We start from the raw sequence: 144179 nt of genomic DNA on the forward strand, positions 1-144179 counted from the left end.
GGCTCTAAGTAAAATGCAGTGTTAGGCAGAAATTGTACAAAAGGCGCCATTTTTTGAGCAACACATACCATTGCCTTTCTAAAGCATGATCAGGACTGGGGTTTCATTGTGCAATTATTTGGCGCAAAAATCTGTAAAAAGGTGCAATGTGATGACAAATAGGGTGCAACAACACACAATGGTTACACAGCGAATTAAAGCGTAACATTCCAAAAAAAACCTCAAAATAGATGCAAAACAACCATTACACAGCAAAAAGGTGCAAAAACACCAACAGAGAAAAAAAAAAAAAAGATAAATGACCCCCATAGAACTGTTGTAAGGAGCCGGTCTAATGATAAATTGCCCCCAGTAACATTACCATGAAAACCAGTTTACACAATGGGTAATGATTTACACCCTTACAATCCCCTGATTACCTTGACCCAATGAAATTATACAACTCTAGCTACACTGTGCCACCACTAGAGGGAGATGGCTGCATAAATACATGAGTTTGGGAGGTATAACAGAAATGCAGTGACCCCCCCCTAGTTGTAGGTGAAGGTATAACAAGAGAAGCAGTTCAGAAAGGACCACATAGTAGGTGCATGCTGTGCCTCTATGGTAGTACCGTATACCACTGCTACATTTCCAGCTCATAGTAGGGATTGCAAACAGTGCCTATACCAATTATTTGGTCCACTTTATAATTAACAATAATTTTGTGAAGCAGAGTTTATACTGGGAATCTCCTGATCTATTTTTGGTTCTTCTGATAATGGTCACATAACCCCCCCCCCCCCCTTCCTCTCATGCTCAGGTAAATTGGAGATAAATATTCTATTCTTCTGGGACTTGTTGAATTGAAGCTTTAAATATTCTAGTACAGTCGGAGGAGGAACTTTCCTGAGCGCAATCACCTGGCAAGCCATGACTTATAATTATACAATCCCCATAGACCTCACTAATAGCTTGTTTTTCTCTGTCTCCGCAGAATGGACAGAGCCAGCAGAACATTACGTAGCAGCGCCGGGCCCTCGGAGGATTGCTGGGGAAGAGAAGCTGTGCAGCAGCAGTTATATAACACCCAGCGTCTGTGTCTTTCATGAAAAACACAGTGACAACCTAATTTGTCCTCCAATCTTGTAATATGGAGTGACGTATGTGGAATATGGAAGCAAGAACACAAGACCATAGATCATTACAACATGGGCTAACATAGGATTATGATTCATTTAATATGACTGTCTATAATGTCCAGATCTGGTCTCTAGGAACCTATATAGTAAATTATATACCAGATCATGTATTTTTTTCCTCTTTTGTTTTTTGCTTTGCTGTATAGGCTAGGACAGAACAAACAGAGTCATGATCATTAAAGGTTAGAAGCTCTGTTCACCGCTGCATTAAAAGCAAATAGTTCTGTCAAAATATCTCATAAGAGGCCCCATTCAGGGGCAGATAAGACTGCCATGTGCCCTGGGCTGTATGAGTATTATAGCCCCTACAAGTCTGGAATCACTTCCTACATCTGGTACTAGAATCAGCTTCTTGGGGAATGGAGGTTGTGTCCCTTCTGCTGCTTTCAATCTGTGGTTTCACAACTTATGGAGGACCTTAAAAGGTCCTGAAATGGCTCTTGTGTACATGTGTATTGAGAGCAGGAACAGATATACGAGGATTTCATGGGTGAAGGTCCTTCTCCATATGAAATTTGGTAGGTGGTTTGTGTGGCCATTCACCCCCTAGAAGGCTTGGACCCCGGGCTACCGCCCAAACCGCCTGTATTATAATCCACTACTGGATCATAAATAACTGGTGTCAGTCTGGTGCCATTGACCTCCAATGAGTTGGAATCCAGACAGGACTAACAGGGCTATTAGCGGTTCTGCAAGAAGTAATACTATACTTATATATACCAATCTCATTTTGATTTAGTTAGAATTTAAGAGACCCCCGTGGGTCTCAAGGTCCACATGATCCTTTCTTTCCCAGGGAGTTTTGTCAATGAAGATGGACTGTGAATTCTAATTTGCACTCCAATAAAAATAACCCTCTTTACTTCCCTTGTTAGTCTTCTTGTTAATTTTTGATTTGTATACTTCCCTCTTGACCTGGTATATTTTTGGACTGCTTTGTTCCATGTAATTATGCACAGTCAAACAATGAATTTTCAGGGGTTCACAAAATTATGATATTTGATTGGTAGAGGTCCAACAACTGACACCCACACAGTTTGGGCCACACATAATACAGAGCTGGAGGTGGATAGCTTTGTGCCCCATAAATGTAGGTGCCGCTCCAATTTATTTCAAGTCACCAGGATGAAGGATTGTAAACCAAGCACACTTACATACTGGTGTGTGCCCCCCTCTCGCAAGATCTGCTGTCTTTAAGCTTCTTATGCCCTTAAGGCTTTAAAAATTATGCAAATGAGCCTGAGGGACTCTTGGCTCCATTAACATCTATGGAGCCCTCAGCCCCTCAGGCTTATTTGCATAATTTTAAAAGCATTTTTTTTTAAACCAGGGCATAAGGAGCTTCAAGAAGGGTGGATCCTGCCAGAGGGGGCACACATCAGTATCTAAGCTTGGTTTACAATACTTGATCCTAGTGGTAGATGTCTTCTGGGTTTTAAGGTCCCAAACCTTTCTTCCGGTCAGCTGCTTTTCCCCTTGGAATCTTGGGAATGCGAAAATTGACACAGGTAGGGTAGAAAGGATTGAGAACCTAAATCCCATGTGCATGAAGACATGCTGACAGGTTCCCTTTAATGCACCTTAGCTAATCTGTGGTATCAGCCATTAAAGCAAATCTACCATTTGATTTCATGCATTATGAACCAAACATACCTTGAGAATGCTGTAGCTACACTGATGCAGAAACATACCTTGTTTAATCCCTGAGCTGAGTGGTTTTGTTGAAAAGCATTCAGGACCTTGGGAAAGCTAGATTGCTTCAGCCTGCCATTGATAAACACATTACATGGAGTTTTCTGAACTGTCCAGACAGGACTAATCAACCTGAGCTGGATCACTGACAGATTTGGGGAATCCTCTATGGAAGCGATCCCATCTCTTCCTCTTCCTGGTTGGTGTGGATCAAACTCTACTGGCTTTGATTATTGCATGGTCTGGTTGCTAAAAGAGATGGTGCCAGAAGATCGTGCCTCAAGACATTAGGATTTCTATAAAATTTCTCATGTTCCATGTCTTTGTTTGCTCTTTGGATCCTATGCCTGGTATAGGTGATACTACTTGTTCCTGATTTCCTGACTGACCCTGACTATGCTCCTGTCCTATCCACCGGATACAATGACTGATATTTGTGATACTACTGCTGGTGCTGGATTCCTGACTGTTCCTGACCATGCTCCTGCCCTATTCTCATGATACAATGACTGGTATTTGTGATACTCCTCTTGGTCTGACTTCCTGATAGTTCCTCGCTACGCTCCTGCCTTGTGCTCCACATACAATGCTTGTTATTTTTGAAACTACTCTTGGTCCTGACTCCAGGCTCTTCCTGACTACTCTCCTTCCTTATCCATCAGATACATTCCCTGTTATTTGCAATACTACTCGTGTCCTGACTCTAGGTAATTCCAGACTACTCTTCAGCACTATCCTCCACATACCATGCCTGGTATTTGTGATACTACTCTTGGCCTAACTCCATGCTCTTCTTGACTATGCTCCTGCTTTGTCTTCCAGATACTATGGGGCACGCGATCCCCGCTGTACGTTGTCCAACCATCATGGACTCCAGCACGATTCACTTAGATTGTGCGCCCGATTTCCTGCTTGTGTTGCTTCCCTGCTCAGGTAAGTCGGAGTTCACCATCTTCTTCCCGGTGCATGTAAGTGCATGGCTTGCGACACAAATTCAAATGTTAAATCCCGCGCTCAGTCCGAATCCGTCAGATCGTCCTATGGCCTGCCCCCCGATTTGTGTCGCATGTAAGCCGGCACGTTTGCACCAAAATCGTGTGCGCCACACTCTCCATTTAAATGCGCCGCAAAACGGTAATCGTCGGAATATCCGACGTTTGTGGGGTCCACGGACCCTTAGTAAATGAGCCCCTATGTGTCAGGATTCGGGGGGAATGGATCCCCTGGACCACTGTGGGAGATGGTACTAGCCGACACCTGGGACCAGAATCAAAGTGGCACCTGGTCTTCACCAGTGCCCACCGCAAAGCGGATGGTCTTGCTGCGGCGGGGTGCCACCAGGTTGGTCCACACGTGCGACTAGCCCGTGGTGGCAGCCAAGGTAGCGGTACAGAATCACAGTCCAGGTTCGAGGACAGGCACAGGGACGTAGTCAGGGAAGGCATCAGAGAAGCAGAGGTCAGGTCCGGAGTCACAACAGGAGATCTGCAGAAACAGGAACGGGGAAGGAAACGGGAATGGTACTCTATGACTTACGTTTAAAGATCCGGCGGGAAGTGATGGGAGCCGCTGTATTAAATAGGAAACCTGGAAGGGGCCAGCGCCAATCAGCGGTGCGCTGGCCCTTTAAATCTCTGAGTGTTGGCGCACGGCCTAGCCAGGATGGGAGCAGGAGTGTGGAGAGGTGCGGGCCGGCGGACAGGGCAGCACCACCATGGAGAGGGGCATGGGTGTGCCTGCGATCCGAGGCATGGATCGCAGGGACACCCATGAGACTGTGATATATACTTTTGGCCTTGGGTTGCTGATGATTATTTGGAAAACTTCTCTTGGTACTAAATCCGGGAATGCTTCTACTTTATCCCAAAGATACAAGGTCCACTATTTGTAATACAACTCCTAGTCCTGACTATGTTTTTGTCTTATCCTCTAGATACCTAACAGACTTCTTAACTTAAGAAGGTGCAGTGGGTACAGTCAAACACTGGCCCAGGAGCTATAGGGGGCATTAAAGGACATCTATGACCAGAATACAGGTGGTAGAGTGTCCTAATTAGGCTGCTCGTTCCATCTAGGGGACTGTTTTATACACGTTTTCTGGCATCTTTAATAATGAAATATTAACTTTGTAAAACAGCTGGAGAAGCTTAGGCAGACAGCACCCGAGCTCCTCCGGCTGTTTGACAAAATTAATATTTCGTTATTAAAGATGCCAGAAAACGTGTAAAAAACAGTCCCATAGACGGAACGAGCAGCCTAATTAGGACACTCTACCACCTGTAATCTGGTCAAAGATGTCCTTTAAAGGTGCATTATAGGTGTGAAGATGCATAGTTTGAGGGTCTGTTACAAATTTTACATTTATTCCCAGAAATTTTAAGCTACACATCAGCTACCAGGCACATAAAGTATTAGTCCGCTTTACGACTCTGAGCTATTCTTATGTTACTGCTTTGTCCTCCAGCCTCCACATCTCGTAGCTGTGGTTATACTCTTGTTATTTTATAGTTACCATGACCTTCCACTAGCGAATTCCATACCTGGTTTAGAGAGCCCACATCCCGCAACATGTTTATAACAAACCCCTGCAGGGATTTCATAATTTCGCCATAAAGTGGTCTGACCAGAACTGTAGTATTGAGCCGGAGGGGAGGGAGGAGGTCCGGCCGTATCCCTTTAATCAGTGTTTTCAAGCGCTCGAGTGATTGTACTCCTGTAACTGCAAAACAGTGATTTAAAGTAAAATTGACAGCGCTCATAAATCCACTTAGTGTCAGGGACAGGGGAGCGTGTCATTGTGCTAGACATCTATGCGGCATATGTGACCAGGCTATTCCTGGATCTCACAGCGCTGGCTGCAGAAGACTCTGAATATCAAGTACCTGTATGAAAAGTATTCAGGTTTAACCTCTTACACGGTGTAAAGGTGGGTTATTCTGCTGCTGTACATTTTGTGCCCCCCCCCCTCATCCTCATAGACTGTAAGCTCTTGTGTCACCCCCTCATCCTCATAGACTGTAAGCTCTTGTGTCCCCCCTCATCCTCATAGACTGTAAGCTCTTGTGTCACCCCCTCATCCTCATAGACTGTAAGCTCTTGTGTCCCCCCTCATCCTCATAGACTGTAACATCTTGTGTCACCCCCTCATCCTCATAGACTGTAAGCTCTTGTGTCACCCCCTCATCCTCATAGACTGTAAGCTCTTGTGTCACCACCTCATCCTCATAGACTGTAAGCTCTTGTGTCACCCCCCTCATCCTCATAGACTGTAAGCTCTTGTGTCACCCTCTCATCCTCATAAACTGTAAGCTCTTGTGTCACTCCATCATCCTCATAGACTGTATGCTCTTGTGTCCCCCCCTCATCCTCATAGACTGTAAGCTCTTGCGAGCAGGGCCCTCACTCCTATTGTTCCATATGACTGTCTGTACTCTGCTGCGGAATATGATGTCGCTATATAAATAAAGATTATTATTACAATATAATATCAGCAGAGGGTATAAGCACAGTATAATATAGCGCACTGTCTATATCTATCATCTTCATATCATAAAACTCTTCTGTGATAATCCCAGATTTCAGTGATTATCCGAATGACGAGAGCAGTTTTACCAATAATCTATGTGTTGATCCAGATTATCAGGTAGATTATTGGTATAACAACAAACACAGTGATTCATGTATTTTCAGCTGCTCCCAGACTATAAATCACATATCACCAGATCAGATACTAGAACATTATATAGCACACAGAGGAGTAACCTGAAAATTCTGGACCTATTAGGATGCTGACAGCCATAATTCACTACAATACATCAAACACATCAGTACTGCAGTACTGTGTCTTTATCTTGGGTCCGTGGTCTGTATGCATATTTATACTAATTTTCCCTGTTTAACCTGTATAATGCTGACCGATCTTGGTCTTATTTATTAAGCATTTTAGTTGTTTACAGGAGTGTTTCTGCATGTTTCTACTATGGTTACACCCGGTCCCCTTGAATTATTCTCTTGTCTGTTTGTTACCTCACTTGCTTGTCTATTTTTTATGATTGTTATTATAACTTGTATTTAATAAAGTTTCTACCATTTTATACTCCATTGTATATTACTCTCATTTTTTTCTTATGGGTTTTTCTATTCTGATTTAAGGGGGTGGTGTATGGTTCCAATTCCCACCCCTTTTTCTTCCTTTTTGGTGTGTAGGGTATTATTTGTGTAATAGGAAGATTGCAGGTCTAGTCCCATAAAGGAAAGAATCTTTTTGGAGGTAACAAGGCAGTGGCAAAACTAGGAACTATGGGGCAGAATAGCTAAACTTTTTTAGCAGCATGTTATAAAGCGACAGTACAGGGATACTACACACAGTGATGTCACAGTACAGGGATAATACACACAGTGATGTCACAGTACAGGGATACTACACACAGTGATGTCACAGTACAGGGATAATACACACAGTGATGTCACAGTACAGGAATAATACACACAGCGATGTCACAGTACAGGGATAATACACACAGTGATGTCACAGTACAGGGATAATACACACAGTGATGTCACAGTACAGGGATAATACACACAGTGATGTCACAGTACAGATATAATACACACAGTGATGTCACAGTACAGGGATAATACACACAGTGATGTCACAGTACAGGCATAATACACACAGTGATGTCACAGTGCAGGGATAATACACACAGTGATGTCACAGTACAGGGATAATACACACAGTGATGTCACAGTACAGGGATAATACCCACAGTGATGCCACAGTACAGGGATAATACACACAGTGATGTCACAGTACAGGGGTAATACACACAGTGATGTCACAGTACAGGGATAATACACACAGTGATGTCACAGTACAGGGATAATACACACAGAGATGTCACAGCACAGGGATAATACACACAGTGATGTCACAGTACAGGGGTAATACACACAGTGATGTCACAGTACAGGGATAATACACACAGTGATGCCACAGTACAGGGATAATACACACAGTTATGTCACAGTACAGGGGTAATACACACAGTGATGTCACAGTACAGGGATAATACACACAGTGATGTCACAGTACAGGGATAATACACACAGTGATGTCACAGTACAGGGATAATACACACAGTGATGTCACAGTACATGCATAATACACACAGTGATGTCACAGTACGGGGAAAATACACACAGTGATGTCACAGTACAGGGATAATACACACAGTGATGTCACACTACAGGGATAATACACACAGTGATGTCACAGTACAGGGATAATACACACAGAGATGTCACAGCACAGGGATAATACACACAGTGATGTCACAGTACAGGGGTAATACACACAGTGATGTCACAGTACAGGGATAATACCCACAGTGATGCCACAGTACAGGGATAATACACACAGTTATGTCACAGTACAGGGGTAATACACACAGTGATGTCACAGTACAGGGATAATACACACAGTGATGTCACAGTACAGGGATAATACACACAGTGATGTCACAGTACAGGGATGATACACACAGTGATGTCACAGTACAGGGATAATACACACAGTGATGTCACAGTACAGGGATAATACACACAGTGATGTCACAGTACATGCATAATACACACAGTGATGTCACAGTACGGGGAAAATACACACAGTGATGTCACAGTATAGTTGAAATAGGCCTCTATGGTTGATATTTGCCATAGTCTCTGCTATGGCTGGTACCTTGGTAGATGTGCCCATGTCACCAGGGTCTTTTATCTAGAGGTTGATGGAGGATGTTTTCAAGAACAATAAATGGACTGCTGGTCATGCATGCACATTAGTACATATATATATCTGTTCTGACTGTAGCTCTGACTCTTCTCTGGATTAGTATGTGAATGATGCATCATGGGGAACCATATGATAATAGCAGCCGTGGCACCCAGGATAACTGCTCCTGGACTTTGAGCATCAGTCTCAATTTAATATTTTCCAGAACCTGTACAACCCCTTTTTCACAGCTCATCTGCATCTTCTTCCAGCATCTTTAAATCACGTGAATCCTATTCCACTCTGTTGACTTGGTCCCTTCTGTCCCTAGACATTACCCACTGACATATGTAAGACATCAGCTACAGGTCACAATCCCTTCCAGCCCTTGAACATGTAAGAATTCCAGTGTTGTACCAGGACAAACCACATGCGACAACCGGTTGCTATAACAGGTGCGGCTATTGAAGACTGCGGTGTAATTCTGCATTGTCTGCCAAGTCATGCGAGAATCTTAACTCCCTCCTTCTGGAAGATCCCGGCTGTAAATCACTGCAGTGTTTCATGTTATCCTGTGATTGTGATGCAATGTCCATCCTTGTTACAATGACTTTGCAGCGACATTCCACTATAATTTTGCTACAAGATTCGATATATGTTAAAAGTGTCACGGTAGTGAACCAGTTAATATCTAGAGGAGAAAAAAAATGTATGAAACGGTCAGTAACAATAAGATGCAGAATTTCTTTTTGCTCCTTCCAGGGTAGAAGCAGCTGCTGTACATAAAATGACTGTGTATGGTAAAAATAGCCAAAACTCATCATCTGAAGATTATTGTGAACACACAGAACAACATAAGGGAGGACTGGATATATTTAGTTTTAATAACTACTTTCCCAGTTCTGGAACGTTGTTTCTTAGATCTCAAAGTTTCTGCCGTTCCTCTCTTATTCTTCCTGGGAATAAACTGACAACTGGGCGTTACCCTGTGATAAGTACCGTAGCATCCATTTCCAATTTTGGATAAGTGAGATAAGTTGGAAGTAGTGATGAGCAGACCCTATAGAATTGGGGTTCAGCCGAACCAGAATAAAAAAACTCTTATTCAGATCCAGTTTGAGTAGCAAACCCGAACCCCAATAAGTGACACCCATGATCAGTGCTGGCACCGATAGCGTGTGTTAACTGTTTAAATGTTGTTGGCAAAGTCGCCAGTGGCATTTAAATGGCTGTGACCACGTTAGGGCGGCACGGTGGCTGAGTGAGTAGCGCTTATGCCTTGCAGCGCTTGGGGTCCTGGGTTTGATTCCCACCCAGGTCAACATCTGCAAAGAGTTTGTATGTTCTCTCCGGGTTTGCATGGGTTTTCTGCGGGAAATCTGGTTTCCTCCCACACTCCAAAACATACTGGTTGGTAGATTGTGAGCCCCATGGGGACAGGGACCAATTTGACATGGTTTGTGCAGCGCTGCATAATCTGTGTGCGCTATATAAATAACGAATTATTATTATTATTATTCACCGGCAATTTGTGGAGGATAGGCAAATTCGTGCAGCCACCGTAAAGAACAGCGAGTGCAGTAAAATGCGCATGCGCGAGAAGTTCCAAGAGCCAGGTGACGTCATTGGCTCTCGGGGACAGGGGAAGGAGGCCAGCAAAAGAGGAGGCATGCATAATTATAACCCGGCGTAGTGCCAAATATGAGCTATGACATAGCAGGAGCGCCTGAGCTTCATTTGAATATCTTCTAAACTGGATTTTTTGCCAAAAGTAAAGGTTTTTGTGCCAAACCAAGATATGTTTCGGAATCAGGAGGACAGTGCCTTTAGCTAAAAAACATCATAGACTGGTGGTAGATTTCCTTTAAGATACTGTATGGGACTGCGCTGTGCAACTTACCTGCTCCCCATTTTTGGACATAACCAATGCTCTGCAGAGTATCAGCCTGGACACAGCAATTGATAAGAAATGATATTTACTGCTGCAGAAATATGAATCAATATTCTTATTGACCTGTATGTACACAGAGATGTTATATGAAGATGAAGGTACGTTCTGCCTGATGGCATGTCAAGAGTTGATGGTTGTAAATACGGCAATGGATGACGTATATAAGACTAAATAGGGCTAATGACTGACAAGAGAATATTAAATAGATATACAAGGGCACATTTACTAAGAACAGTGCAGTGTGTAATATGTGCAGTGTCCTGTGTAGTGTGCAGGGGGCGCCAGATTTAGGATTTCTAGCGCAAGTTCTTCATGAATCTAACGCCCCCTGCACTTTTTTTGGGTGCACACCTTTAACATGTGGTGCAAACTCTTCTTAAATACCTGTGCAAGCAGTTTGCGCTAGAAAGAACACACAAAGTCCTTAGTTAATGTGCCCCACAGTAAGTACTACATTAATGGCTGTAGCACAACTTATACTTGGAAACAACCGGTAATATTATTGATATCATTGCAGATGAAGGACAGACTCAACCACATTTATTAAAGGGTTTGCTGCACATGGTGGGGGCTTTCCAGTAATCGATTAAAGGGTTTTTCTAGGTATTTATAAAACTCTTAGGGGTCAAGTATGGGAAAAATGAAAGAATACTTACCCTGCTACAGCTCCCAGTTTTCAACTCTTCTAGGCCAGTAGTTCTGGAGGGGGGATCACAGAACCTGCATTGGGCAATGACCTCGTTGGCCTCAACAAAACACCTCCCATCTTCAACGTAACTGACATCCTGTGGTAGGAGGAGGCCACTCATTTTAAGCACTATCCGACCTTACAGCCAAGCACAGTAGCAAACATCCTAAGTACTACAAGTAATACGTAATACAGAAACCAGGAGTCGGAGAAGGATAAGTATGCTGGGTTTTTTCCCCAACCCCCTATGGGCTTTACTCTTAATCAGAGCAAGACAGGTTCTCCCCAAGCTTCATTGAGTGAAGGCTACAGTGCCATTACCCTTGTGGGACCTTTAGACTTGGTGGATCAGGGAGGTGCTCCATCCTCTTTTTAAGATGGACTGTGGTACACATTTCCTTGTACACTAAATATTTTCATGGAATTGGGTGAAAAAGTTTTTCTCCAAACAAGAGGAATTTTTCTTTGTTGGTTAACTGAGATGGTTAATATGTAGGCACCAGGGCCGAGATGACATGTAGGCCAGGTTAGGCACAACCAGGGTGAGAAAGCCATGAGTATATTGAGCTACCCGAATTGGGAGGCACCATCCCGGATTGCAACTCTACAGAGCAATCAATGTATGTGCATCTTTAAGACGCATACACTCATGCCATCATGTCAATATGGACCAAAATCTCTGAGGAATGCTTCCAGCACCTTGTTGAATCTATGCCACGAAGAATTGAGGCAGTTCTGAAGGCAAAAGGGGGTCCAACCCGTTACTAGCATGGTGTACCTAATAAAGTGGCCGGTGAGTGTATACCACTGATTATGGGATTATGGATTATGGCTCCTGCTAGGCACATATTTAAAAGGGTATTCCCATCTTTCACAGCATATCCACAAGTCGTACATTGTAGACATTCCACTTTTCTGATGACCCAAAACCTCAATGAACACCACATCCTTTTACATGTCCTTAAAATCAACCAAAAAGAGTGGAAAAAAATAAGAGGCTGTTGGCAGCAATAACTCTATAACATTCCTCTAACATTGTGCTTAATTTCAGAATTTCTAACAAGATCATTATCGAAGATTTTGGACTTCAACCAGAACATCCTTTCCCAGGAGAACGGAAGAATAACAGTAAAACCAAAGTTATGCTTGAGGGGGAAAAAAAATGAGAATCTCTCGCAGTCACAGTAAATATTAAACACCAGCACAAATTGCTTCTTTTATATTCAAATTCTGCTGGGTTCATCTCATCAAAGTTGTGATTTGGGACGGCACAAGAGAACATTTGCAAGTTAATTCATATCCCAGTTATGAAAAATATTCTGCTGTTATCATTCACCGAGTCGGGAATTGAATGATTTGTGTACATAATAGTGAACCGGATACAGGATCCAGCGCAGTCACGTAAGAGACCGCCAAATAAGAGGAACATTTCAGGTGTGCTTATACAAAATATATACAAGACCTCCAAACCCCCCCCACCTCAGATTAATTATCTTCCACATTACAGTCTATGGACGTTTTGTCTATCCATTACAAACAAAGTCTACTTTTGTGGGAACCCATTTGGAAAAGCCAATCATTGGATCACGAGAACCTTGGACTGCACCACATAAACGGATTGGAAAAGACACAGCACAGGAGGTTAGCGCTCAAAACAGGGGCATAACCAGAAATTATTGGGTTCATACAACTGTACATTGTGTTGTGCAAATGTACTGGTACCGAACGTACCCATGACTTATATTAGTGCCCTAACCCCAGTGCCTAGTGTGTCCACAAACTTTAATACCCCTTTAGTGACTCCTATTTATTACAATCCTCCCTTTCCTTTAGCCCCCACTTATAATACCCCTTTTCTGCATCTTTTTCCTCTTAAATTGCGCCCTCCCTGTTTACCCGCACTGAAAATGCTCCACTTTCCGTAGCCCCCCCCCCCATGTCCGCCTTTCTGTAGCTCCTAATGTATTTACCGTATATACTCGAGTATAAGCCGACCCGAGTATAAGCCGAGGCTCCAAATTTTAGCACAAAAACCTGGCAAAACCTATATTTGTTTTACTCGAGTATAAGCTAAGTTTGGGGTTTCAGCACATTTTTTGTGCTGAAAAACTAGGCTTATACTCGAGTATATATACTTCAGTGCAGCCAATAGGACTGTTGTAGAAGTTCTCCAACTCTTCTAAAAAGTTGTGCCACATTTTCATTGGACATAGGAAATTTCTGTACAAGTATTTTTCAGACATTATTTTCTTGATAGACCTTCCTGAGCGCATCTGGTCTGCAGATGGATTTGCAGACACCTGTAGGCTGCTTCGCCTCTACATGCACCCAATGCCCTTAGCCCGGTCGGTAATCACGTCTCATGTTTCCCTATGAAAGACACACAAGGGTGTGCAAATAGTCTCACAAGCAGCAGCTGTTGAAAAGGAAAGCAGCATTTGGCTGTAACCTGACAGCGCGACGAATGGCAGCTGTCTTGTCTCCTGCGGCTAAGACTCCTGGTGACAATCTGGAGGGACCCTTATTAGAGGGGGGGAAAATCCTGTACAAATCCATAGGATCCATACAGAACCACTTAGAACTATGCTCCATGCCATGAAGCTGCTATAAGCCATGTCATCAATAATGGAGAAAGGTCAAGTCTTTACCTGATGAAAAAAGATTGCACCTACATACTAGGGCACATTTACTAAGGGTCCGCCGGACGCATTTCCGTCAGTTTTCCCGAATTTTTTCGTTTTGCCCTGAATTGCCCCAGGTTTTTGTTGCACGCGGTCGGATTGTGGTGCATCGGCGCCGGCTTGCATGTGACACAAATCGGGGGGGCGTGACCGTCGGACAATCCAACTGATTCGGACAAACCGCAGAATTTAAAAATGAAATTGTTTCGCAAGATCAGCACTCACATGCACCGGGAAGAAGAAGGTGAACTCCGGCGGACCTCAGCGGGGAAGCGACACATGCAGGAAATTGGACGCACGATCTTAGTGAATCGCGGCAGCTCCGAATCCTCGTTGGACATTCCGGATCGGCGGCGTCAATGGGACGGGTAAGTAAATGTGCCCCACTATGCGTCAAAGACTAGATCCTCAGAGGATCGCAAGCTTTTGTTCTCCCTTGAAGCACCAGCTTTCTATCATGTGAAACCCCTATGTTTGACCCTATGGCTGGTCATAAACTGAGTTCTATGAGGAGCTGCGCGCTGAAGATGTCTTGGTAGGAGGATCGAAAGAGGCTACTGGGACATGGACAGTGGCGTAACTACCGCCGTAGCAGCCGTAGCAGCTGCTACGGGGCCCATGAGGTTCAGGGGCCCGGGGATGCACGGACCCTGTGGTCAGTGCTTTGCCAAGTGGTCCGGCAGTGCACTGCCAGGTGCCTGGCACATCGTGTCCCCGGGCCCCTCCCTCTGTGTTCCGGCTACCGCCCACCTCTCTCCTGGCCCACCCTCCACTCCTGGATCGCCCAGTCCCTTCCCCGTCCGCCGGCACAGGTAACCGCGGCCCGCCTACCCCCTGCATAGCGAGGCACAGTTGATGACCACGCCCCCCGCCCCAGCGAACGCACCCCCCTCTCCCTCCCGCTCCAGCCAACGCATCGCCCTCTCCCTCCCGCTCCAGCCAACGCATCGCCCTCTCCCTCCCGCCCCAGCGAACGCATCGCCCTCTCCCTCCCACCCCAGCGAACGCATCGCCCTCTCCCTCCCGCCCCAGCGAACGCATCGCCCTCTCCCTCCCGCCCTAGCGAACGCATCCCCCTCTCCTTCCCGCCCGGCGAACGCACCCCCTCCCCCGCCCGAGCGCACAACCATAACCCCCCCCTCTCCTGCCCGAACACCCGCCGGAACAACCGCCTGACGCCACGGCCGGGTGGTCACCTACACATCCTAAAAGGTAAGTAAATACATATGTATTTATCGGTCTGTATATGTATATTGTATAAATATATATGTATATACTGTGTATATTGTATATATATATGTATATACTGTGTATATTGTATATATATATGTATATACTGTGTATATTGTATATATATATGTATATACTGTGTATATTGTATATATATATATGTATATACTGTGTATATTGTATATATATATATGTATATACTGTGTATATTGTATATATATATACTGTGTATATTGTATATATATATGTATATACTGTGTATATTGTATATATATATGTATATATTGTGTATATTGTATATATATATGTATATACTGTGTATATTGTATATATATATATATATGTATATACTGTGTATATTGTGTATATATATATGTATATACTGTGTATATTGTGTATATATATATATGTATATACTGTGTATATTGTGTATATAGATATGTATATACTGTGTATATTGTGTATATATATATATATGTATATACTGTGTATATTGTGTATATATATGTATATACTGTGTATATTGTATATATATATGTATATACTGTGTATATTGTATATATATATGTATATACTGTGTATATTGTATATATATATATGTATATACTGTGTATATTGTATATATATATATGTATATACTGTGTATATTGTGTATATATATATATGTATATACTGTGTATATTGTGTATATATATATGTATATACTGTGTATATTGTGTGTATATATATATGTATATACTGTGTATATTGTGTATATATATATACTGTGTATATTGTATATATGTATATACTGTGTATATTGTATATATGTATATACTGTGTATATTGTGTGTGTGTGTGTGTATATATATATATATGTATATACTGTGTATATTGTATATATTGTATATATGTATATACTGTGTATATTGTGTGTGTGTGTAATATATATATATATATATATATATATATATATATATACTGTGTATATTGTGTATATTGTATATTTGCGTATATTGTATATTTGCGTATACTGTGTATATTGTATATATGTATATACTGTGTATATTGTGTATATACTGTGTATATTGTGTGTGTGTGTGTGTATATATATATATATATATATATATATATATATATATGTATATACTGTGTATATTGTATATATGTATATATTGTGTATATACTGTGTATATTGTGTGTGTATATATATGTATATACTGTGTATATTGTGTATACTGTGTATATTGTATATATGTGTATACTGTGTATATTGTATATATGTACATACTGTGTATATTGTATATATGTATATACTGTGTATATTGTATATATGTATATACTGTGTATATTGTGTATATTAATATAGCGTGTATATATGCATAGATGCAAATGCTGTATTTATTGTGTGTATATATATAAATATATGTATATGTATGTGTGTTTTTGTATATGCTGTTCATATAGTATGTATGTACATGCTGTATGTACTGAATGTGTGTGTATTTGTTGTATGTGTGTATATTCTGTATGAATATGCAGTATGTGTGTATTTGGTCTTTTTATACTGCATGTATGTGTATATATGGTCAGTGTATACACTCTGTATTAGTGCACAAATGTGTGTGTATACTTGTATGTATATGGGTGCAACTATACACGTGTAGAACTTTATATGTGTGTATATAAGTATATAAAGGTGTGTATAAATTTGTGTAATTGTAGAAATATGTCTGTGTAGGGGCAATTCACAAGAACGTATGGGGGACGTATATCTGGCTGCAATTTGCTGACGGATATACATCCCTCATAGGCGACTATAGTGCCTCGGCTCGGTACGGTGAGCACAACGAGTACTCACTGTTTCGAGCCGTGGCCGCAACAGAGATCTGTGGCCATAAGAATGACCATGCGGCTCTATACTCTATGGAGAGGGGAGGGGTGAGCCGCGATCACCTCCCCAGCGCGTCTGATGTGTGCCTGCCAGGCTTTAGCCTGGCGTGTACACGTTTATGTGAATGCAGCCTACATATGTCTATTTTTTTTGGGGGGAAGGGGGGGCCCCATGCAGAAATCTGCTATGGGGCCCAGCCTCTCCTAGTTACGCCACTGGACATGGAGTAGCTGCGCCGTGTAGCTTCAGCTCCGGCTACTCCACGCCCCAGTAGCCTCTTTCATAAATTTGCATATTAGGGTAATGAAAGATTATAAAAGTTACGGGGGTCTTAAGGATTAGCCATAAAAAGGGCGATCCTACTATACATTAGATGAAACTGCCACTGGATCTAGCTTAATAGGTAGATCCGTGATGGTAGATTTAATTTAAGGTGGAAGTGTTTTACATGTCTGGCAGCAAGTGTCATAAATCTCAGTGCACAGAGTAAGTGGAAAGGATTTATAATACATAAATTTGAAGGCATCAAATTAGATTAATGTATTGTAAAGTAACTTATAGGCATGATCACAGCTGGACCACTGCAGGGTGTTAGAGGGGAACTACAAGATGCTAAAATAAGAAAAAAAAAAATAGAAAAAGTATCAGTTATCCATTTCCTCTGTGGTATAAACACCTTGGGATACAAAAGACTGGTTGTCCACAGCGGAAGGAGGGTTTGAAAAAGTGACCCTGAATACCATAGTGGAGTAGCAGAATTCCCTCATACACAATGAACTTGGTAGAAGATGTGTGGAGAAAGCCGTGATCAGTCGTGATCATCTCTTAAAGGGAACCTACCACCACAAATCTACCTATAAAGGTAGATTGGGTGGTAGGTGGATCAATGGGACGTGAGGATAGCCCTTTTAAGGGCTAATCCTCACGTCCCTGCACTTTTTTGATAACTTTAATTTGATATTTATTCAAATTTACTTATGCGGCTACCGGGGCGTGGAGTAGCCGCATATGAGATTACACGAGGCGGCTACTCCACGCCCCGGTAGCCACTTTACCCCTCCTACTCACCCATCTTCGGCGCGCAGCTACGCGGAGCTGCGCGCCGAAGATGGGTGAGTAGGAGGGGTAAAGTGGCTACCGGGACGTGGAGTAGCCGCCTCGTGTAATCTCATATGCGGCTACTCCACACCCCGGTAGCCGCATAAGTAAATTTGAATAAATATCAAATTAAAGTTATCAAAAAAGTGCAGGGACGTGAGGATTAGCCCTTAAAAGGGCTATCCTCACGTCCCATTGATCCACCTACCACCCAATCTACCTTTATAGGTAGATTTGTGGTGGTAGGTGCCCTTTAAGTACAAATGATTGGGCTGTTCAATTCCAACATGCCTAATCATTACATTTCCTCATAGCTAATGTGTACAGGGGTGTTAGGTTCATGTTACATGGCTGAAGGATAAGACTTTACAGGCTACTTTTTCCTGATCTTATGAACTCAATGAGATTTCTGTGAGCACACTACATAATACATGAATAATACACCTGGCCCCATAAAATTTGTTAACAAAAATTGTAAAGTAATAAAGAAAATTACAATGACTTCATCCCATATGATATACAATAGGAAAGAAAAAAACATGAATTATTTATGCTAAACTCATTACCACTTATGTCTCCTGAACGCCGGCACAGATCCCTTTCCTGTCATCTGAGGACATCCCCTCATCCTCTCCGCCACTTGTTTTAACAAGTTGACATTTAACCTGAACTGGAGTCATTAGTAGTGTTATACGAGAGTATATGAGACACCGATATAGAGGAAGTTATAAAACATTTGAATTTTTTTTGGTATATATATAGAGGGAGAGAGAGAGAGTGAAATATATACCGTATTTTTCGGAGTATAAGGCGCACAAAAAATCCTTTGATTTTCTCAGAAATCAAAGGTGCGCTTTATAGTCCAGTGCGCCTTATATATTAACCGTACTTACAGACAACAGCTGCCTTGAACTGTGCACAGGTCTGCCACCTGCTGGTCATTCATCCTTATAATCAGGTGCGCCTTATAATCCGGTGTGCCTTATATATGAACCTAGACTTTTATATTACATATTATTAAAAAAAAGTGTATAAATAATTTCATAATAAAAATATATTATATATATATATATATATATATATATATATATATACACACACACACACACACACACACACACACACTGCATATACTCGAGTATAAGCCGACCCAAGTATAAGCCGAGGCCCCTAATTTTACCACAAAAACCTGGGAAAACCTATTGACTCGAGTATAATCCAAGGGTGGGAAATGCATTGGTCATAGCCTCTCCAGTATATAGCCTGACAGACCCTGCCCCATAGTATATAGCCAGCACCTGCCCCCCAGTATATAGCCTGCCGGCCCATATCCCCCAGTATATAGCCAGCCCCCTGCCCCAGTATATAGCTAGCCCCCTGCCCCAGTATATAGCCAGCAGCGGGGGAAGCCGGAAAGGTGAGTTTTGATATAAAGCCGAGTTTGGTTTTTCAGCTGAAAAACTAGGCTTATACTTGAATATATATATATATATATTCATATAAATATTTTATTATAAAGATATTCTAAAAATGTGAACTGTATACAGTCATTGTAAAGTACAACCACATCACAAAAACCACACCCGCTCATGATCAATTGAGTAACAAGGGCCCAGCAGTTAAACCCCCTGAGGATATGCTGTGAATACGTGGACTGGCTAGACAGAAGTGAGGTCATACATGTCCCCCAGACACTGTGGTATGTATTCTTACATGTCAAACAAACAGCTGAAATCTCTGATGTGTCAGGAAGTTCCTCAGCCCTAATAGGACATTTGGTCAACGGTTGCCCTTTTAATACGGAAATCGTTTTTAATGAGTACTGTATACAAGAACAAGCCTCAAATATGTATAGGGTCCTCCCAGTTTAGCTTGGGCTTAGCATACAAAATAATCCAGGGACACTTACTCATAGATCCAGGTACTGTGACTTTGGGAATCTTCTTATATTTGATATCCATGGGCTCCTTCCTTCTAAAATCAACTTATAATTATTCTAGTGTCTGAGAGGCGCTGGTGAGTGTTTCCAAAGTCTCTCATCGCTGCAGCTTCACAGGCTGTTACAATGAGCAGAGCAGGTCTCCCTTCTTTCTGCACTTCCTGCTTCTTTTAGATTACACCAGCAGAGGGAGGAGGGTGAGAGCAGGGGGAGACATGTTATTCTACAGCACAGATGGGCATAGAGAGTTCTAGGGCCATTACCAGAGACCCTCAGAACCAGTTCTCACACAACTCCCTTCTCTCTCCCTCTTCTCCCTGTCTGTCTACTCTAGCAGTAGCAGGAATTGCGGGGGGAGGGGAGACCTGCTCTGTACAGTGTAACAGCCTGTGAAGCTACAGCAGTGAGATTCTCTGGAAACAACGCCAAGTCTTCAGGCTCATTTGAGAATTATGAAAGGTGATTTTAGAAGGAAGGAGGCCTTAACAAATATAAGAAGATGTATGGATCTATGAGTAAGTGTCCCTGGTTTATGATGATGAATGATTTTATTTAAGGGGGTGTTAAGAAAAAAAAAGATGGGGCGTGTAGAGTTTTAGTGCTGGATCTTTTATTCTTCTCAAGGGACATAGAATTCCTTCCACAGGTGTCTTGTCTTGTTCACCTGTCAGTATTGAGAACACATGCACACTCAGCCTGACCGAGGAGGCGTGTGTAAGAGGAATAGGAATGAATAGCTGTATAATCAGCTTAAAGGTTTTTTTCCACTATTAACAATAATCCTCTATCCATAAGGAATAGTGTCTGATCCAGGAGGTCCCACCACTGCCCCCCTCTAGTGATCTGGTGAAGGGCTATGTGCTTATATTAGGAAATATGGGGTGACTCCATCTACTGTTATGAGATTTCACACACAGTTTATCTCCTGCAGCCCCAGAGAAGTGAATAGATCGGACGTGAGCAGCAGCATCGAGTTCATATAGAGCACTGCAGAGCAGTAAAGGTGTCATTAGCCGCAAAAACCCGAGGCGTATATTTATCATAAATTTCTGAGGTACAACTTTAGTTGCCCATGGAAACCAATCAGAGCTCAGCTTTCATTTTATAAACAGCTGTGGGAAATTGAAAGCTGAGCTCTGATTGGTTGCCATTGACAACTTGAACAGTTCTAAGAGACTTCTTATTAATCTTCCCCATAACTTTATTCAAGACCTAAAAACTAATCCTTGACACCAAATATTCCCCAATCTTCCCCTCCTCCTAATCTGATATCACATAATTGCGGAAATCTGAGATGTGAAGCGTTATATGATGGGATTTTTTCACATCATATCGACATTTTATTAAAACTCTACTAGCAGCCTTATTACCACTTCTGTAATAAACTGAGGGGTTACTGTCACATAGATCAAAGTGATCCTAGAGAGAGCGAATCCTATAACCGTACATTTATAGGAACTCACAGACTGTAATATAGATTTTTCCATATAATCCAGCTGTAATCACTTCCCGGTGATTGTGATTGTTCTGCTTTTTCTCTGTATTGTGTCTGCACACATTTTGGCTTTTGTCCTTATGGCAATGTAACCTATGACACATCAGCCACATTAGAGACGTCACAAATCTGTCACCGCATGAATGATAACAGGGGAGCCGCCATATACGTGCGGCCAGCTGCTACATGTATACAAGTATTATGATTTCTGTCTTATTCTTTTAGGAATTATTGCATTTTTCTTTTTATATTTGCCAAATTTTATTTCGGATTTCTACCTGTAGCCAGGCTGCCCAAGAAATTCCTATATTGTCCATATTGCAGTGGTACGTTCCTGGGTAGATGTGCGCTATATAGGAGATCGGATTGTAGAAAAAATTATTTGGTCTTATATACTGCGGACATGTATACTGTGGACATGTACTCCGGATATGTTATTAATATCAGACTGGAGGAGGTCGCCTCAGTGCTACCAGAACTTCAAAGTGTAGAGGACAGGGCCACTAGTGCCACACACCGTGTAGTGGCTGCACTGTGCTATTGCCGCTCATCTAGCCGCATTCACATCTATATCCATTATATCTCCAATCCTGCTGGATCAGACCAATACATTTCCTCACACATCTTATATGAAAATCCTGAGAATATTATTGGGGCACATAAACTTAACCGGTCCTGTCGCGATCCCCAATTCACTAAGATTGTGCGCCCGATATCCTGCATGTGTCGTTTCCCCGCTCAGGTCCGCCGGGGTTCACCTTCTTCTTCCCGGTGCATGTAAGTGCTGGGGCTTGCAACACAATTTTGAATGTTAAATCCCGCGCTCAGTCCGAATCAGTCGGGTTGTCCGACGACCACGGCCCCCCTGGTTTGTGTCGCACGAACGCCCGGACAGCATGGTGGTATTGTATTCAGGGGGGCACTATGGTGGCATTATATTCTTGGGGGGCATTATGCCGGCATTATATTCAATGTGGCACTAAGGTGACATTATATTTAGGAGGCGTTATGGTGGAATTTTATTCAGATCGCACTATGGTGGAATTATATTCAGTGGGGCATTACGGTGGCATTATATTAAAGAGGGGCACTGTGTTGACATTATATTCAGGGGGAACTAAGGTGGCATTAAAATAAGGGGGGACACAATGGTGGCAATATATTTAAGGGCATTACAGTGACATTATATTAAGGGGGGGGCACTATGGTGGAATTATATTCTTGGGGGATAATATGGTGGCATCATATTCAGTGGGGCAATAAAAGAGAATGATTTTGTGTAGGGGATATTATTATGTGATTCCCACCATATTGTGTAAGGGAAGATTATTCTTTGCATTAGAGATGGGCACTAGTCCTATGTAGAAGTGAGGCTTCATTTACACTGGACCCATCTATATAGTGGCATATAGTAAAGTGGCATATAGGTGGATGCCCCCAGTGCCAGTCTCCCAGTACTTGATACATCCCAATCGCCAGTCAGTATCTGACAACTTCCATATGATTGTATTTTTTCACGCCCTCCCGCACGTATTCCGCCTGGGGCAGAGGCTGATGAAACCAGGAATCCCCGCGCTGCTGCTGCAGCCTCTCTGGTGCTCGGGCCCGGCCGCGCCTCCTTCCTGCTCTCCTCCGCCTCCCTCCGCTGCTGTCAGTCGGTGGCGCTGCTGCTGCGGCCGGAAGCGCCGGTGAAGATGCAGCCCCGGGCAGGAGGAGGATAGACGGGGCAGAGCTGTGGTGAGCCCGGCTGGCAGGGAGGAGGGGGTGGCATGCATGTTGGGCTATGCCTGTGCTCTGCAGGGAGGGCTCAGGCTGCGGTAGGAGGGCTGCGGATCCGTCACAGTGTGTGAGGATGTGGGTGGACGAGGCAGCAGCAGCAACCTATATGTGTCTGTCTTTTGCAGAAGGAGCAGCTGGTGCAGCATCATTGCAGAGAGGAGATGGCTGGCAGGAGGGCACTGCAGTGACCAGAGCCTGGCATGAGCGACAGGGGGCTACCACCTCTATACAGGATAGAGGGCACAGCACCCAGCACTGAGAGCCCTGCACCCAGCACTGAGAGCCCTGCACCCAGCACTGAGAGCCCTGCACCCAGCACTGAGAGCCCAGCACTGAGACCTCTGCACCCCTGGAGCTACAAGCCCCCTGCCAGGCGCCTGAGGTTGGCACCATATTCCGGTGATTCTTTTTCCATGAACTTTGCAGATTCTGCCTGGATGCAGTTGTGGTGGGCACTGCAGAGATCCCTCTAGGTCGCCTTCCCTTCAGAGGAACTTACCTGGAGAAGAACCATGGCCGCAGCGAGCGCCGTAGCCGCAACGTTGGCCAGTAAGACCAAGACTAAGAAAAAACACTTTGTGGCACAAAAAGTCAAACTGTTCCGGGCCAGCGACCCGCTGCTCAGCGTCCTGATGTGGGGAGTCAATCACTCGGTAAGACACAATGCCCTATAGATGGGCGCTGAGGATGGTGCCAGGCAGTGCTAGGACATCCTAGTACAAAGCAGATGACAATGCGCTGATGTATTGTACAATGGGGGGCATGGTCCAGGTGGGGGGTGACTACACAACACTCTCACACTGGTGCCATGTCGATGCCCGGATGCTCTGGCGAGGTTGATTGGCATGCGATTCTTGGAAGTTTGAGATCATTTATGTTCTAGATGTAAAGTTATTGCATCTTTGTTAGTACAGAGGGGAATTAAACCCCCATACGGAAGTCACTGCAGGACCTGGTGACCACCTTAGTGTGAGGAACATCAGGACCTGGTGACCACCTTATTGTGAGGAACATCAGGACCTGGTGACCACCTTAGTGCGAGGAACATCAGGACCTGGTGACCACCTTAGTGCGAGGAACATCAGGACCTGGTGACCACCTTATTGTGAGGAACATCAGGACCTGGTGACCACCTTAGTGCGAGGAACATCAGAACCTGGTGACCACCTTAGTGCGAGGAACATCAGGACCTGGTGGCCACCTTAGTGCGAGGAACATCAGGACCTGGTGGGTTGTAGTCTTGGCCATACGACTACTCTACATTCTCCTCCGATGATCTTTCGCTTTGTGAATATATGGGATTAGTAGTGGATGTATCTGTAGACATGACATCTTAGACAAAGTGGACCTTTCATTTTTGAGTAGAGGTCCTGCACGTCTGGTTTATACAAAGTTTTTTTTAATTGTGTTTCTCCAGTAGAGATGCAAATTGTCTGACAACTTAACCCAGGGATGGACCAGTCCTGAGTAGTCTCTAACTGGTGTGTCAAAAATCGTAGTTTCCAAGTGGTGGTTCTGACTTTCACATTACTAAAAGGTCATGGACTGGTCTAACCTAAAGATGCAGATCAGTGATTATCTATGACAGATCTCAGGTGCCAGGAAGCCAATATGTGCCTAGAAGTTCTATTGGTGACTGTGAGGCTTCTAATTGATGGGCTACTCAGAATGTTATATTGGCTCATAATCGGCTGTGACTAGCTCATGTTTTGTAGGTTTCTGGATTCATTATGACAGTGAGGATTTATTGCTTGTCCAATAAGTTCCATAGGGAATTGTCCCTCGTCACCTCCCGTTATATAACTTAAATATTATAGGAGCATGGTGAACCTTTGAAGGATTTGTAGGATGTGTAATAATAGATGATTGATTCCCAATTCTATGACCCTAAAATTAAAATAGAATTCCAGGTGTATCACTGTGCCAATGCCCACAAATTGGGGGGACGCAAGCCGTGTAGAAGGACGACAGGGAGCTATGGAAACATATTGCTGTGTATTGTTGGAATACCCCTTTACTAATGACTGAGAACACATTTGATATATATCTATCTTTCTCTCTGTCTTCTATCTTTCCATGTATCTTATATCCTTCTATCTATCTTTTACTTTCTATCTTCTATATATCATACAACCTTCTATGCCTATATTTTCATATCTTTCTATCCATCTAATCTCATATTTATCTAGCAACATTATATCTATTTACATTTATCTCTATGTACTTATAATATTTATCTCTCTCTATCTTGTTTGTATCCAGTTTATATATCTATTTCATGTATCTATTTCTGATTTCATCTATCCATCTTCTCTATCTAGTACACATATATCACATCTATGTACTTCATTCTATCTCTATTTCTCAAATCTGTCCATCTAATCTCATATGTTTCTATCTATCTATCTCATATCTATCTATTATCTATCTATCTATCTATCTATCTATCTATCTATCTATCTATCTCATAATATCTATCTAATGTATTTATCTATCTATCATCTATCTAATCTTTACCTGTCTCATATCTGTCTATCTATCTATCTATCTATCTAATCTCCATCTGTCTATCTTTACATATTTCTCACATATATGTATATGGCTAATTATCTTATTTTATCCTATCAACCAATCACACATACATGATATATCTGTCTACATCAATCTGTATTCCTCATATCTATGTAAGCTCATCTATAACCTATCTATCTAATCTTCTATCTGCCTCACATCTGTCTATTTCTAATATCTATGTATCTATATGTCTCTGTATATGTTAGATGTATGTGTGTGTGTCTGCATGCGCTTTTTTCCGCCAGCTCCAAAACCACTGCAATTCCTGGAGTGTCACCCGTGTAATTTTAATCTGATTAGTGGATAGAAAGAAATATGATCGCTACTTGCTGATGGCTGAAGCCATGAAACTTTAAATATCTCTGCGGGTTCTTCTCTGCCCGTGCTGTGACTTATTAAGAATCGTAATCTTATTGGAAAACTCAACTACAAAGTGTTCTGACTGATCATTAAATGAAGCAGATGCTGTTCAGCTTCTAGCCAACATAATTATTGCATTCGCTCCATGATATTATCTTAAATTAAGACTCGAAGAGAAAGCAGAAGAAGGCAGGGGGCTTCACTTGGACGACAAGTACCAGAGCGACTCCAGGGCCTGGCCAGATAACCATCAGATATGATATTTATCTCTATGCATTGTGGCTTATACTATAGTCTGATATAAGTTTGTTTTAATTGGGTTGAAAATGTTGTCTTGGTCTACAATAGTCTTCTCTTCTTATAGGGGTGGTCTTATAATTGCCTTTAATTGCCAGATCCCCAGACTTTTGAAACTCTATTATTGTTTGGGTAAGCTTTAGCTTCTTAGAGGGAACATGAAGTATCACATTAGTCCATTGAGAAGGATAGAAATCGCTGCTTGTCATTGGTTCCTGACACTGACCCATATAGGAGTCCCACTCCCATATAGGTTTCCCACTATGGCGTCCATTTGCCCAGAGCATATAGAACATCCATCTATCTATCTATCGATCTATCTATCTACTAAATTCATCATCTCATGATCCAGACAATCTGTTGCCAAAGTAAAATACAATTCATAGAACCAATAATGAAAAGCATCCAGATAAATAAGCTAGGCGATGATGACTAGGTTTTATGTTAGCATTTATTTTGTGATGTCTTCCCAAGGGATCTTTACTCTTGAGGAACTTTGTACTCTGAAAGTATTTTTAAAGGGAGCTTGACAGATTACCTCATACACTACAATTTACAGGCAGCAAATTCTAAAGCAGTAGGAGCTGAGTAGGTTGTACATAGTGTCCTATCTGCAGGCAGCATGTTATAGAGCAGGAGGAGCTGAGCAGATTGTACAGTGTCCTATCTGCAGGTAGCATGTTATAGAGCAGGAGGAGCTGAGCAGATTGTACATAGTGTCCTATCTGCAAGCAGCATGTTATAGAGCAGGAGGAGCTGAGGAGATTGTACATAGTGTCCTATCTGCAGGCAGCATGTTATAGAGCAGGAGGAGCTGAGCAGATTGTACATAGTGTCCTATCTGCAGGCAGCATGTTATAGAGCAGGAGGAGCTGAGCAGATTGTACATAGTGTCCTATCTGCAGGCAGCATGTTATAGAGCAGGAGGAGCTGAGCAGATTGTAAATAGTATTATATCTGCAGGCAGCATGTTATAGAGCAGGAGGAGCTGAGCAGATTGTACATAGTGTCCTATCTGCAGACAGCATGTTATAGAGCAGGAGGAGCTGAGCAGATTGTAAATAGTATTATATCTGCAGGCAGCATGTTATAGAGCAGGAGGAGCTGAGCAGATTGTACATAGTGTCCTATCTGCAGGCAGCATGTTATAGAGCAGGAGGAGCTGAGCAGATTGTACATAGTGTCCTATCTGCAGGCAGCATGTTATAGAGCAGGAGGAGCTGAGCAGATTGTACATAGTGTCCTATCTGCAGGCAGCATGTTATAGAGCAGGAGGAGATGAGCAGATTGTACATAGTGTCCTATCTGCAGACAGAATGTTATAGAGCAGGAGGAGCTGAGCAGATTGTAAATAGTGTCCTATCTGCAGGCAGCATGTTATAGAGCAGGAGGAGCTGAGCAGATTGTAAATAGTATTATATCTGCAGGCAGCATGTTATAGAGCAGGAGGAGCTGAGCAGATTGTACATAGTGTCCTATCTGCAGGCAGCATGTTATAGAGCAGGAGGAGCTGAGCAGATTGTAAATAGTATTATATCTGCAGGCAGCATGTTATAGAGCAGGAGGAGCTGAGCAGATTGTAAATAGTATTATATCTGCAGGCAGCATGTTATAGAGCAGGAGGAGCTGAGCAGATTGTACATAGTGTCCTATCTGCAGGCAGAATGTTATAGAGCAGGAGGAGCTGAGCAGATTGTACATAGTGTCCTATCTGCAGGCAGCATGTTATAGAGCAGGAGGAGCTGAGCAGATTGTAAATAGTATTATATCTGCAGGCAGCATGTTATAGAGCAGGAGGAGCTGAACAGATTGTACATAGTGTCCTATCTGCAGGCAGTATGTTATGGAGAAGGGGGGACAGGGGGAGCTTAAAGGATTGAAAGGATGTGAAATGCAATCTACTTTGCTTAGATGTTGTATGTGTATTGCCTGTTTATATCTGCTGATGATTCTAGTTAATAGGGGACATATTAAATGTCTTCCATCTTCCAGATATAATATGGTGCGGGGCTTTGACTGATCTTGGGGTTACATAAATGAATGGATTGAGGCCATCTGGAATGAGGACTGTGTGTATTTGTAGCACCACTGACCTGGTAATGGAGCAGGGCCACATTCTCATTTCTGACATGCCTGAGGATTTGCCATTTTTTAGCAGCTGCCCCTTCCTGTCTGTCACCCTATACATCCCATTGACTTTAAAATTTTGTTGCAGCCACCAAAACTTTAAACTGTGATTGTCAAGGAAATCTACTTTATGGAATCCACTTTTTTTGAGTAGTTTTCTGTGGCTCATTCCAGAATTTTTTTATAATTTATTTGAACGCTGCCTACAGATTTCTAAACTTTACAGTATAATGTTCATATACAAATTACTCACAGTGGCTACTCGGGGAGTGGAGTAGCCTCCGTAAGCTCTCACGGCTTAGGCTATTCCATGCCCCACGTAGCCTATGCAGAGTCGCCCCCTGCTCGTCCATAGCGCCTATGAACGTGGTGGCACGTCCCGCGCAAGCACAATGACTCCAGTGCCTTGCCGGCCAGAGGGGAACTCTGTGCATGCGCAAAAGCTCCTGATCCTCTGCCGGCTTCACTGACCCGCATCGTGCCAGGGTCCACTATGCTTGTGCAGGCTGTGCCACTTTGTTTACAAGCGGCATGGATGCGCAAGGGGGCAGCTCTGCAGTGGCTACTCGGGGCGTGGAGTAGTTTCTGGGAGCTCTGGAGCTAAGGCTTCTCCACGCCCTGAGTAGCCCTGTAGAGCCCACCCCTCCCTGCACGTCCATAGCGCCTGTGACTGTGTCGGCACCTCCTGCACAGGAACAGTGGCTCCCTGTGAATACCCAGACAGAGGGAAACTCTGCGCATGCGCAGAAGTTCCTTGTCCACTGCCGTCTTACCTGAACCATGATCTGCCAGGATCCTCTACACCTGCACAGACCGTGCCGCTACGTTCACAAGCTGCATGGACATGCAGGGCATGGAGTCACCTTAGCTCCCAGAGCTCATAGAAGATACTCCATGCTCCAAGTTGCCTCTCAAGGGGATTTGCATATAAAGATTATAAAGCTTAGAACCCTATAGGCAGGATTTAAATAAATTCTTAAACGGGTTCTAGAACTAGCCACACATTGGAAATCTACCTCTGGATATACTCAAATAGATGCCAGACGTTTGATTTCCATTTACCATAGCCATAACGTATACTCCTCACCTTCACACCTCATTCATATGTATGGGTTATATTCTTCACCCATGACAGGTACTTATGTAGATGTGAGAGCAATGAATTTGTCTTGCATCTGCCCTTGAGATAAAATTTGATGACTCTTCATAGAGATGACTCTATGATAAAGATAAGCCATTGCTGCAACATTGGGTGGCCCATGGCACCACAATGCAGGAAACTTTAGAGGGTTAGAGTTGCTATAACACCCATTTGGGGAAGAGTATGGCAACACCCATTTGTTAACTTATTCATATATTTCCTGGAGGAGTAAGAGAGTAATAGTACAATGTGGAGTTCTCTGAAAACATACTCCAGGCATCTCATGATTGCATGATAAACCACGGATACTTATTCAGGGATCAAAGCACTGTGACTATGGTAATCTTCATATATATATTATCCATAGCCTCCTTCCTTTTAAAAACAACTTTGAAAATTATGTTGAAATTATGTTGATGAGTCAAAAGGCATCTGGGAGGCATAAGCAGAGCCCCTTGTGCTGCAGATTCACAGGATGTTACACTGTGCAGGAGTATTTCCCCCATCCACTGTGTGCTTAAACTTCCTCTGCTGCTGTAAGATGACATCAAGCAAATGGATGGGGAGATGGTGAAAAAGTGTAACAGCCTGTGAAGGTACAGAGGTTCTTTCAGACACATTGGGATAGTTTTAAAAGTTGATTTTAAAAGCAAGGAGGCAGTGGATAACAAACTAAGAAGATTTCCACAGTCACGGTGTCTGGATCTATGAGTGTCCGTGGATTTTGAAGGTTTAAAGTAACATCCCTTGCTCTTGTATGCAGTGGAATCCCTAACCACGTTCCCAGGAACTCCCCTATGATTTAGTTGAATCCTGTTTTTTGAAATCTAATCAGAATAATACAGAATAGATTTTCTGCTTATTTAGAAGTTGCTGAAATTTGTACAATATTGTTCTGGCGCTGAGAACCTTTTATTTGTCTCTGACATTTTTAGGGCATGTATGCATAGATATTTATAGCCGACAATTGTTACACTGCTGACACTGGGTTGAACAGAATTGTAACAAAATATTCTGTCCTTTGTTTAATTTTTATAGAACTGTTATACATTGTATCCGTCTGTGTTTATATTTGGTTCTCTGTGGAATATTCTCCATCCCATACCCTTTGGTATCATCTAGAGCAGCGGTGGCGAACCTATGGCACGGGTGCCAGAGGTGGCACTCGGAGCCCTTTCTGTGGGCACTCAGGCCATCACCAGAGATGACTCCAGGTATCTTCCTGCAGTCCCAGAGAGCCCAGGACTTGCTGTGCACAGAGCTATTTTAAAGTGACAGCGCTATCTGGGACTACTGGAGGAGTGGGAAGGTGTGGACTGATCTGGATTATCATTGTAGCTCCTGCTCCGGCCCTGACAATTCTTCCTGTTTATGGGACCCTGGAGCGAAGCTACAATGATCATCCAAATTTCTCCCATTTTGTGCTTTATTGGAGTCCTCAGGGTGCTGATATGAATGAAAGCTGTGACAGAGAAGGGAGTATAAATCACAAATTAAATTTCTGTGTTAAATAAATTTCTGCGATAAATAAGCAGTTGTAGTTTGGGCACTCGGCCTCTAAAAGGTTCGCCATCACTGATCTAGAGGTATATATCTATCTATAGAATATTCCTCTATATCACCCAGAGGAGCATAAATATTTATCTGTAACGTTGAGAAATATGACCCAGTGGTGTACATATATCTGGTTATATACCCCTGTATCACCCAGTGGTGTACATATATCTGGTTATATACCCCTGTATCACCCAGTGGTGTACATATATCTGGTTATATACCCCTGTATCACCCAGTGGTGTGTATATACAGTACAGACCAAACGTTTGGAAACACCTTCTCATTCAACGTGTTTTCTGTATTTTCATGACTATAAAAATTGTAGATTCACACTGAAGGCATCAAAACTATGAATTAACACGTGTGGTATTAAAAAAGTGTTAACTGAAAATATGTCTTATATTCTAGTTTCCTTTTTCTTTGATTACTGCTATGCACACTCTTGGCTTCTCTTGATGTGCTTCAAGAGGTAGTCACCTGAAAAGGTTTTCCACATCACAGGTGTCCTGTCAGGTTTAATAAGTGGAATTCTGTGCCTTATAAATGGGGTGGGGTCCATCTGTTGTGTTGTGTAGAAGTCGGGTTAATACACTGCTTATAGTCCTACTAATTAGACTGGTAGAATTTTATAGCTGGAAAAAAAACAGCTTGGTAAAGAAAAACGAGTGACCATCATTACTGACTGAAGGTCAGTCAGTCTGAAAAATTGGGAAAATTTTGAAAGTGTCCCCAAGTGTAGTTGTAAAACCCATCAAGCGCTACAAAGAAACTGGCTGACATGAGGAGCGCCCCAGGAGAGGAAGATCAAGAGTCACTTCTGCTGTGGAGGAGAAGTTCATCCGAGTCACCAGCCTCAGAAATCGCAGGATACCAGCAGCTCAGACTAGAGAGCAGGTCAATGCCGCACAGATGCATCTCTACACCAGCTGGTAAGAGGAGACTGTGTGCAGCAGCCTTCATGGTAAAATAACTGCTAGGAAACCACTGCTAAGGACCGGCAACAAGGAGAAGAGACTTGTTTGGGCTAAAGAACACAAGGAATGGACATTAGACCAGTGGAAATCTGGGATTTGGTCTGATGAGTCCAAATTTGAGATCTTTGGTTTCAACCACTGTGTCTTTGTGTGACGCAGAAAAGGTGAACGAGTGGCCTCTACATGCCTTGTCCTCACTGTGAAGCCTGGAGGAGGAGGAGTGATAGTGTGGGGGGCTTTGCTGGTGACATTGTTGAGGATTTATACTGGACCAGCATGGGTACCACAGCATCTTGCCGCTGCATGCTATTCCATTCGATTTGCGTTTAGTTGGACCATCATTTCTTTTTCAGCAGGACAAGGACCCCACACACACCTCCAGGCTGTGTAAGGGCTATTTGAACAAGAAGGAGAGGGATGGGGCGCTACACCAGATGACCAGACCTCCACATTCACCAGACCTGAATCCAATTTGGGGCGAGCTGGACTGCAGAGTAAAGGCAAAATGGCTGATAAGTACTAAGCATCTATGGGAACTCCTTCAAGACTGTTGGAAGACCATTTCAGGTGACAGCCTCTTGAAGCTCATCAAGAGAAGCCAAGAGTGTGCAAAGCAGTAATCAAAGCAAAAGGAACCTAGAATATGAGACATATTTTCAGTTGTTTCACACTAAATGTGCTGAAAAATCCAAACTCGGCTTATACTCGAGTCAAAAAAATAAATAAATGAAAACTCGCCTTTCTGGCGGCACCCGTAGATCTTCTGTGCGATCCATCAAGTATTGTTGTGCTGCACGACGGGGAAGGGGGGGCTATATACATTGGGGCAGGGGCTGGCAGGCTATATACACTGGGGCAGGGGCTGGCAGGCTATATACACTGGGGCAGGGGCTGGCAGGCTATATACACTGGGGCAGGGGCTGGCAGGCTATATATACTGGGGCAGGGGCTGGCAGGCTATATACACTGCGGCAGGGGCTGGCAGGCTATATACACTGCGGCAGGGGCTGGCTGGCTATATACACTGGGGCAGGGGCTGGCTGGCTATATACACTGGGGCAGGGGCTGGCTGGCTATATACACTTGGGCAGGGGCTGGCTGGCTATATACACTGGGGCAGGGGCTGGCTGGCTATATACACTTGGGCAGGGGCTAGCTGGCTACATACTGGAGAGGCTGTAACCAATGCATTTCCCACCCTTGGCTTATACTTGAGTCAATAGATTTTCCCAGTTTTTTGTGGTAAAATTAGGGGCCTCGGCTTATACTCGGGTTGGCTTATACTCGAGTATATACGGTATATAATGCCACATGTGTTAATTCATACTTTTCATGCCTTCAGTGTGAATCAACAATTTTTATAGTTATGAAAATACAGAAAACTCTTCGAATGAGAAGGTGTGTCCAAACTTTTGGTCTGTACTGTATATCTGGTTATCTGTGGACTATACCCATGTATTATCCAGTGGTATATATATTTGGTTCTTTACATAATTTCATCTATATCATCTAGATGGGTATATGTGTGGTTGTTTCTATGGAATGGCTCTATATGACATATCCATCTTTATCAACCAGTGGTGTTTATATCCATTTTTTTAAAATACCCTCCCATCCTGTATCACCCAGAGATGTATATATCTGGTCCTCTATGATATACTCTCCCATCCTGTATCACCCAGCGATGTATATATCTGGTCCTCTGTGATATACCCTCCCATCCTATATCACCCAGAGATGTATATATCTGATCCTCTGTGATATACCCTCCCATCCTGTATCACCCAGAGATGTATATATCTGGTCCTCTATGGTATACCCTCCCATCCTGTATCACCCAGAGATGTATATATCTGGTCCTCTGTGATATACCCTCCCATCCTGTATCACCCAGAGATGTATATATCTGGTCCTCTATGGTATACCCTCCCATCCTGTATCACCCAGAGATGTATATATCTGGTCCTCTGTGATATACCCTCCCATCCTGTATCACCCAGAGATGTATATATCTGGTCCTCTGTGATATACCCTCCCATCCTGTATCACCCAGAGATGTATATATCTGGTCCTCTGTGATATACCCTCCCATCCTGTATCACCCAGAGATGTATATATCTGGTCCTCTATGGTATACCCTCCCATCCTGTATCACCCAGAGATGTATATATCTGGTCCTCTGTGATATACCCTCCCATCCTGTATCACCCAGAGATGTATATATCTGGTCCTCTATGGTATACCCTCCCATCCTGTATCACCCAGAGATGTATATATCTGGTCCTCTGTGATATACCCTCCCATCCTGTATCACCCAGAGATGTATATATCTGGTCCTCTGTGATATACCCTCCCATCCTGTATCACCCAGAGATGTATATATCTGGTCCTCTGTGATATACCCTCCCATCCTGTATCACCCAGAGATGTATATATCTGGTCCTCTATGGTATACCCTCCCATCCTGTATCACCCAGAGATGTATATATCTGGTCCACTATGATATACTCTCCCATCCTGTATCACCCAGCGATGTATATATCAGGTCCTCTATGATATACCCTCCCATCCTGTATCACCCAGAGATGTATATATCTGGTCCACTATGATATACTCTCCCATCCTGTATCACCCAGAGATGTATATATCTGGTCCTCTGTGATATACCCTCCCATCCTGTATCACCCAGAGATGTATATATCTGGTCCTCTGTGATATACCCTCCCATCCTGTATCACCCAGAGATGTATATATCTGGTCCTCTGTGATATACCCTCCCATCCTGTATCACCCTGAGATGTATATATCTGGTCCTCTATGGTATACCCTCCCATCCTGTATCACCCAGAGATGTATATATCTGGTCCTCTGTGATATACCCTCCCATCCTGTATCACCCAGAGATGTATATATCTGGTCCTCTGTGATATACCCTCCCATCCTGTATCACCCAGAGATGTATATATCTGGTCCTCTGTGATATACCCTCCCATCCTGTATCACCCTGAGATGTATATATCTGGTCCTCTATGGTATACCCTCCCATCCTGTATCACCCAGAGATGTATATATCTGGTCCTCTGTGATATACCCTCCCATCCTGTATCACCCAGAGATGTATATATCTGGTCCTCTGTGATATACCCTCCCATCCTGTATCACCCAGAGATGTATATATCTGGTCCTCTATGGTATACCCTCCCATCCTGTATCACCCAGAGATGTATATATCTGGTCCTCTGTGATATACCCTCCCATCCTGTATCACCCAGAGATGTATATATCTGGTCCTCTATGGTATACCCTCCCATCCTGTATCACCCAGAGATGTATATATCTGGTCCTCTGTGATATACCCTCCCATCCTGTATCACCCAGAGATGTATATATCTGGTCCTCTGTGATATACCCTCCCATCCTGTATCACCCAGAGATGTATATATCTGGTCCTCTGTGATATACCCTCCCATCCTGTATCACCCAGAGATGTATATATCTGGTCCTCTATGGTATACCCTCCCATCCTGTATCACCCAGAGATGTATATATCTGGTCCACTATGATATACTCTCCCATCCTGTATCACCCAGCGATGTATATATCAGGTCCTCTATGATATACCCTCCCATCCTGTATCACCCAGAGATGTATATATCTGGTCCACTATGATATACTCTCCCATCCTGTATCACCCAGAGATGTATATATCTGGTCCTCTGTGATATACCCTCCCATCCTGTATCACCCAGAGATGTATAAATCTGGTCCTCTGTGATATACCCTCCCATCCTGTATCACCCAGAGATGTATATATCTGGTCCTCTGTGATATACCCTCCCATCCTGTATCACCCTGAGATGTATATATCTGGTCCTCTATGGTATACCCTCCCATCCTGTATCACCCAGAGATGTATATATCTGGTCCACTATGATATACTCTCCCATCCTGTATCACCCAGCGATGTATATATCAGGTCCTCTATGATATACCCTCCCATCCTGTATCACCCAGAGATGTATATATCTGGTCCTCTATGATATACCCTCCCATCCTGTATCACCCAGCGATGTATATATCTGGTCCTCTATGATATACCCTCACATCCTGTATCACCCAGAAATGTATATATCTGGTCCTCTGTGGAATTTCCACCATCCTTGTTTCACCCAGTGGTGTAAACATATATATAATCTGGTTCTTTATGGAATATCCCCCTGTATCATGAATGTGTATATCCGGATAGCTATAGAACACCCTTCCCCACACGTATAACCCTGAGGAGTATTAATATTACTACTTCTTGCGCTCTAAGGAATATCCCTCTGTATACCCAGCTGTGTATATATCTTGTTCTCTTTGGAATGTTTCCCCTGTATTATCCGGTGTTCTAAATATCTGATTCTTTATGGAATATACATATAGAACAAGACTCTAGCACGAATTTTAGAACATTTTGGAATTTTTTTAATTTGGAACAACCCATTTAACTTTTTTTCAAGCCAAAACCTGTGGTTGTTTTTACATGTTATCTAAAATGAAAAACTTAACGTGTGAATTAATCATTCACACACATATAATGGCCTATTAGTTTCCAGATTGTAGCTGCATTATCTGGACATTACAGGTTTATTTTGAACCCAGTTCGTATTGAGACGAGATCCTATAATGGAGCTAAAATAAAGAGGCGCAGTCATAAAATGCAGTTTTTATACCAGTCATTCTGAAATACCAGGGCCATTGCTTGGTGATATTGCCCTGGCATGCTGGACATTGCACATTCCTGTGCATTCTTATATATATATATATATATATATATACACCACTTGCATCTCATAGAAATGCCTTTTCTAAGCTCCGCTGGTTACATGTTTTATAGCTGTGTGATACAGAGGTGAGTGTTCTCTGCTGATTATATGTACATTGCCACTGTGGGTAATAAAAAGAGCAGTGAAGCGGGAAACATGGTCCTCTGTTTCTTCTCAACCATCCAAGGAGCCACGATTAGTTGAAGTGAAGCATCTCATCTCCACGTGTAGCTGCACACATGGCTGCCTCTCCTCCATCAGTGCCATATATTATATCCTCAGCCTCTATGTCATTTCATTGAATAGATTTCTGCTCCATTGTTTTATTAATCTCATTTATAGGCCGAGCTTTTCAGGTGCCCTGGGGTGGAATAATTGGGTTACCAGGTTGTGCATGAGTATATGGATTACATGTGGTGTATGACTTCACAGGTTGTAACATGTATGTGAGCGGTGTTGTTGGTTGGACCTGTTTGGCTGAGGCTCTGATCACTCTTTACTCCTCAACCTCAATCAATCTACAGCCACTTAACGGAAGTGATTTTGATTAACCCTTTCATGGCCAAGGGACATTGATACCAGAATATCCAGGTGATATTTTACAGTTCTGTTCTTCTTTACATATCAGAGTTGCAACTGCAAAAAAGCTGTTGTGGAATTCTCGGAATGTTGCCTCTTTTGTTATAATAATAATCGCTATAAATATGTTCTGTGTGTACTGACTGCTCTCGATTATCATCGATGACGTGTGACAGGATGAGTGTGCACTCCAGGAAGTGGTCTATACTGTATTCTGCTCTTATCTATCTATACATCTATGTCATCTCCTGGCAGGGTGCATTTCCATCTTTTGACAACTTCTCTAAACTTCGGTAGAAAATTTGTTAACGTCTTTAGCAAATTCAAAGAAAACATGTAAGCTCTGTGGTCACATAGAAACCAAACAAATTATATAATATGTATAAGTGAGTATACTGTAGCGACACTGATGCAGAAACATATCTTGTTCAATCCCTGATTTGAGTGGTTTTGCTCAAAAAACAATTATAAAATTCAGGACCTTGGGAAGGCTGGGGTGCATCCTGCCATATACACATTACACGGAGCTTCCTGAACTGTCCAGACAGGACTAATCAACCTGAGCTGGATCACTCATACACAGCAGCTTGGGGATGGTGAAGCGATTGATTACTTTTGCCTGTCAGGGACATCACACCGATGACATATTCTCGGCTTATGCTGTGCAGGGCAAGGCTGGAGCAGCGCATAATTAGAAGCGCCCGGCAGCCACAGGAGCGTCAGAGCCTCATTATCATAATTTTATAATTGTTTTTTCAGCAAAACCACGCAGTTTAGGAATTTAGCTACAGCACTCTCAAGGTTCACAATGCATGAAAACAAATGGTAGATTTCCTTTAATAGGTATCACTCTACAGATCCCAGTGTAAGTTTCTCCATAGTCCTCACCATTCCTGAGCAATCAAGGTCACTGTTTGCAAATCCCTATTGTCAGATGGGTGGAGCTAGGCTGCTTGCACCCATATGGCAATAGTAAGTCAAATTATCATACTAAGTGATGAAACTACCCAAAAAATGATGCAAATTCGGTACTCCACTGTCAGATGGGTAGTCCATGGCTGGAACAGGTCATCAGCCTCCACCCATCTCACAGTAGAGAGCAGTCAATTGTGAGTCTGATTTCTTGGGAATGGAGGGGGCAAGAGTAATAATTCCAACTACAACAGAATCGGTAAAACAAGGCCTATTACAGGATGCAAAGAGTTGGAGTTGAGGAAGGGGCACAAAATGATCCCTTTAATTGTGGATAAATAACAAAAAGTAGTGGAAGGGACTTTTACTACTGACTGAATATAATCTATTAGCCGTTCTGGAGAAGCCCACCTGGAATTTTAATTTAGTTGAAGTCTTCGAAAGAGAGAGAGAACAGCTGCGGGAGCTAGCGACGTCATTACAGATAAGTAAGGAATTGCTTTTTTAGGAAATTCCATCATTTATTAGAGGAATAACCATTCCAGATAATAAAACATGGAGTCAAATAACTGCAGCGACCACTTCAGGAGATCAGCATTTCTTGTGACCGGATAAAATCAACATAGAACTTGCCAGATTGTAAAAAAAAAGAAGTTTTGTGTTCCAAACCGCGATGACCCAATCCTGACTCACGAGGCTACGCAGCGCTTACATGGACTACTCGTAGCTTATCCTATTGTTCCCATTTCCCAGCATCCACTCTTAAAGTCTTTGCTCATTTCACCGTCAGGAGCTTCTGCTGATTTTTCTATCATTTCATCCGTAGTAAATTAAACAGACAACTGGAATGTGACAGAACAAATGTGCAGAGCTTAGACAGGAAGTGGCTTGGTGGGCGGATTGTCAAGAAAAAAACAAAAAAAAAAGCTTCAAAAATTTGCTGCAATGTATTTTTTTTTCTTTTTCGGTCTCGGATTGTTTAGATCTGGCTGTAGAAACTGAGAGGGAGGGAATGCTGTTACTTTTAGTGCTATAGTGTTGTCATAGACAAGGAAATCTACTTATAAATATGATAGCCATCAGGCTGAAAGTTAATTTGTGATTTTAAAGGTAACCTATCAATACATTGTTCACAAATAGAGCTAGTGACAGATTCCCATAAATGCGACCCTTCTTTTAGATAAAAATAGTTTCCCTCCCATCCCCATAAAGTCAACTTTATTATCTTACCTAGTATAAAGTCAGATAGAGCAGCGAATTGATCTGCTCGGCGAGTCCAGCTGTCCAAATTATGATGTGTTATGGGCAAAGTTATCCTATTATCTCTGTTATAATTTGCAGTTTTATAAGCAGTTTTCTCATCATTGGCAATTCCAAAAAGATCTTTTTTGTTCTTTATAATCTATGCATTAAAGGACATCTACCACCAGGATGAAGGACTGTATGCATTTGCATACAGTCTTTTATCCTGGTGGGAGATGTCGTTTCCAAACAACACAGCGAGGATGACAAGGTCCAAACTACAGGCAGTCCCCGGGTTACATACAAGATAGGGTCTGTAGGTTTGTTCTTAAGTTGAATTTGTATGTAAGTCGGAACTGTATACTTTATCATTGTAACCCCAGACAAATTTTTTTGGTCTCTGTGACAATTGGATTTTAAAAATGTTGGATTGTCATAAGAATCAGGATTAACAATAAAGCTTCATTACAGACGCCTCTGATAACTGTTATAGCTGATTATTGTAGCCTAGGGCTAAAGTACAGTAAATTGCCAACATCCAGAGGTCCGTCTGTAACTAGGGGTCGTATGTAAGTCAGGTGTTCTTAAGTAGGGGACCACCTGTATATCTAAACAAAATACAGTATAAACATCTACCAGTAATTTGGACCATACAAAGCTGCAGACAGTGTTCTGTATCTTCCTTGGAGATTTGTGTAGCCATATCTTTGTGGGTGTTGTCAGTAGCAGCAGGACTGTGAAACAATGCATTTGTATTTTAGGAAAGCAGCTGGACTTGGTGCACATGAGTGAGTTTCCTCACACTGCTGTGTTCTTAGATCCCTGCATTCATACAGCTCCCCAGACCCTCCTGTGCTGTTTTCAGTGAGTATAACTCACACACCAGTACACCCCAGTGCTCCAAGTCCAGCTACAATCTTGAAATATAAATGCATTATACATGGTCCTATTGCTACTAATAACCGATATAGTTACACAGCTCTCCAGGGACAATACCTTACACTCTCTGCAGTTTTGTATCAACAAATCTGCTGGTACACTCCCTTTAAGAATGTAGACCCTGCAATGATTAGGCGATATGCCACCCTAGCAAACATCTAATTTTGTCTGGGAAACATTACCATGTAACTAAAACTGATATCTGATAGATAAGGAGAAGCTGATAAAGTTTTTAATGAGTTCCCTTCTTACGGACATTAACATTAGGCTTATTATTCAATGAAATATTCTCTAGGTATGTAAGGAGTTAAGATTTAGCCTCCTCTCCTGTCTTGGACAACCCCTGTTAGACGAGCTCGACTTGAGTAGATAAATCCGTATAAGATGACCATTCCAACTCCTGTCGTTGGCTTGAGTCACAATTTACAGCTCCTTGTGTTTCTATGAGATAAAGTATCTTGATGGCACAAACTGTGTCTTTTAATAGAATTTTTTTACCAACTACAGCTCATCAATGTGAACCAATACTGGTGATGTCAGGAGGACATTGGGCAGAATAACTACAGATCTGAGACATAAAACACAGCGTAGAAAAAAAAAGCATCAATATTCTGCAGAGGCGCGGTGTCGGACACACTTGTCAAAATATCTGTCTGGATGTGTCACAAGATTTACGATGAAGAAAGGAAATTAAGTAAATTGGCTGTTATTCAGTTTCCAGATGTACTTCTGTGTAAGGCTTCCCGAGACACTATAGTCTGTCTCGCCGGAGTACCAGAGGCTCTTCTGTCTGCTGACCGGTGAAGATCAGGTCAATGGACATCAATGTAATTTTGCAAAACACCCCTTTAAGATGTTCATATACATGTTAAAAACTGTGCTGTAATCTTCTCATAGCTCTAGATACTCGGACATTAGATAGATCATTCTGAAGGGACTGAATTGAGTAGCCTGCTGAGATTCTTATATATAAAATATATATAACATGATCCGGATAGAGCCTGAGGGTTTAGGAATAATAGGGCACCGATTGAAGTGCATTACCGCTTCTCCTTATGCAATGTTTTGCAGGTTGTAATGATTTATTTTAATGTTATAAAATGTGTAAAATTACATCATAGAACAATGTAAAACATAAAGAAATGTATACAAATAGTATATAAAACCAATGTACATTTTAAAAATTTCATACTGAAAACACAAGAAATCTCAAGGTGTGGTGCCCATGCACACATAAACCCATAAGTTTTCCCTCCTCTGCCACTTTGCTTTCTGTGCCATCCCAAACCCACCCTCTTGCTGGCACTTTTGCTTTCCATGCCATCCCAAACCCATCCTCTTGATGACACTTTTGCTTTCTGTGCTATCCCAAACCCATCCTCTTGCTGGCACTTTTGCTTTCTGTGCCAAACCAAACCCATGCCCTTGCTGGCACTTTTGCTTTCCGTGCCATCCCTAACCCATCCTTTTGCTGACACTTCTGCTTTCCGTGCCAACCCAAACCCATCCTCTTGCTGACACTTTTGCTTTCTGTGCCAAACCAAACCCATCCCCTTGCTGGCTTTTTTGCTTTCTGTGCCATTCCAAACCCATCCCCTTGCTGGCACTTTTGCTTTCTGTGCCATTCCAAACCCATCCCCTTGCTGGCACTTTTGCTTCCTGTGCCATCCCTAACCCATCCTTTTGCTGACAGTTTTGCTTTCCGTGCCAAACCAAACCCATCCCCTTGCTGGCACTTTTGCTTTCTGTGCCAACCCAAACCCATCCTCTTGTTGGCACTTTTGCTTTCCATGCCATCCCTAACCCATCCTCTTGTTGGCACTTTTGCTTTCCTTGCCATCCCTAACCCATCCTCTTATTGGCACTTTTGCTTTCTGTGCCAACCCTAACCCATCCAGGTTTGGTAAGAAAATAGACAATGCTAATATCTACCTCATGTCCATAAAAATAGCAAAAACAAAATTATTCTGAGAGCGCTATTTAACATTTTCTGCCTGTAAATATTCGGCATTGGGGCCAAATGTCCACTTTTAGAACTGTACTCCATCCATGTCTCCATTTAGTTGAGAGCATTTGTCAGGGGGCCAGATCTCTTATGGTCAGGATTACATTCTATTATCTTTGGTGAGTAAAAGCGTCCTGTGCGGTGTATCCTCTCCGAACGGGATGTTGGGGTTTTATAAATAAATTTGATGCAGTGTTTGGATAACGGGTTTGGAGTATAGGATGAGATCTCTGTGGGATTTCTCTGGCTTGTTTTGTACTTTGCATGCTTTTAGTGTTAATCCTTTGTTGTTTCGACAAGAGCTGTATGTTACTCGCACGGCTGTTTTGTACACTCCAGTCTTCCAAGTAGGATTTTTTACAATATGTTCTCTGGTGACCATACAAGGTAATATACCAATGTCTAATAGGTGGGAATATGGTGGTCCATAAACCTAAATATACACCAGGTGCCACGGGATGCACTGTACTTAACCCAATGGTGCATCCTGCTTTCAGATATACAGATTGGTACAGTGTGCATGTCCACATACCGTAGTGATTATTTTTGGTGCAAAAAAAAACAAGAAAAAACAAAAAAATAAAAGAAATATGTCCAAAAACCTTTTATTCCAAAATATTTTCACGAAATGGGGCTAACTTATTTCGGCTATCCTTTTCTGCACCAGTCATAAGCCGTTCCTCTTCTGGTCTGAAAATAGCCACAAGTATTAAATTTTGTGTGCGCCGAAAATGAAATCTTTTCCAAATATGGACCAATGTAGCCTATAAATGCCTATAAATCTAATGCCCAGAAGCCCCCGTTCATCAATAAAATGTTTAGCAGCCACCCTAGTAATTCATTGCCCCGCAGCTTCCCCTCACTAATGAAATGCCTGGCAGCCTCCCCTCATTAATGGATTGCCCAGGAGTTTCCCCTCATTAGCGAAATACCCAGCAGCCTTCTCCGGTAATTAAATGCCCAGCTGCCTCCCTGAGTAATGAAATGCCCAGCAGCCTCCCCCAGTAATGTAGTGCCCAGCTGCCTCCCTGAGTAATGTAATACCCAGCAGCCTCCCCAAGTAATATAATGCCCAGCAGCCTCCTCCAGTAATGAAATGCCATGCTGCCTCCCTGAGCAATTGAATGCTCAGCAGCCTCCCTGAGTAATATAATGCCCAGAAGTACTCTGGGCATTAAACCTGTATTTTTTTAAGCCTCACTGTGAAGGTTATGGGTAACTAAATGCTACAAGGACAAACTTATTGATCACCTGGAAATGTGCTGAACATAATACTCAATGATCTCACCTTCACCAAAGAATATCCAACCAGCAAGTTTCTAAGTTTGTATTTACCAACTTGGGTACACCCAACATGAATATGAAATTGTAACAGTTTGAACAAATACTCAATTCTTTGGTTTTCCAAGGCAAAAAAAAGCAGCCTACCCGAGTAATATAATGCCCAGCAGCCTCTGAGATCCGAGAAGCAGGCTTAAAAAGTTTTTTTTCGGGTTTAATCGAAAACCTATAACCGGCTTAATGGGGGTGGTAATAAAAGAAAAAAGAACTTGCCTTTGCCAGTGGTCCTGTTTTCCTGCGATGTCTCCCATCACTACCTTGTCTATATTTGTTTACAGAGGCAGGGAACACGGACCCGACAACATCCGGTCGCCGGCCACAGCATTGTATCTTGGCTATTTAGCATGGATTAAAGCAAAGTGGTCATCTTGTGGGCAGCACGGGGGCTTAGAGGTTAGCATTACAGTCTTGCAGCGCTAGGGACCTGGGTTCATGTGCCAGGACCAACATTTGCAAAGAGTTTGTATGCTCTCTCCTTGTTTATGTTGGTTTCTACCGGGTCCTCCAGTTTCCTCCCACATGCCAAAACATACTGGTAGGTTGATTAGATTGTGCGCCCCATTGGGGACCGGGACTGATTTGGCAAACTGCGCTGCGTAATCTGTGTGCGCTATATAAATTAAGGAATTATTATTAACCAATTATCTTGTAAGCGCATGTCTCCAAACTCTTATGATTGCAGAGAAAGAGTCGGCAGAAAAATACGTATTTTTAAACTAAGATTTTAAGGAATTTTTAATATTATTAGAGCTCAGACAAGATGGCAGCCCCCATTGTTGTGGACAGAAAATAAAAAGTAACGTACTGTACATCCAAAAATTAAAAATAATTAAAACAAAAAGTTGCTAATTCATTTGGGGAAGTTCCTTCTTGGTTCTCTCTTTTTGACTTCTGCTTGTGGTAGGGTGTTTTCTCTCACTACTAGATATCTGCATAGATAAGTTCAGCAACGTTACCAAATAATTTAGCACTTCCGAGAAGTTTTAAGTGTAATTTTGGAAAGACTTGCAATCTATTGGATCTATTGTATAGACGTAGGTTAGGCCGGCAAACTCAGTTAATCGGTCATTGGGAAATATTAAATTTGTGCAGAAGAGTTGACTTTGGGCTGGAAAATACAATTGATGTGGACCAAGTTGATCAGCACAAATTCTATGTTTTTGTAATTGCCATTCCATCAAATTATATTTTAGGACCTCTCTGTGTAGGATTACCCACACTTTTGAAGGTTGTGCTGGAATATACAGTAGAAAGAGCCCTAGGCAGAAGGCTTCTTCCATTGATTCGGTGACGTTCAGATGCATCTTTGTTCCCATTCTAGTGGATACTATGGAATATTATGAGCCATATAGTAAGTAAAATTATAAAATTTTCAGAGGATACTGGTAGTCCGGTACCCGCTCTGATTGGTTAGGTTGTCTTTGTGATATTGGTCATCCGTATCAGCCACACTTGGTTTTTGAATCGCCAATCATTTGTTTACCGGATTTTACAGACCTTACACTGTGCCATTAACGAGACTCTAAGCAACATAGTTGTATATGTAGCAAGGAGTCCCTGCTTCCCTGCCATTCACAGAGCATGAACAAAGTTCGGCACTGTTGTCCGGAGGTTTGTGGGTCGGCTCTGTGCATCATACATTACTATAAAGCTTGGAGTCCCGTCTCCGAAACAGTATTTGATCCCTGTCATCTGACCACCACAATATTCTTAGACTGAGCGTGATTGTGTGTTTATATCGGTGGTGATGTGACAATAAAGACCCCCACTGATTCGGACTGCTAAATAGTGGCCTTTGGATAGGTCATCAATATAACCAACCTAGAAAACCCCTTTAATGCCCGTGTTAATGTAAACTTAAACTGCAGCACAAAACTTTCCCCTGTGTCGTGGAACAAGGTTATACGCAAATAGGGTTGTATTTCACCTCCGCTCTGTAAGTTTTGTGTGTGAACTATTACGTAACATCTATCTCTCTTAAGAACAAGTCTGTATAATGTACATAGGCAAAATGTGTTGTGTCGAGATAAATCGCCTTATCTACAAGCCGCATGGCTGCGTATGAACGGGAGTTGCCAGTTCTTACTTCCTACCCGCTCTTATTTTCCTATCTCTTCTTTATCATGTCTAATTTTTTTTTCCATGTAAAAACAAATAAAATGCAAAAGCAAAATATACTGGTATAGCTACAAAAAAATATAAAGGGGCGTCTCATAATCAGTCCGTTAATTTCCTCCGCACGGTCCGTCGCAGAACAGAAGATGGCCGCTGGTCACATGTCCACATCACATGTCCTGCAGCTGCCTGGGCAGGTCATGTGATCGCCACTACGTTTGGCTGTAGTCGATTGGTTGCAGTGCATCCAGTATGGCCAGTGTTGTGGTGATGGCAGTTACACATCATTACTATGGTAACAGAGCAAGAAAGTCTGTTATATCATCACTGGGAGCAGAGCATAAGTGGGAGGAGGAGTTACTGAGAACTAAAGGATCATGGGACTTGTAGTTTACAGTGGCGGCCATCTTAATGATAACTCCACCTACTTTATAAAGCCCATAACATTTTGTAAATCAGAAAATCAAACTATTGAAGCTCCATTTTGTGACTAATGACATTGAGTTTTGTTATATTCATTTATTTATATCATCATGGGTTTTTGTGTCAGACGTTCATATTCCCGGAATACCCCTTTAAGCCTCAACATCATTTTTGTCTTTTTCTGGCCATATCTTGTTCGTTTTCCATGGTCATTGTTATGGCCTGTGGGTAGAGGTGGAGAACAGGGGTCGGGAGTGGCCATCACTGAGATCTGAATATGTAAATGGAGTTGTCACAAGTAGCTATTTACCTTGTCTAGGCCTGTTTGTCTGCTTTAGTGATTCTCTTTATCTGAGGGTTGACCAGTTTTATGCGTTTTCTCTTCTCCCTATCTGCCCACTTACCTTACTCACTGTCCTCTACAGTTCCTCATAGGGTCCTCTTCCTTATCTTCTTATTTTTACTTTTATGTGTTACAATACGATCGCTAATTTCCACTGAATGGTAGATTCCAATGTAAAATCTAGTCCATTCTAAACCATATTGCCAGGAATTGATGAAGTGCTGAGCTCTGGGACTGGATCTATCCTATTCCAGGTCCTGCCGGCCTTAGAATTGTGTTATAATCTGTATCAGGAATAAGCTGACTTGGGACAGACAGCCTACTTGGCATAAAAGTGGTTTTACTGAGTAAAAAATCATAGTTCCTGGCCCTGTGCCAAGAATTGCAACTAAGGCAGTACATGTCGTGACAAATCCCCCATTGTATTCTTAAAGTTAATAATCTCCCTGAGAATTGGAAGGAACACCTTAAGAGCCTCCTAAGGTCCTGGGTCCAAGTGGGACCGCACTCTCTGCACCTTAAATTATTCCCCTGGCACCAGTAGTAATATTCTAGCGTTAATTACCAGAGCACAGACCCTTTTCTGTTTTTTTTACATTCATGAAAGGAACATGTGGGATTTACATCTATGATGAGAATCTCCAAAGTTAAGTGGGAAGATGCCAATCATTCGTCAATATCACAGTCCCATATTTCCCTAGATTGTCACTTATTTTCATAAATGATAACAAATAATTCCGCTTGTCTCGTTGCACAGGGTTAGTAAAAATGTACCTAATAGTGGGGATTTCACACAGTTTAGGTGTTCGGGGGCGGAGCTTTACATGCCTTGAATTTTCCAAAATGGTTTATATGCAATTTAAGCACTTGTGTTGAACATCATGCGTCATAATAGGCCACAGTTGACTTATCTTTCCAGGACAACTTGTTACTTTCCACACATAGCACTCCATGTGACTGCTGAGCCAATGATGGAAATCGGCAATACAGGGGAGCCCAGGAGCAATTGGGTTCCCCCGTTTTGCTGATCTCGTTGGGGTCAATTAGACTCCCTACATTCGGGATTCATTAGGATAGAGGGAAAACGTGGTTAATGGGAACACCCCTTTGGCTTGGCTAAAGAATTAGATCCCCCACATTTAGGTATTCGTCAGGATCTAGTATAAACGTGGTGAATGGGAACACCCCTTTGGCTTGGCTAGAGAATTAGCTCCCCCACATTTGGGCATTCATCAGGATTAAGGATAAACGTGGTTAAAGGGAACACCCCTTTGACTTGGCTATTCATTTCCCTACCGGTAACACAAGAACCTGGTAATGTCTGAGGATAGGTCACAGTGCAAAAGCCTCATCAGTGACCTCTGCACTAACCACATGTAACTGCTGAAGGTAGCTTATGAGGCCTGTGAATAGTCCAGCAAAGACCTGGCCCATGAAGCGCCGGTGGTGTACAACCCTATTAAACTTTCATTTCAGAAAGAGATGTGTGAACATGTCCTGACCGTATCCCACCACCCCTTTCCCCCATTCTCACACTCCTCGCACTTTCACACACCCAGTGTCACCTGTGGTTAGTGAAATAAATATTGCGGCTTTACCTCTTCTTTCATGAGAAGCTTTTCAGGGACTTAACTGCAAATTTTTACCTGGATCACACTCGGTCACACCTGAATAGAAGTAAAAGTGTTCTCTGCCTCTATATAAAACTTGAGACTATTCTCCTCTTTCATTTCCAGTGTAAACAATTGGCTTCTATTGTATTGGTTTTACACCAAGTGTAAATATCACATTTTTCCATCTAGAATAGACATTCAGTGTAAGACACAAGATCCTGCACACCCAGACCTGCTCGCTCCAGCACGACGGGCAATAAGGAAGCGAGTAGTGTGTTTATCCGCAAACATAAACATATAAAAATAGCCCAAGATGTTTCCAAATGCTTAGAAGATATTTCGGGCTCACAACTTTCCTAAGGCCATACTAAAGTAGAGTCTACCAGCTCCCACATCACATCACAAAATAGATTAATGTGCAGCACTTACTACACTTTTCCTTCTAAGGAAGTCCCAAAAAGTGGGATGCAAAATTACATTCCTGGTAGAATTAAATACATTTTTACCATCAAAATCAACCAGAGACATCGACGCACTATCACAGTAGTAATCTTCTTATATTTGTTATCCATGGCCTACTTCCTTCTAAAATCAACTTTTATAATTATGCTAATAAGCCATATGGGCTCTGGAGGCGTTACCAGGTCCCATAAGTGCTGCAGATTCACAGACTGTTAAAATGAGCAGACTTATATTCCTCCCTTTGCCCTTGTAAGCTAGCAGCAGCAGGAAGCGCAGAGGGAGGGGAGACCTGCTATGCTCATTGTAACAGCCCGTGAAGCTACAGCACTGAGCGGCTCTGGTAACACCCACAAGAGCCCTTCAAACTCATAAGCATAATTATAAAAGTTGATTTTAGAAGGAAAGGGGTCATACATAACAAGTATAAGAAGATCACCACAGTCACGGTGCCTGGGTCTATGAGTAAGTGCCCCAGGTTTATCATGCTTGGTTTTGATATCAGATTTCCTTTAACATTTTTATTTTTAAAATTAGTTGCACCTGGGGAGGGGCTATGTCTGCTAGTGCACAGCACTAAAACGGCAAATTTTTATTTTTAACATTTTTAAAAAATCTCTTTACACCAATTTTCTAGTTAAATAGTTTTTTAAAGGTAATTCGAGACACCATTAGCTTTAGAGTTTTCTTTAGCTCTTATCCTAATTCTACAGTTAACCCTAATGAAAAAATGGGTGGAAAATAAACAAACCAGAACCTATTTATTTAAAAAACACTTTTAGGTTTTTAGAGCACTAGATGGGATTAAATACCAATTACTGGGACAATTGGAGCAACGTTGGTTTGGACTGGATCAGAAAATTTTTAGCTGAGCTTCAGTGAATCAAAACCATATCAAGCACAGCCATAGGCAACCATTCATAGATGGTTTCTGGCGCATGCGCAGTCAGCGGATGAAGTTGAGTCCAGTTCATCACTGGGCATGAGCTGTTTGCCTTAGGGTCTGTTTTCAAGCTAGGATTATACGACTACTGTGGAAACCGGGGCCACCCACTTGACTATTAACAGGTTATACACACCCACTTGACTATTAACAGGTTATACACATCTTTACTGTCATGTATAACGCTATAGTGGTAGATTATGGGCTTCATATGGAATCACAGGTTTTCTCTTTTTTCCCTTTTTGCTAGTTTAATGTGAAAGTAGAATCTAATGAACGTATACATTATTAAAAGTTGAAGATTTTCCCAGCCTGCTGCGTCATTGATTTAATAGAAGTGAAATAAAAGGCAATACAGGCAGTCCCCGGGTTACATACAAGATAGGGTCAGTAGGTTTGTTCTTAAGTTGAATTTGTATGTAAGTCGAAACTGTATATTTTATAATGGTAGATCCAGACAAAAAAAAATATTTTGCCCCAGTGACAATTGGAGTTTCAAAATTTCAAAAAATAAAACTTCATTACAGACACCTTACAGCTGATCATTGCAGTCTGGGACTATAGTAAAGCATTCAGGGAGCTTCACCAGAGGTCACAGGGGGCAGAGGGGTCCGTCTTTAACTATGGGTTGTCTGTAAGTCGGGTGTCCTTAAGTAGGGGACCGCCTGTATTTCGTGTCCCTGGCAGAGCGCGGCTGCGGGCGCTGTTGTTGTTGTGACTACAATCGCACATGAGAGTCAACGGAAGTGAAAGTTGTGCTGTGATATGAAGGAAGGGCGTGGCTTCTGCTCTCAGCTTCTATTGGTTAGTTGTAATCCAATTATTTATTCAGAATGTAGCGGCCCTTTAAGTACTGAGTATTGTGTAACGTGACACAATTGTATTTTACAAAGAGATCGCTGAAGTAGCTGATGCTGGCAGGAATATAGAAAATACTAAGACCTCTGTGACCTAAGGAAAGCAGCAGCACAAATCTCTCCTGAACTGATAGTTTGCGTAAGTGAGCCAGGGCCCCATAGAAAAGTAATGAATGGGGCTCCACTTACATACCTTAAAAATATATATACAGTATATACACACACACATACATACAGTACCATATACACCAATGCATCACATATGCATACTCATTTATAGCATATATACATAAAGCATATTCACATACATTACTCCAGATGCCAGGGCCCCTGACACTGTGGGCCCCATAGCAGCTGCTATGGCTGCTACCTCTGTAGTTATGCCCTTGGTTTTTTAGTAAAGGTTTTTGGTATCAGCCTGGTTTTAGATCCCGCAAAATTGAAGAGACTGGATACAACTCACAGCTATGGAAATTATTTGTTGTAAACAAAAGTTTTCACTAAGTAGTTGTCAATGCGCCTATTCAATGACAGCAGGCAGAGGTCTTAGAAATGGAGACCGATGTATAGAGGGAGATTTATTAGAAGGGTCTGAGACCAATACTGTTCTAGTTGCTGATGGCAACCAATCAGAGCTCAGCTTTCATTTTAAAAACCGCTGCGGGATAATGAGAACTAATCTCTGATTGGTTGCACTGGACAACTTGAACAGTTCTGTACTCAGACGCTTCTGATAAATCTCCCTCACTAACTTTTTGGGTTTTTTTTTAGCTTTTATGTATTGATAACGCATCCATTGTATAGATCTCATTAGTATCAGATTGGTGGTGGGTGACAATACTCCATTCTCAGTGTAGTGGTCAGCCTGGTAACTGCAGCTCAGCTCCTATTCACATCTATTGTCAATTACCATATTCAGTGGTTCTCAATATAAAGTATATAGAAACTTGAAACCCCGTTAACATTTTACCTAAAAGAGGAAAACATATTTCATTAACATTTCATTGGAGCCTCTGTAGATCTTTGATGAATCCTCGAACAGTGTGTAAAGTACCTCTGCTCCTCCGCACCATCTGTGCTTTGTAGACACTTTCCTGATACTGTAATGCTGTTCACTTCAGTTATCTAGATAGATCCTGCCTGTAACTTAAAGATGTTTTCTGAAAATGTGGAAGTAGAAAGTAATATAAGCAGTAGCTGGTTGGCTCCTCGGTGAGTGGAATCACTCTGAACTTTAAGGGGGTTTCTGAAATTTTGAAAATCTCTATTCCCACCTCCTTGTTCCTCAGATACCAACTCTTAATGCTACATACATTGTGCACATGATGGCTGAGCCAATCACTGGCCTCAAAGCCACAATTTTCTGTACCAGAGTACAGAAACCGCAATGGGGTCGTGTCACAGTCCTCAACGCCCTATTCTGGTCTTTTGGGTTCTTCTTATGTTTCAAAAGTTGTGAAATGTTGTGAATATCTGCAGTAGAAATTGACATGTATTTTCTGCAGATTGGGCCAGATTTATCAAACATCTAATGGGTCTGGAGTCCCAGACACAGCCATGTACAATTAAGGCGATGCTGTACTGACACTGTACTATTTCTAACGACCTGTGGGGGCAGTATAGGGCACAGGGAACTGACTGCACACCAGAGAGAATCCCTGAGTCATGCTCTGTAGCCTCAGGCCCCACATCGGGATTACAAAAGTGTTTCTATAAATACCCTATAGAGAGGCTTCGCTTTAATGCCCGATGCGGAAAACTTGCTGTGTGCAATCTGATTGCAAGGAATGTTGTGAATTTTGACATCTATTGCAAGCAAAATCGAAATGTGCAAATTGAATGGGAGAGGAGAAATCTCTTGCAGAATCTTATAAACCCCTGAGAATTCTGCATGTCTACATGTGTATATACTGCAGATTTGCACCCGGATTTAGCTGCAGATCTCGTGCAGACTCTTTGCTGCTGTATCTGTACTAACATATGGATACACTGCCTGGTGTTCTATATGTTTGTTGCGTTCCTCTTCTTGTCGTATCTACATATTTGTATTTGAATTAATTTTTTGACTATTAAAGCAATACAGACAATCCCCGGGTTACATACAAGATAAGATCCATAGGTTTGTTCTTAAGTTGAATTTGTATGCAAGTCGAAACTGTATATTTTGTAATTGTAGCTCCAGACAAATTTTTTTTTTTTTGGCGCAGTGACAATCGGAGTTTCAAAATTTTTTGCTGTAATGGGACCAAGGATTATCAATAAAGCTTCATTACAGACACCTTACAGCTGATCATTGCAGTCTGGGACTATAGTAAAGCATCCGGAGAGTTTCACCAGAGATCACAGTGGGCAGAGCGGTCTGTCTGTAACTAAGGGTCATCTGTAAGTTGGGTGTCCTTAAGTAGGGGACCGCCTGTATATTTTTTACATAATAAGATTTTGCATGGTTTTTTTGCCCTGTTGGTTGGGAGGTTATATCTTTGCACCTCTGTGGAGTTACCCTTAGTATCCCTATGTATCCGAAATGCTATGCGTCAGCAAGCTATTACTAAGTAGTAAGATTTATGCAGAGCCCATCTCCAACATACCAGGGGTAAGGTTGGATTATCTGGACAAGAAGCCCCTTATCCAGCCCCCTACTTTGACATTGTAATTTGTGAAGTCGACATTGGGCAGCTGCTTTCTATCAGCTCTGTAAGAGGCAGCGTAAAGGAAATGTGGTCTATATTAAGCCTCGGCGTGTCTTTCCATATCCTGCTCTTACTAGCATCTCCGCATGTCAGAACACCCCCAGCCAAGCATCGCTGATGTCATCCGCTGTCATATCTACACGCCAAGCCGCTTCAAACTGAGACGTCTGTGTTGTATCTACCATAGGATTAGCCATGTTGGGAGAGTTGTTGCTTAAAGGTCTGTGTTCATTAGAATTTGTGGTCCAATGACATCACAAGCCTATACATGAAGACTAGTAGTCCAAACTGCCCTTCTACATAGTCTCCATGATCTCCTACCAAGGTCAACATCTGCAAAGAGTTTGTATGTTCTCTCCGTGTTTGCGTGGGTTTCCTCCAGGTCCTCTGGTTTCCTCCCACACTCCTAAACATATTGGTAGGTTAGATTGTGAGCCCCATTGGGGACAGGGACTGATTTGGCAAGCTCTGTGCAGCGCTGCAGAATCTGTGTGCGCTATGTAAATGAAGGAATTATTATTACCAGTGCCTCACATTGGTCCCTACTTAACTTTTTTTCCTGCAGTTAATAGTTGTAAATGTAGGTGCCCGTACACCTGTAATTGATGTTGGACAATTCTCTATGCATCTGCAGGCTTGGGTGGTCAAGCATCTTTACCCAACCTTCTTTCCTTCTACCAAACAAAGAGCCAGGAGGTCCCTATGCACATTAAATATGTTTTCCTAACTAGTATATTCATAATAATCATAATAATAATCTTTAATTATATAGCGCCATCAGATTCTGGGGAACATATACAAATAAAATAGGACATTACAGAGTAATAACAGTCATATGAAACAAATGGGGTGAGGGCCCTGATCACAGGAGCTTACAGTCTATGAGGATGAGGGGGGGGGGGCACAATAGCTTACAGTCTATGAGGATGAGGGGGGGGGCACAAGAGCTTACAGTCTATGAGGATGAGGGGGTGACACAAGAGCTTACAGTCTATGAGGATGAGGGTGTGACACAAGCTTACAGTCTATTAAGAGAAGGGGGTGACATAAGAGCTTACAGTCTATGAGGATAAGGGGGTGACACAAGAGCTTACAGTCTATGAGGATGAGGGGGGTGACACAAAAGCTTACAGTCTAGGAGGATGAAGGAAGTGACACAAGAGCTTACAGTCTATGAGGATGAGGAGGTGACACAAAAGCTTACAGTCCATGAGGTTGAGGGGGTGACACAAGAGCTTACAGTCTATGAGGACGAGCAGGTGACACAAGAGCTTACAGTCTACGAGGATGAGGGTGTGACACAAGAGCTTACAGTCTATGAGGATGAGGGTGTGACACAAGCTTACAGTCTATTAGGAGGAGGGGGTGACACAAGAGCTTACAGTCTATGAGGATAAGGGGGTGACACAAGAGCTTACAGTCTATGAGGATGAGGGGGGTGACACAAAAGCTTACAGTCTATGAGGATGAGGGGGTGACACAGGAGCTTACAGTCTATAAGGATGAGGGGGGTGACACAAAAGCTTACAGTCTAGGAGGATGAAGGAAGTGACACAAGAGCTTACAGTCTATGAGGATGAGGAGGTGACACAAAAGCTTACAGTCCATGAGGTTGAGGGGGTGACACAAGAGCTTACAGTCTATGAGGACGAGCAGGTGACACAAGAGCTTACAGTCTACGAGGATGAGGGTGTGACACAAGAGCTTACAGTCTATGAGGATGAGGGTGTGACACAAGCTTACAGTCTATTAGGAGGAGGGGGTGACACAAGAGCTTACAGTCTATGAGGATAAGGGGGTGACACAAGAGCTTACAGTCTATGAGGATGAGGGGGGTGACACAAAAGCTTACAGTCTATGAGAATGAGGGGGTGACACAGGAGCTTACAGTCTATAAGGATGAGGGGGGTGACACAAAAGCTCACAGTCTAGGAGGATGAAGGAAGTGACACAAGAGCTTACAGTCTATGAGGATGAGGAGGTGACACAAAAGCATATAGTCCATGAGGTTGAGAGGGTGACACAAGAGCTTACAGTCTATGAGGACGAGCAGGTGACACAAGAGGTAAAAGCACTTGTATAATGACATATATACAAGATATGTCCTAAATATATGTGGGTCCAACCTATGAGATAGTTTACAAAGAGCTGAACCACTGTATCTGAGCTGCCAAATAGTTGAGTGATTGGGAATCATGGGTGTAGTTTCCGGCCGTTATCATGTCTGCTGAACTCCTGGTTGGGGTGGAGATAGATTTCTCAGCGCCGACTTATCGACTTTTGATGAAAAATTCTTCCACTAGCATGCACACTTTGCTCCCCTGCTAAGGTTTGTGAAGGTTTGCGGCTTACACATAGAGCTATTAGCAGTAGATGTGGATCAAGACTGTATGTGATCTTTACTGCCATCATACTACCAGAACCAAACTTCTTTGAAAAGGGGGGGGGGGGTCTTTTCTGTCATCTTTCCCCATGGGTCTCACAATCCAAACAACCTACCAGCCATGTTTTGGAGTGTGGGAGGAAACCGGAGTACCCAGAGGAAACCCACGCAAACACGGAGAGAACATACAAACTCTCTGCAGATGTTGACCTGGGTGGAATTCGAACCCAGGACACCAGTTCTGCAAGGCACAACTACAGACATAGTCCCTTAAATAGACTCCTTTGGACAAACTGTGTTGTAGCCCTCTAACAATAGTCCTCTAGTTCCTCTTGAACAAGGAAGAATAACTTGGTTCCAGTAAATCTTATGTAATGTGAGCCCAAATGTAAGGGAATTGTCTATTCATTTCAGGGATCACTAGTAAATGAAGCGTATATCCCATAGGGCGATCCATAGGAGGCTCGTGTTCAGAGGATAGTATGGAATGCTGACAATCCAAAGCATTGCGGCAGCTGAGAATACGAGGATTGTAGCAGACGGAAGTGTTATGTTCCACAGGACTGGCGCATAGCAAATGTGGTACCAATATACAAAAAAGGATCACATAGCGATCCTGGAAACTACAGACCCGTGAGTCTAACTGCTGTGGTGGGGAAAATATTTGAGGGGTTTATTAGAGATGCTATCCTGGAGTATCTCACTGTGCACAACCTTATAACCCAGCGTCAGCATGGGTTTATGAGAGATCGGTCCTGTCAGACTAATCTGATTGGTTTCTACGAGGAGGTAAGTTCAAGACTGGATCTGGGGGACGCTGTGGATGTTGTATATCTGGACTTTTCAAAGGCATTTGACACTGTGCCACATAAAAGGTTGGTATATAAAATGAGACTGCTGGGAATAGGAGAAAATCTGTGTATTTGGGTAAGTAATTGGCTTAGTGATAGAAAACAGAGGGTGGTCGTTAATGGCACATTCTCAGATTGGGTTGATGTTACCAGTGGAGTGCCACAGGGGTCAGTATTAGGGCCACTTCTTTTTAATATTTTTATTAATGACCTTGTAGCGGGTTTACACAGTCAAGTTTCAATATTTGCAGATGATACTAAGCTGTGTAAAGTAATAAATACTGAGGGATTTGTGGAAGCTTGAGGAGTGGGCAGAGAAATGGTTGATGAGATTTAATGTAGATAAATGTAAAGTTATGCACTTGGGCCATGGAAACAAAAAGTATAATTATGTTCTAAACGGTCAATTACTTGGTAAAACTGGAGCTGAAAAGGACTTGGGGGTATTGGTGGATGGTAAACTTAATTTTAGTGACCAGAGCCAGGCGGCTGCTGCTAAAGCAAATAAAATAATGGGATGTATCAAGAGAGGAATAGATTCTCATGATAAAGACATAGTTTTGCCTGGTCAGACCACACATGGAATATTGTGTACAGTTTTGGGCACCAGTGTATAAAAAGGATATAGTAGAGCTGGAACGGGTGCAGAGGAGAGCAACCAGGATTATTAGGGAAATGGGGGGATTAGAATACACTGACAGATTAAAAAATTTTGGATTATTCAGTTTAGAAAAAAGACGACTGAGGGGAGACCTCATTACAATGTACAAATACCTGAACGGACAGTACAGGGATCTCTCCAAAGATCTTTTTATACCTAGGCCTGTGACCAGGACAAGGGGGCATCCTCTGCGCCTACAGGAGAGGCGATTCTACCATCACCATAGACAAAGGTTCTTTACTGTAAGAGCAGTGAGACTGTGGAACTCTCTGCCGCAGGAGGTTGTTATGGTGGACTCTATGTACATGTTCAAGAGAGGCCTGGATGACTTTCTGGAGAGAAAAAATATCACAGGTTATGGGGATAAAACATTTATTTAATTCTTAAAGGTTGGACTTGATGGACTTGTGTCTTTTTCCAGCCTTATATACTATGATACTAGACCTGGATCTTCCTACAAAACTCAGAGCATTATCATTCTATAGGAATTTATATGGTTTAGTGCAAAATTGCAACAATTACATACAAAATGTTCCAAGTATTGGTTATTGTATACAATGATGAATGTATATTGTATCCTTTGATGTTTTTGTGCGTTTTCTATCTGTGTGTAAAGAAAATAGCCGGGTGGTGCAGCTGCATGTAGTAGACATGGCCATAGTTTTTACTTGTGGTTCTTCTATGTGGTTTTATATATAGACAGTTTATAGAAACTACCTAGAACTATGTTTTTGTAGTACGGTATTAGTAGTTGCACAATTCTAGCAATTCTCAAGTAAGAGATAACCTGGGCATGTGACCTATTTAACTAGAGGGGCACCTAGTCTGAGGAGATTTCCTCTGTAAGCTTTAGAAACCGAGCAGCATGGTGTAAAATAGATATCTTCACTATATAGCGTATTTGTCACTTTGGACTTGTAGTCCAACGTAGAGTACGTTTTGCAGGCAGCATGTTATAGAGCAGAAGGAGCAGATTGTACATAGTGTCCTATAGTGATGGGTCATTCGCGAACGAGCCAGCTCTTGTTCGTGAACGACCGATATTTTTAATAGGGAGCCGTTCAGGAGCCAAAAGAGCCGGCTCTTCCTAGGGAGCTTAGCCTAATGAGCCAGCTCACTACGAAGAGCTGGAATTCCCATCACTAGTGTCCTATCTGCAGGCGGCATGTTATAGAATATGAGGGGCTGAAGAAGTTGTGCATAGTTTCCTATCTGCAGGCAGCATATTATAGAGCAGGAGGAGCTGAGCAGATTGTACATATTGTCCTATCTGCAGGCAGCATGTTATAGAGCAGGAGGAGCCGAACAGATTGTACATATTGTCCTATCTGCAGGCAGCATGTTATAGAGCAGGAGGAGCCGAACAGATTGTACATAATGTCCTATCTGCAGGCAGCTGGTTATAGAGCAGGAGGAGCTGAGCAGATTGTACATAGTCTCCTATCTGCAGGCAGCATGTTATAGAGCAGGAGGAGCCGAACAGATTGTACATAATGTCCTATCTGCAGGCAGCTGGTTATAGAGCAGGAGGAGCTGAGCAGATTGTACATAGTCTCCTATCTGCAGGCAGCATGTTATAGAGCAGGAGGAGCTGAGCAGATTGTACATAGTGTCCTATCTACAGGCAGCATGTTATAGAGCAGGAGGAGCGGAGCAGATTGTACATAGTGTCCTATCTACAGGCAGCATGGTATAGAGCAGGTGGAGCTGAGCAGATTGTGCCCTAAGGTACCAAAGAACTAAAGCGTTGTCATGGGGTAAAAGCATACTCCTCTCATAGTAATCGGATAACGTCCATCACTAAGATATTCACCAGACAAGAATAGATTGTAACTTTTTTATTTTATAACTTCTTTGCCGCATTGAGTGTTCTGGAAAGAATATTAAAATATATTGTTCATAGGAAAAAGATACAAATATTTTCCATCACTAAGCAAACACAAGTTCCCGTTTTATATTAATAAAAGCCTTGCTATAAAATCTTCTTCCTCTTCACGTTACTGTGCGGCGCTTGATATCCATTTCATAACTGCAGAGATCAGATAAAAATCCAGTTCCGGTTATTGAAGTGTCTGTGTGTGGAGTCTTGTGCCGTAGATGAGACGTGTGGTACATGGAAAGTAGTTTCCACTTCACTTTCCCACTTCCTCTCTCTTCATGTGAAGGAACAACCCCTTTAACACCTTCCTGACAGCTTGCATTCATATTTGTATGCCCTCAACTAAATGAGGGCTTGTTTTTTATGGGCCGAGTTATAATTTTTATTGGTAACTTTTTGATGTACATATCAATATCATATTCACTATTTATGTATTTTTGGGGGGTGGGGCAGGGGGCTCTTATATATCCCTGGTCATGTGATGTCACAAAGGTGCATGGTTGTTATATCTCACAGCTATGATTACTTTCTGTGAGGTCACACAGGTGCATGGCTTGTTATATCACAGAAAATAATCGTAGCCGTGTGATATAACAACCATGCACCTGTGTGACATCACATGTCCAGGGATATAGCGAGCTGTGCATCTGTGTAACATCACATGAACAAGGATATAATGAGCTGTGCACCTGTGTGACATCACATGACCAGGGATATAACGAGCTGTGCATCTGTGTGACATCACATGAACAGGGATATAACGAACTGTGCATCTGTGTGACATCACATGAACAGGGATATAACAAGCCGTGCACCTGTGTGATATCACATGGCCAGGGATATAACGAGCTGTGCGTCTGTGTGACATCACATGACTAGGGATATAACGAGCCGTGCACCTGTGTGACATCACATGACCAGGGATATAACGAGCTGTGCGTCTCGGTGACATCACATGGCCAGGGATATAACGAGCTGTGCATCTGTGACATCACATGGCCAGGGATATAACGAGCTGTGCGTCTGTGTGACATCACATGACTAGGGATATAACGAGCCGTGCACCTGTGTGACATCACATGACTAGGGATATAACGAGCCGTGCACCTGTGTGACATCACATGACTAGGGATATAACGAGCCGTGCACCTGTGTGATATCACATGACTAGGGATATAACGAGCCGTGCACCTGTGTGACATCACATGACCAGGGACCTATTTTTATCCACAGGAAGTAAACATAGAAGCTTCCTATAGAATGACAGCAAGCAGAGATCTAGAAAACTGTGACGGATTGATTCAGAGAGTAGATTGGAAAACTATATAACTTTTAATTACACAAATATCAATTATCTGATGAAAATGGTCAACTGTTTCACGTACAATAAAGTTTGGGGAACAATGTTTTTGATGCAATTGTTGGAGCGAAGTTCAAAAGGGGAATTAAAAGGAATCTAAAATATGAAGCAAGGACTTGTATTTTCTTCCTGGTTGGTCTCACAACTTTCATAAAAAAAAAAAAAAATGTACTGTATGAAAATCAGATTAATTTTGTTAATTTGCCCATTCAGAGGATCTCAATTCTGATTTTTATGAGAAATTCCCATGGGAAGTAGTTAACTTTGAAGCTAGAAGCTCCAGGGATATGGAGGCAAAGCTAAGGATTGACTTGGGATCGGAGCTAACAACAAAGCTCCAGCTCCTGGCAGATGATCCTTTTAGTTTGCAGATGTAGTGGGCAACAATGAAAGATGAGGGGTATAGAGAAATTAGGAGAGGGCATTAAAGGGAGGTAGGAGCATAGAAAACAATTGGGGAAAAATTGGGGAGAAACAGAGGGTGTTTAGAGAAAAGAGGGGCATAAAAATATAGGTTGGTGCTACATCGATCGATTGAGGCATAGAGAGAAAATCAGGAAATCAGGGGGCCAACCTGACAAGACAGAAAGATGCAACCTAGAGAAATTTAGGGGGGAAACCTACTGTGATTGGGTCATACTTTGAAAAATTGAGATTAAAACTGAGGATTAACTTTTTGTTTGGTGAAAAATTATCAATATTCTAACTGAAGCCCAAATCACCAAGCCCAAAAAGTAAATTGTGAGATTTTCAGCTCCCCCCCCCCCCCCAATTTGTGAACATAACCAAAGGTTTTTGTTCACTGGAATGGAAACTGTGATAACAAAGGGATAATGTAGCACATCTCAGAATTACTTCCTCTCTGAGTAAAACCTTCTCAGAAAACCATAAAGTCTGGGGCAGCCTCGCTATGCAGGGTATGCAGCGTGTTACAGTTTCATAACACGCATGACCCATGAATGTTACTCACCCTGTTAGTGCCTGAGGCCTCAGATACGGCATTTTCTGAAAATAGAAGAAAAACTTGGCACAACGTAGTTTTTCTGCTAAATAAAGTGACATGTTATTTAAAATGAAATGTAGATTTAGTGCTTTACGGGCAGAAAGCCAACATAGATGGACACCAGCGCTTTCTCCAGAACGAGAAACCCAATCCAGACCCTCCACCCACCCAAACAGCGTTATTGGAATGCGGCAAACAAACAATGACATCACCGAGCTCCGAGATGGAGATTGTACAAAGACTCAAGCATGACAGCTGTCGTAAAGCCTTTCTGTCCAGTGCCATATTAACTATTTTCTTCCATTTTTAAGGTCTAATTCTCTGATCTATAGTCCTAAAGTCCTTTACCCACCAATCCAGAGAACATTGTTGCTAAGTCTTCCAGTCCTATCGTTTTGTAGATTGATATAGAGTGACCACCAGGATGAAGGATTGTAAAACAAGCACGCTGACATACTGGTGTGCGCCCCCCCTGGCAGGATCTGCTCTTCTTGTAGCTCCGTATGCCTTTGTTTTTAAGAAAAGGAGGTTTTAAAATTATGCAGATAAGCCTTCGGGGCTCCATTGACATCTATAGAATCTGGAGCCCCTGAGGCTCATTTTCAGAATTTGTTTTACAGTTTCACCTTCACCTACAGTAGCACCTTTTTATTGTAAAAACAAAGGTGCTAAGAAGCTAAAAGAAAAGCAGCACCTACCAGAGGGGGCACTCACCAGTTTGTCAGTGTGGTTGGTTTACAGTTCTTTCTCCTGGTGGTAGATTGTGGAGAATGTTGTATTTGAAAACCATTCTTCACATGATTGTTTACGCCTCGGTAACATCACATTTATGGCTTCTTTAATAAACCCTTGATCAGGAATTTCATCCTAAAATGCTCAGTTGATGGTTGTCTGAACGCTGGGACCTTGAGAGATTTTTAGAATTTGAGATCCTGTTTCCCTGTTTCCCCTCTTTTTCAATAAGAGTTTGAATGGTTAAAGGGTCAAGCGATCCATTCAAAAACAATGTCTTTAATAGACAGCCTAGTAAATCATAGGGGTCCAAGTGATTTGACATTTATTGATCGAAAATTTTTTACCAAGCTCATACATTTTTAAAGGAAAAACCCAAAGGAACTAATTCACACTGTAGTGGCCATAGTGGTTGCCAGTCTGAGTGTAAGGGGTCCGGTAGGTCAGACTAGTTGGCAGACTGTATGTAGAGCTTCCTCCACAGACCTCTTTCTCCAGTATAAACATCTGTTTGCTCAGTCAAGAAGACTACAAAAACCACCACTTTGCACATCCTGGTATCCTACGAGGTGCCTCCTTGTGTAGGCAAATAAATTAGAGTTATCACTAGCTCCCAGGCTTGTCCTGGATTTGGAATTGTTTAACCACGATAAGCCGAGAAATTGGCGGCCATTTTCATGTGTGGGAAGACCAATGTTTGGACATCCTTGGGCCACAGACATCTATATTTCAGCCTGTTACATTCATGATTTAGTGAGGGGACACAACATCCATTAGGCTACTGGGCCCAGTTGTCCTTGCTTAAAAATAACTTTAAAAGCTCAGTTCCAAGGGGTGAAAATGTATTAACCTCCAAGCGCTCCAAGATCACTGACTCCATTGTATGTCCAACATCAAGGAGCCGATTCCCACCTTAATTTTATTGTTCTTATACTGATTTTTCTCCCTTAAAGGAACACTCCAGTTAAAGCTAATTCATTAAATAATACATGGTTTAGGGCCTGAAAGGAGGAGCCTGACTCATTTTTATTTTATTCCGAGAACCTTGCTAGAACTAAGAGTAATGCTCCTGTTTTAAGGCCCTGCACAAGGTATAATTCAATGAATCGGCTGTGACTGGAGTGTTCTTTTTATCACCCGAAGACTGTAAACCTCGGATATGGCTGACTCATCAATAACCCAGTTGTGTTCCATACACAGATTCCAGGATCGGTAATCCCTCTGGACAGCGAGCCCTGACTATCACGGTACATAGTCGTTTAGTGTAGTAACCATCACAGTCGGTTTCATCCTTTCTCTGATTTTCCATTCTGTTGCCTTTGAGGTATGTTTTAGCTGAGAACTGGGAAAATATTAGCTAAGGGCATAGAATGACAGTGTTCTTTAATATTTCACTTGTTACTTGTACGATAAGCTCTGAAAGAGAAAGCCTTGTAGATATTGGAACAACACTTTTGTGTACCTTGGAAAGTGCCGGTAGGCGCGGCCAAGATAAACATTGTTCGTGTTTAGTGATCTAAATTAAGCATCGGCCCTGTATAGGTCTTTAGTTTGTAATCTAACATTGTTAACCTTTACCTCTAATTTTCCAGAATTACCTTAATTCACTTTAGTATTAAAAAAAAATAAAAAATCAAGGGGATGTTGAGTCTAGAAAACCAAGATTCATTAACACCATGGGCAAAATTTACTGTAGTTAAGATGGGAGAATTTTCTGTCCTGGATCCTTATCTCAAGTAGAGAGTCTCTCTCACTTTGGAGGACCTTTCTTGTCCTATAGTACATGTACGGACCATTCATTTGTATGTGTAATGCCTAATCTCCCCTGTGGTGGCACTGTAGGAAAATATAACACCTAGCGCCAGATTTTCTCACTGATCGCTGGGGCTCTCCGTAGGGGGAAGCTTGGGATCAACTTTTTGTTTCAAAACTTGGCTAACAAGTTGGGATTATCAAAACCAGACAATTACTTCCAAATTTGTCCATTGTCTTTTAAAGGCATTTTAAAATAAGTCTTTACTTATACACTGGATATTTGGTAGATGCTAATGGTAAAACTCCATTGATCACCAGAATTAAAGATCCCAGTAGCCTTGCCGCTCTCTCCACCAGCATTTCCACAGCAAAGAGAAGTTGTATTAGCTCTACACGACTCTATTGTAGCCTGTTACAGATAGTTTGTGGCTACACCTATGTACTCCTATGACTACCTTCGCCATTAATCACCCAGTATCTGTCTACTGTGTTAAAAGCCAAGATAACTCAGTGACACCCTAGTGATTCATAACTCCAGGCCAGTTTTTATAGAGTACTCCTATCATTGTACATTATGAACACATCGAGATAATATTTCAAAAACTGTTCAACCTCCTATGATTAATGGGGAGGCATCCTAACATTTAATTTCCATGTAAATGAGGTTGTAAAGTCAAGGAGGAGGAGAGTTTAATACTAAAATCAAGGTGGGAGCTCTGGACGCCTCCTCCTCTGGGATTGACATCATACATCGGACTACAGTAGATCTGTTTAGTGATGTCTCTGGATGCAGGACCGTCAATTACAGTGAAGGAGCTTTCTGAGGAAGAGAGAGCTTGACTTCTGTGTTTAAAACTCCGCCTCCTTGACTTTATGCAACCAATTTATATCTTGCTTCAAAGTTGGTTTTCTGAATGATGCCACCACCACATCTTTCATGGGTCATGAAAGAAACATGATCTGGAATGTGTTCAGCTGCTTGGTAACATACTGGTAGTGGTCAATTTCTGATGACAGGTTCCCTTTAATGTTGTGATACTTACCTGTCAGAACCTTGAGACAATTGGCTAATCAGGATCCTGACTCTTTGTCCAGTTTTATCTCTAGACCAGATTTTTAATTCTGTCAATGAACTTGGTTGTTGCTGGTTATTGTCTAGGACTTTGCTCGCTGTTTGTCAGTAACTCTATGAATTTCTAATCTCCTCGCTCTTAGATGTTTGACTTGTTACCTGCAGCTTCCTCTTACATGCTATTTGGCTTGATCCATTTTCTCGACGCTTGACTAATGGTTAATCCTCTGGTTGCAGTTTGAGTAACTTCCATGTTCTTCCTATCTTCTTCTTCAAGTCTTAGGTTACTATTCTGATCATCGACCACTTGCAGACCATACAGTATGAAGAGTTGAGCCACAGGTCCTTTTGCAGCTAAGGTCTACCCTTCTTATAAGGGTAATGGTGAACACCAAATGTTGACCTTCGACTCTTCCTCACAGATGGGTTCTAGGTTGATATTTCTGTGGGTCTTTGTCCTGCCAGTTCCTTTACAACTCTATTACAGACTCTTGACTTACTAAATATGATGGCAAAGTTTTTGGAGATTTGGCAATTTATTTTTTCCCATAGAATATGTTATAAATATTAGATTGGTTTGGGTCCAAAACTGAATAGGAGTAGACATGCAGGTGCCTGGCTTGTTCACTACAGAGAAACTTAAGCAGATGATCAATTCTACCGGTGGCCACGCTCGGTAAGCTGTCTCTGATGTGTGTGTGTGAGACCTTCCAACTCTAGACTTTTGATTTCAGGAAGAAAAAGGGATTTGCTCCTTTTGGATTTGGACTTTCCCAATCTTTCTGTTTGATGAGAATGATGAGCTTCCCTTTCATATGTAGACCAAGGCATGATCAGCATGGAGGGGTGAATGTTGTAGCCGTTGGCCAACTATAGTCTTCATTACATGGCCCGTTCTTCTCAAGTGTGCAACATTTCATTTGAGAAAAGAAGGCCATTTTGTTGTAGATCAGACACCCCCAAATATCTGGAAATACCCTTTTAAATTTTCACAACACATTTCAACATTGGAAACCCAAAGAGACAATGTGGGCAAAGAAGTAACTGGACAGATAAATAATGTATCATTAAAGTGGTTGTCTGATAAATTCAAACATTTTCACAAAGAAAGAAAAGCTTTTGTAAATGAAGTGTTTGACAAATTTGTGACATTTATGTATACGTAGCCTTTAAGACCAGTTATTGGGTGAGTGGTCGCATGAACTATATGTGACATCATCACTTCATTCCAAGAAGGACCACAAGTTTTAGGACCTGGAGCCATAACCCTTCAACGGTGGGACTTTTTTTGTATAGTTCTTGGGAAATTTTTGAAAAAGGTTGTTCAGTCCTCTTAAGAATAGTCTTCCCCACAACTTTCCAAACATCTTGCTGAGTGGTCGGTGACACAATGTTTGGGGTTCTCCACCGCAGTGGTTTCTATGGTGTCTGGAGACAGGGAGTCTGGGTGGGTTAGCACTTCCTAACAAACTGTCTGCTCACAGTAACACATACTGTCCAGAAGGAGCTTTTCAAAGGGTTTTGTTTATCTTGAGAAGAAGACAACATCAGATTTACAGTCCCGTATTAAAAACACTGTGGTCCACATGTAACAATTAGTAATCATCTGCAGATTCTGTTACAGGACCCTGGAATGCTGGATACCTCCACGCTGATGAATTGCACACAATGTCAGATCGAGGCCCTTGTATCGGTGAATAATCGCTAACTCCCATAACACGCCTGGAGTTAAACTGTTTCCTACTTTCATTAGTTTTTTTGGACACTTGCATTGAATTCCTAAGATTTCCATTTTTAAGATTCAGACACTCCCAAAATAATCTTTTGTGTGTAATCTCCTCACGAGGCATTCTTCTGCCACTGACATGACTCCAGACGTGACTTCATGTGTATTTTGTGAAACATGTGGGAGGCTGTGTTGTAGCTTCTGCACTGCTTCCAACTACTACCCTTGTGACTATGGGGGGAATTTATTATATGTTGCTGCTTGTGCGTCAGAGTATGATGCAAGCCACGGCCCCCCTGTCTTGGCGGATACATTAGGTGGCTCAGGCCTCCTGATCCATTTGGCCGCTGCGCTGCCAAGCACAACTGCATCAAGTTCTACGTAAAGACCTGCAAAAATTTAGCTGTGAATGCTTGTAGGCTTTAGTGAGAGTGCAGGAATGGGGCTGAAATGTCCTGCACCGGCCCACTCCACTGGTGGCCATTCCCCATCCAAGCCCACATGGCAAAAGTTATCTCAATATCTTGCAGTGCAACAAATTGCGATTATTTCAATGCTTCTATGCAAGAAAACTGTGTGTCTATAACTGGTACTGCAGCTGTAATGTTACCTGCCTGGGAAGTGAGGGTTTAATTGTTGACTGGATGTCTGAAACCCCACCCAGAGTGGAAGTTAACATATGCTCCCTAATGGCTGAAAGTTCCAGAAGAGTCTGAGATCTCCATGTAAGAGAACACAAGTTGCAATCAGAGGGCAATCTCGCTCCAAAGAGCCTGCCCTAAGATTGCTGCCAAAATTGCTTTATCTTTCTTCAGCCCAAAGTTCCTGAATCTGGGCTGCAAGCTTCTTTTACCAGACTGCATCCAACCATGATGTTGACAAGTTACGATAGTACCTCAGCCTGTTACGTTTGCCGCATTGACGTCTTAAGAATATTGAGATTGTAAGTTTGATTTTCTATGTATTTTTTCTCTGCGTGTGATCCCTGGCTGCCACTAACATTAGGAGCCCCCCTCTCACATCTACCCAAGGATCCCTACATCACATTTTCAAAGGGAGTGCCCGAGGGGAAAACCTTCCATCTTATTGTGACCTCCCCCTCTTGATGCAACCCCTTGCTGGTCTTGCTGGCGTGGACGAGGCCTCTTCCACCTTGACCAAGCGACCATGACAAGTTCAGGACTAGGCTGCACCAAAGCCAGCCAGTTGGGTACCATGGGAATCCAGCTGGCCCTGGCACTGAAAGGTCAGACCCTGGTGGGAGGACATTGCAGAAGCACTGACAAATCCCCTTATGACTGTATTATTATTATCATCATAGTGCACTATGAGCCCGAACTTTCAGCTCCATCTGAAGTGTAGCGTTATCTTCAGCGCAGTGGGGTGATCGGCAGTGTCACGAACCCGAGTCGCCGGGTTCCAAACACGGGGTTCACGTACGCCAGGAGACCACGCAAATTAGCCCTAAGCTCCGCCCACTCACACAAAATGGCATCCTTACGCTAATTCTTACTCCCCTAGCACACGGCAAACCCACTCAGTCTAAATTCTCATGTTAGGGAAACCAAACGCATCCGGATCCCAGACACTACACACGCACAGCCCAGGGGGCGCACAACAACACTATGTACCCCCCTACCACTTACGTGCCTATGGAACGCTACTACACAGGGCCACTCAGCACCCCGAAAGTCACCCGTTCCATACAACTCACTTTTCACGGCTGCCACCACTCGTAATTACGGCTTACGAGAAGCCCACACCAGGACCGCACACATACACCCAGATACACACTCTTCTAGATGCAGTACAGTTCACCTGGACCCACACGGTCTATAGCTACTACTAGCACAAAGATATTCACACGGTAACACGGCTTAGCGGTAATTCCCCTCTCCAGAGGTATGGGAACGTATAGAGCACAAGGAAAAACTTATTAAAGGACTATTTAATATGCAAAATAGGCACAATGCTTAATGGTTACAAAAAGGGTAAAATAACAGACATACATAACAGCAAACAGTAAACTAAAAAGGGATAAAATAAAAGAAAAGACAGACCTCTTACTAATTAGATTGGCATAAAGATCCGCGGTGGGGAAAACCGATGGAAATTTTGGAAGTCCTGCACGCTTGAAGGCATTCCCCATGGACAACAAGGATTCAATGCTGGCATGTTACTTTTAACTACATAATCGATCCGCCCCCTCGGTCATGTGAGAGGGGTGTGGCTACACCTTAATCAAGATGGAAAATCAGGGACATTTTTCCAAAATATGTTATATCTTTTCCCAAGAGTCCCCTGATAAGAAGACATGCCCACCACATTTACCAGCATGAATTAACAAATCTAACAGTACCAAACACCATTATTAAATGTTGGCCCAATTGTCTAATAGGCGTTTTCTTGGCTTCCTATCTCTCAAATCCTTTGGGCTTGACACCCCAGGACAATAAGGGGATACTGATCCAGATCCGTTGACCAGAAATTAAAATATTTGCTTTATGACTAAGTTTTCTTTGAAGTATAATTTTTCATGTTCTTAGGGAGTCATTTTAAGACACATGAAAAACCATGAGGCCCTTGGAGACAGCAAGTCTACCATTTCACAGGAAACCAATTAGCACCTCTAAGGGACAGAGGAAACCAGTTACCAATTCTTTTGATAAGGGGGGGGGGAGAGAACAAAGGGAATCACAGAGGGGGGTGGGATCTGTTGCCCTATGGTACATGTCCTTAATTACGTTATCTTATAGGGCAAAGGTGACTCTCCTATCATAAGAAGGGAACTCATAACCCATAGTTTATGACAGGCAGGTATGCTCGTTGTTCCACACCAGACGATAACCTATAAATGGCATATACTGTCTGTAAGTCCTTTTAGTAATGGTTTAAATTAACCAGTCCCAGTCCTCGTATATATGTGTACATGAGGAGCAACACTATTTATGGGCATTATATGCCTTGATTTTGGATGTTTAAGCAATTTGGCTATTTCACTAATGCACAGTTGGTGGCCGGGGACTAGCTGCTATGATGTGTCCTGTACACTGCGAGAAGAGGAGATTTTTCTTCCTTATCTATCTAAAACTTGTCCTCGCCTGTAATCACAGGACTACAGAAGTGTAAATAAATTACTCTGTTATCATCTCTTCTCTCTCCATAGACTAAAATGATACATGCAATTTGATACTTCCCTGAATTATAGTATGTCTTGGGAGACCAAGATGGATTAAGCTGAAATTTAGGTGAATATTCATTTAGGGGAGGAGAAAAAGTCTGAGTGGGAGGTAGGGAAGTTTTCTATATTCACTTGTACTTTTGATTGATGCAAAGTTTGTTGAAACCTTGAATAAACTTATCATCACCACAATGCATTTTGAACCAGTTCTGCCATCTCACAGAGCACCTTCAAAATCCATCCTGATAAACCAGAGACACTTACTCATAGATCCAGGCCCCGTGACTGTTGTTATCTTATATCTGTTATCCATGGCCTCCTTCCTTCTAAAATCAACTTTTATACTTATGCTAATGAAACAGAAGGGCTATGAGGTGTTAAAAGAGCCCCTTCATGCTGTAGCTTCACAAGCTGCTACACAGTGCTTCCCCCTCTACAGCAGGCAGCACCCTTCTAACTCAAACATAAAAAGATTACCAAAGGCATGATGCCTGGATTTATGAGTACATTTCTCTGGGGCTATTATGCTTGCTTTTGATGGTAGATTTCCTTTAATACAAACATAACTTTTGAGTCCAATGGAAAGGACATCCACAGTCAATGGGGGTCATTTACTAAGGGCCCGAATCGCGCTTTTACGATTTGCGGCGATTTTCCCTGAAATTGCCCCAGGATTTTGGCGTACGCGATCGGATTGTGGCGCATCGCCGCCGGCATGCACACGATGGAAACCAGGGGGCGTGGCCGTAAGAAAGCCCGACGGATTCAGAAAAACCGCCATAGTTTTTTTTTTTTTTTAAAAAGTGTCGCTTGACACGCGCTTACTTGCACCCAGGGTAGGACGGTGAACTTCAGTGAACTCTGATGGAATTCAGCACAGCAGCGACACCTAGTGGACATCGGGCGCACTACCTTAGTGGATCCCCGGAAGACCCAAATCCTCCACTGAGAACGCACCGCAATGAATACAATATGTGTCTGCATTTACTAAAAAGTGCATGCGCCAGCCACATGTGTGTGTGTACTTAGCTGAGCAAACCTGCCAGTGCTTGTGCAGGAGTTATGGCCAGTGTTTGCATTAACGCTTGTACAAGGGTCGTACATGCTCGTACAGGCAGTTTTACTCTTCAGAAAAGTCCCATGCGGATTTTTCTCTCCCTTTAGCTGCCTATTAACAATATATATACCTATATTTGCCTAGGAGTTATTTATTTGTATTACTGAAACAACCTCTGTTTACGGCACGGGCACTGGAATCTCACATGTGCGGTATCTGAATTCCGGGGAAGCTGATGTGATGGCCGAAGATGGAAGGGAAAATAGGTTCATGTTGAATAGAGGGACTCGCCAGAATAGTGCTCGGGCATGGGTGGTGATGCCCCATGTGTACCATTAAACTTATTTGCCCAACTGAGTATTCAGCGATTACTGTAAGGGTATAAGTGAATTCGACTTATCCATAAAACAGCGGCAGAGTAACATTCGGATACTGACGTTCAACTTCTCTGTGGGGTGGTAGCAGTGGTACTAAAGGTATTCTGGCGATGTTATTCAAGCTTAATGGCTCCCCGGGTGGCTGATGGGATCCCCATTTTGAAGAAGTTGCTTGGAGGTCCTAGGAAGCATAAGGAGTAACTGCTCATAAATACCCTGAAGGTGGTGGAGGCGCCTGCCCTCCTCTCCCATTGTCTTCCATTTGATGATGCAGTGGTAGTAAGGCACACGGCGAAAGGCCTCGGCGAACCTCCCCTACTCCTTTAATGTCTTTTGTGTATGTTAAATTACCTTCCTGATGCCCCACGCTGACTTTTGGCATGTCCTGTAGTGAGTTTTGATCGGTAAAGTCATTACCTCTGTGTGAAATGTATTACTTGTATTTTACTTCGTGACAGCCCAAAAAAAAAAAAAAATACGATTTGCTCTTTTTTTCTCTCTCTGTTAAGATCCGCACTAATCGCACATACCGATCTGAATTTTAAATGTCAAGAAAATAAGCGAAAATGTCAAACGTGAAGCAGAATGTGTAAGAAGAGGGATAGAGATCAGTGGAGCGGGCAGGATGTTATTCTTCGTTTCGTCTTTAGCGGAGGAATTTACAGAGGAAAAAAAAAAGCTTCATTCCTCGAGATGTAACAAAGAATGTGTAATACATAAACGCTCTCTGTTGTGTTACTGACTGGAAAATCTCGCCTAATTGTCCGTGAAACTGCCTTACTGACATTTATGTGGCAAATTTGCCATACTTAATCCGATATAGAAAATATGAACTAAAAAAAAAAAAAAAAAAAGGTGAGGCTCGTTATTGGAGGAAACGTAGGTCAACCCTACCGTGAAAGCCTATTTACACTTGAGTTAAAGAGGACCTTTCACCCCCTCTACAACTCAAACTATTTGTGTCCTTTAGTAGACGCCACTCCACTGATTCCCGTGAAGTAAAAAAATTTTACCATCCTGGTTATTTTTGGCATCTTATATTCTTATATACTAGTTAGGCTCTCTACTGCCAGTTGGGTGGTTCTGGGCTGAAGCACCACCTTCATTGGAACTCTTGGAACAATTGGAATACTCTACGTGGAAACTAAAGACAGTTCGTGAACTGCTGGGGCTATAGAAAAAATTCCACTGATGGCGGAACCATTGGTCGGCATCTATTAATGATGGAGAAGAGTTGTAGTTGGTGGTCATGGTGAAAGTTCTCTTCAATAGAAAGCAAATAAAAAAAATCGAAGCCTAACTAGATATTTTCGGTCCTAGTGTTCCCTAATGATAATAATTTTCTTAGCCTCCAGTGGGTTTTCTGTTAAGCCCAGAAAACCCCTTAAAAATATCTACTTGATTATGTGAAGGGACTGGTCCAATGTTGTTGGGATCTACAGGACATGTGCCTACAGGATAGAGGACAACATGCTGATTAATGGGGTTTCGACCACAAGGATCTCTAATGATCATTATACTGACCTGCAACTTCATTCATTCTCTATACCAGTGTCGGAGAAAGCCAAGAGGTTGAAAAAGTGATTACGTTTCCAATTAACAATTAACTTGTTCTCCCATATCCTGTGGACAGGGGAGGATATTCAAACTTGGCCAACCCTTTCCACAGTGGTCTTAAAGGTCCTGCCTGAACCAGTCAATTTGGTGGATCAAGGGTCTGTTGGATTAGACCGTAAATTTTAGACCTGTCCAAACCTGTCAATTGAAGCCTCCTCCCCACCAGAACCTTCAGAGCTAAAGCACCTATTAGGTGGCAGTGGGTCGATCTGGGAAGCACCAAAGAAGGTCAGAAGAAGCTGATATCTTAAACAAAGAATAACACATGAGGAACAAGTACGGTAATTTGGCAAACAAGTGGAATCGGTAGGATAAGGAATACCATACATGTGGACAATGCAAGCTTTGGACTTTTTCTAAAACAGATAAAGCTTTATAGCACTGGGTATGTTCGGATGGGGGGAAAGAGTTGGAACGTGCAACCTACTGGAGCAAGAGGAGGATTGACCATGGAGCATGGAAGCATGAGCATGCCAAGGAACATGAAAAAACTGGAGTACAGTGTTGGGGAGGCAGGAAAAAGCTGAAGCGGTAGAGTGCTCAAGCTAGAATGGAGCACCCCTCTAGTATTAGAGAAATGCGGGATGTTGCCTATTGAAACTGATAAGATCCTTTTTTTGTCAATTTTGACAATAATACTTGGATCTTAACCCCGTAACTTAGGCCTAGCATATATAACACATAGATAAGGAAACACTTGTAATATGTATATCATACACACTTTTATACACTGCTTTCTTTTTTTAGGCCCACGTTTTTGAATTTTATTTGTGACACCCCCCCCCCCCCTCTTTTACTTAGTTTATAAATCTACACACTTGGTATAATTTAGTGCTATTTTATGGAGGTCTGCAAGCCACTTGTAAGAGCTGGACTTAAAAGAGAAAAATTTCCAAAGCCTGTAATTATATTCCCTATAGAGAGACCTGGGATTTTTCTGGGCCTCATCTGGACGCCTTTTATTGGAGCTTTTGAAGTTTTATTTGTAAGTTTCAAAATGTATAGGAAGAGGAAACTTGTCCTAAAACATACACTCTGCCTTTATTGTATTTAACCCCTTAAGTCCTAAGTTTGTAAATTACTCTTTATTGGTGAAGACGAAATTTCAATATCTATTTATCTATCTATCTATCTACATATCTATCTATGTATCTATCTATCTATCTATCTATCTATCTATCTATCTATCTATCTATCTATCTATCTATATATCTGTCTGTTTGTCTTTTCTTCTTACTTTTATTTTCTTTTTTCTTTATTTTTTAACTTCCTTCCTACGTCTTTCTCGTATCTATCATCTATGTATTGTTTCTTATCTGTTTTATTCTAATTTATGTCATGTTATATATTTCATTTCTTTCTTCTATCTCTTGTAAGGACTGCTTGGATGTGTTGTTGTACTGATTGTTATAGCTGTTATTATAGCCTCCATTGACCACAACCTCTGCAGTATTACAACAGGGATTCGGTCAGGAGGGGACATTGTAGGAGTTTGCCCTCAAAATAGAAGCGAGAAGTATCAGTATTGTCTTCAGTTAATAGTAACTCAGTCCGTTCTTGTTTCCTTTGCCTCGTTAATTTTTCATGTGGTCTGTAAAACATAAAGCAAGGACGCAATCCCGTACAACATGCGGCCTTCCTGGTGTAGAACCGTGATTTCCCAATAACCAATTGCAGTAGAAAATATTTTTATCTGTTCTAAAAGGAATTCATTGCAAATGATTTGTTAATATAGAAGACATTGGGGCTCATTTACTAAGGGTCCGAACGCCGCACTTATGTCAGATTTCCCGAATATTTCCGTTTTGCGCCGAATTGCCCCGGGACAACACAACGGATCCTGACAAACCGCAGAATTTAATAAAGGATTTGTGTCTCAAGATCAAGCACTTACATGCACCTGGAAGAAGCAGGTGAACTCCGGTGGACCTCAGCGGGGAAGCGACGGATGCAGGAACTCGGACGCACGATCTTAGTGAATCGCTACGCACCCGAATCCTCGTTGGACAAAGCACCGCAGGATCGCGAAGGGACCGGGTAAGTAAATGTGCCCCATTGTTCTGAAATCAGCAAGTTGTCGGAAACAACCCATTGCGGGTCATTTATCATACGCTGGCACTGGGCGCGCCTGTGTATGATGTAATCCCCGCCTCTCCGGCACACAATATATCCATAGGTTTGGCAGCCTAATGTGTCCGGTGAACGGTCAAGCCCAACCCAGTGTAGAGTTGCGCCCTATACTGCACCTGTTAAGGCTTCAGCGGGCGCAGGGTATAGCGAGTGCAAAGTTGCGGGGTAGGAGCGGCTTACTCTGTTGCTGTCCATGCCCCCTTTCACACCCCTCCATGACCGGTTTCCATGGATCTGGTGTAAAAGTGGAAATAATTACAATTTCTGGAATTGCTTCAGAAACTGCGATGATTTCAGGGCTAATATGCTAGAAAACTGCCATATATGCCCTGATAATGACCTCCATGCAGCCCACACTGGCAAGGATACCAACAAACCATAGATGTCAGACCTGGCGTACATTTGCCCGAAGCTGCGTACCCAATGGATACAACAAGAGATCTATATCCGTTGGGATAGGGGGGGGGGCATGGTCAATATCACACACTGGTGCACGGGCACCAATTAAGAGTTTCTTTGGCTGTGTATTTGGGGTCATTTGGGGATATTTACTATGCCTTCTCCACCTGCTATATTTACTATAGTCCCTGCCGAGCCAGACCTGGCCTAAACACGTCCGACCTGGCACTGATGGTTTCCAGATCTACTAAAATGCTACATTCTTCTAGGAGATGTGGGATGCTGTGCACTGGCGGGGCAATTTCAAAATGTCATTCTTATTAAAGACTCCCCAATATCTTGATGAAATGTCCACCCTTGTCTCATCTTCATCCTCCTGGTAGATGGCAGCAGATAATTTATCATGCCTCATTATATCTGTCAATTCATCCTTCCTTCAACTGTATGATGTTTGCAAGTGCCATATTCTGACAAAAGGCACCATACCAGGATGTTCCCACCTCTGAACCTAAACATGGCATCCAAACAGATGGTGGTATTGTGGCATCTAAAGACTTCAGTTTTTGTCTCATCTGATTCAAGGTCTTTCTGTAGCTCTTCATGGGTGATTCTTGGCTTTTATAAACTGTTCTGATAAATCTTTTCTCTCTTCTGTTCAGAAATTCTTCTGTAATTAATGCCATCAGTATATTCTCCCATAATAAGGTTGTAAAGGTCTTGGGATGTCTTACTGTTTTTCAAACCTTGGTAATAAGACACCTTTTTATAAGGCATCAGTTGAACCCGCTGAAGCTATTTTTCAGGCATGATTGCTTTATAATTATTGATAGATTTCAGCTGGTGTCATGACATTCCATGGCTTTTTGCATCTCCCTTTCTAAATGTGTTCTAGAGTTTTTTCAATGTGTCATTTCTCGTTATCACACATAACATAGATTCAATACTTATTCCATTGACTTCTAAGGGATAAACATATACATGACTACTGAATTCTTATGGGTCTCTCGGATACTTTTATTCTTGAACATTACAGTTTGTGGTTGGATAGGGAATAAGTAAATACATTTCTTGGGGGAATACATCCCATTTTTTGGTGGGACAAATGCTTTATATGGCCCAAGAATGACATGGGGTATTTTTTGATAGGTTATTTTTATTTTTTATTTTTTTCCCTTTTTAAAATGAAGTGCTTTCTAAGCCGATAAGCTTCCCTTTCACTGTGTTTATCACTAGATTAGACCCGAGTTTCACCTGCAACAGCTCAGCTTATGCGTTGAAGTGCCATTAGCCGGTATAAGTTACATAACCGAATACCAGCAGCTCCAGCCCATCAGACAAGCAGCTGTGCCACCGCAACCTCTCATTACTCTACAATAGTAGTGTAACCGTACACCTTGTTCACCTTCTGTCAGCCTATATCTGGAACCTGATTCCTTTATTTTAAATATAAACATGTGGCACTCGCTTTAGCACCGCCAAGGTCACACACTGCCAGGGCATGTTACACTGTACCCAGCTCTTACACAGTGTGGACAGGATCAATATTTATGAGGCTGCACAATATCACTTAGGAAAGAGAGATGTCAAAGAGGCTCATGCACGGCTCATGCATGGCTCGCGGAGGCTGCTAGCACCAAGTGCATTGATTGGCCAAATATTACTGCAGCCTACCATGTGACCAATGGCTAATTTGGATTCTGATGCTTAATTTTTTTTTTTTTTATTCTTCAAGAAATCTATGGAGACTTATCATGGTGCCCAATGTGCCAAGGGGGGCTCTAGTGACTCCATTTTGTCTAAAGATCTTTCCAATTTTAGGTAGAATTCAGTTTTACCAAATGAGATCTGATAAGTTGGATATTCTTAGTTTTCTTATTCTTTGGTACCTTACAAATACATGACTCCCTTCTCTATATAAAACATGCATATATCTAGAATGCAGAGTTCTCCACTAGAGCGCGTTGAATTGCCTTGCTTTTGTCAACTAAATGTAGCTACCCTATCAAACCCATAATAGAGCGAGGTTGAACCCCCAGACTTTTAACAATGGCATCTCATCTAGACAACTAGTGCACTTCTTTCTACTGTTAAGGAGTAAAGACCCTGAAGCGGCTGTTGTAAGTATGGGTTCTGGGTTCAGGTTGTATCCCCCTAGTTATGTCTGGCTTCAATGTTAACACCCAATGGAATTACCCAAGTGATCCTCATAGCTTTTACTCTTTAACTTGCTATGGGGGTCTTTGCATGGTCAGAAAGTCACTACCACTTGGAATAGTCCTAGTGAAGTTGGCATTGGTTGGTTTGGAAACATCAGCAGGGGGTCACGCCATACAAGAGTTGAATTCAAGGTATAGGCTACGAGTCGGGGAGGACTATAAGGTTTCAAAGTAAGTTCAAGCGGGGTAACCAAGAGTTAGCAGAACAGAGATAAGTCCTACAACAAGGGTCCTTCCTGTGGAGGAAAGATGACTTTTTGCATCATGGGTGTTCTTGGTTGGCCCTTTAAATTTCTTGACTGTGCACCCGCATGCATCATAGGTTGGTGGTGATGGCTGCAAGCGTAAAAGTAGGATGCGTGTCCTGAGAATGGGGATACTATTGTGGGAATGGGCCCACAAGCATAACAAGTTGTAATCGTAAGAGTCGGTACCATAGTATATGACCATGTTCATCATCCATTGCTATTGAAACAAGTTCTCAGAATCATCTGATTTACTATAAAGAGCTTCTTATTCCCTCTCTCTGTTTTATTTGGGCCTAGAGCGATGACACAAATATCATAAAGAATAATGGACTGATTCTCCCTGTTCTTATGAATAATTTTTAAATTTCAATGCACTTTTTTATCACCGGCACAAACCGAGTCCCTCCGTCTGCTCCTCTGGTGTGCCGCCACACTGCCGGGATTTTTCTGTTTTGTTAATTAGTTAAATGACAGTTTAAAGGAAGTAATTAATCATTGCTGGCAAATAGGACCAGCAGTGATACAGCTGCTCGGAGATTGGCACTACTGAGTACGGAGAGGAGCATCCTGGGTAATCTTGCTTCATTCTCCGCTAGTTGTGCAAGACGGGTCAGATTTCAGCAAATCGTGTTCATTCAGATCTTTTCGGATTTCTTTACAGATTTCATTGAGAAAAATGGGTGTTTGCTTTTTAAAAAAAAGAAAGATTTCCTCTTTTACCACTTTGATGGGTTTGGCCACTTGGGCCTAGTTGGTTGGATATGAGGTAAATTACCAATATACATCTATTACATGTTCTGCACTGTTTTTTTGGACTGTAAAGTAAAGCCTCCTGGTAACGAGATGTCTTTTCCCTCATCAAAGTATCTTTGCCATTAGTTTAACACCAAATATGATAATTAGACATTTTATCATATGGGCGGTGCCAGACTGCCCGCTTCTGTCAAGGACCGCCCATCTGACAGGCTGGAAGGCTTAGAATTAGCACATTCTGTTCCAGAACTTTGATTACTTGGGAATGGTCCGGGCTAGAGAAAAAATTTCAACTGCGCCCAAATTAGTGACTTCTGTGGAAGGATTTCTAAGGGTGGAAGTAGTGAAAGTTTCCCTTTTAACCCCTCACGGGCTGAGCCCTTTTTATACTCATTGGGGCAGATTTACTTACCCGGTCCTGTCGCGATCCTGCGGTGCGTTGTCCAACGTGGATTCGGGTCTGCCACGATTCACTAAGCCCGCGCCCCCGAGTTCCTGCATCCGTCGCTTCTGCGCCGAGGTCCGTCGGAGTTCACCTGCTTCTTCCTGGTGTATGTGAGTGCGTGTCTTGTGACACAATTCCGTTTTTAAATTCCGCGGTTTGTCCGAATCCGTCGGGTTGTACGACCATAAGGCCCCCAATTTCTGTCGCATGTAAGCTGGCGTCGATGTGCCACAACCCGGTCGCGTGTGCCAAAAACTTGTGGCAATTCGGCGCACAATGGAAATATTCAGGAAACCTGACGGAATCGCGCTCACACAGACCCTTAGTAAATGAGCCCCATTGAGTATTTGCTGCATAATACAGCAAACTCCCACTGCTAACATTCTATACTAATGTTTGATACTAACGAGCCGTGCACCTGTGTCTGTGTGGCCATGGTCAGATTTCTGTTCACTGGAAATAAACAGTGAAGCCTTCTATAGAATGACAGCAAGCGGAGATCTAGAAAACTGTAATGAAATGATGCAGGAATTATATTGGAAAATTATTATATTATTTTTAATCATACAAACAATACCATTAAAGGAAACCTACCACTTAAAAGTGGTAGTTCTAACCCACAGATACATGGCACCGGCTGTCTCCCCATGCGAAGTTTCGCAGGTGCGAGTGTGCCCGAGAGCTTGGTGACGTCATCGGCTCTCCGGCACTTCAGAATCAGCCGCACGCAAGGTCGCGCACATGGTGCGCCATGCCGTAATCTGGTGCGCCGAAACGGCTTTTAATATAAGGTATAAAACAGCAATCGGGGGTTTCTTAATGAAAATATGCTCCGGCACCAGCACACCCTGAGCTGGTGCCATGTATCTGTGGGTTAGAACTACCACTTTTAAGTGGTAGGTTTCCTTTAAGTTGACTAAGTGGGAACACCTCTTTAAGCTGTTAAATGTAATAACCCTTACTACTGCCTTTCAGAAATGCTCTGAACCGGATCTAAGAAACCCAGATATTTTCTGAATCCTGATTTTCTCTTTTGATCCAAAACTAACCCCCTGTGATACTATTCTGTAGCTGTTTTGCATAACAATGGATGTCTCCTTCTGATGATGACACAGGAGACCGCGCCGCTTCTGATGGTAGCACAGACTTTTGATGAACATACTTGTCATCTGTGTAAAATCAGGGGGTTGTGATCTTGTGTGACATGAGGGAAGTGCACTTGGCAGAGGGCAGACATCGCCACTGTGATATGGCCCTGTAGCCGGGTTAGCTATCACTTCTCCTGGGCAAGGCTATCCAGTGAAGTTTCCATTGCTAATCTGATATCTTCTTTTGTTACTGGATTTATAACTTGTAGCTCAAAGTGCTTTTCACATAATCATTTCGGAGGAGAACGGAAACACAGATCTCATTTGGCATTTATTATAGTTTTGATTTAAAATGATTACTAATATTATCAACATGTTACAGTGTGTATTGCTCTTCCATGTATATCAATTTTATTTTAAGCCACATTCACACACAGGGAGATTTATCAGAAGTGTGAAAGAAAAAATAACCTTGTTGTTAATGGCAGCCAATCAGAGCTCAGCTACTGGGGTGTGTCCTAGCCTGGCTGGACACAGGAAGCTAAGGCTACTCCCCGCCCCAGTAGCCTCTGCAGTTAATTTACATATTACTAAAATAAAGTTTAGTTCCAGGTTCCAGGGAAACAAGTTAGGTTCCAGGGTTATTACATTACAGATTAGGGTGCGGTCACACGTGGCGTTTTGAACCCGTTTTTGGCCCGTTTTTAACAGTCCGTTAAAAAACGCATGCGGTTTTTAAAATGCATCTGTTTTTGACCGTTTTTTAAAGCATGCATTTTTTAACGAACTGCTTAAAAACGGACCAAAAACGGGTTCAAAACGCTATGTGTGACCGCACCCTAAAGGCAGAGGCAACAGGAGGAATCTACCATCAGGTCTACTTCACATAGTAGATTCCTCATGGCAGGTGTTTTGTACAGGTGTACTGCATTTTGGGAGGAATTGTCCCCTAATAAATATGCATAGGACTCTATAGATAAACAATGGTTACAAGAAAAACTAAGACATGTAAGGATATTTCAAGTGCTTTATGAATGTACATAATTTGTTTATTAAAGAAGACATGTCAGGTCGATTTGGGACCCTAAACCATCTACAGGTCCTTATGGACTTTTATACTTGGCTTGATATGAGTCCAATGAGGCACACTGGACTCACATCAGAAGATCCTGCACTGGCGCCTCCTTTCACAATGCGGCAAGAGCAACCAGGATAATGCCAGGTCTTCACTGCGCAGCCTGTATGTCAATGGTTAGCAGATGAGACCCAGGTTCTGGCCCAAATACTGATCTAATGGATTCTCCAGAGGATAGGCAATAAAAAAATCCTAGACAACCCCATTTATAGGGGTTATAAGGTGACTGAAGAACATGGATGCTCTTTTCCAAAAAGCCCCACACCTACCAGTTCATGCCTGGTATTGCAACTAAACTCAATTCATTTATATGCAGCTGAGCTGCAATACCGGCGCAAACCATGGTCAGGCATGGTGCTGTTTTTGGAAGACACCAACCTTGAAATGTGTACCTCCTATGGGTTTATACACACGGTCCCATGTAGCAGCTGGCTGTCCATAATTCAGGCCCAGGCGGGAAGCATCTGTCAATAATGGGCCACTTTGTGCCTCGTCTATAACACTAGGTGCCGTGTGCATGTAGCCTTAATGTGTAGTTTGTGTAAAGATTAGTAAATTTTTCAGCCTTTGAAACAGTTTTTGAAGTCCAACCCAAACTTGGAGTAGAGCCTCTCAATTATATGTTTTCAACTGGTTATGCCATAGGTTCAGTAAATCTAAATGTGGGAATGTAGCCTCATAATGCAAAAGTTTAACTTTTCCCCTGGCTGAAAAAATCCTGCGCATGCGCACGTGTTGGCTGATTAATGTGTCTACAGAATGTTTGATAGATGGGAAGGAAGGTTCATCATTTCATATACTCGTATCCTTAGGAAGACACTCTGATGTTAATCAACCTCTCTTCTTTCATTGATTACACATGCATACTCAGCCAGACCGAGCATGTATGTGCATGGGGATAGTTGGGAGGAATAGCTGTTGCAATGGTTGGTGACCATGTCTGAAACCTGCTGCAGCAGTCGGCCTTCTGTTCAGCTTGTAGATGAGTTTTGTATAAAGTTCATCCACAATTTCACTTCTGTATTTTAGCCGCTGATTTGCCTCATCACTGCATTCTCTCCTTATGGGGTTAAGAGCCAAATATTTTTATTAATTCAGGCTGAATTCATTATTTGTTTAAGGCAGCGTTCAGTGGAAGTGGCCGCTCTGGGCTCACGTCCCAGTTATTGAGGAAGTCCAATGATGTGTGTTTCGTTGCGGCACAATTATATTGTATCCTGTTTATCTTTGCTGCATGGGATGACCAGGAAATACGGCGATCGAAAAGCTGTACATCTTACACAACGTGGAGATCTGCTCCAACTCTGCAGGGGGGTATCTGTGATACAAAGCCTTGATAGGCACCATTTACCGCTATTCCTAATGGATTGGTGCTAGGGAAGTTTTGAATCTACCCTGAGCTTATTCCTGTTACTGCATTGTAAAACAGTACTGATCCAAGTACAGGTTTATGTAAAAATAAAATATGTATTCGCCTACTGGGAGCCAATTTCATCATGTGTGTATATGTGTATATATATATATATATATATCTGCAGCTATCTTTAATATGACACCAGCAGCATGTTTCTAGGTGCTATAAAACAGAAGATAGCGGATTTTAAAGTGACACTAACCCTGCAACCACTAAACTTTACTTTTCTCATCCCAATTTCACATGAGATGACTCCTATTTGCTTGACTTTGGTAGGGAATTTTTATAGGGAGACGGATGAGATTTGTAGTTTTGTGGGGTAAACATGGTGATAGGTTCCCTTTAAGTATTTGATGCTTACTGAAAGTCTGTGTGTGGCCTAAGCCTCCTGCCCTTTTATTTATGATTCAGCACAACATAACAATAAATGTACAATTCATCCTCTATCAGATACAAAACTTTGTACGTTTCCAATATACACTTATTGTAGAGATCCTTAACAGCTTATTTATGAATATACATTAGTGGTCTTTCACAGATAAATATAAATATACATTTTTTTATTATATTCCCTTTACAACTCCCCGCCCACCCCCCAGCGGCTGGTGAATCCTAGCTAACCAATGTCTATACTCTCTTTTCCTAATTCCACTACTCCCATAAACAATTCATCTTACTCCTCAAGAGCTTCATCAGCATCCATTATTCTCATATGGTCCATTCTAGTTCGCCACACTTGAAACCTAGGTGGATCTTTGTTTTTCCAATTATACAATATCATTTTACGTGCCATTAACAGACCTTCCATAGCCTCTCGTTTACCTTTTCTTGTACCAATTAGCCCCATTTCTGTTCCCAAGATACAGTTTTTAGCACTATATGGGACGTTACAACCACTGAGCACTCTGATGCCCTCTATTATGGCTTCCCAATATCGCACTAATTTTGGGCACCTCCATATCATATGTATTAAATCCGCATCTACAAGCTCGCACCTCGGGCACTTCTCTTTTCCCGATTGACCGAATTTATTTAACATTTTTGGTGTGTAGTGCACCCTATGCACCAAAAATATTTGAGATATCCTATATGATAGGTTCTTAGTGGAGCGTTTTATCATACACAATGAGTCATTCCATTCCTCTACTGATAGATCCGGTAGGTCCTTTTTCCATTTCTCATAACAATATGGTGCATTTCCCTCTAATATATCGTTATCCAATCCCTTACATAATTTTGATACCAAGCCTTTAGAGTTTTTTTGCAACCTCATTGTGTGTAAGATCGGATGTCGTGTCTCCCTAAAACCTACCCTTGTTAAAGACGCATTGAAGGCAAGCCTGAGTTGGGCATATCGTAACCAGTCCCTATCCTCCAGCTCAAATTCCTGTGTCATTTCTACCAATGTTTTGAATCTATTCCCGTATACTATCTGGTGCACATATTTCACCCCTTTTTCACACCAAAACCTTGACCCATCCAATGGGGCTAGAGTCCACTCCCCGTTACCCCACAGTGGAGTTTCTTTTATAAAACTCTCCCACCCTAAATCTAATTTAGTTTTTTCCCATACCTAGTGCATCAACGTGAACAGTGGATATTGTTCCTTAAATTCTTCCTTAGCCAAGACTCTTGACTCCAATACACTCCATATATTATATCCCTCCAAAAAATCATAATCCCTACCAAGTGCGTACCTAATTTTCATAATGTCGCAATCCATAATATTTTGTAATTGTGTAGCAATAAAGTATTTATTAAATTCAGGAAGAGCTAACCCCCCCCCCCTATCAATTGGTGCATATAATTTCTTAAGACTAATTCGTGCCCGTTTTCCCCCCCAGACCAGATCCCTCAGGAGATTCTCAAGCAGCCTAAAGCCTTTTTTCATTATTACTGTTGGACTATTCTGAAAAACAAACAAGACCTGAGGCAATATTACCATTTTACAAATAACCAACCTAGCTGCCATTGGCAAATTCATTTTCTTCCATATTCCTATTTTTTGTCTTATTTTATTCAACATGGGCTTCACATTCAAATTAATATAGTCCTTCAAGTTCTTGCTAATCACTATGCCGAGGTACTTCATTTCAGATACCCTGTTCAATTGCCCAGTTTTTGGAATTTCTCCAACAGTGTCATCCAACAAAAGATATGAGGACTTGCTCCAGTTAATAGAAATACCAGACAAGGTACCATGCTCACCTATGAGATCAATTACAGACTGAAGCATGTTCCCCGAGTGGTCCATGAACAAGAGCATATCGTCCGCATATAAATTCAGTCTGTCCTCGTTCGGACCTCTGACAAACCCTCTTAACAGTCCCTCGTCTCTTAATCTACAAGCCAGGGGCTCCAATGCCACCGCAAACAGCAGGGGGGATAGGGGGCACCCTTGCCTTGTTCCCCTATATAGACTTAGTGGAGCCGAGGCCCTCCCATTAATGCTTACTCTCGCTACATCCCCGCTATATAAGACTCTGACCCATCTAATGTACTGAGGGCCAAATCCCATCCTTTTAAGGACAGCCCAAATATAGTCCCATTTGACGCGGTCAAAAGCTTTGACCGCGTCCAATGGGACCAACATCCTCTTGCCCTTTATCTCACATGGTGTCTGTATATTCCACCAGGTTTTTAAAATATTATTACGGACCGATCTCCCTGCCATGAACCCTGTCTGGTCTTCGTGTATCACACCCGGTATAACCTTCTGTAACCGATTAGCCAGAATTTTTGCCAGTAATTTGTAATCAGTGTTCAGCAGGGAGATCGGCCGATATGCTTCAACCTCTTGAGCGTTTTTCCCCTCTTTTAAAAGCAGGGTAATAAGGGCTTCTCTCATTGAGTCTGGTAGCCCAGGGAGACGGATGAGATTTGTAGTTTTGTGGGGTAAACATGGTGATAGGTTCCCTTTAAGTATTTGATGCTTACTGAAAGTCTGTGTGTGGCCTAAGCCTCCTGCCCTTTGGCACAGCTCAGAAATTTCTGATACTGAATATCCGACACATTATCCACACAGTCTCCAATTCGCCATATTAATGCTATCACACATATGTGCACAATTCTGTTAAATACTGTATACAGTAACAGTTATATGTCATGCCACAAAGCATCATCAGAATACAAATGGTAAAAAAACTCATCGCTTATCTTGTTCTCATTTTATGATATTCTGGACCTGTCAGGAAATGTGACATGTTATGAGAATCGCATCTCAAACCTGATTTCTTCTTACTCGACATAACAAGCATCTAACACACAGGACACCAATTTTAATCATGTCCTGACATGTCGGGTGTCAGATGCATCTTATATTAAACATGAATTATATTTTTGTTTCTTGATTTGGCATAAAAACAAAAAAAAGCAAAAAAAAAAACGTAAAAATCTAGAACATTCACAGCTAAAACTTGGTATTAGCAATGTAAAGTGATTGTTTTTTTTGATCCATGTTTTACTAAACGATGTTTTCCTCCTATTTCAGATCAACGAGCTCAGCCATGTCCAGATTCCCATCATGCTGATGCCTGATGACTTCAAGGCCTATTCTAAAATTAAGGTGGACAATCACCTATTTAATAAGTAAGTTCTGTATTTGGCACTAATCCTGTACTTCTATAGATAAGTTGTTTGCTTCGAATGATAGAGAAGAGATTATACATTATATTATATGTGACCAAATGTTCAGTGTAGGGTTTAGTGTCGGCCTCGCCAGGATTCAATCCCGAAAGTGTGAGCATTCCCATTGCTGTTATTCCTTATTAATAATACAGCAAGAGAGCCAAACTTACAGGAAATTTTACTATGCTCTTATATAATACGACCTCTGGTAAACCCAAAGTGGCCACTGAAATGTTCAACGAGTATGTTAAGTCTTATGTTTAAAATACAGGCAGTCCCCGTGTTACATACAAGATAGGTTCTTCAATTTAATTTGTATGTAAGTCGGAACTCCAGACATAATTTTGTCTGGAGTTCCGACTTACATACAAATTAAATTGAAGACAATTGGATTTTCAAAATTTTGCGCTGTAATGGGGACAAGGATTATTAATAGAACTTCATTACAGACACCTTACAGCTGATCATTGCAGCCGGTGAGTAAAGTATCCAGAGAAAACACCAGAGGTTGCAGTGGTCAGAGAGGTCACCGGAGGTCATAGTGAGCAGAGAGGTACGTCTGTAACTAGGGGTCATCTGTGCCAGGTGTCCTTCAGTCGGGAACCACCTGCACTGGAATCCACAGTGAGAACATGGCCCTATTACTTGTATTCCACCAAGGAAGCCACCACCATCGTCCGTCGGGAACCCTTGAGTAATCGCCCTCGTGGACTAGAATTTTTTCTAAACTGTCTGTTCCGTTTAACCTTTTTATTTCTGCTATGCAGGAGCATTTCTATCCAAATCCTTTATTTGTAGCCCAAACGCAACATTATTTTTAGTCTTGACATTGAGGCTTGTGATACTATGAGTCAAGGTCATGCTCTTTACTACTTCTCTTGACTTTATGGACAGGGGAAACCCTAACAAGCACAGTTCCACTTTCTGTTGTGGATTCTGTTGCATGTTTTGATCAGCATGAAGGCAATAGTCTTTATATTTATTCTAAAATATAGACAACTATCAACTAATTTGTGTATATTCTTGTGGAGGGTCTGGATTTTGTTGTGATTGGCACTTTGTACCCTCTACTATTGAATCCTGTTTAGTTGTCATTTATCTGTAGCCACCACTGTTCCTCTGGGCTCCGGCGGGGTGAAGCTTGAGCACTGGGCACCTGCGAAGCACAGGGTATACATGTAAGGGCAGGCGGAGAGAAGCGCGACCATGTGGGGGCACACAGAGCGAAGCGTGACCATGTGGGGGCACGCAGAGCAACCATGTGGGGGCACGCAGAGCGAAGCGTGACCATGTGGGAGCATGCAGAGCGACCATGTGGGGGCACGCAGAGCGAAGCGTTACCATGTGGGGGCATGCAGAGCGACCATGTGGGGGCACGCAGACCGAAGCGTGACCATGTGGGGGCATGCAGAGCGACCATGTGGGGGCACCCAGAGCGAAGCGTGACCATGTGGGGGCATGCAGAGCGACCATGTGGGGGCACGCAGAGCGAAGCGTGACCATGTGGGGGCTTGCAGAGCGACCATGTGGGGGCACGCAGAGCGAAGCGTGACCATGTGGGGGCATGCAGAGCGACCATGTGGGGGCACGCAGAGCGAAGCGTGACCATGTGGGGGCACACGAAGTGAAGAGTGATCATGTGGGGGCGCATGGAGCGAAGCACGACCATGTGGGGGCATGCAGAGCGAAGCGTGACCATGTGGGGGCACACGGAGTGAAGAGTGAACATGTGGGGGCACACCAAGAGAAGCTTATTGGTTGTCGTTGAAATCATCCAGCTGTTGTATGGATACTTGCTTAAAGGCAGCGCAATATGGGGGGAAAAAAATTAAATGACCTTAATACTGAGGAAATAACATTCTAGGTAGCAAGTGTAATATTATCTAAAAGAAAAGTGACCGGGTCCGAGCTGCACCTCTACGTTATCTGTAACCCAGCATACAAAGATAACAGCTCCCTCTTAGGGAATTAGGAAGGAGGAGGAGTCTGTAGCACAAATGGCTGACCTTCAAAAGTCAGCTGATCACAAAGCTCCAGGACATGCGGGCAATGTGACATGTTCATTCTTTCTAGTAAATGCAGATAGTTAGTGGGAACCTGTCACCAGATTTTACCCAATTAAACTCCCAGCCCCCTAAGGTAGGAAATGAAATGTCCTTTCTAGAATTCCCTCATTTTTTTGTGAACCACAAGCCTGATGTGACCTGAGATTTTAATCTTGACTCACCTGTGGCAAAAATGACTCTTCTCAGCTCATTTGCATATTTTTTTTAAAATACGGAGGAGATCTCATATAAAAAGGGTGTTCTAGAATTCTAGAAAGGACATTTCATACGTTACCTGAGGAGAATAGTTGTCTAATAGCGTAATATCAGGTGACAGGTTCCCTTTAAACCCATAGGTCTATTTGAATTTAAATACCTAATTTTTTCTTCTTTAATTTACTAAATGAGATATCACCAGAAATGACAAGATGAATTTTTTACCAAGATTATAAAACGATTTCTAGTGACTTTATTAGGAATCTGAAATTAACATTTCAATAGACTTGACACAAACAGCCGCTTGATCCATAATTTACGGCTTTTGAGCTGTGCCGTGCGCTGGAGTTTTTCGGATTTGGAGACGGAGCCGGTGTCTTTTTTTACTCTCTTTATAAAATACATAAGTGAAAGATGAAAAGCGCGGCGTCGCACACCAGCGGCTGTGTATTGATTGTAGTGGTTTCAGCAGCAAATGAGGCCTCCGGCTAAAAGGCAAAGATGAATTATGGGCGACAATGGATTGTGTTTTGCTTTTAGTGATAACAAACAAAAACTCTTTGTTCTCGTGTATTGGAAGCTATTGTCAGGGTATAGGGATTTAAAGGACTGAACATGTTTTCTCGTTATGTTTTTGATTTCACTTATTGATTGTATTAATGTTGGGCAGAGGTTTTTTTATGTAGAGAAACACAGGTGGTATTCCTTTAACCCCTTAAGGACGGGGGATTTTTTTTGCTCATTTTTCGCTCCCTACTTTAAAAAATTCATAACTTTTTTATCTTCCGTGCACAGAGCTGTGTGAGAGCATATTTTCTGCGTAACAAATTTTAATTCTCTGTGACGTTATTTATTATTCCATGCCATGTACTGGGAAGCTGGAAAAAATTCCAAATGTGGTGAAATTGGCAAAAAGACGCCTTTGCGTCACTTTCTTGTGGGCTCAGATTTACAGCTCGCCATTTTCTGTCGCTAATAACTTTTTCATACTATGGTGTACAGAGATGTGTGAGGTGTTTTTTTTCGCAAAATGAGCTGAATTTTTCATTGCTACCATTTTGAGGACTGTTGACCTTTTTGATCACTTTTTAATACATTTTTTTATGTGATGCATAATGTTGTAAAAGTAGCGTTTCAGACACTTGGGCGCTATTTTCCGTTATAGGGTTCACCACTGCCAATAACCGTTTTTATATTTTGATGGATAGGCCATTTTGAGATGCGGCATTGTTTGTGATTTTTACTATTTGTTATATTTTATATCAGTTGCTAGGGAAAGGGGGCTGGTTTGAATTTTTATTTTTTTAAGTTTTTTTTATAATTTTTTTAAACCTTTAGGTCAATATTAGGTAATTTACCAATATTAACCCCTTAAGGACCAGGCCCTTTTTCGTTTTTGCGTCTTTATTTTTCACTCCCCAATCTATAACTTTTTAATTTTTCCATGTAGAGAGCTGTGTGATGGCTTGTTTTCTGCGTAACAAATTGCACTTCATAGTGATGGTATTTTTGGTATCTTTGTGTGATCCGAGGCTGTCATGGCAACGGACCGCCGCTCCCCGATGACGTCACGGTGAGCGATGATCGGAGCCAAGATGGCGGCGCCCAGCTCGGTAATGCCGCCGGCAGCTTTGCCTTCTTCATACTCCCCCATGCGCAATAAAACATACAAGTACGTCTTATTGCGCTATGGGGTTAAAGTTCAGGTCCGCTTTCTTGATATGTAAAGTGAAGCCTCCTGTCTTTTACCTCATCAGCCAGACATTCCTGACCATAAAATGGCCGCAGATGGAGGGTCATGTGATCTTATCTGTCCATCAGCAATCGCCCTGCCAGGACCATAATCGTAAGGTCCTGTCAGGGTGATTGTTCAATTGTCTTTTTCTTTTTAAAGCTGCAAAAGTTGTCACAGTGTAAGATTTACAACTAATCTCCTTAAATATTCTTCCAACTACTTCCCTATGCAGAAAAATGTAAAAAAAAATTCACATGCTATAGTAAGGTTGACCATTATTTGACCAAACTAGAGTTGTTAAGATACCAGAATTTGATATGTAGTAGCAAACTATAATATAGACGGTTGGGGCGGCAGCCCTGGGCCCAAGGCTTCAAAGGGCCCCGTAACTACCTAACCCCCCCTCTCCCCTGCCAAATTTGATACTGTCCTTAAGGGATCATAGAGGAACTTCCAGTCCTGAAATCATCATACATGTGTGCCATCTCACACGTATGTACGAGCACTTTCAAAACCTTCATAGATCCTTAAACTGAAGAACTAAAAGCCAAAGAAGAGGCCCCTGATTCTGTTACAGTATGCAGTCAGTAAATGTCAAACCAAAGAATAAAATTAGACTTGTGGAGGGAAGGGGCACATAATTTTCCTACAGCGCAGGGCCCATGGCAGTCTTAATCCCCCCATGCTTAATACAGCGTAACGATTCTTGAACTGTTCTTTAATGTTACCTGTTACTATAAGTATATGTGTTACTATAAGTATATGTGTTACTATAAGTATATGTGTTACTATAAGTATATGTGTACGTTTGGTCTCCAATTCATCATCATCGTCATGATGTGTGATGGAAGCAGCCACCGCACCAGCATTCTGTGAGATGTAAGAAGTTGTCTGTGGGAACGGAGATGTTGCTGGTGCTGTTGCCTCTTACATTAAACACGATGATTAAATATTGTTGACCGCTATTGTTTGCTAAAGGCTTCCTAACATTTCAGAAACATACAGTAAACAGAAGACACTAATCCGCTAGTCACACCCAGATTTCAATAGTCACAGCACGGATCAGACTGTCTAATCCACCATCGTGTTGCGGTTTCTTTTGACGAGGCCGGTGAGAAACTGCTTTGGAGCTTTTGGTTTTCTTCTGGATACTGTAGTTTTACGATCGGTACGAAGTAAATCTTCTATCACTCTACTGAAATCTGTCCATGCTTGACCAGCATGACCAACAAGCCGCAGACATAGTTCATGCTAGAATTTATCTTGTTTTTGGCACACATTTGGTGCAATTTAGGCCACAACCCTCAGATTATTCCGCGTTTGTCATACCCATCACAAAACAGTATAAAAACTGGTAAATCTGCCCAAAAAGGTGTCTGCTCACAGTACAAAAGTGAGTTGCAGAAATGCTGAATCACTTGATAAACATTCAGGGGTTATCCCTGTTATCCATGTTCAACTTATTTAAAGGACTGGCCAACCCCTTTAAGCTAAAATTGATGCCAGTTTCTGGCCTAATACCTCATGCACAGGAAAGGGGAATTGTAACGTGTATTAGGTGTTTTTTCAGCGTCTCGCACAGGTCCCAATGTGCTTATATGGGATCCTTTATGCATAATTTGGTACCTAGAGGAAAGCCCACTCCAAAACTTAGCCACGCCCATTTTAAAACTGATGTAACACTGGATTGTTGGAGGAATGTATATTTTTCTCTAATAGTGTCAAAAAGACAAATTTTAAAAAATCTGTCAATATCACAATTTAACACCATCCATACAAGCCTCATTCACATGACCATGTGTGCAAAAACAGGCTGCATCCCGGCTGAATCGGGCTGCAATGGGCAAGTGAGCACTGACCCAGTCACCCCCAACCCCCACCGTAGGAAATAAGAGGCCAAGACTCAATCTGGGAAGGAGGACCTGCTCTATAATTGGGGGCCTGGAGTTGGCCAAGTTTTTTTTTGTGTGTGCATGAGGCCTTATACAGGTTTGTGATACTGTTTTGTGTATATGGCCTTTAAAAATATCCCATTCAAACAATGGTCCAAAAATCCCTTTTTCTAAAAAGAAGCAAATCCGCTGGAAATAGGTGCCGTCTCCAGGAGGTCAATTATTTTTGGACAAGTTTTTAAGAATGACATAATTACACTATGTTCCCATAACAGTGTGAGTGTTTTATTAGTCAGAACCTATTCATTACTCTGAAAAATCAATTGTTAGAAAGACCTCTAATACTCAAAATACTATAATTTCATAGAAATATCTTTTAGAGATGGAATACTTGCATAAATTGTCCAAAAAGCTCTGTTCAGATTCTAACACCATTCCTAATTTGCATTTTAGAGAGAACATGCCTAGCCACTTTAAATTTAAGGAATATTGCCCCATGGTCTTCCGGAATCTGAGGGAAAGGTTTGGAATTGATGATCAAGATTTCCAGGTAAGACGATAGGAATGAATAGCTGAATGTGTGGTTACCCAATGCTGTATTACAATAGGATTATATTCGGATGACCTTCCCCTTTTATTTTCAGTTGTACAGATGTGACCCCGGCAAGAGATAATGTCAGCTGGAATTTTTTTGTTTTTGCTATTGTGATTTTTTCAGTGACATGTTCATGCACTTTCAATGTTGACTTCCTTTCTTTGTCTTCAGATTGTTAGAGGACCCAATAATCACATGACAATTTAGACTCTAAGGTTTATAAATCAATTAAGGAGATGGAACAACTTGTGTAAATACATACTTGTAGAATTTTTATTTTTGTATCTTTTTCTTTCAATTCTTGATTAGATTTTTATATTCTGCTTTATTTTTGCTTATTAATAATTGCTTGGTTCCATGTGGTTCCATGTGTATTTGCCTTACTATAATTTAGGGGGGGGGGGGGTTGCCCAGAGAACCCAGATATAATATTAGGTAGGTGACTTTGTAACTGAAAAAAAAAAATGCTAAAGTTCCCAACTTGTTACTGCGCCATGCATGGGGTGGAGTGGATTTGTGCATAAATGTACAATTTTTTTTAAAAATCGAAAAATATCCATTAATCAATATGAAGTAAATATACTCGTGCATCATCGTTACCATATTGCAGGTTCTTCTCTATCAGACCTTTTCACTGTAGGTTATTCCCCAGCACTGGTCACATGTGTTTTCCTCCCGACCTGGAAATATTGGCAGGCAGACGATTTGGAAAATGAATGCCCCTTAACAAGCCATGGCTATGATTGGTTAGGGGGACACCCTGGCTAATCTTAGCCATGGCTAGTTGTTATGGGGCATCCATTTACAGTGTTGGCTGCTCTGAAGCCAATCCAGCAATATGTCCAATATCTCTAGCAAGTGTGCCCGAATGCCGAACCTACACTTCGGGTCCACCCATCATTAATCACATGTTCTCAGCTGTGTGTCTTACCATGTACAAGCCTGTTCTGCTCTGCTCCCACTCTGTTCTCTATTCACAGCAAGCATAACTACTATGTCAATAGACAATGCCGGTGTCAGGTGGTGGAAGGAAACTGCAGTAGTGAGGAGTATTAGACTGAGCTGTCTGCTGTGAGATGAATGGAGATGTGTCTGTGGGAAGGTAGAAGCAGTAGTGAGGAGTATTAGACTGAGCTGTCGGCTGTGAGATGAATGGAGATGTGTCTGTGGGAAGGAAGAAGCAGTAGTAAACAGTATTAGACTGAGCTGTCTGCTGTGAGATGAATGAAGATGTGTCTGTGGGAAGGAAAAAGCAGTAGTAAACAGTATTGGACTGAGCTGTCTGCTGTGAGATGAATGAAGATGTGTCTGTGGGAAGGAAAAAGCAGTAGTAAACAGTATTGGACTGAGCTGTCTGCTGTGAGATGAATGGAGATGTGTCTGTGGGAAGGTAGAAGCAGTAGTAAACAGTATTGGACTGAGCTGTCTGCTGTGAGATGAATGGAGATGTGTCTGTGGGAAGGTAGAAGCAGTAGTGAGGAGTATTAGACTGAGCTGTGTGCTGTGAGATGAATGGAGATGTGTCTGTGGGAAGGTAGAAGCAGTAGTAAACAGTATTAGACTGCGCTGTCTGCTGTGAGATGAATGGAGATGTGTCTGTGGGAAGGTAGAAGCAGTAGTGAGGAGTATTAAACTGAGCTGTCTGCTGTGAGATGAATGGAGATGTGTCTGTGGGAAGGTAGAAGCAGTAGTGAGGAGTATTAAACTGAGCTGTCTGCTGTGAGATGAATGGAGATGTGTCTGTGGGAAGGTAGAAGCAGTAGTGAGGAATATTAAACTGAGCTGTCTGCTGTGAGATGAATGGAGATGTGTCTGTGGGAAGGTAGAAGCAGTAGTGAGGAGTATTAGACTGAGCTGTCTGCTGTGAGATGAATGGAGATGTGTCTGGGAAGGAAAAAGCAGTAGTAAACAGTATTAGACTGAGCTGTCTGCTGTGAGATGAATGGAGATGTGTCTGTGGGAAGGAAGAAGCAGTAGTAAACAGTATTAGATGGAGCTGTCTGCTGTGAGATGAATGAAGATGTGTCTGTGGGAAGGTAGAAGCAGTAGTGAGGAGTATTAGACTGAGCTGTCTGCTGTGAGATGAATGGAGATGTGTCTGTGGGAAGGAAAAAGCAGTAGTAAACAGTATTAGACTGCGCTGTCTGCTGTGAGATGAATGGAGATGTGTCTGTGGGAAGGTATAAGCAGTAGTGAGGAGTATTAGACTGAGCTGTCTGCTGTGAGATGAATGGAGATGTGTCTGTGGGAAGGTAGAAGCAGTAGTGAGGAGTATTAGACTGAGCTGTCTGCTGTGAGATGAATGGAGATGTGTCTGTGGGAAGGTAGAAGCAGTAGTAAGGAGTATTAAACTGAGCTGTCTGCTGTGAGATGAATGGAGATGTGTCTGTGGGAAGGTAGAAACAGTAGTGAGGAGTATTAGACTGAGCTGTCTGCTGTGAGATGAATGGAGATGTGTCTGTGGGAAGGTAGAAGCAGTAGTAAACAGTATTAGACTGAGCTGTCTGCTGTGAGATGAATGGAGATGTGTATGTGGGAAGGTAGAAGCAGTAGTGAGGAGTATTAGACTGAACTGTCTGCTGTGAGATGAATGGAGATGTGTCTGTGGGAAGGTAGAAGCAGTAGTGAGGAGTATTAGACTGAGCTGTCTGCTGTGAGATGAATGGAGATGCGTCTGTGGGAAGGAAGAAGCAGTAGTGAGGAGTATTAGACTCCGCTGTCTGCTGTGAGATTGGAGGCTGTGTGGCTGAGCTTTTTTGAGCAGAGGCTTGGGTGTGATAGCGCGGGAGGAGACTGTCTGTCTGAATCTCACTCAGATGGATTTTAGTGAGAGAGTAAAATTCTTTTAGCCAATAGCCATAATGAAAGGCAATTGCCTTTCATTTTGGCTATTGGTTTAAACTAACAGGTAATAGCAGATTACCACTACACATTTGGGCAAGTGTCTAGGACAAAGATATTATTGGATTTAACTTTAAAAGTCAAATGCCCCATAAATAAGTAAAGTCTCTATCATTTGTTTTGTCCAATTCATAAACTTTTTGATGTCAATTGATGACAATTATCCACTGATACTGGAAGCGACAGGTTGGATCAGTTGTGCATTTTTAGTAAAAACACTTTTCTTGTTCGTCATTTTTTTTAAATTTATCTTCATTTTTGGGACATGTTTCCCTTCCTGTTTAAATAAGTGCAGACAGAATGGTAGAAAAACATCACTTTTGCAGACTGTTATTACCCCCTGAGCTTCAAAATCATAAGACGAGGCATGTCACACGTATCACGTGACTTTCGGGGCAGAAATTCCAGTAAATGAGTAGGTGATGCTTATCCAGCTCATCAGTGTTTGTGACTTTACCATCTCCAACTTTAGAGTGACGGAGAGTTTCACGGATCAGTGAAGTGATCCCAATTTCCCCAGATGTATAAAGTCAAGGTTTTATGCGCTTTAAAAAAGAGTTTTGACCTTCATGTAAATAAACTTTATTTGACTTTTTCCATTATGATGCTCTTATAAAGTCGCCATATGAAGAGCTGTATTAGATTGTCTTGATTATGGCGTAATTCGGTGACAGTGAATGCATCTCACCAGAACCAGATTTTTATTGTTGGCCCATATTAAAGCTTCCATGGTGGGTTTTCAATTATTATTTTGAGAAACCATCGTCAGTTCTTGTGTGAATTGGATCCCGGTAGGCCCTATATTGCACCTCTTCAATTTTAGGTCTGATGGGTGCATATATGTGTAGGGATATGTTACCCAAACGGGAAGGGGAGAAGAGGATGTAGCGTATCTGGGGTGTTAAGCGAAGTTTTGTCCCCTAATGTTCAGTTCTGTACAAAATGGAAGAGCAGGATATCTATAAGAGTCAATTGTATTGGTCATCGGAGGACAACGATACAGTCTTTTGCACACTAAGGGATGGTGGATTAGGAATGGTTAATAAAATACAATAACACAAAGTAAGCATGCATGTTAAATGTTTGAAGAATGCAAAGAATAATGTGTGGAATCTGTTTAATTCCTGTGAACTGTGTAACAAGTGTTAGAAGGTCCTAGGAATTTTGGTTTTCGAAAGATTAATTCCACCATAAAAAATGTATGAATGTAGAATTTCCAGAAGAGCTGCAGGAGAGGGGATAACCAGCTGATCTGTGGGGGTCCGATGTGCTGCAACCACTACAGCGCATGATAAGGGGACCCGCAGCTCTCCAGTAAACAGGGATCCAGTTCTCATTAATTGGTGGAGCGCGCTATTGAGCATAACATAAGCAGTCAAGCACAGAGCCCTGCTATCGCCAACCACTCCTATGGACAGTGAATGGAGCGGCAGAAAACACAACTCATCCTTCCTCTTACAAATAGTGAGAATGGGATCAACCTTTTCTGTAGAACTGGGATCCGCATACGATCTGGTGGGGGGGTCCCAGCAGTAGGCCCACCGCTAATCAGTCACTTAAAGGGAACCTGTGCTATTTTTATCAAGGGACAAGTTACTATAGACAAAGTATTGTATATGCTAAAAAAAAGTCTGTGTTAGGCTACATGCACACAATGTATGCCCGCCGTACCGTAGTATGGCAGACATACATCGGCGCTGCGGAGAGGAGCAGGGGATGAGTGCAGCTCACCCCCGCCCTCTGCAAAGGGCTATACAGCGCACGGCGCACGACATGTCCTATCTTTCTACGGGCTATGGAGCGGTACAGTGCCGCACATGAGCCCATAGAAGTGTATGTCAGCCGTATATACGTCCCCCATACATGTGTGTGAATGCAGCCTTAGGCTACATTCAGACATGCATGTGCCCGCCGTGCCGTAGCATGGCGGGCACACGTCAGCGCCGGGGAGAGGAGGAGGAGGTGAGCGCCGCTCACCCCCGCCCCTCTCCATAGGGATATATGGCATCCTATCTTTTCACAGCTAGGGAACGGTGCGGCACTGTACCGCTCCCGGACGGCACCGCACGCCCAATGCAAACCTATGGGGGACTTATATACAACGCCGTATATACGTCCCCCATATGACCGTCGGCTGGCTGCAGAGGAAAATTTAAAAAGACAACTTCCATCTGCTCTATAATATATTCACTGCACTCCTGACTCCTGCCCCTCCACCCCGTTCGATATCCTGTTTTTGCAGTGAGATGCCAGAGGGAGAGATTGTCCGACTTGTCTGACAAGTCATCAGGAGGGAGACAGGAGCTAGCAGCGACAAGTAGAGCAGTGAATATATATCATAGAGCAGACAGGAGTTGTCATTTGAAATTTTCCTCTCCGGGACTCAGGCTGAAGCATTTGGCAGGGAGCCAGGTCAAATTTCACATACTCTATTTCAAACACAGACATTTAAAAAGAATACATATTTGGCAAATACAGTACTTTGTCTATAGCAACCTGTCCTCTGAATAAAATAGCACTCTGGTGACGAGTTCCCTTTAAATATGTTGGACAAATCCTTTAAATTGGTCTTGTACCAGATATTCTGGTACTCATGGAGTTTCTTTGTCTAACCCAATACTCTCATGAAATCAGTATTGTATGGATGACCGCCAATATGCATTTGAAGAGCTCTACAGTCAAGTATCAGTCCTGAGTTTTCATGACAGCCTGGCACCGCCCACTTGGCAGTCAAGCACCTAATTAGTGTATTGAGTGACCTTTATTTTCCAGGGGTCTTGTTGTTCTAGTAGTGGCAAGTGACAACGTGTTTTCAATGCCCTTCATGCCGGAGGTGTATGCGTTATGCTTTACTATAGCTACATAATCCCATCATTCTGCCTCCATGACATCGGATACTACACATGTACCGCTAGGAAACAGGAGATTCCTCATATGTTTCTTAGAGACAGCAGTGGCTACAATATTACATGATGTAGGAGTAAGAATCTATATCTGTATATTCCCCTGTGTCCCCACATTGTTAGTTATCCCCTGGAGTCTTCCAGAGTAATACTATCAAAACCGCTCGCCCCTTGTTAAATATTAAGGATTTACAATATTCTAATTGTATCCTCTCCTCTACAATCTATTCTTAATGCAGCATCCAGGCTCGTCTTTCAGACCAAATGCTACACGGATGCCTCCAGTCTGTGCCAATCACTGCACTGGCTGCCCGTCTCCTTCCGTATTCACTTTAAAATAATAACCCTCATCCACAAAGCTCTGCATAATGCTGCACCTCTCATCTCAGTCTATCGCCCTTCCCGTGCCAGTGATATCAGATTAATTTCTACCTTAATTTGAACCTCTCACTCACAACTCCAGTACTTCTCCCTGGCTGCACCAATTCTCTGGAATGCCCTTCCCCGGACTCTCAAACTAAAACCCATCCTCCAAAGCTTCAAACATGCTCTTAAAACCCATCTCCTTAGCCAGATCTATCACACTTGCTAACTGCATGAAACGTCAACTCTCCCTTTACTAATCCATCCTATGTTCTATCTCCCATCTGTTATTTGGCAAAAAGCAGTTATATTTACCAAGCTCCAGGCTTCTCTGCAGTCTATTTCACCTTGGACCCTGTAAATAAGATGGCGGCTGATGGCTGGTATAAGAAGCAGAATTTTTATTTATTAAATTAAATTATTTTATATTGTTCCCTTTTAAAGAATGGCAGGACCATTATACAACCTCTTGTGTCACTCCCTCATCCTCATAGACTGTAAGCTCTTGTGTCATACCCTGATCCTCATAGACTGTAGGCTCTTGTGTCACCCCTCATCCTCATAGACGGTAAGCTCTTGTGTCACCCCTTCATCCTCATAGATTGTAAGCTCTTATGTCACCCCCTCATCCTCATAGACTGTAAGCTCTTGTGTCACCCCCTCATCCTCATAGACTGTAAGCTCTTGTGTCCCCCTCATCCTCATAGACTGTAAGCTCTTGTGTCCCCTCCTCATCCTCATAGACTGTAAGCTCTTGTGTTACCCCCTCATCCTCATAGACTGTAAGCTCTTGTGTCACCCCTCATCCTCATAGACTGTAAGCTCTTGTGTCACCCTTCATCCTCATAGACTGTAAGCTCTTGTGTCACCCCCTCATCCTCATAGACTGTAAGCTCTTGTGTCACCCCCTCATCCTCATAGACTGTAAGCTCTTGTGCCCCCCCCCCTCATCCTCAGACTGTAAGCTCTTGTGTCCCCCCTCATCCTCATAGACTGTAAGCTCTTGTGTCCCCCTCATCCTCATAGACTGTAAGCTCTTGTGTCACCCCCTCATCCTCATAGACCAGTGGTGGCGAACCTATGGCACGGGTGCCAGAGGTGGCACTCAGAGCCCTCTTTGTGGGCACCCAGGCCATCACCAGAGAGGACTCCAGGTATCTTCCTGCAGTCCCAGACAGCCCAGGACTTGCTGTGCAAGGAGCTATTTTAAAGTGACAGTACTACTTGGGACTACTGGAGGAGGGGGAAGGTGTGGACAGATCTGGATTATCATTGTAGCTCCTTCTCCGGCCCTGACAATTCTTCCTGTTTATGGGACCCTGGAGGGAAGCTACAATGATCATCCAAATTTCTTTTATTTTCTTCTTTTATTGGTGTTCCCCAGGGTGCTGATATGAATGAAAGCTGTGACAGAGCAGGGAGTACAAATCACAAATTACATTTCTGTGTTGCCATCGATAAATAAGTGGGCTTTGGTTGTAGTTTGGGCACTTGGTCTCTAAAAGCTTCGCCATCACTGTCATAGACTGTAAGCTCTTGTGTCACCCCCTAATCCTCATAGACTGTAAGCTCTTGTGTCACCCCCTCATCCTCATAGACTGTAAGCTCTTGTGTCACCCATCATCCTCATAGACTGTAAACTCTTGTGTCACCCCCTCATCCTCATAGACTGTAAGCTCTTGTGTCACCCCCTCATCCTCATAGACTGTAAGCTCTTGTGTCACCCATCATCCTCATAGACTGTAAACTCTTGTGTCACCCCCTCATCCTCATAGACTGTAAGCTCTTGTGTCACCCCCTCATCCTCATAGACTGTAAGCTCTAGTGTCACCTCCTCATCATCATAGACTGTAAGCTCTTGTGTCACCCCCTCATCCTCATAGACTGTAAGCTCTTGTGTCACCCCCTCATCCTCATAGACTGTAAGCTCTTGTGTCACCCCCTCATCCTCATAGACTGTAAGCTCTTGTGTCACCCATCATCCTCATAGACTGTAAACTCTTGTGTCACCCCCTCATCCTCATAGACTGTAAGCTCTTGTGTCACCTCCTCATCCTCATAGACTGTAAGCTCTTGTGTCACCTCCTCATCCTCATAGACTGTAAGCTCTTGTGTCCCCCTCATCCTCATAGACTGTAAGCTCTTGTGTCACCCCCTCATCCTCATAGACTGTAAGCTCTTGTGAGCAGGCCCCTCACTCCTATTGTTCCATATGACTGTTTGCACTCTATAATGTAATATTATATTTGTATATGTCCCCTATGATTTGTAAAGCGCTACAGAATTTGATGGCGCTATATAAATAAAGATTGTTGTTGTTATTATTATTGTTATTATTATTATTATTATTATCCCATTGTGTCTTTCCAATATTTACATATCCTTGATCTAAGACTCTGCAGCCAAGAGTCAATTTCAAGATAATTTAGTGAGACTATTATTCCAGATTGGACAAGCTTGAGGCTGGTGCCCTAGGATCATCCGCCCGGCATCCTGAAGACTCTCTCTATCCGTTTGCTTTAATCTTTTTGAAGTGTAATTTGACCTGTGCATTTACAAGCAATCTGTCCCTGCAATCCTGCTTTCATCTTCTGCTGAGGATTATGGACTCACCTGCCACCTGGTGGACATCGGAGGATACATGCCGGTCACTTGCTGCGGTCCCCGTGCAGTCCTCTCACAAGCCTCGCTTGCGCACAGTAGGCTGATTGTATGAAGTGCAGCAGTCTATGAATATGTATGAGGCCACTAATGCAGCTGTGTAAGTAATAGGCGCGTCAAAGCAACGTAGCGTCTCTTAATGGAAACAAGTCCGATGGAATGAAGTGCCGGATCCTGGAAGATTAACACGTACAAGTATAGGAGTATTCAGCGCCTATATAATCCATATATACAAACTGCGCTGATCACTAATCTGACCGAAGGCACGAAAATCTGATATATGTGAAAATTCATGTAGTTATTAGTCGTTACTGATTTGTGGGGAAAGTCATAAGAAATTAGATATCTGTCCATATTTTATTTTATAATATTGTAATTATAGTAATCTATAATTTTGGAGAAAGTTTAGCCTTCACAAAATAATAGGTAAGATTATCCATAGAAAGAAAAATAATACACAGGTCAATTTTAAGATTAAGATATTTTTTTTTTATATTAAGCACGTTCTTTATGAAATTTTGACATCCAAAACATTCAACAGTATCTCCGTCTTTGTTTCTTTGTTTCAATAACTCAGAACCCCCCCCCCCTCCCAAAAAACACCACATTAAAGGACATTTACCACCAGGATGAAGTATTGTAAACCAAGCACACTGACATACAGGTGTGTGACCCCTCTGGCAGGATCTGCTCTTTCTTTTAAATTCCTATGCCCTAGTTTTTACATAAAAAGGGTTTTAAAATCATACAAATGAGTCGAGGGGCTCTGGGTTCCACAGGTATTAATTGGGCCTGGAGCCCGTCAGGCTCATTTGCATAATTTTAAAGCCTTTTTTTCTCTAAAACAAGGACATAAGAAGCTTAAAGAAGAGCAGATCTTGGTTTACCTTCATGCTGGTGGTAGATGTGCTTTTACCAACTATTAACAAAATGGGGCACATTTATTAACGGCCCAATTTGCGGTTTTCCGTCAGGTTTTGGTATTTTTTCTGTTTTGCGCCGAATTCCGCCGGGATTTTGGCGCACGCGATCGGATTTCGGTGCAATCGTGCGGGGTTGCATGCAACGGAAATCGGGGGGTGTGGCCGTCGTAAAAACCTGACGGATTCTTAAAAACCGCCGTGTTTTAAAAAAAAATAAAATTAGTCGCACGCGCCATACTTACATGCACCAGGAAGAGATCAGTGAACTCCGATGCACCTCCGCGCCGATGGACCTCGGCGCAGCAGCGACATCTGGTGGACATCGGGTGCAGGACCTTCATGAATCGCCGGAAGACCCGAACGCTCGTCGGAGAAGCCGCCGCTGGAACGCGAATGGACCGGGTAAGTAAATGTGCCCCAATGTCTCTTTTGTGTTTGATATATCATTATGTATTTGGATTTTCTGTTTTTATTGCAAATTTTACAATAACCATCGGCTTCCAAATATATGTGTTCTGATCTGCTTTTTTACCCATACTATTCCTGGTCTAAGTATTCCTAGTGTCTGACCTAGGAGCACAGAAAATGTGTCACTGTATAACCTTTATAAGTTGCAGCCTCAAATTACAGATACAATTGTATCAGCTTATCCTATTTTTGTATAACTGGTAAATTATTCACTGAAATCTCTGCTTCAAACATGGGGTGGCGTCACTTGCAGCTTCAGTGTATGCATACACAGCTGATTCTCAATCATTGATTAAGGGCTCCTATGGGACTCCTGCCTAGCACCCAGGGCAAGTCCGGAGACTTAAGCCCAGAGCTGAGATCCACCACCAGGGCTCCATTTTTACCAGCTCAGCCTGAAGCTACTACCATGCTGCTTGTAACCTTCCTGTGGACCAGGAATACACAGGTGACTCTCAATCATTGATTAGGGCCGCCTATGGGACTCTTTGCAAAGAAACAGCATGAATTTCACTGAATACATTGCTGTTATACAGCATCTTTTTTTTCCGTAGAACCATATACCTGGTCAGCTCCTCCTGAACTTACTTCACATTGAATTAAATTTACAATTCCCTTTCAGGACAATCCCTCTAAATGAAAGACAGGATAAGATCTACAGCTGATGAAATTGTGTGTGCCTATTGAAACGGGCTATACCAAGTATGATTCTTTTGGGTAGGGGATAACAATCTGGTGATTCCGACAGCTGGGACCTCACTGATCACAAGAACAGACCCCTGAAATTCTGAGGAACGGGGGTCCAATTCTAGCTAATTGAACAAAGCGTCAGGTCGGTCATACATCCAGCCGCTCCATTCAAGATGATGGGAGCAGTTAGAAATTGCTGAGCACAGCTCTCAGCTTCATCCAGCAACCTCATATACTGTAAATGGGAGCCCTGTGCTCAGCAATTACTGACCATTCCTATTGTAGCGGCTGGATGCACGCTTAATCTGCTGGACCTTCAAACAGTGAGAAGGGGACTCCCATTCTTGTGATCAGTGGGAGTTCCCAGCAGTCAGACCTTGTATGTTCTATCCTATGTATAGAGAATAACAACGATACTTGGTACAACCCCTTTAAGGTCATCTTGAGCTTTATGTAGTATAATATACAGTCTAGTAATTCTTTATTTTAATTTTTTTACAGAACTCCCTGACCCGGTATGCCCCTTTAGCTAATGATTCTCAGGCTCGCAGTGGGGCTAGGTTTCATACTTCATGTGACAAGAGGTATATTATCAAAACTATCACAAGTGAAGATGTGGCCGAGATGCACAATATACTAAAGAAATACCACCAGGTAGGTCCAGTGAATAGAAGCTGTGATTATGAGAAATTACTGCACGATGTGCTGGACTTGTCACTAAGATATTATTCGTACTAACCTCATTGAGGTGGAGGGTCATGTGATTTCTATCTCTCCATGAACAATCGCCCTGCCAGGACATTATGATGGTATACATGAATATAAGATTTAGGTCCTGACAGGGGGATTGTTCACGGACAGAGATCACATGACCCTCTGTCTACGGCCCTTTGTATGGTCAGGAATCTCTGGCTGATGAAGTAAAAAAATAAAGGAAGCTTCACTTTACATATCAATAAAGCAGAGCAGAACTTCTAATAGATGTATATTGGTAAATTACCTTATATCTTAGCCCCGCCCCACACTTACACACATATTAAAAAAAAAACAGCTAACCACTTTAAAGGTGTTAAAGGAGACCCACCGAGTCGATGGACCTGTGGTTTAGGGTCCCAAATCGACATGTTAAAAAAATTAAAAGGTCAACTTTTATATTTACCAATGAATGACTGCGGAGTGAGCCAAAAGCAGGTGTGGATAATAAGTGAGGATCAGCATTGAGAAAAGTTACTCCTCATCTATTTTCACTCCACTCCTGGCTTGGACATCAAAACTGCATCTGAAAAACTGAACGTGTGAATGCACCCTAAGACTACGCAGGCTTCACTTGTAGTCTGTTACCATGGCAAAGCATAGGCTTACATTAAAACTGTGCACACAAAATGTCATTTTATAATTTAATTTTGGAGGCAGTGGAGCAAAAGATATAAGGTTACGACGGACATTGGCTTTAAATAAGATTAATGCCAAAAATGACTTAGTGTTTTTCACTCGAATTTATAATTTTCATAAAGTAGGACAAAAAAAATTGGGGATTTATGAATTTAGGATAAGACTTAGAAACCGGAGACTTGGGGATTTATAAAGCAGAGTTCTTCCTCAGTGCATACAGTTGCATTAATTTACACCATGAAACATGTATCCGGACACCTGAGAATCCTCTTCCTGGATCGGTAGTAACCTGGGTTTTCAGAAAACAATGTTAATTCTGCCGGCTCAGAAGTAGTCATTTGTTTCAAGGACTTGGACAATGTTCTCTCGAGATATAAATAATGTATGTAAAAAGAATCTATATATTCAGGACAACGCGGCTTATTGTGTGCAGTGGAAAGTGGTCCGCTCTTAATAAGCTCTCAGAGCCCCCACTGTGCGCATTTAGGATGGAAAATGTGCTGAGTTCATCATCTGCTGGCTTCACTAATATGATGAAAACAGGCTGGAGCACACCAGAGGTCGTTTATCATGGTAAAATTTAACAGTGCGTGTTTTATGTGCGCTTAATTGCTTGATATATTATATGGAGTTTAAAGGGACGCTCCGCTTTCAGAATGCTCTTTATTGTTTACAACATGATTGCAATCTTCTATCGAGAAACGGGCTACAAGTCTGGATCCACCAGTGCTGCAAATTATACTAAATGTAATGGGATTTATCTGTTAATATACAGCGATCATAAAAGGCTATTCCATCAGAGCGATTGTCCTACTATTTTACTTATCCGCTTTAATAGAAGATACATTACTGATCACTGGGCGGTCTTACATTGAAATTCCTGATTACCCCTCTCACACAGTGATTGACAGTGAGAGTCCTGATTACCCTACCCACACACAGTGATTGGCAGTGAGAGTTCTGATTACTCCGCCCACAAATAGTGATTGACAGTGAGAGTCCTGATTATTCTGCCCACACACAGTGATTGGCACTAAGAGTCCTGATTACTCCACCCACACACAGTGATTGGCACTGAGTCCTGATTATCCTGCCCACACTCAGTGATTGACTGTGAGAGTTCTGATTACTTTGCCCACACATAGTAATTGACAGTGAGAGTCCTGATTACCCCACCCACACACAGTGATTGGCACTGAGAGTCCTGAATACTCCACCCACACACAGAGATTGGCAGTGAGAGTCCTGATTACTCCACCCCCACACAGTGATTGGCAGTGAGAGTCCTGATTACCTCGCCCACACACAGTGATTGACAGTGAGAGTCCTGATTACCACGACCACTCAGTGATTGACAGTGAGAGGCCTGATTACTCCGCCCACAAATAGTGATTGACAGTGAGAGTCCTGATTACCCTGCCCACACACAGTGATTGACAGTGAGAGTCCTGATTACTCCTCCCTCACACAGTGATTGACAGTGAGAGTCCTCATTACTCCTCCCACACACAGTGATTGGCAGTGAGAGTCCTGATTACCACGCCCACACACAGTGGTTGACAGTGACAGTCCTGATTGCTCCACCCACACTCAGTGATTGACAGTGAGAGTTCTGATTACTCCACCAACACACAGTGAGAGTCCTGGTTACCCCGCCCACACACAGTGATGGACAGTGAGAGTTCTGATTACTCCACCAGCACACAGTGAGAGTCCTGATTACACTCAGTCATTGGTATTGTCGAGTAAAAATATGTAAAATGTATTGCTTGAAGAAAAATTTTACTTTATAATCACTTATGGAATCATTCACAATCCAAATTCCATTATTTCTTTTATGATCTTTTGATTATTTTCAGTCATTTTAATTTATCGGTTAATAATATAATTTTGAAATCTGTTGTTTACATAAAGTGATCTACTTAATTACTGTATCTACACTCAAGCTTTATAAGACTTATCATCTTGTAATGTTTTGTCTTTGCGTAGTTCATTGTGGAATGCCATGGAAATACTCTCCTTCCACAATTTTTGGGCATGTATCGACTAAACGTGGATGGTGTAGAGACGTATATGATAGTCACAAGAAACGTATTTAGCCATCGACTTTCTGTGTATAGGAAATATGACTTAAAGGTAAGTACCATATTTGTATAGTAAGGAACTATGAATGGCTCAGTTGTGAGTCTGTAATTCTAAAAAATCTGTTGTGTTAATAAAAGGTTATGTCAACCAACAAACCCTTTGATTCTTATGTGTTATAGACATGCACCATTCCTCTCCACAGAACTGAATATAGGTTTCAAAGATAGCCGAACTTCTGGTGCCCCCATAGTTGGAACCCCTTGGCCCTCTTGTTTGTCAGTAGTTAAAGGGGTTGTCTCAACTTCTAAAGTTATCCTCTATCCACCAGATAGGGCACGATATTCGGATGGATTGCTGGGACCCTATTCTTGATGGAGCAGCAGGTCGAGTATGTGTCCAACTGCTCCATTCAATTGTACGGCACAGCACCCCCATAGACTGTGAAAGGGAGTGTCTGAGATAGCGCTATGTTCGGATATTTCCATTTCTCCCATACAATTCTCGTTGATGGGTGGACTGTGAGGGTGCATGCCCGTCCTGCCACTCTCCCAATTAGTGAGAACAGGACCTGTGGGTCCATTATTCGTGATCGATCAGGTCCCAGCAGTTGGACCCTCAACATTCAGCACTTATCCTGTGGAAGGTAACTTTAACAGTTGGGACAACCCCTTTAATACAAAGTATATTACCTTACCTTTAACAGCGGGTGCACCTCCAACAGCAAAAATTTAGATCGGACTGTGGCGTTGTGAGTGGGAATTGTGGGAATTGTACTGACTCTATCTCTGCCTGTCTCCTCTTGGATATGTCTTTATAATATTTATAAAATAGCAGAAATAATATGAGATTTATAAATTTGGGATTAGCCTTGGAAACATGAGACTTGGGAATTTATAAAACATAAGAGATGTTTTAATTTAGAGATGAATTAATTACACTTTGTATCAGAAACCTGTATCATAAAATTCTGATCAACTTGTGGGGCCCGACCAATGGCGAGAACAAGCCCCCCCCCCCCAGCAGTCCTGAGAACGGGTGTGACATTCTTACTAGTTGATGGAGCTGCAGTTCAAGCTTGAGTCATACTTCTCAATTCTGCTAAACTATCTTGGGCAAGCCTGTATTTTTATTTTGAATATTAATTATATGAATAGTATTAATATCTATATATCTTTCTAGAAGTTAATCCATGGGCTCCTTTCTTCTAAGAATCTACTTTTAAAATTATGCTAATGAGTCTAAAGGGCTCCTGGGGGTGTTTTCAAAGAGAATGGCTCCTGAAGGTGTTACTGCCCTACAGTTTCACCTGCTGTTACACTGTCTCCCCTTCCCCCCTGCTCCCTCACACTTCCCTCTTACCCACTCTTCTTCATGTAATGTCACTGCAGCAGTTTCAGCACACTGTGTGAGAGACTCTAGTAACACCTCCAGGAGCCCTTTTGGTGCATTAGCATAATTTTAAAAGTTTATTTTTGAAGGAAGGAGGCTATGGATAACAAATATTAGAAGATTAGCACAGTTACGGTGCCTGGATCTATGAGTAAGTGTCTCTTGTTTATCATGATGGATTTTGATGGTAGATTTCCTGGACTTCACATCCATTAGTCATATGGCTTGCAGCAGCAATACCAAGAACAGCCACTATACTATGTATGGCACTGTGCTTGGACTGAGTCCGAATGTTGTGATCAGTACAAGGGGCTGATTGGTGAGGATTCAGGATGTTGACTGATAAATATTTGCATAAATCCTTGGAGTCCCAATCAGTAAGTGGGTAACAATCTTGCTGATTGGAGTGCGTGTAGCCAGGAATCAATCTCGTGGTGTCTCCTCTGTAACGGAGGGTTTTCTCATGTGGAATTTTCCTGCAATCAAGCAGCGACATATTCTCTGTGCAGATATCTGACAGACGGGGATTGTGCGCCGTGACGCTGCTTTATTCTGCAATCAGCACTTGATGTTCAGTTCAACTTTTTGAGAAGTTTATGAATTATTCATAGAATCCGTCTCCAATCCTTGTCCTACAAATGATGATTTATTCTCATCAAAGATTTCTATATGAAGATTACAAGTTGAAGTGACCTTTACTATTAAGTCATTCTAAGGCTTATAATGATTCCTCTGTCTAGTGTAGATGTATTTTAATGGTCACTTTGAACATAATGAGACAATGAATTAAAGGCTCTTTATATCCCATTTAAAGGAAATTTGTGAGGAGAAAATGACCTATTTTCGAACAACGTTCAACATATGTTAAATATATATTTTTTAATTTTTCTATGCCGCAGTTACTTGATTTATATCACAAACAGGATTACACCTCTATATACAAACACCCCCCCCCCCTCCCTGTACAATGACCTCTATATAGATGACACTGAACCATCATTACATCACTACTGACAATAGATGATGTCACAGCTTATCTCCTCCCCCTCCCTGTACAATTACCTCTATATAGATAACACTGACCCATCATTACATCACTACTGACAATAGATGATGTCACAGCTTATCTCCTCCCCTCCCTGTACAATTACCTCTATATAGATAACACTGACCCATCATTACATCACTACTGACAATAGATGATGTCACAGCTTATCTCCTCCCCCTCCCTGTACAATGACCTCTATATAGATAACACTGACCATATTCATGATGGGGCGCTCCCCTCTCCTCACCCCTCCCACAACATAGGCCAGCGGTGACTGGGCTTCATGCAGTAGTCACCGCCTCCTAGTCCCACCCCCTCATGAATACGCCAGACCACTGAAAGCTTGGTCCGACGTTCCAAGGCTATGGCAATGCAGTGTCTGCTAGCTTTATCGGAGGGTCCTGATCAAGCTAGAAGTTTAACACTACTAATACGGGGGTAGCACTAGGAGCCGCTTAGCTTCTAGAGCGTTTTTTAAGGGTGAGGGGTCCTCTTTAATATGTCATCCCTCTGTGTTCATAAGGAAATAATAATTTTTAATTATTATTATAATATAAATATTATGGTAATATATTTTACAGTGGATTTTCCTCTATAGTAAATAATTAGACCTATTATTCTAGGATGTCAAAATGTAATAATGTATTAACTGCTTACCTTTTGTTGTACAGGGATCTACTGTGGCCAGAGAAGCCAGCGACAAAGAGAAGGTATTGTACTCACTATATTTTTGGGGAATTATTGTAATATGATCAGGTATCTCGGATAACTGTCATTTGAGAAAACATTTGGTGACAAATCCTCATAAATATAGCAGATCTTACCTGTAGGTAAGCAGATGGTTATTCCTCGGAATGGGGTATCAATATTTGATCAGTCGGGGTAGTGGGGTGCACCAATCAGCTGTCTGGGACCAGCATTGGTCCTGTTTATTGGTGACTTGTGCCGTAGTTGCTGGTTTGGCTCCCATTGAACTTAGTGGGGGAAGTCCATGCTTGAGTTGTCTCTTTTTGATGTTCTGTGACCGAGTAATACGCTGCCCCCTCAGGGTGCACGAGGTATAACACCATTCTGTCTATAGTGTTCATTAGATTTAGCACATATAAGACAATATACCAGGGTAAGTACAATACCCTTATAGGATTACTCTTATTGTACTTGTTCTTGTTAAATTTTTCTAAGCCATAGGTCACGTGACCCACTAGCAGCCATTAGTGGGTCTTCTGACATCCCTTGTCCTATTGACTTCTGGAGGGTTAGACGGTCATGCGGCCATTACTGAAGGCAAACTCCTATGCGCCAAGAACATCCCCTCACCCCTCCAACCAGAACATGGGAGAAGTTTGTACAGAGAACCGACCCACGATCCACTAGAAGTAGACCAGGCATATGATGTCCCAAAAATTCCTGAAGGCGGATACCCTAAAGATCACTCGACCTGCCTCTCCTATGGGCAGAAGTAGAAAGTTTACCAGGTTAAGAACCTGTTCTTACCCAGCTAAACTTTCTTATATGTTGCCACACCAGTCTTAGTTGCAAGTCACCCTTATGTCACCCCAGGAGAGATTGAAGGAGATTGCAATGAACTTTAATTTTTCAGATGTACCCTAGTTCAAAGTAAGAAATCTTTAGAATTGGGTGAACTTATCCTTTTTTTTAAAGCTTGACTTTTATATCACTTTGTAGAAGAAGAACCACATGGATGTACAGAAAGTCCACGGGTTACGTGCAGTGTAGGTTATGTAGCTTTGTTCTTAAGTTGAATTTGTATGTAAGTCGGAACTGTATATTTTATAATTGTAGCCCCAGCCAGAATTTTTTTGGTCTCTGGGACAATTGGATTTTAAAAATGTCATAAGAACCAGGATTAACAATAAAGCTTATTTCCAGACACCTGTGATAACTGTTACAGCTGATTATTGTAGCCTAAGGCTAAAGTACAGTAATTACCAACATCCAGAGGTCCGTGTGTAACTAGGGGTCGTCTGTAAGTCGGGTGTTCCCGCCTGTATATAGGGAATTCTGTAAACTTCCCATTACAGCACTGTAATCCATCTAGTACCACATCTTCATGTGCTTCAGAAAGCGATTGTGATTGGTTGTTGAGTTGTTTTCCTGCGCACATGTTCCCCTGTCCGTACCCATATGATACGCAACATTGTATTGTGTATTTATTGCTCACTGTCTCAAAATCTGCGCTTCATCTTCTCCGACCTCCTACAGTTGACACATTCTTGCATCTGTTTTGACTTTTTCCCTTCCCCCCCCAGAAGATTCATTGTTCATTGATAGGACATCACTCAGGAAGCCATTGCTCAGACAGATTAGTCTTCTCCCCGGCATGTGAGGAAGCACTTAGCTCCCCGGTGGCCTGCCTTTTTCAAAGAGGAGGTGCAGCTCCAGTATGGTATAAAATTAGTGGTTTTAGTTCAGCTAACTTCTTTTTTAGTACTGACAGTCTGGGCACGGTGCCAGGACATCAGAAGTCAGCTGCTCAGCCGAGAATTGAAAATGGAATAAAGTCTAGGAAAATAAAAGACGATTATAGACAGGACACATTCCCCCAGGATGCAACATCTCACTAAATTTATTGTATTGCTGCTGCTAACAGTGCAAACACATATTTTTATCCAATCAGTGCATGTGATTGCTTGTAAATGGCCTGTTCCCTGCAGAATTGAGCTCGCCTACAGTTATTGAATCTAAATATATGAGGAAATAACCCATCCATTAACATAATGATAACTGCTTGATGACAAGGGTTTCTTCTGATTCCACTCTAGTGATCCAGTCCTCTGAAGTCGCCTAGTTCATGCCCTTGAGGAGTACAGTGTAAATTTGTATTGCTTCAATGTGCCTAAAACAACAACACAACACAAAAAATGTAATTTTGCGCCTAAAACCTTAATGTATAACTGAATAGCTGGGTGTGTACCTGAAGAATAACAATATTTTTAGTAATAATGGCACTGGTAATCTTCAGTAATACCCTCAGCACGTCTCCAGGACTTCTCCTGAGCCGCACCAATTCTCTGGAATGCCCTACCCCGGACTATCAGACTAATACCCAATGTGCAAAGTTTCAAACATGCTCTGAAAGCCCATCTCTTTAGGCAGCGTATTACACTCAGAAACTACATGAAATGTTAATTCTCTCTTTACTAACCCATCCTGTGTCCTCCTGTTTGTTATACGGCAAACATCAGAAACCAAGCTCCCGGCTTCTCTGCTGTCACATTCACTTTGGACTCTGTATATAAGATACGGCTGATAGCTGGTTCAAGCAGCAGCATTATTAGTTATTAAATTATTTTATTCTGTTCCCTTATAAAGAATGGCTGGACCATTATACAAGCGTTTGTACCTCATGTGTCACCCCCTCATCCTCATAGACTGTAAGCTCTTGTGTCACCCCCTCATCCTCATAGACTGTAAGCTCTTGTGTCACCCCCTCATCCTCATAGACTGTAAGCTCTTGTGTCACCCCCTCATCCTCATAGACTGTAAGCTCTTGTGTCACCCCCTCATCCTCATAGACTGTAAGCTCTTGTGTCACCCCCTCATCCTCATAGACTGTAAGCTCTTGTGTCACCCCCTCATCCTCATAGACTGTAAGCTCTTGTGTCACCCCTCATCCTCATAGACTGTTAGCTCTTGTGTCACCCCCTCATCCTCATAGACTGTAAGCTCTTGTGTCACCCCCTCATCCTCATAGACTGTAAGCTCTTGTGTCACCCCCTCATCCTCATAGACTGTAAGCTCTTGTGTCACCCCCTCATCCTCATAGACTGTAAGCTCTTGTGTCACCCCCTCATCCTCATAGACTGTAAGCTCTTGTGTCACCCTCTCATCCCCATAGACTGTAAGTTCTTGTGTCACCCCCTCATCCTCATAGACTGTAAGCTCTTGCGGTCAGGACCCTCATCCTCATAGACTGTAAGCTTTTGTGTCACCCCCTCATCCTCATAGACTATAAGCTCTTGTGTCACCCCTCATCCCCATAGACTGTAAGCTCTTGCGGTCAGGACCCTCACTTATATATTTCCATATGATTGCATGATTTGTACAGCGCTACGGAATATGCTGCTGCTATATATAAAAAGATCATTATTATAATCCTTTCAAAACTCAACCAACATCTGATACCCAGCTGCTGTGACTCCCCCTCCCCTCCCCTTAGAGCTTCTATGTAAGCTGTCCATCTTATAAGCATGGCAGAATTCAGCAGAGATCACAGAGAGAAACTTGCCATATATCTGCCCACTACTTACTGCTAAACAACCAATGTATATTGGGCAGGGGACTGAGTGGAATGGAACATGAGGATAAGTCTAGGGGTCTGTCTAAAAACTGTAGATGGAAGTAAAACACATAAAGCCACAAGCACATGAGCTCTTTTTTTTTTGACCGCACAAACAGCTCATGACCCCCATAGCTTCTGTTGTGCACAAGCACTGTGCATGCACCATGTCTCACCACCACACCGTAACTGTGCCGTAACACATGCATGTGCTAAACAGGTCTTGGTTACATCACGATCCGGGCAGGAATGGGACCTGCTATATAATTTGTAGTGCATCCGCGCCATTTTCCTATGGACATCAGCTGGGGAAACTGTGCCCCCCCTGCCGATGTCCACCAGCCGAAACACTATGGAAACCCAGTTCATGTGTAAGAGGCCTAAGTCTGTATATTGTAAATATGGAACAATAGGTATTTCATTGTAGGATTTTATGCCAGTTAACATTTTGGATAAAAATGCTGCGATTGTTGCACATTTTTACTCTTTTTCCTGCTGTCGTTCACCACACAGGAAATGACAAGTCAGCCAATCGCCTGTCAGATGTGGGACACTGCTGTGGTCAGTGATTGGCTGAGCAGCACTTCCTGTATGTTGATGGATGGCGGAAAATCGTTAAATTGTTATTTTTCACCATAAAGAGCTCAATAGACTAACATGTTGTTCTGCATTTATTACTTTAGGCCAAAGAGCTGCCGACATACAAAGATAATGACTTCATCAATGATGGTCAGAAAATCTGTATCGATGATAACAACAAAAAGATGTTCCGAGAGAAGCTAAAGAAGGACGTAGAGGTAAGATTTATGGGTTTTGTGTCTACATTAGAGCAGGTGCTGGGCGGATTTTCATTCCTTGGAGTACATGTGGTCCATATACATGGGAAAGGATGAAGTACTGCATGTTACAGTGGATCAACCACTTGATCCAGATCACTGGGGTCCCATTTTCATGAGCGTGGGGGTCTGAACTGTTGGACTCACACCAATCACCTAGTTATCCCTATAGAAGAGGGAGGTCCCGATTCAGGAATAAAAAAGGAAGAAAAGCTGTAAAGACTGCTACTCACTCTAAAACTTTGTCCCAGCTTTTAATTAAACAACTCATTGTTTAAAGCAGGGGTCCCCAAACTTTTTACGTAGGGGGCTGTTCACTGTCCCCCTCAGACCGTTGGAGGGCCGGACTAAAGTTTAAAAATAAATAGCGGTACATGTGACCGCATCCATAATACACTCAATTAATTATTTAATATACTGCACCCCCCTTAAGAAATATTTTATATATATTGGCCCAATTAATTAATATACTGGGACCTCTTTCCATTAATCATTGAATATGCCTCCCCCCATTAATTACTAGACTGCCGCTCATAATTAATTATTTCCTACACCACCACCATTAATTACTTCCTATGCTGCCTCTCCCCCATTAATTATGTCTTATGCTTCCCCCCACCTTTAATTATTCCCTATGCTGCCCCTCACCATTAATTATTCCCTATACTGCCCCTCATAATTAATTATTTCCTATACTGCACCTCCACCATTAATTATTTCCTATACTGCCCCTCATAATTATTTCCTATACTGCCCCTCCCCCATTAATTATTCCCTATACTGCCCCCCACCATTAATTATTTCCTATGCTGCCCCCCACCATTAATTATTCCCTATGCTGCCCCCCACCATTAATTATTTCCTATGCTGCCCCCCACCATTAATTATTCTCTATGCTGCCCCTCATAATTAATTATTTCCTATACTGCCCCTCATAATTCATTATTTCCTATACTGCTCCTCATACTAATTATTTCCTAAGCTGCCCCTTATAATTAATTATTTCCTACACTGTCCCTCATAACTAACTATTGGCCCCCGGGCACCACAATCTTTTTACTGCCCTTTTTAATAAAAAATAAAAACCCTGTACTCACCGCCGCGCGTCTTCTATCTTCTTGCCGCGTCTGGGAACGAAGGGGTGCGCGGCCGCGTGATGACGTCTTCGCGCGGCCGCGCAGCCTAGTTCATGGAGCGATGTGCGCCGGGGTTGTCTTCCGGCCACATCGCTCCAGTAATAGTGCTCGAGCGGCCGTTTCTGGCCGCATCGAGCACTATACAGTGAAGGGCAGCAGCAGCTTCCTGTCCGGATGGACGGAGGCTCCTGCCCGACTGTCGCAGGCCGTGAGGTCCCGGCGCTGCCGCGGCAAACGTGGGGGGCCGGATCGAAACGGATGCGGCCCGCGGGCCGTAGTTTGGGGAACGCTGGTTTAAAGTAAGAACAAACCAATACTATTTTTACCCTGCAGGGGCACTATTGCCAAAATGTAACTTTTGTCCTTCCACAAATGATGAATGTGGTCGCGAGAAGTTTTTGCTCATCTTATGATCAGGAAAAGCTACTAACAAAAATTCCTAAAAAGTAAATGTCAATTTTTTTCCTATAGTTTTTGTCCCAATTGAAACTTATGGACTACAGCCTGTTGGTGGGAATCCATGATGTGGAAAGGGCAGAGCAAGAGGACGTAGAGAGTGAGGACAACGATGGTGAAGAAGAAGGGGAAAGTGATGGAACGCACCCTATTGGCACACCGCCAGACAGCCCTGGGAACACATTAAACAGCACAAAGCCACTTCCTCCTGGAGAGTTTGATCCAACTATCGATGTATATGGGATTAAAAGCCATGAAAGTAGGTTCTAATTCTATTATCACAACAATATTTCATTAGTCCATAGATGAGGAGAATTATGATTAGCACTTCAGAGTCACTTACCTGAACTTGCCATCAACAAAAATGGCATAAATCATTAATAGTTTGTGTACATGAAGGGTAACATACACCATGACCCACTCTTATCCTTCCAGAGATCTGGGCTTTATCCTAATAGTCACGGGTCTCTCCCCTCACTCAGTAGTCCTGATTTTAGGTGACAGCTGCCCCAGGTGGGCCAATAGACAGTAATACAGCAGATACTAAGAAACAAAAGTAGAAAGACTCCTGTATTAGGAACACAGGAGTAAAGCAGGAGGTAGTGATTAGGATACCTTTGCAGGACCTACTAAGATAGTAACAATTTTGCTAATGAGGTTCCTGAAAGAGAAGCTGCAGTAAAGGGGTTGGCCACTCTTTTACATAAGTTGTCCATGTTCCATTACTACCTTGTGGATAATCCCTGAATGTTTGATTCAGCACTCCTGCTACTTACTTCTATACTGTGTGCAGACCTTCCATGCTTCTTTACTTACATGTCTGAGTTCAGATGAATAGGAGGAGCTGTGGTTGCACAGTTATGACTCATTCTGCTCCCTCCCCCTCCTCTCTTCCTGTCTCTGTCAGTGAGGAAAGAGCGTGAAAAGAGAGACACAGTGGGTGACACCATGAGGACGGCCTAGAGCTGTGAGGGAGTCAAATCTGTATGTGCTATGATGTCTCTCATACACTGCCCACAGGAAGTAGAGGAGAATCTGCTCCATTAGTCTCCCACTTTCACCCTCAGTCAGCAATGTATCCACATGAACTATTACTATTTATCTTCTTTACCCGTTTTCTTGAAAACTGCCCCCACCATTAATTACCCCAATGCTGAAATACACGTTTCAGTTTCTGATGAGCCATATCTTAAAGGTGTTTTGGGAATGTTTGAATATGAGAGGAGAGGGTTGGCTACCGTATGTAAAGCCATTTCTTTTGTGTATGTTTCTTTACAGATGCCCCCAGAAAGGAAGTCTACTTCATGGCCATAATCGATATTTTAACTCACTATGATGCGAAAAAGAAAGCAGCACACGCAGCAAAAACTGTTAAACATGGAGTAAGTATCATATCTAAAGGCAATGTCCTAATTATATGTCCTATTGATTTATAGACTCCAGCCCCTAACATTCAGCAGCGCAGTAGCTGAAGCCCCCACTGATCTAAAGAAATGGGGTCCATTGTACTCCCCAAAAATAAGGCATCTGGTCGCAAATTCACACCTTCCCCGTAGTCTTTTATGGAAGATGCCTCTCCCTCCTGGAGCTGGATGAGTGAGGAAGAGAGGAGACTGAGATACAGGCTGCAGCTGCCTCCTCCCTCAGGACTCACCACACACTGCTAGCAGGGAGCCAAGTAATGTGAATTAATCTTATATAAAATACTGAAATTATTCAAAATACTAAGAAAGGCATTTTTACAATCAGCATAGTCTCAGCTGTTGGAACCTGTCAACAGCTAAAAATTACATTCCTGGTGACAGATTCCCTTTAAGTAGTTCCCTTAGAACTCAGACCCTCCCCAAAAGACAAGTTATCTTCTATTATATGGATTGGGAATAAGTTTATATAACTGAAATACCACCTAAAAAAGCATATAATATGTTTTAGGCTACATTCACACTGCCGTTGCCCGTTGTGCCGTTGCACGGCGGGGAGAGGAGGAGGTCAGCGCTGCTCACCCCCGCCCCTCTCCATAGGAACATATGGCGTGCGGCTCCGTACTACGGAGAAAGATAGGACTTGTCCTATCCTTCTACGGGGTACGGAGCGGTATGGTGCCGCACACGTGCGGCACCGTACCTCTCCCATTGGGCGCCATGCTCCCATTGCCGTCTATGGGGGACGTATATCGGCCGTATATACGCCCCCCATACGGCAGTGTGAATGTAGCCTTATACAGTAGTTTTAAAAGGGGTTGTCTGGGTTTTAAGAATTTGTCACCTGTTCTTGGAATAATTAATAATTAATCAATGAAATTGCGTGAAACACCTCCACTAATGGACAACTTATTGGTGAGCGTTTGTGCACTAGAACCCGTACAAAACGCAAGCCATAAATAGTGGAGTATCAGACCTGGCCATTGCAGCTGTTCAACATCGTAGTCTGTTAGAATCGTTGTCAGTGGGGGTTCCTCCTTGTGGAATACCCCTTTAAATTTGCACTTGGCATAGGACAGCTTCTTACTCTTATAATGTGATACTATGGTTGATTTACTATGTAAAAGTGACAAATTCTCTGTTCTCAGGCAGGTGCGGAGATCTCCACCGTTAATCCAGAACAGTATTCTAAGCGCTTCTTGGACTTTATTAACAACATCCTGACGTAACGTCTTCTGACACCAAAGGGAATTCTGGGAGACGAGACAGACATTGATGCAATATGGCTGGAAAGACAGACAGACCATGTTGTAACTTATGCTCACCATGCCGACAAAGACCCCTTGCAACTTACATCTTCTGGCAAAGATGACACGATGCGGGGGATGGGGGGGGAATACTAATATCCGTCGCTTCCTGGCATAGTCCTAGTTATTTTTTACTTTTTTCATGTTTTAATTGAAGAAGGAAGTCTAAATCTGCTTTAGAAAAGTTGCACAAAACCAATAAAATATATATAATGCACAGACGCAAGCCACACGAAAAAAATCAATGGATGAAGAATATGGAAGCCACCGGAGAAAGGTGCATGTGAAGTCGTATGAACTAGTAAACTGTAGATCAGTTTATTTATTTTTTATTGTGTCTTTTTATTAGATTGTCGAGTCAGTATTCATTGCAGATAAATAGTAAAAGGAGAAGATCTGCAAAACTTCACCGAAGAGAACGGATGCACGTGCAAGAACCTCGGGGGCGGAGTGATGGTATTCGGGGGAGGAGCAAATTATTATTTTTTTTCTCTTCATAGAAAAGAGACTGCCTAATGTCGACTTAACGGGAGCATTGATGCCATAATGACGATGTACACGAGTCTTTACACTTTTTGCCACAATAATCTGCACTTCACTTTAACAGGGATTGCATTGTCATCTTTTTGGGAAGTGTCGCTGTATCATTCACCTAAATGTTACGGAGATCTACTTGCTTGCATAGTTTTAGGCAAGTTCCGGTAACCTGTTGATTCGTCTCGAGCTTGCACACACACATGGGCAAGGCCATTTTGGAGATGGATCAAGAACAAGCGTTTACATTGTAACCCGAGGGCATTTCTCTCCATGTTCTCAGTCTGTGATATTCATGTCTGTATCCAGTATGTTCAATAGACTTTTTCAATTTTACGTGTTACAAAAAAAAAAAAAAATACAGCATCGAACAATGAAGTAGATTCGGTGTCCGGGCGCTTTTAACGTCTTGCTAATTTTGTTATTTTTTTTTCGTCCTTTGGAAAGGATTACAAGGTTACATTTCCCTGATTTCTGTTACAATATTACTAGTAAATTAATAAAAACTATTTGAACGCATATAAAAACCTCTTTGCAAAATTCTAAGTATTGGGAGTTTGAAAGCAGAGTTTCATCCTTTAAAGGAAATCTACCATTTGTTTTCATGCATTATGAAGCAAACATACCTTGAGCATGCTGTAGCTACACTGATGCAGAAACATGTCTTGTTTAATCCATGAACCAAATGGTTTTGCTCAAAAAAATAATAATAAAATTCAAGACTTTGGGAAAACTGGGTACATACTGGCTGCTCTGTTTCACAGAGCTTTCTGAACTGTCCAGACAGCACTAATCAACCTGAGCCGGATGACTCATACACAGCAGCTGGGGAATGGTGCAACAATTGATTACTTCTGCCTTTCAGGGACAACATAGTGATGACATCATTCTCTGGAGCAGTGCATAATTAGGGTAAGAGTAGAAGGGTTGAGCAGCAACAGGAGTGACAGAGCCTCCTTAACATAATTTTATAATTGTTTTTTCATCAAAACTTCTTATTTCAAGGATTAAACAAGATATGTTTCTGCATCAGTGTAGCTACAGAATTCTCAAGATATGTTTGGTTCATAATGCATAAAAGCAAATGGTAGGTTTCCTTTAAGTAAAAGACATGAACACCTTTGAGGGGACTGTTAAAAGTAGATTTATATTTCAGGATTACCATATATACTTTTGTATATGCCAAGGTTTTCAGCACAAAAAATGTGGTGAAAAACACCACCTCGGCTTATACACGAGTGTAAATAGAAACTTCCATACCCACCTTCTGATGCTCCCCACATCACCTCTTCCTTTTTCTCTTCACTCATAAAAAAGTGTCCATGCGCATGCCCGCTGGTGCTCACTAGGAAGTGGCTGTGTTGCTGCTGCTGACATCATAGTGTGCGCTGGTGGGCAGAGTGCATGGACGCATCTCTGCTAGCTTGGTTACAAGTTAACAGAAAAAGGAAGAGGAGCTGCAGGGAGTGCTGGAAGGTGAGTATGTTACTTTGTTTTACACACCAAGGGCTGCAGGGCATTTCATTATTTGGCGGGCTGCTGCAGGGCATTTCATTGCAAAGGGGGTTCATGGAGCATTTCATTACTGGGAAGGCTTGCATGGGGCATTTCATTACTGGAGGAGGGTTGTATGGGTAATTTCATTACTAGGGGAGGCTGCTGTGCATTACATTAATGGGCGAGGGTTGCATGGGGCATTTCATTACTGGAGGAGGGTTGTATGGGTAATTTCATTACTAGGGGAGGCTGCTGTGCATTACATTACTGGGGAGGGCTACTGGGCATTTCATTACTGGGGAGGCTGTGACCAATGCATTGCCCACCCTAAGCTTAAATCACAGTCAATACGTTTTCCCAGTTATTTGTGCTAAAATTAGGGACCTCGGCTTATACTCGAGTATATTCAGTATGTCTTTACTCATTGTGTATGTGTGTGTATGCTGACACTGCTGTGCTCTTAGCTCTCTGTATAAAGAGTTTTCTGCTTCTTTCTGCATTGAGCAGTTCTACAATCCCTTCACAGTGATTTGAGTAAAGTTTGAGGCTGATCCTCAACCTGAAAACAGCCTAAACTTTTTCTCAAAGCATTGGAAAGGAGTTCTAACTGCTCAATGCACAGAACTAAGAGCACTGCAGTGTGAGGACATACCCCTAGTGCATGTGGAGAAGCTGCAATCCTGGAATGTAAATGAATTAATTACAGTCTTGCTGCTACCTACAACTTACACAAAAGGTATGGTACCACAGATCTCCAGGGACAAAACCTAAAACTGTGCAGTTTTGCTTTGCCAAAATGGCAGACATGATTCATTTGAAGCTATTGGATTTTTTTGTGTGTAACAACTTCAGTATTATGGTAGTCAAGCCGCACTCGTTTCACAAGAGCTGGAAAACCACGGGTCTAGACTACTGCAATTGTACAATAAATTAGGACACCTAGGACATTTGTGGTAGGACCGTATATAACATAGTTAAAGGAAATCTACCATTTGTTTTCATGCATTGTGAACCAAACATACCTTGAGATTGATTTATCTACACTGATGCAGAAACATATCTTGTTTAATCAATTCATTGAGAGGTTTTGTTGAAAAAACAAGAATTAAATTATGATAATGAGACTCTGTCACTCCTGTGCCTGGCTTGGCACTTCTCCTCTTGCACTGTACCAGTGAAAGATGTAATCACTGTGTTGTTCCGACAGACAAAAGTAATCACTCGCTGCACCATCCCCCAGCTGCTGTGTACGAATCATCAGCTCAGGTTTATTAGTCCTGTTTGGACAGTTTAGGAAGCTCTGCGTAATGTGTTTATGAACGGCAGCGAGCAGCGCTTTCCCAAGGTCCTGAATTTTATAATAATTTTTTTTTTTTATCAAAACCACTCGGATCAGGGATTAAACAAGATATGTTTCTGCATCAGTGTAGCTACAGCATTCTCAAGGTATGTTTGGTTCACAGTGCATAAAAACAAAAGGTAGACTTCCTTTAACATAGTTATAGGGGTTGTCTGATGTAGGGAAATGTTTTCAAGCTGTTGGTGAGGTTGTAAAATAAAAGACGAGGAGGAATCTTTACACATCTCTTCTCCACTCCGTTACAGCAGTGCAGCGTCTTTTAAGAGCAGATCACCGGTGCAGGCTATCGAACATTGCAGTGGTGGCCCTGGAATTAACGGGAGAAGAGAGATGAGTATAGACTTAATTTTGTCCAGCTGTAAAATAAAAAAAAATCATACAGTAGGTGAAGAGACAAAGGTGACCGGCACCAACCTTGCAACGAAGAGACTCCACAGCATAAATTCTGTTGTTGCAGCTGCACGTCTATACCGACAAACTGGCAAGCTTTCCCCCGGGGTGCACACTGAATGCCAAGGCACAAACGAATTAGAGAAATAGAAAAGCGGAGTGGCACTCAGGATTAAAAGCAGGAACAAACTTTATTGCAGGAATATATCCAGGATATCCAGGATGCACGGGAAGGTGACGGGCCGTTTTGCCCACAAATCGCTTTCTCAAGCCTCGTTCGAGTTCAAGGGCTCTAGAAATACAGTAAAAAAATTGAAAAAGTTTCAAAAAAATGTAAATAAAAACCTTTAAGTTCAAACCACCCCCCGCTTTCCCTAAAACTTAAATAAAAACAACTAAACAAACATAGACATGTAAGGTAACGCCTTCCTAAAAGTCCTGATCTATCAATAAATAAAAAACATTAACGGAAAATAGTGCAAAAAACATTGAAATCACCACTTTTCCACCATTTCACAAAACATTAAAATTTGAATAAGAAGCGATGAAAAACTTTAATTGTTCCCGAAATTGTCTATACGGAAAATCTCAGCTTATCTCGCAAAAAATGACACCTTACACCGGTCCGTAAACCGAATTATGAAAACGTCATTGGGATCAAAATAGGGCGAATCAAAGAAAATGTTCATTTTTTTAAAATCTCTAGAAATTTGGTATCCTTGTTATCGTACTAGTGTTTACAGTGAAAGTTGTAGAAACGAGGCCCACAAGAAAATGTAAATTTCACTGCATTTGGAATTTTTTTCCAGCTTCCCAGTGCACTGCATGGAATATAAAACTAGGAAGTACAATTTTTTCAAAGAAAATACGTCCTCATGTAGCTCCGTACACAGGAAAATAGTAAAGTTATGGATTTTTGAAGGTGGGGGCAAAAAACTAAAACGGAAAATGGAAAAAGTTTAAGTGGAGACTAATAGAAGATTCTCACAAATCTCATCTTTTATCCATCATTCATAACACAGACGTGGATGAAACAAGCACAATCTATCCAGTGCTCAGCCATATATACAGACAATGACAGAGGCTAATTGCTACTTGTAGGTAATTCCACTTCTCTAATTTTCATTTACACCCCTCAAAGGCGAATATTTATCATGAATAAGACAGGCAGGAGGTTTGGCGCTATATAAAATATCTTTATAACATTGAAGTACTCAAGATAATAACTTCTCATACTATAGGCAGGTACTGGATAAGCTACACAAATAATTATAATTTGGGGGAGATTTATCATAAGTTTCTGAGTTAAAGCTGTTCTAGTTGCAGTTGGAACCAATCAGAGCTCAGCTTTCATTTTATAAACAGCTGTGGGAAAATAAAAAAAAACTGAGCTCTGATTGGTTGCATGGGCAACCAGAACGGTTCTGCTCTCAGAGACACTTGATAAATCTCCCTGGTCTGTATTTAGGCACCAAGGAGATTGGTTAGGGGGGAGGGGGTGTTCTAATGGAGGTCACTTCAAACAAATGGGTGTCCGATAAAGACAAAATTCAACACTGTATTGTGTGCCTTAACAAACTTTAGAAATCAGTAGTCCAGTGTTTCTTGCCAGTTTTCACCCTGAATTCTTTAGTTTTAACATTTTTTCCCTCTTCAGTCCGTGCCTGGAAATCATTGTAACAAACGAGTGAAACAACATATATAAGAAGCTCTGGAAATACCCCCCAGAGCCCCTCAGACTCATTAGCATAATTTTAAAAGTTGCTTTTAGATGGATTTTAGACATGGATAACAAATATAAGAAGATTACCACAGTCAAGGTGCCTGTGATGGATTTTGAGGGTAGATTTTCTATAACTTGACTTTCGGTGCTGGTAGGTAGAGACTTAGCTGCTGTCACTTTCTGCTCCCCTCTCCTGAGAGCTTCTATGTAATTTGTATTTATGGCTAGCAAGAGAGAATTCAGCAGAGATTTCAGAGTGAAAAACAGGGACAGAGAATGATAAGGATCAAAGTATGTTAACTTTTATTTGCCTTCTATGCAAATTTTCTAAAGAGGCTACTGCGGCGTGGAGTCGGAGACAGCCACTTTGATCCTCCTACAAGATATCTTCGTCCTCCTACCAGATATCTTCTCATAGCTGCCCGCCGAAGATATCTGGTAGGAGGATCAAAGAGGCTACTGGGGCATGGAGTAGCTGCCTCCGACTCCACGCACCAGTAGCCTCTTCAGAAAATTAGCATATTAGGCAAATAAAAGTTTTAAAAAGATTGCGGGGACGCGAGGATTAGCCCTTAAAAGGTCTATCCTCACCTCCAATAGAGGCACCTACCACCCGATCTACCTTAATGTACCTAAAGGTAGATCTGTGGTGGTAGGTTTCCTTTAAAGGACATCTACCACCAGGCTGAAAGACTGTATGCAAATGAGACTAAGGGGCTCCAGGTTCCATTCACTCCTATGGAGCCTGCAGCCCCTCAGACTCATTTGCATAGAATCCTTAATCCCGGTGGTAGATGTTCTTTAAGCAGTAAGGTAATAATAAGAGGTACAGAGATTGCAATCACATCTAGCACAAAGAGGAAGTGTTCTGTGCTTTGTCTAGGAAAGCTTCATCATTCTGGGCATTAACCCTGATGTACAAAACCTATAACTGCAACCTTTCATCACTACCAGGGATTTACCATAGGCCCTACCTGTGTTGTGTGTGGTGCGAACCAATTATTATTATAAATAATATGAATAACTTTTTATTATTTATTACAGCTGTTCCAAAATGTATAATGGACACTTATATGCTTTATATGGAAACTGCATGTCACAAACTGTCTTCTTACACATTTCCAAATATATATGGCAAAACATAAGTGCAAACAATTTTTTTTAGTGTTGAACATAAAGGTAAGAAAACAATATAATATTAAATATAAAAACGATATAGTTTCTCTATCTGAAGAGAACCAAGCAAAACAACAAAATGATACTGCTATGAGATGTAATTCCAGACTCTCGATGCATGTGGGTGACCTTTGTCTGTGGTGGCACAAACACACCTGGCCACAAGGGGGAGCCAAAGCACTTGTTCTAGAGCAGCTCCTCATGGTGCTAAATTTTAGCAAGTCATTTAATTGTTAAGCAATTTCAAAACTGGAAATGATAGTAGCAGAGTATCTATTGTCGAAATCACTTGCCCCGTGTATATCAGTCTTTATTTTCTGTGAGCTGCATGTTAGAAAAAATTATAATTGATTGATTTGGTTTTCTATGAAATGTTCCCTTTCTGATGCATTAGTACAACCAGATCTAATGCTTTCCTCATATGAAAAATTGAGTGACTTTCTAGTGTATTCTAATGCTAACTAGGACCTGGAACAACATTACACACTGCTAAAGGGGGTCCCATAATGATGCATTAATTATGGACAGGGGTCTTCTCAGTGAACCTGAGATCAGCTGTTGTTATAGGAAAGCAGATGACTTGGGTTTTCTATTTTGCAGCAATGCTCTTTAGAAATGAAACATTGTGGGGGTCTCGTGATAGATCCGGTAGGTGCCAGTGGGGCTTGGATCATACGCCGGCAGCATATGATACATTGGATGAAAATGTATCTGAATCTTTTTTTACTTACTTAATCACTCTTGACAAATTTGGAGTGTTCATACCCACAAAGAAATTTTACCCAGAAATAAGCAGTCGTTGGCGGTTTGGGGGAGTTCTCTTGTAGGGGATTTAAATGCCCTGATTCTTGAAAGTTAAATATTGGAAACTGTGTACAAAAACACAATGGACCGTCTGCGTCATATCATCTACTAACAAATTGGGGGAGATGTATCAAAAATGTCTGAAAACTGTTCTAGTTGATCATGGCCACCATTCAGAGCTCAGCTTTCATTTTTTACACAGTGTTTTATAAAATGATAGCTGGGCTTTGATTGGTTGCCATGAGCAACTAGAACAGTTTTGCTCATAGATGCTTTTGATAAATGAGGCCCAGTTGTGTCCAGCAGGAGGCGCCCCTTCTCTTTTCAGTTGATCCCAACTTGGATCAAAATAGGAGCGTCCTAGTGTGGGGGGAGTAAAGGATCTAATTATGTCCTAATAGGGCATAAGGAAAGGGGGGGGGGGCTGAAATATTCGGGATCAGTAGTGAAGATGACTAGATTAGGCTTGTGCCCTAGACACTAGTTGACCCCAAATTTGTACATGCACCTCTACTAATGTGACTACCATGATGAGGTATACCACATAATAATCTCAGTTCTGCTCCATGAGCATTGATGGTCGGGGTCCCCAGAGCTTCAGAGGATCCTGTAGTGGGCACAGGCTGTAACCGGGATCCCATAGAAGCAGCAGAAGACATCCATATTTACAGATTAGTAGGGTTTATATGGGGTGATAAAGGCTTGTCCCCCAGATTAAATGTATCTGTTGGGGACAATGAACCCCAGCCCGACATTGTGCCCATGTATATAATGGTTATATATGTCTGTATGGGCTCATGGTCTCACATTGGCGCTGTTTTTTTACTCCCGTGGGTCAGTGATTTCCACGGATACCTCACACCTCACTTTCACTGATCCCTTGTCTGTGGAAAAATTTATGAAACATGTCCTATTATTTTCACTGATGCGGATCACGTAAGGCCATAGAGGACTATGGGTCCGGTAAAAAAAAAAACGATGCCGCATCCGTTTTTTTTTACTGATGAGGCTGAAAAACCAGGTGCGATGTTTGCAAAGCAATGTTAAACCTTCACGGGTTTTTTTGCAGACACGGAGATAAAACGGGAAAAAAAACAGAGACGCAATAGAGACAAAATGGATGCATCAAAGAGAACGAAAAGGAAGAAAAGCCGAGACAAAACCAACGGATGTGTAACTGAAGCTGCACACCCACGCCAATGTGAAGGAGCCCCAAAGGCATACGTTTTTTACTTTTTACCATGAGTTTGGCTGCTTTGAACCTGTTTATCTATTATGGTAATGAGATGGAGGAATTTTCCTCTCTGCCCCTATCTAAAAGAGGCGTGGTTTTCCTTAACCCATCCTGGAAAACTTAGCATATTTTTCCAGAATCCCCCTAGTGGAGCATCAATGGCTTATTTTATATTTTAATTTATTCTGTTTTTGACCATTTTTGTCCGTTTTCCCCAATTATCTTAATAGAAAAACAGGTTGTAAGCAGCCAAACGCATGGTAAACGGTCAAAAACGGATGCATATTTAAAAAGCACACGTTTTTAAACTAACTGAAACCGTATGCTTAAAAATGGACCAAAAACTCCATGTGTGGCATCACCCTAAGGCTGGATTCACACGACCGGTGCCCGCCGTACCATAGCACGGCGGGCACGCGGCAGCGCGCGGGGAGAGGAGGAGGGGGAGAGCGCTGCTCACCCCCGCCCCTCTCCATAGGGATACATGGCGCACGGCGCCGTATGCCGTGAAAAAATAGGACATGTCCGCACGTGTGTTGCACCGTACCATATATACGTCCCCCTTGCAGTAGTGTGAATGCAGCCTAAGTGTGGGAATACACGACTCACCATCAGTCAGTGATGAGCCGGATCATAAATGGCCTTGAAGCAGTTAATTTTGTGTAACTTGTCAGTAGTTTACAATCACCGCCATAAACTTGTCAGGCCCATAGAGCCGCTGATGGCTGATAAGATTGTAGCTATTGTGTTCTGGGCCCATCACATTAACTTTACATCAGGAACTAATGTCTACTCAACTGTTTTATTGTCCTGACTTTTGATCACTAAAAAACAATGACCTTTGCCTTAAAGGGCCCCGGCTGAAGGCAACGATGCACTAATTGGTATTATCTTTAATTGGACTTAATTAGCTGGAGGATTCCTTTACACACTTCACTTCTAGCACACATACAAAAATACAATATAATTACCTACAGGGTGGAGGCATTTTCTTTTCTGCCCATAGCTAAGAGGTGTGGTTTTCCTTATCCCATCCTGGAAAACTTGCATATTTTCCCAGAATCCTCCTAGTGGAGCATCCATGGCTATAAGACTCCACACTCCACACATGGTGCATAATTGGCAGTATCCATAAGGAGAACTATTACTTCCCGACCCTTACTATACAGTGATGCTATATATAGCAAATATAGCATATCAGGGCATGATAACTGCAAATTTAGAGCGTGAAGAAATGTCTTTAAGGACATCTACCACCAGAATGAAGGATGGTAAACGAAGCACATTCTTCTTTTATCTTCTTATTCCCTGGTTTTACAAAAAAAAAAGGATTTTATTATGCAAATGAACCTCAGGGGCTCTGGGCTCCATAAGATTTAATGGAGCCTGGAGCCCCTCAGGCTTATTTGCATAGTTTTTTAAGCCTTTTATTCTTAAAACCAAGGGCATAAAAAGCTTAAAGAAAAGAGGATCCTGCCAGAGGGGACTAACACCAGTATCTCAGTGTTCTTGATTTACAATCCTTCATCCTGGTGGTATATGTCCTTTAAGAGTGATGTACTGTATATGTTCCCAATCTGGACAATGATCTCCAGTATATATGGGGGTTTCCTTAACAGATCTTCCACTTCCAATACAAAACACATGCACACCTGGCTGAATATAACTGCTGCACCAGATCACGACCTTCTAACCTCTTAGTGATTCCACTGCCTGAATGAAACTGCTACTATAATATGTGGGCTATAGTAAGTTTAGATGGTAACACATATGTGGCCGCAAATGTGTCCCCCCCCAGACAGTTGTGTGAATGAGGCCTAAAGCTGTACTGCTATTGGATGCTATAGGCCACAAAAACAGATAGTTCCCCATATAAATGCTGCTGGAAAAGCCAAGTTCATGCCACCATTTTGCCTAGGATCATCACAACCCATTCCCATAGAAGCCTGGAGTCTATGAGATCACCTGATCTGTAACATAATCCCCATATACTGCAGTACAGCCACATAGTGGGAGCAATCAGACCCTCTAGGGGGGTGATGGCAAACCTTTTAGAGGTCGAGTGCCCAAACTACAACAAAGATCCGCTTATTTATAGCAAAGTGCCAACACAGGAATTTAATTTGTGATTTATACTCCCTGCTTTGTCACAGTTTTCATTGATACCAGCACCTGAGGACACCAATAAAGCAGAACATAGTCCCAAGTACAGCTGTCACTTTAATATAGCTCTGTGCACAGCAAGTCCTGGGCTGTCTGGGACTGCAGGAAGATACCTGGAGTCATCTCTGGTGATGGCCTGAGTGCCCACAGAAAGGGCTCCGAGTGCCACCTCTGGCACCAGTGCCATAGGTTAGCCATCACTGGGCTAGGGGGTGTAAAAATGAAGTCAAAAATAAAATGTAATAATAAAAATAAACAAACATAATCATAAAGATGGTACGTATTGCCATGTCCCAATCAAAATTTTGAAACAATTATTCCCTAAAGATATTAATAAGTGAGGGGATCAGTAGGAAGGGGTTAAAGGGGACTATATGAAAATTAGTACAAATGGATCTTTACTTCCGCTTTACTGGTCATATCATCTGCACTGCCATTTGTTCAGCTTAACCTCATTCAAAGCCCATTTTCTAATTCTAGATGAGTTTTTGGATGTGGGTTGTTAAAATATCTCCATTATTATCATGTGTGCATGTGATGAACTGTTAGCTTACATGATGTGGCATCACATGATATTTTTTTGTTTATTTTTTATGTTGCATAGAGTTAATTTTTCATTTAGGAACCAAAGACCTTTGTTTTCAGTAATGAAAATTGAGGTTTTTTTCAAGTGCACCTGCTCAGAGTATTAGCATTTTTGTTACTTTTTTGCCGTGCAAACATCTGTATAGCAGCCGCTCACTATGTCAGATAAGGCGCAGGGACTCAGAACCACTAAGTGCCGGACTTTTGCTTGGACCCAAAAAAGTCGTAAATTAGAGACAAATTTTGCCCAAAAAATTGCAAAAACTGTTTAAAAACCTTTGGTTAATGTCCCCCATAGAACGTTATGTTCTGACATTTTCCGATCAGAAAATATTGTCACAATGGGGCAGATACACTCACCGGCCACTTTATTAGGCACACCATGCTAGTAACGGGTTGGACACCCTTTTGCCTTCAGAACTTCCTCAATTCTACGTGGCATAGATTCAACAAGGTGCTGGAAGCTCCTCAGAGATTTTGGTCCATATTGACATGATGGCATCACACAGTTGCCGCAGATTTGTCGGCTGCACATCCATGATGCGAATCTCCCGTTCCACCACATCCCAAAGATGCTCTATTGGATTGAGATCTGGTGACTGTGGAGGCCATTTGAGTCCAGTGACCTCATTGTCATGTTCAAGAAACCAGTCTGAGATGATTCCAGCTTTATGACATGGCGCATTATCCTGCTGAAAGTAGCCATCAGATGTTACAGGGTACATTGTGCTCATAAAGGGATGGACATGGTCAGCAACATTACTCAGGTAGGCTGTGGCGTTGTACCAAGGGGCCCAAAGAGTGCCAAGAAAATATTCCCCACACCATGACACCACCAGCACCAGCCTGAGCCGGTGATACAAGGCAGGATGGATCCATGCTTTCATGTTGTTGACGCCAAATTCTGACCCTACCATCCGAATGTCGCAGCAGAAATCGAGACTCATCAGACCAGGCAACGTTTTTCCAATCTTCTACTGTCCAATTTCGATGAGCTTGTGCAAATTGTAGCCTCAGTTTCCTGTTCTTAGCTGAAAGGAGTGGCACCCGGTGTGGTCTTCTGCTGCTGTAGCCCATCTGCCTCAAAGTTCGATGTACTGTGCGTTCAGAGATGCTCTTCTTCCTACCTTGGTTGTAACGGGTGGCGATTTGAGTCACTGTTGCCTTTCTATCAGCTCGAATCAATCTGCCCATTCTCCTCTGACCTCTGGCATCAACAAGGCATTTCCGCCCACAGAACTGCCGCTCACTGGATGTTTTTTCTTTTTCGGACCATTCTCTGTAAACCCTAGAGATGGTTGTGCGTGAAAATCCCAGTAGATCAGCAGTTTCTGAAATACTCAGACCAGCCCTTCTGGCACCAACAACCATGCCACGTTCAAAGGCCACAAATCACCTTTCTTCCCCATACTGATGCTCGGTTTGAACTGCAGGAGATTGTCTTGACCATGTCTACATGCCTAAATGCACTGAGTTGCCGCTATGTGATTGGCTGATTAGAAATTAAGTGTTAACGAGCAGTTGGACAGGTGTACCTAATAAAGTGGCCGGTGAGTGTACATATTAGTCTTGAAATTTGTGCTTGCATGTTTTTGTTTTTTTCAGCAGTTCTGGTGTTTGATCTATCCTTTAGATAAATCATTAAATTTTTTTTGCAATTTCTGAAATTTTGCACAATTTTTTCGTGCAATTTTGCAATCTATACCAAACTATTTCCTACACCTGGTGGGAACTGGTGCATACTGTATATGTGAATTTTCATGTGAGCTTTTATCAGTCATAAATCATGCACCAATATCTCTTAGCAGATATCAACAAAGGAGGTAAACCATTAAGGCACAAGCTTTAGAGAAGTTACCCAAAAAAATGCACAAAAAGGAAAGAAAAAAATTGCAAATGTGAAGATACTTCTTCCCCAATATTTGTACGTTTTCTTTTACCATTTACTATGAGGCTACAAGGGGTTATTTATCTGTTTTTTTTGCGCAATATGATATTGATCTGGCGATTTTTGTAGTTTTACAGATTGATTGCTGTTTGGATCATTTAGCGTAAAATAAATTTCGTCTTTTGTTATGAACAACTGAACAGATTTTAGTAAAGCAACATGTTCAGCCACCATTATCCTCACAGCACTGTTACTGGTGCTATGTAATCTAATTATAATTATCTATCTATGGGCCACATTTATCACTTTTGTGCGCCTAAGTGTAGTAGTTGCGCCTAAATTCTGGCGCACTGTTTTGCCAGAATTATCACAAGCTACAACATACCTCCCAACATTTGTGAAAAGGAAAGAGGGACAAAATGGCGGCACGCGTAGCCTAAGCCACACCCCCAATCACTCCCTGGCCACGCCCCAAATTTTAACCATATTAAAATAATAAAAATCATCTCAATAAAAAAAAAAAAAATAAATTATCCTCATTGGGATTTGAACCCAGAACCTGCAGTGTCTATGTACAATAATAACACAGCGCCTCAACCCACTGAGCTATAATCTCTGTGATTATCTAGGGGGAGAATTTTGGTAACTAAGAACTATGACTATATACTGCCTTGGTATATAGGGAGGGATCTTCTCAGATTATTGTAATTATTGGGACTATTATTATTATGGAGATTATTATTATTATTATTATTGAGATGATTATTATTATTTTTACCATTATTAATAATCATCTCCATAATAATAAAAATAATAAAATTGATAATAATAATAATAATAGTCTCAATAATTACAATTATAATCTCTGAGAAGATCCCTCTCTATATATCAGTGCATTAGTCTGTGTCACAGTGTAAATGGCAGATAACACTTCTTAGTTACCAGAAATCCTCAGCTCTGTATCACTGGGCTTGTAGCTCAGTTAGTTAAGCTCCTGTCTATGGTGCACAGGGTCCCAGGTTCGAATCTCAGCCTGCGCAGAACTTTATGTAATTTAATTATATAAATAGCTTGTGTCTGGGGAAGCCCTGGAGACCATATATGGAGAGATACTGCCGACACTTCTCTGAAAAGGATTCCCTGCCCGATGTCTGCTCTGGGGAACCCTAGGAGATGCAGTGACCATATATGGACAGATGTTGATCTGAACCTGATGACGTGGTCCCTGCTCTCCGCTAAGCCCGACACTTCTCTGAAAAGGATTCCCTCCCGATGTCTGTAGAAGCCATTCTGTACTGTGAGTTCAGACTTTCAAAGTATTTACTATGGGGACACAGCGCCGGGACCTGGGGGGAGAATCCGTGATGCGGGGCAGCGGTACGAAAAACGGGAAAGTCCCGTCAAAATCGGGACAGTTGGGAGCTATGGCTACAACCATCTGTGATAAGTATATTTTCTGCCTCTTATTAATCACTTTACTTTAACACAGTTTAGGCGCAGTTTAGGCGCAATGTTAGATTCGGGCACTTACATGTCATCCTGCTACAAGCTCCTCTCTGCTTCTCCCACAGCCCAGAATGAAGATAACACTCACAGCAGCACCCAGGTGTGTGACACCCTGCACCCAGTGACCTCCTCAGCAGGGGCTTCTCCTGGAGGTGATCCCCCAGTGCTGGTCTCCTGCTGCACCCCTGTAATTCTGCACAGTATCCCCCTCAGACACACTGGTGACACTGTGCAGAATTACATGGGGGACACTTGTCAGTACTATGTGCAACATTCTGCAAATTTCTCTTCTCTCTTGCTGTGAGCTCAGCGTTTTGCAGAATGTTTTGTAAATAGAAGGTGATGAACTGTAAATAGAGTCTGCAGCTCCTGTCTGCAGAGTATCTCATGTCTGTATGATCTGTTCCAGTGTCTGGCTGAGCTTTGCTGCTAGAAATGAGCTGTTCTGCAAAGGGGCTCAGTGCTTTCTTCTCAGATAACGCCACCTTCGGGCTGGAGTGTTTTTGCGCCCGTTTTTGCGCCTAAATGAAAACGTTGCAAGTTTTGAATATCATTAGGCGCAGCAAAAGATCTGGATTGGTAAGATAGATGAGGTAGATCTCCTATCTACCTATCTATCTATCTTTCTATCTTCTATCTATCTATTCATCTCAAATTTATCTAGCCATACATTATCTATCTACCTCATCATCTATCGCATATATATCTACTGGTATACAAGCCCTGGTAAATCTGCTCCTAGGTTCTTTGGGCACAGCTTGCCACGACAAGGCTATCTAGTTATCTATCTATCTCATATCTATCTATCTATCTCTACTGAATATTTCCATTCCTTTTATCAGTTTGTATTGCCTAACAATATAAAGAAAGTCCCCTACTTAAGGACACCCGACTTACAGGCGACCCCTAGTTACAGACGGACCGCTCTGCCCACTGTGACCTCTGGTGAAGCTCTCTGGATGTTACTATAGTCCCAGGCTGCAATGATCACCTGTAAGGAGCCTGTAATGAAGCTTTATGGATAATCCTTCTTCCCTTTATAGCAAAAAATGAAAATATTATTGACACAATTTTTGTATGTAGTTACAGTTATAAAATAAACCTGTTCCGACTCACATACAAATTCAATTTAAGAACAAACCTAACGAAGTTATCTTACACATAACCAAGGACTGCGTGTACTCTGGTGTATGTACAAATGTACATTTTGATTATTGTCGATATAGTTAAGATCCAGATTTCCTAAAATTCACACTTGTTCATTTATGTATTAGTAAAAGAGGACTAGAATTAGTAAAGCATGCTATCACAAGGGCATCAGCTTGTCTTCATGTATGTAATCAGTCTTTTAATGTAACTCAATAAAACATTGAAGATTTTTTTAGTCCAATGCCGGAACTCCTTCAATTTTTCTCCAGTGTTTGTTTTGTTGGTGTCCGGACAACTTGTTCCATTGCATGGACCTGAAATGTGATCGGACCCACAGCTATAAGAATCTCCAGGGGTGAGCTGTATTGGAATTTTTTCCAATATATTAGACCACCCAGGACATACCCAGGGATTGAATATGACGAGCGCTTCCTGGTGAATGTGTTCATCCATAAATTAAACACCCAACTCACCTTACAGGGGTCCACAGCAGCAGTGTAAATCAGCCCCCCAAGGGCCCCATATACTCACTGCTACTAATGGAGAAAACATAACTAGAATAACAATAAAGACAATACAGAAAGTGGAAGCAAATATGTCAGAAAGATAGAATTTTAAAGTCACTGCCAGGAAATCAGCCAAAAATCCTGGATTCTTAATGAGAACTCCACCCTAATGGGATCCGTCCAAATCCTAGAAGATAAATGTTTAACCCTGAAGATCATTTATTCAGCAAAAATAAATCCAGTGTAGAAATATATATACCAAGTATAAGCCGACCCGAGTATAAGCCGAGGCCCCTAATTTTACCACAAAATACTGGGAAAACCTATTGACTTGAGTATAAGCCGAGGGTGGGAAATGCATTGGTCACAGCCTCCCAGTATATAGCCAGCCAGGCTCTGACCCAGTGTATATAGCCTGCCAGACCCTGCCCCAGTGTATATAGCCTGCCAGACCCTGCCCCAGTGTATATAGCCTGCCGCCGTTGCCGGACAGATCGCACAGAAGATATACAGGGGTCACCGGAAAGGTGAGTTTAGATATATTTATTTTTTTGACTCGAGTATAAGCCGAGTTTGGGTTTTTCAGCACATTTTTGTGCTGAAAAACTAGGCTTATACTCGAGTATATAAGGTATATACATATCATTTTTATTTTATTAAAATAAAAACAAATAAATACACTCTGTTATGACTTATTAAAAAAACAATACTAAAAGATCCCCCAATATCTATCTATCTATCTATCTATCTATCTATCTATCTATCTATCTATCTATCTATCATCTATCTATCTATCTATCTATCTATCTATCTATCTCATATCTATCTATCTCATATCTATCTATCTATCTATCTATCTGTCTATCTATCTATCTCATATCTATCTATCTATCTCATATCTATCTATCTATCTATCTATCTATCTATGTATCTATCTATCTATCTATCTATCTATCTATCTCATATCTATCTATCTATCTATCTATCTATCTATCTATCTCCTATCTATCTATCTCATATCTATCTATCTCCTATCTATCTATCTATCTATCTATCTATCTATCTCATATCTATCTATCTATCTATCTATCTCATATCTATCTATCTATCTATCTATCTTTCTAAAAAGTAGAAGATCCAGAGCAGCACCGCTAGGGGTGGGTGCAGAAGCCGATGATCCCTTGGCCAGGGTCTCCAATATAGGTTCAGTGAAGAGGCAGCACTCTTTGTAGTGGTGAAAGGGGTGAAGCTTTATAACGTCGCTTTTTATGGAATAAAGCTTCACCCCTTTCACTACTACAAAGAGTGCTGCCTCTTCACTGAACCTATCTATCTATCTATCTATCTCATATCTATCTATCTATCTCATATCTATCTATCTATCATCTATCTATCTAATTCCAAGAAAACGAGCAGCACTCCATATAAAGTGAAAAAAGTGTTTTTTCTTCTTTATTCCATCATTGGTAACAACAGTAGCAACGTTTCAGCTCAAAAGAGCCTTTCTCAAGGGCTCACTTTATATGGAGTGCTGCTCGTTTTCTTGGAATTAGTTACAAGGGATCCACAGCCGGTCCTGTGATGCCTGCACCCACACGCTATTTTGTTTGCTTGAGTGCTGCTTGAACTTTCTATCTGTATCTATCTATCTATCTATCTATCTCTCTATCTATCTATCTATCTATCTATCTATCTCATATCTTTCTATCTATTTATTGATCTCATATTTATCTATCTATTTCATATCTATGTATCTAACTATTATCTATCTATTATCATATATATATACACTCACCGGCCACTTTATTAGGTACACCATGCTAATAACGGGCTGGACTGTGGAGGCCATTTGAGTCCAGTGACCTCATTGTCATGTTCAAGAAACCAGTCTGAGATGATTCCAGCTTTATGACATGGCGCATTATCCTGCTGAAAGTAGCCATCAGATGTTACAGGGTACATTGTGGTCATAAAGGGATGGACATGGTCAGCAACAATACTCAGGTAGGCTGTGGTGTTGCAACGATGCTCAATTGGTACCAAGGGGCCCAAAGAGTGCCAAGAAAATATTCCCCACACCATGACACCACCACCACCAGCCTGAACCGTTGATACAAGGCAGGATGGATCCATGCTTTCATGTTGTTGATGCCAAATTCTGACCCTACCATCCGAATGTCGAAGCAGAAATCGAGACTCATCAGACCAGGCAACGTTTTTCCAATCTTCTACTGTCCAATTTCGATGAGCTTGTGCAAATTGTAGCCTCAGTTTCCTGTTCTTAGCTGAAAGGAGTGGCACCCGGTGTGGTCTTCTGCTGCTGTAGCCCATCTGCCTCAAAGTTCAACGTACTGTGCGTTCAGAGATGCTCTTCTGCCTACCTTGGTTGTAACGGGTGGCGATTTGAGTCACTGTTGCCTTTCTATCAGCTCGAACCAGTCTGCCCATTCTCCTCTGACCTCTGGCATCAACAAGGCATTTCCGCCCACAGAACTGCCGCTCACTGGATGTTTTTTCTTTTTCGGACCATTCTCTGTAAACCCTAGAGATGGTTGTGCATGAAAATCCCAGTAGATCAGCAGTTTCTGAAATACTCAGACCAGCCCTTCTGGCACCAACAACCATGCCACGTTCAAAGGCATCAAATCACCTTTCTTCCCCATACTGATGCTCGGTTTGAACTGCAGGAGATTGTCTTGACCATGTCTACATGCCTAAATGCACTGAGGTGCCGCTATGTGATAGGCTGATTAGAAATTAAGTGTTAACGAGCAGTTGGACAGGTGTACCTAATAAAGTGGCGGTGAGTGTGTATATATATATATATATATACACACACATACATGTATATCTCATATCTATCTATGTATCTATTTCATATCTATGGGGGCCATATATCTTAGTCTGAAGCACCTTTTTTGGTTGACTTTTGGGGACTATTCGAGTTTCCTGGTTTGCGCCAAATTTCTCTTTGTATTTCTTCTGCTTCCAGATGTTTGTTCCCTATTTAACATTGATTTTTGCCTATATGGGCGCAAATACTTGTACAATAACACGCCAGTCCTGACCATGCTTAGGAAAGGCAATGGTGTGATTTGCACAACAAATTGTGCCTTTTTAAAAATTTGCGCCTGATAAGGCTAAAAAAACCTGCATTTAACAAAGAGCCAAAAAGACAAAGACAAATGAGGTGCAAAAAATACTCACAAAAGGCGCAAAAAGAGCTCAGAGAAGGGGGAAATAAGATAAATGACCCCCATGATATCTTTTATCTATCTCTATCTATATAACATCACAGAATATCTTTTTCATTTTCTAGGTGGATTTTTTTTTTGAACTGTGTTTACTCCTATTGAAACTGAATACACATTAAAATACAAACAATTATTTATGGCAGTTTTTAATTATTAACAATAATTACAACATAAAAGCAAGAATTTTAAAATATTTTTTTACTGCTATCACAGACGTTTGTTTCCGGTTATATAATGTAATTGTTTTACTGCCTTTTTGTGTGCAATTATTAAGTTAATTTAATATCAATGAACAATAAATAAGATATTTTCTTTTTATCTCGTCTTTATTAAAATTTGCAATTCTGTAATTTTGTTCTGAGAATGGGACTGGTCGGAGGTACGAGGGGGGGGGGGGGGTTGCTGAGCACATGTGAAGAATCTGGGCCCGGGCTACATAAAGCTTTTAGTATTTGTAATCCCATTCACAAACAATCAGTTCCTTATTGGTGGAGAGAAGTTTTGTGTCTTCTCTTGCCCTCCCGATGACCTCTCTGGGAAACCCTTCAGGTCTGATGTGTAAATCAAAAAAATTCAGTCCCTGCAGAGTTTACGGCTTATCTGTTACCAAAACCCCATGTCACAGTTAACTATCATCACATTTCAATGGATTATTTTTATACACACATTAGAATTTTGGAAAAAAATTGTGCAAATTTTCACACTGTTTGTCACAGCAGGTTTCTGATTTTATATATTTTGATAATTAAATCAAGATCTAGAACATCAAGTCAATCTCAAAGTATCAGAGTGACAAAAGATATTTCAGTTTAAAAATAGTTATCCGGAAAGTCTAGCAGGTAACAGAGCATGGGCCACATTTATCAGGGCTTGTACGGATACAAATCGGTCATACAAGGACTGAAATAGCCGCTATTCCTGGTACATTGCGAGCAAATGCACCTATTCCCCCCATTATGCCACCTCCACGTTAAAATGTGAAAGGGGCGCATCTGTTGAAGCGCAGGCTATGATGCAATTCCATGCCAGATCTGCCGTAGAACTGCCCTACCACTGCCACCGAAGCTTCCTGGAAGATCTATGTCCTTCCGGGGCAGGCGTGCACCACCATACACAGGTGCCAGTGTATTATAAATATGCACACATGAACCATGAAGGACCAAGGGGAGATTTATTAAGGCTTGCACAGCCAGGAATTGCGATTCTTTTCCCTCTTACGCCACATCCATGGAAAGTGGCCGTGGGGGGGAGTGTAAACGGCTGAGGAGTGAACTGACTCACTATAGCACACTAGGTAATAGCGCAATTCTAGAGAAAAAACTGTAGAATTGTCCACCAGTCAGCATCTCGATAGATATATCAGGAGGACTGACCATCCATATGTTAGATCAAGATAAATCCCTCCCCCCTCTACTTGAGTACACATTCAAGTACGTGAGGCAGATGTTATCATCCAAGTGTGTGGCAGAAGCACCTATAGTAGACACACTGACCATAGTAGACCATAATGGCACACTACCTTACAGTGACATCTTCATAATATTGTGTGATTCCCATCTCTATGACTTCTCACGAGCTTCCCCAATTTCATAGAATGCGCTTCTCTGAACAATCACATTAATACTGAATTTATAATTTCAAATGAACCACAAAACCATTATCATTTTACTCCACGAGGTAGTTGATGTCCACAACACCCGGAGCACTGCTATTCCTGGCTCGACCACTGCCCTCTCTTATCAGGAGATTTGTCTTGTGAGAAGTATTGGGTGACACTGGAAGAAGAGGATGATGGTTCAGGCAGGAATGGTGATGCTCCAGGTGCTGGGGACCTCATTATCATACAGGATAAACGGGGAACATCTTGTAAATAGTATAATGAACAGAGATTATAAAGGTGTGATGGTGGCTGGGGTGAGAATGGGGTGGTCTCTTTTACTTTGTTAAAACTGAAAAAATCTGCATAAAAAGTCATTAAAAATAAAGTTATGATGGAAATCATAGAGTGTTTCTCTACAACATGCTGCCAGCAGATTATAATATTTGCTAATGGTCGGAGACTTCAATTAAACTAACCTTATCTTTTCACCCCTTCCCTCTAGATCAGTGGTTCTCAACCTCTCTAATGCTGTGACCCCACAATACAGTTCCTCATGCTGTGGTGACCCCAAACCATGCAACTCGCAGTAAAAACACATTAAAATTGCGGCTCCGATGGCTTTAGGCGACCCCCGGTTTTGGTCGTTCGACCCCCGCTGGGGTCCCGATCCACAGGTTGAGAACCACTGCTCTAGATCATCCCTCAAGACCTGAAGTCTTCAAGTTGCCCCACATTCCCATGCACTTTGTACCATTACATGTAGATAGCGGCGGGTGGCAACTCATGTCATGCTGGACCAGTGTATGAGCGCTTTTACACCCTTTCTCATAGAGTGTAAGCTCTTGTGGGCAAGGCTCTATCTGTAAGGCTCTGCAGAATATGATGGTGTTATATAAAATTTGTTATAATAAGTATACACTAGTCTACTGTGCCTGTATCCTCGCTCTCCGATGTGAACAGAAGGCCAAAGTCTACACTTAACCCCATTCTCCGTGGACCAACCTGCTAATCTTCCGGAATACTTGTCTCGAGTGTGCGGAGAAGTTAATGATTTGCTCGTCCTTTGTTGTCTCCAGCAAGACAGAGAAGTGAGGATGGATATAAGAAAGTGTGAAGAAGAAATAACAAGGCTGTTTACTCAAAGCAATGATCTAAACAGAGACTTGGCAAAAGTGACGGGTGCAGCCAGATTATAAAAGCATGTGTGCTCGCTTGTAAGTAACATATAGCAGTCACATGGGTTCTGCTCAGCCAGATGTGAAATTAAAGAGCCAGGAGTGCTGCTCTGAGGTTCTGACCAATGCTAGTGGTTGGGAATGACTCCAACCCGGAACCATTATGTTGTTAGAGCTCCACTACTGTTACCATGTATCCAACAGATGTACAAGGCTGAGAATTCTAAAGGTTTGTACAATGCAACGGTGAGACTATCTATCAACTCACAACTGCCCCATACATTTAGGAGCAATCATTTCTCCCCCGCCAACCTGTATAAGTGAAGACGTGCTGCCAACAATCCTCCTCCTTCATTGATACATATTAGATACAAGCAGCCAACAAATTAGATTTGACTCCATTGTCATTGGATTCTCAGGGCAATAAAAGGGGCAATTATCAAGCATGAGCCCCTATGAACACTTAAGTTGGCCTGATAACAGGACCGTTTAGAAGTACCTTAAAGGGGTGTTCTGAGTTTGATTGTTATCCCCTTTACTATAACAATCTGATCAGTGGGCCCCCACCGATCATGAGAATACAGGGTCCCTTTCTCACTAGTTGCTCGTCACATCCTTCTATTCAATTATATAAGAGCATCAGAATTTGGCAATCATAGCGCTCAGCGATTTAACACTCAGTGAATGGGAGCACCAAAGATAGTACTGAACGGAGCGGCAGGGTGCATGTGGTGAGAGCAGAACCCCTATTTTTGTGTTTGGTGGGGGCATCAGTATTCAGAACCCCCAACTTGTAGATTGTTCTCCCCTATCCTGTGTTAGCCCCTTATCCTCTGTACAGTTTTACAAATGTAGCAAAACTCTTTAAAGGGCATCTACTACAAGGATGAAGGACTGTATGCAAATGAGCCCGAGGGGCTCCAGGCTCCATAGGTTTTAATGGAGCCTGGAGCCCCTCAGGATCATTTTCATACAGACGTTCATCCTGGTGGTAGATGTCCTTTAAAGTAGTGATGTCCGACCACTGGGATTGACATGCATGGCTAAGACTAAGAAAGGCAAGGATCAACAACCTTGAGCAGATGTGAAACTACTACTCCCAGCATGCTCAATTCACTTCTGTACAAGTTCCCAGAACAGTAGTAGTTTTATAAAATTTGGAGCGTCAAAGATTACAGACTCCTAATTTAGGGCATAGCATTCCCTCATTAACTCTTCCCCTGCTTCTACTAAACCAAGTCCTCAATAAGTGAATGGAATTGAGATGCAATAATAAGTACAGCCATTGAACAATGTTTGGGGCTGTGCCTAAAATTTAGTGAATGGGCCATAGGATTTGCCTGAGGACCATATCTCATTCAATCAGCTGATTGCTAGAGGACGCTAGAGCCCTGTCCGTCCATGTAATAATGATTGAAAGAGTTGTCCAGGTTGCAATATTTTTTTAATTGCCCTCAAATTCTATAAAACTACAAAATTAACTGTTCTTTGTTTAGTTTTCCCTTGTGGGACCCAGTCCTTAAACTCATGAGGGGCCCCATTACCTTTTATGATGCGGGCAGCTTGTTATCTACCGTATATAGGGGCGGATAAGACTGCCGTGAACCCTGAGCTGTATTACTATTATAGTCCCTACAAGTCCGGAAATCACTTCCTACATATGGTACAAGAATCAGGCTTCTTGGTGAATGCGTTACTACTGCCTGCTATCAATTAGTGGTTTCAGGACTCTTGGAGGACCTTCAAAGGTCCTGAATATGCTCATGTGTATTGAGAGCAGGGAAACATGTACAAGGATTTCATGGGTGAAGGTCCTTCTCTGTATAAAATTTGTTGAGTGGTTTGGCTGGCCATGGGCCCCTAGAAGGTTTGGGCCCTGGGCAACCGCCCAAACACATATATTATAACACACTACTGACCGTATAAAATAATAGCATCAAATCTGCACCGGAAGCCCCTCTTGATCTGCAGCTCAGGGTCACCCAAGGTTAGTAGAGTTTATGAAGATGTTTTAAGGAACAAGTGCCAATGAAAACCCCCTACGGATGGGTTGTTTATATTAAAAAGTTTCGGAACTTCTTTAATATT

The 144179-nt window shown here is 42.2% G+C and overlaps 1 protein-coding gene across 1 annotated transcript; it reads left to right on the forward strand.

Annotated features, from left to right (window-relative positions):
• Positions 1-23177: 23177 nt before the first annotated feature.
• PIP4K2A (phosphatidylinositol-5-phosphate 4-kinase type 2 alpha) lies at positions 23178-120609 on the forward strand. The gene is made up of 11 exons (XM_072154174.1): positions 23178-23335; positions 23503-24030; positions 86649-86746; positions 93127-93223; positions 104679-104831; positions 107559-107705; positions 110763-110801; positions 115075-115188; positions 116835-117078; positions 118098-118201; positions 119389-120609. The coding sequence occupies exons 2-11, from the start codon at positions 23890-23892 to the stop codon at positions 119467-119469; spliced, it is 1218 nt and encodes a 405-aa protein (XP_072010275.1). The 5' UTR covers positions 23178-23335; positions 23503-23889; the 3' UTR covers positions 119470-120609.
• Positions 120610-144179: the final 23570 nt, after the last annotated feature.

The sequence above is a fragment of the Engystomops pustulosus genome, chromosome 5 (assembly GCF_040894005.1).
Source record: "Engystomops pustulosus chromosome 5, aEngPut4.maternal, whole genome shotgun sequence".
Lineage (NCBI taxonomy): Eukaryota > Metazoa > Chordata > Amphibia > Anura > Leptodactylidae > Engystomops > Engystomops pustulosus.

Bases quoted from the DNA above. Each gene is read 5' to 3' on its own strand.
- PIP4K2A (XM_072154174.1), top strand. From the start codon at position 23,890: ATGGCCGCAGCGAGCGCCGTAGCCGCAACGTTGGCCAGTAAGACCAAG. The intron at 24,031-86,648 runs GTAAGACACAAT...CTCCTATTTCAG, and splicing joins TGTGGGGAGTCAATCACTCG to ATCAACGAGCTCAGCCATGT. The intron at 93,224-104,678 runs GTAAGACGATAG...ATTTTTTTACAG, and splicing joins TTGATGATCAAGATTTCCAG to AACTCCCTGACCCGGTATGC.